We start from the raw sequence: 118,901 nt of genomic DNA, 5'->3' as shown, positions 1-118,901 counted from the left end.
CCCTCTCCTTTCCTGACCTGCCAGGCTGCAAGCTTGGATAAGGGTCTGGTATGGATTTTGGGGGGACCCCATGCCATTTTTTAATTTTTTTTTTTTTTTTTTTTTTTTTTGGCGTGGGGTTTCCCTTAAAATCCATACCAGGGGGGCACATGTCGTTTTTTTATTTTATTTTTTCAATAGCCAGTGCAGGCAATTGTAACTTTGAGTCTTTTTAAATGGGATTTGATTTGTTTGTTTTTTCTTTAGAAATTTCGTTTTTGCTGTAGCATGTTTTATGCATGCTCCAGATGTCCACTTTACAGGCACATTAAGGACACCCCCCAGGCACTATATTTAAAGGAATTTTTAATTTTTATTGTTGCACTTTAAGCATAATTAAAATCACTGCTCCTGAAAAAATTATTGTTTTGAAAAAATTTAAACTTTTTTTTGCATTGATACATTGTCCACCAGGGCAGTACCCAGACCTCCATACCCCTTTTTATGGCCAATTACTTACATATAAGCCTTCAAAATGGGCACTTTTGATTTTTCCAGTTTGGCTTCCTTACACTTCAATGGGGTTCGCTATTTCCCCTGTTTGGGAGTTCTGCTGCGGCCCGAACAGGGGGGTGTTCGGCCCATCTCTATATTTTACTAAATTCAATTTTTTTTTTTTTTACTGACCTCTGGAAGATATGGCCCCTATCAGAGATCCTAGCCCAATGACCATCATTTCATTCAGTCATTCTCGGAGGATATTTTGTGATAATAACCAGAGACATCCAAAGTCTGAACTTACCAGAATTTGCCCCATGTGCTGTCATTTCCGAAGCTCATTAGATGTGGGTCAGTCTCTGGGTCCCATCTACACTGATTGGAGGGTCTGGCCGGTAGTAATAGAACCACAGCTACTGAATGTACCAATAAACTTTAATCCATTGCCGGCCATCTCTCAGAGTTATTGTTGCACGGCTCTTTTACATTTGTAACCAAATTTTATGAACTTTTTAATAAACATATAAAAAAATTAAAAATAGTGACAGAACTGGTAGGCAATATTCTGGTACATTCGGCGGAAGCTTTAGTGCTAAAGCATGATAATTATACAACATTAAAATGTGTCTTAAATAATGATTATATCTTCTGATCCACTCCACATTGTGAGATCACTGCTGGTCTGGGGGTTGGAGTTGGGTTGGGGGTTGGAGGAGGCTGTATTGTCCTTCTGCCGGATGCTCACCCTGGGACCCAGACTGCTGCTCCAGAGAAGGGGGTCCAGAAGGGGTGTACAGAGGATTCTGGAGGACTTTAGCTGGATCCTAAAAGGAAAGATTGACAGTAAGGTTCACCTGACATATTTCTCTGTCATTAGTGGCAGTGGAATAAAATACATTTTAGAAGGATGAAATAAGACCCAACTTTGGTCTCAGTGAAATAAAATAAATGACATCATTGGTGTCAGTAGGAGTAAAATAAGCCCCATCACTGGTGTTAGTGGGATAAAATAGGTCCCATCATTGGTGCCAGTGGCCTAAAAAGGCCCCATTGTTAGTGCCAGTGGGATAAAATAATCGCCATTGCTGGTGTCAGTGGAATAAAATAAGCTGATCATTGATCTCAGTGGGAGTAAAATAAGCCCCATTGTTGCTCTCAGTGGGATAAAAAAAGCCCCAATGTTGGTGTTAGTGGGTGTGTAAAAAATCTCACCGTTGGTGTCAGTGAAAAAGACAAGTCCCGTCAGTGTAAAATAAGTCCCATCATTGATGTTAGTGGGTTAAAAAAAAAATCACAACATTGGCATCAGTGGGATACAACAATCCCCATTTTTGGTGTCATTGGGATGAAATAAGTCTCATTGTTGGTGTCATTGGGAACAAGAATGACCATTGGTTTTCAAAAGTAATGTACCTGAAGTAACATTGCTGCTCTGCATCTGCTGTTCAGCAGAACTATGCTGGGACTGTAGGGCAGGAGAGAATTCCACCTATAATCCTGAGTACTGGAACAGAGAGCGTACCATCACTCAGCACTCCTCTGCCATTCTGAAAAGTGTGAGACCTCCTGAATCCGGCGTTACAGCCTGTGGAACATGGACACTATGGGGCAAAATCCCAGGACTGTCCTGAAGGATCTGATACTCTTGGTAACTGTGCTTAAAGTTACAAGGTCATTTTTGAATGAAGGACATTTCTTGCAGGGACTTGGCCTCGCCCATCCATCCTCATACAGCAGTCAGTTATTAGATGCACATATATTACTGCAGAAACATGTTATAATAACTGTTTTGAATCTTTCTCCATTCCATGACCATGTGATCAGGAGTTGGATCTCACCTCTTGAGTGGCTGGTATCTCCTGATAGATGTGGGAAGGTCTGTGTGGTAAAGGGGGGAATTCATTGCTTTTCAGATTGATGTCACCGGTAGATCCCATCTTCCTCCCTGGCTGTGATTTGTATGACAGCAATAAAAAAGCTCAAATAAGCAAACTTATCCTCCAGATCTAAAATCACAGATTGGTCTGATCTTATAATTACAGGTATAATATGGGAGGAGAGAATACAGACACTGCTAAGACAGACACCCTGTGAGAAAGACTGTGTGAATAGGGGAAGGAGACTGGAGGAACGGGGAATTGTGGGAACTGGGTGGAGAGACTGCAGGAGCTGAGGGAAGAGACAATAGGAACGGGGGAAGAGACTACAGGAACTGGGTGGAGAGACTGCAGGAACTGGGGGAAGAGACAATAGGAATGGGGGAAGAGACTACAGGAACTGGGAGCAGAGACTGTAGGAACTCAAAGGAGAGATTCCAAGAACTAGGAGAAGAGACTACAGGAACTGGGAGGAGACTGCAGTAACTGGGAGCAGAGACTGTAGGAACTCGGAGTAGAGATTCCAATAACTGGGGGAAGAGACTGCAGGAACTGGGGAGAGAGACTGTAGGAACTGGGGAGAGAGACTGTAGGAACTGAGGAGAGAGATGGTAGGAACTGGGAAGAGAGATGGTAGGAACTGGGAAGAGAGACGGTAGGAACTGGGGAGTGAGACGGTAGGAACTGGGGGGAGAGACGGTAGGAACTGGGGGAGAGACGGTAGGAATTGGGGGGGAGAGATGGTAGGAACTGGGGGGGGGGAGAGATGGTAGGAACTGGGGGGAGAGATGATAGGAAATGGGGAGAGAGACGGTAGGAACTGGGAGGAGTGATGGTAAGAACTGGGGGGGAGAGAGGGTAGGAATTGGGAGGAGAGACTGTAGGAACTGGGTGGAGAGACTACCTGAACTGGGAAGAGAAACTGCAGGAACTTGGTGGAGAGAATGTAAGAACTGGGGGAAGAGATTACAGGAACTGGGAGGAGAAAATGCATGAAGTGGAAGAAGAAACTGCAGGCAACACCCTGAAAAAAAGACTGTGAGAACTGTTCAGAAAGACTGTGGGGACTGGAACTGGAAGGAGAAACTCCAGGAAATGGGAGGAGATCCTGCAATCACTCCTCCTATTTCCTGCAGTAACTGAGATAGGAGACTGAAGAAGCTCAGAGAAAAGCAAGCTGGAACTGGAAGAAGAGACTACAAGAACTGTAGGAAAGAGTGCATAAATTAGGGGGGTAGAGACTGCAGGAACCCTGAGAGGTGACTGAAGGAACAGGTAGGAGAGACTGCAGGAACTGATATCTTTATTTAATCTACCACACCATAAAAAGGAATTAATTCCTAAAATTGTCATTGTGACTAAAGCCAATGTAGGAAGCTGAAACGTGTCAATTTTTAGGAATTGATTCCTTTTTATGGTTTGATGGATTAAATAAAGATGTCAATTTTTAATGCCAAGACAGCCTGCTGTAGGATTTTTACTCTCTTCATTGGATTTTGGACGTTCAGTACTACATGAGCCCGGGCACAGGTGTCTTCATCTCATCCTGTCTATCTTTATGGGATTTTGGGGTTGTAGCACTTCCTTTGTTGCTCTAGACTGCAGCACCTGGGGTAGGGGAGGCTGCCGGAACTAGTGGAAGAGACTGACGTAATGGGGGGGAACTATGGGAACTATGATGAGAGACTGTGGAAACTGGGAGGCTGTTTTAATTTTATTTATGATGAGTTGCACATAATATTATATATTCAGAATTTTAGAAGAATTATTTCACTCACAAGAATTTATTTATTCACGATATTTTAGCCTGTTTCTATTCACGGCATTTGTATCACAATAATATAATAGATATCTACATGTTTTCACTTTATTATTATAGCACCATCACTTTACTGAAAGACAGTGGGAATTGCTATATGTTGCAACATAGAGATTGTTGATCCTAGCAACTACAGCTGCAGTAACCACGATCTAAAAGTCATAATTTTGTTTATGTTTACACAGTTTTACACATACTTATCGAGTATTGGTAATATTGCGCGAAATTCATTCAAATATCTACTGTATCAAGTGTTGGTGTGAACACCCTCATTTTGCTGCAATATTTACACCTTTTTGATAGAATTATTTTGTTTCAAATTATTTAGTCACTATTATTATCCATTTTGCATCTACCAGCGCGAAGGAAAATTTTTAATAATTTACAGTTATAAAAGATATTGGTGCATGGAGATAATTTAATGGAAGATTCATCATTGTTTTGGACTTTATTAATATTTTATAGTGAAGGTTTGTGGGTTGCACAGCATCATTTGTTGCATTGTTTATTGAGGGGTGGAGTGAAACCACTTTATGGTGCCCTGGGACAGCAGTATGCAGTATATGGAGCAATAAGGAGGTTGGTGGACAGCCGTACCCAGTATATGGAGATATAGGGAGGGTGGTGGACAGCAGTACTCAGTTTATGGAGATATAGGGAGGGTGGTGGACAGCAGTACCCAGTATATGGAGATATAGAGAGGGTGGTGGACAGCAGTGCCCAGTATATGGAGCTATAGGGGGGTGGTGGAAAGCGGTACTCAGTATATGGAGCTATAGGGAGGGTGGTGGAGAGCAGTACTCAGTATTTGGAGATATAGGGAGGGTGGTGGAAAACAATACCCAGTATATGGAGATGTAGGGAGGGTGGTGGACAGCAGTATGCAGTATATGGAGATGTAGGGAGGATGGTGGACAGCAATACCCAGTATATGGAGCTATAGGGAGGGTGGTGGAGAGCAGTACGTAGTATATGGAGCTATAGGGAGGGTGGTGGACAGAAGTATGCAGTATATGGAGATGTAGGGAGGGTGGTGGACAGCAGTACCCAGTATATGGAGATATAGGGAGGGTGCTGGACAGCAATACCAAGTAAATGGATATATAGGGAGGGTGGGGGACAGCAGTGTCCAGTATAAGGAGATATAGGCAGGGTGGTGGACAGCAGTATGCAGTATATGGAGCTATAGGGAGGGTGGTGGACAGCAGTACTCAGTATATGGAGCTATAGGGAGGGTGGTGGACAGCAGTACTCAGTATATGGAGTTATAGGGAGGGTGGTGGACAGCAGTACTCAGTACATGGAACTATAGGGAGGGTGGTGAACAGCAGTATGCACTATATGGAGACGTAGGAAGGGATGTGGACAGTAGAACATGAGCTTTCTGTTCAGGACGAACATAAGTTTGGCTCGAACATTGGCTTTTCTCACATTTGTCAAAAACCAAACATTATGGGCCATTCGCGCCAAATTCGAGCGGTGCGTAATGACCCATAATGCACTGCGTGATTTTGGCATGCTTTGGCCAATCACAGCGCCCTGAGCTAAGAGAGCCATAATTGGCCAAAGGCAAGGTGCCTTTCACCAATCATGGCTCAGGGGGACTAAGTCCACGCCCACACTATATAAGGCTGACTGCACGTCGGCCTTGTGTAGTGTGTCGTTGCCGGCGTGGACGGAGAGAGTGTCATTTAGATTGAGCAGGCAGGCAGATTATTCAGTTATCCGCAGTGTACTTCATATATATATATATATATATATATATATATATATATATATATATATATAAATACAGTGAGTCTAGTGTGTAATATATATATATATATATATATATATATATATATATATATATATTCACTGCATACTGTCTAGCTAGATCTTACTGCAGTCCGTTCCTGGTGGTGTACTGTTTCTACTATACCTCTGGCAGGCAGATGATTCAGTTAGCTGCAGTGTATTTCATATATATAGTGCATAAAATATATATATACAGTCTCCTACATATATTTATCCACTGCATTCTAGTCTAGCCAAGCCTATATGTGACTGCAGGCCTTTCCTGGTGTACCTTTTTTAAATACACTTTCAGGCAGGCAGGTGATTCAGTGATCTGCAGTGCATAAAATATATATACAGTCTTCTACATATATATATATCCACTGCTTTCTAGTCTAGCCAAACCTATATCTGACTGCAGGTCGTTTCTGGTGTATATTTTCAAATACACTTTCAGGCAAGTGATTCAGTGATCTGCAGTACATAAAATATATATACAGTCTCCTACATATATATATCCACTGCATTCTAGTCTAGCCAAGCCTATATCTGACTGCAGGCCGTTCCTGTTGTACGTTTTCAAATACACTTTCAGGCAGGCAGGCAAGTAATTCAGTGATCTGCAGTACATAAAATATATATATAGTCTCCTTCATAGTGTATATAAATACACTGCATTCTAGTCTAGCGAAGCCTATATCTGATTGCAGGTAGTTCCTGGTGTACGTTTTCAAATACATTTTCAGGCAGGCAGGCAGGTGATTCAGTGATCTGCAGTGCATAAAATATATATCCAGTCTCCTACATATATATATCCACTGCTTTCTAGTCTAGCCAAGCCTATATCTGACTGCAGGCCATTCCTGGTGTATGTTTTCAAATACACTTTCAGGCAGGCAGGCAGGTGATTCAGTGATCTGCAGTGCATAAAATATATATATATACAGTCTCCTACATATATATATATCCACTGCTTTCTAGTCTAGCCAAGCCTATATCTGGCTGCAGGCCATTCCTGGTGTACGTTTTCAAATACACTTTCAGGCAGGCAGGTGATTCAGTGATCTGTAGTGCATAAAATATATATACAGTCTCCTACATATATATATCCACTGTTTTCTAGTCTAGCCAAGCCTATAACTGACTGCAGGTAGTTTATGGTGTATTTTCAAATACACGTTCAGGCAGGCAGGCAGGTGATTCGGTGATCTGCAGTGCATAAAATATATATACAGTCACCTAAATATATATTCACTGCTTTCTAGTCTAGCCAAGCCTATATCTGACTGCAGGTCGTTCCTGGTGTACGTTTTCAAATACACTTTCAGGCAGGCAAGCAGGGGATTCAGTAATCTGCAGTGCATAAAATATATATACAGTCTCCTACATATATATATCTACTGCATTCTAGTCTAGCCAAGCCTATATCTGACTGCAGGTCGTTCCTGGTGTACGTTTTCAAATACACTTTCAGGCAGGTGATTCAGTGATCTGCAGTGCATAAAATATATATACAGTCTCCTACACATATATATCCACTGCATTCTAGTCTAGCCAAGCCTATATCTGACTGCAGGCCATTCCTGGTGTACTTTTTCTAGTAAACTTCAGGAAGTGTTCTGCTAATAAAATTTTACAGCATGTCTGGAAGGCCACCAAGGAGAGGCAGTCACTCGCAGACCACTAAAAGAGGGCAAGCAGGCTCTGTGTCTATAGCCAACAGTGCTGGTCGTGGACATGGTGCATCCTCAGCACGTGGCCATGGGGCACGCTTGTCCTTTTTTTTTTTTTTTTTTTTGGCAGCTGGCCGTGTTGATCCACAACATGCAGAAGAGTTGGTAGAGTGGATAACTGAGCCGTCCTCATCCTCCTCATCCTCTGTCACCCAGGCTCAGAGCAGTTTGCCTGCCAATGCAGCTGCCAAATCAGCCTTTTCCATTGGCTCAATGTCATTAGTCACTCCTTCCCTACCCCCACCATCATGCACGGAGGGGTCCCCCAAACTGTTCGACTACAGTGTCGGGTACATGCTGCAGGAGGATGCGCAGCATTTTTAAGGCTCCGATGATGGTACCCAGGTTGAGGAAGGCAGTAACGTGAGCCCAGAGAGAGGGGGTGCCCAAGAAGGACAAGAAACTGGCAGTCATGTTCCCCCAGCTGCAGTATACTGCCAGGTTTGCTCCAGTGATGAGGAGGGAGGGGCTGATGAGGTCACTGACTCTACGTGGGTGCCAGATAGAAGAGAGGAGGAGGATGCACATCTCCAACGAGGCAGGATGCCCTCCAGGGGCCAGCTTAAGGGCAGCCACCTGACTGCATCACACCACAGAGCTTCGCATGTGCAGGGCGCTGCTGACTCCCAGCGTATTTTGAAAAGTTCTTTGGTGTAGGCCTTTTTTGATACGCATGCAGCAGATCGCACTGTTGCTGTTTGCAACATATGTCTGAAGCGTATCAAGCGTGGCCAAAACAGCAGCCACTTGGGCACCACATGCTTGACCAGACATATGACGACCTCCCATGCAGTCCTTTGGCAACAGTACTTAAAAGACTCACACCAAAGAACAAGGCGGACCTCTCCTTGCTCCTCATCAGCTGGGATCTCAAACCCCACTATACCTTCAGTCTTCTCAGAAACCTGTAATGAGAGGAATGAAGGTGTAGAATTAGGTGTGCCAAGTACTTGCGGGCAATCTGCTATCGCTACACCAACATCCGATTGTAGCAGGCAAATTTCCCTACCCCAATTGCTAAACCGTCGAAAGAAGTTCAGTCCCAGCCATCCACATGCTCAGCGGCTGAATGCTAGCTTGGCTAAATTGTTAGAACACCAACTGCTGCCTTTTCAGCTGGTAGACTCTGCCCCCTTTTGTGAATTTGTGGAATGTGCAGTACCTCAGTGGCAGGTTCCCAAAAGCCATTTCTTTTCATGGAAGGCCATTCCGGCTCTCTGCCGGCATGTGGAAGGCAATGGAAATTGGACTCGTTGGACAGGGCGGTCAGCAGGAAGGTGCATATTACCGCTGACTCATGGTCCAACAGGCATGGACAGGGACGTTACCTTTCATTCACGGCGCACTGGGTAAGTCTGCTGGCAGCTGGGAAGGATGCAGGACAGGGTGCAGTATTATTGGAGCTTGTTCTGCCACCATGACTCCAAAATGCTAGTAGTGGTGATTTTGCCACACCTCTCTCCTCCACCCCCTCCTCTTCTTCTTCCTCTATGGCCTCTTCCTCTGCAGATGTCTCCTTTGAACCAGCGGTGCTCTGTAGGTGTTCAAGGGGATACGAAAGCACTCAGGCAAAAAGATGCCATGCGGTGCTTGAGTTGGTCTGCCTAGGGGACAGGAGCAACACTGGGGCAGAGGTTCTGTCAGCTCTGCAGGGGCTCAGAGGTGGTTGACGCCACGCCAGCTTCAGGCAGGAATGGTGGTTTGCGACAATGGCACCAACCTCCTCTCTGCCCTCCAACAGGGACACTTAACCCATGTTCCCTGTTTGGCTCACGTCCTTAATTTGGTGGTGCAGCAGTTCTTGTGCAGGTACCCGGGCTTACAGGATCTCCTGAGGCAGGCCAGGAAAGTCTGTGGGCATTTCCCCCGGTCATATAATGCCAGTGTTCGGCTGGCGGACCTTGAAAAGGAATGCAAACTGCTCAAGAACTGCCTCATTTGTGACATGCCCACCAGGTGGAACTCAACATTGGCAATGCTGCAGCGGCTGCACACGCAGCAGAGGGCCATCAATGAGTACCTGTGTGAGTATGGCACCAGGACAGGGTAAGGGGAGCTTGGCTTTTTTTCACCACGCCAGTGGCCACTGATCAAGGATGCATGCATTGTCCTGTCACCATTTGAGGAGGCTATGAGGATGGTGAGCAGAGACAGTGCATGCATCAGTGATACTGTCCCACTTGTCTTCCTGTTGGAGTGCACACTTTGTGGAATAATGGACAGGGCACTTGAGGCAGAACAGAGGGAGGAAGAGGAGGACTTTCTTACCTCTCAAGGCCCCCTTTATCCTGACAGTATTCCTGTGGGCCCGCCGATCACACAGGAAGAGGAGGAGGATGAGGAGGATTTGTCAGCATGGAGGTGGAGCCTAGCACACAGCATCAGCCTTCAAGGGATCTTTTCAGTCCCCAGAAACCCAGGGACTTGTACGTGGCTGGGAGAAGGTGGCCGTGGATCATGTCATCCTTAGTGACCCAAAGGACTCTGGGTCGAATGCCTCAGCAAACCTTCACTGCATGGCCTCCCTGATCCTGCAAAGCCTGCGAAAGGACCCTTGGATTTGTGGAATCAAGGAAAGGGATCATTACTGGCTGGCAACCCTTCTTGATCTATGTTACAAGGGTAAGGTTTCGGAACTTATCCAGCCTTCGCAGAGGGAGCAGAGGGAGCAGAGGGTGAAACATCTTCTGGAGGCCTTGCAGAAAGGTTTGTGCAAGGCGTTTCCAGAGCCTGGGAGGTTACAATTTCCTGGTCCTCCTGAACAACGTGTTGCTGAGGCTTCGGTCAGTCACAGAAGGAGCGGTGGAGAAGGTGGCCTTCTGACCGATGCATTCAGACAATTCTTTAGTCCACAGCCCCAAGGTCTGATTGGTACCAGCAACCATCGCCAGCGTCTGATTTACATGGTGCAGGAATACCTAGGGGCAAAATTAGACCTGGAGACCTTTCCAGCCGAAAATCCACTGGGTTACTGGGTCTTGAGGATGGATCACTGGCCAGAGCTTGCATAATATGCAATTGAGCTCCTGGCCTGTCCTGCATCCCGTGTTCTTTCTGAAAGCACATTCAGTGTTGCTTGAGGCTCTGTAACCAATCACAAAGTACGCCTGTCCACAGACTCAGTTGATCGGCTCACCTTCATAAAAATGAATCAGTCTTGGATCACCAGCTACCAAGCACCTGATGATGATTACCGATTAATTTTTCTATGAATGTGAGATCCCTTGAAGACTGCCTATGCTGAGTGACTATCCTGTTATGCTGAGTGACTATCCTATTCCTCCTCAATGTTCATGTTGATAGCTTCTAAGAACATTTTTGTTTCAGGGCACCAATACCAGTGCCTAAGGCCCAATTTTTCTGCCCCTGTTTGACAGGGGCGTATAATTATAATTTTTGCTGTAATATTTCGCAGCAGGGCTCGTTCTTGCGCTCAACTAGAGTATCTGTGAGGGGTTGCAGTGTTGTGGCACCATTACCAGTGTCTAAAGCCCAATTTTTCTGCCCCTGTTTAACAGGGGCGTGTAATTACAATGTTTGCTGTAATATTTCGCAGCAGGGCTCATTCTTGCGCTCAACTAGAGCATCTGTGAGGGGTTGCAGTGTTGTGGCACCACTACCAGTGCCTAAAGCCCAATTTTTCTGCCCCTGTTTAACAGGGGCATGTAATTACAATATTTGCTCTAATATTCCATAGTAGGGCCCGTTCTTGCACTCAGCAAGAGTATCTGTGAGGCTTTACAGTGTTGTGCCACCACCACCGCCTAAGGCCCAATTTTTCTGCCCCTGTTTAACAGGGGCATGTAATTACAATTTTTAATCTAATATTTCACAGCAGGGCCCATTCCTGGTCCAACAAGAGTATCTGTGAGGGTTACAGTGTTGTGCCACCACCACTGCCTAAAGCCCAATTTTTATGCACCTGTTTAACAGGGGCATATAATTACAATTTTTGATCTAATATTTCACAGCAGGGCCCATTGCTGTGCCCAACATGATTATCTGTGAGGGGTTACAGTGTTGTGCCACCGCCACCGCCTAAGGCCCAATTTTTATGCCCCTGTTTAACAGGGACGCGTAATTAAAACTTTTTTGATCTAATATTTCACAGCAGGGCCCGTTCCTGCACTCAACAAGAGTATCTGTGACTTTACAGTGTTGTGCCACCACCACCACCGCCTAAGGCACAATATTTCTGCCCCTGTTCAACAGGGGCATGTAACTACAATTCTTGATATAATATTTCGCAGCAGGGCCCGTTACAGTGCCCACCAAGAGTAACTGTGAGGGCTTACAGTGTTCTGGTACCACCAACACCTAAGGCCCAATTTTCCACAGAGTGTATAGGGCAGGATGTATAGTATATAGTATAGTATGGTCCTCTATTTTCAAAGATCGAAATTACAAATGACTTCTACTTACAAACGGAGGGAGACAATGGGAAGTGAGAGGAAATCTACCCCTAGGAAGGGAAATTCTCTCCTGTAAGAGTTATTATGGGAAAAAGGTGTCTCCACTGATGCGGTATCACCAATCTTTGTTTCTAGAACAACCCAACATTTTCAAAATCCAATTCTCATTGGGACAGAAAGTGAGGTGAAATCTTCTGAACAGGGGCACAGACAGCAAAACAAATGTTACAGGGGTGATAACCCTTCCCTATGTTATCCAAAAAGCTTTTAAATAGATTTTTTGGCTGGAGCTACACTTAGAAAATGTACCTGTTCCAAATTACAAACAGATTCAACTTAAGAAGAAACCCACAGTCCCTATCTTGTTTGTAACCCGGGGACCGTCTGTATACTGCTGCTGTTCAGAGTATATAGGGCCTGGCGGCCCCACGCCTTTTTTTTCTAATTTGGGTGCAGGGTTCACCTTAATATCCATACCAGACCCAAAGGGCCCATTAATGAGCTGGGGGGGGGCAACATTTCATTACAGCCGCAAGCAATTTTAAATGACTTTTTTTCCTTTAGAAATGTCATTTTGTGCAGGGACTGTTGTAAACACGGGAACACATGCGCCACTTTACAGGCATACTATAGATACCCCCCAGGTACGATATTTAAAGGAACATTTCACTTTTATTTTTTCACTTTAAGCATTATTAAAATCACTGCTCCTGAAAAAACATCTGTTTTTTAAAACTTTTTTTGCATTGATACATGTCCCCGGAGGCAGGACCCAGGTCCCCAAACCCTTTTTAGGACAATAACTTGCATATTAGCCTTTAAAATTCTCACTTTTGAGCTTTCACGTTCGAGTTCCAAAGACTTTAACGAGGTTCGCATGTTCGTACGAATTTTTGGTCTGTTCGCATGTTCTGCCGCGAACTGAACTGGGGGTTGTTCGGCTCATCCCTAGTGGACAGCAGTACTCAGTATATGGAGCTATAGGGAGGGTGGTGAACAGCAGTATGCACTATATGGAGATATAGGGAGGGATGTGGACAGCAGTATCCAGTATATGGAGCAATAGAGAGTGTGGTGGACAGCAGTATCCAGTATATGGAGATATAGGGAGGGTGGTGGACAGCATAACTCAGTATATGGAGCTATAGGGAGGGTGGTGGACAGCAGTATCCAGTAAATGGAGCTATAGGGAGGGTGGTAGACAGCGGTACTCAGTATATGGAGCTATAGGGAGGGTGGTGAACAGCAGTATGCACTATATGGAGATGTAGGGAGGGATGTGGACAGCAGTACTTAGTATATGGAGATATAGGGAGGGTGGTGGACAGCAGTACTCAGTATATGGAGCTATAAGGAGGGTGGTGGACAGCAGTACTCAGTATATGGAGATATAGGGAGGGTGGTGGACAGCAGTATAGAGTATATGGAGATATAGGGAGGGTGGTGACAGAAGTAAAATGGAGAGAGTGAGTTGGGAGTCAAAGGTACCCCAGGGCAGGGGGGAGATAAATGGCCTTACAAGGAGTGTGCTGGGAAATGGACATTTCTCATAGCGGTTGGGGCATTGCAGAATGAGGAAGGTCTCTAGAGAGGGCACTAAGGAATCAGTCTACTGTATGCTAAGAGAAGTATGTTCCGTGTTGCCCGTTTCATTGAAAATGACTTGCTAACCTATTGCTAGACTTGCTCACAAGGCTTCACAAGTTTGTTGCACAATTGCAGCAAGTCCGCATTGCATGACTCCAGATCAGCTTTCTTTGCAAACATTCTGCAAGTTTGCTGCAAGTTCTGGTTCACTTATGTAGGATTCATTTTCACATTCGACCAGCGCAAGGGACACTATTACACTTGATCTGGTTCACTTGTGATGTGCAATAGTCATCCCACCACAGGGGGTCACTGTGGCTGAATTTACATGCTGTAGACTTGCAGAGCTCTTGCTGTAGACTCACCAATGCAACTTTGCTCTTGCTAGAGACTTGCCACGCAAATTTGCTACAAATTGGGAAAGGGTCAACTAGACCTTGTGCTTCAAGTGCTCTGCAAGTGTACAACATGCCAGTGAAAATGTGCAGCAAGTTAACAAGACTTACAATTCAACACTGCCACAAATTTGTGGCAAGTTATCTTTACTATCGTGGTACAAGCTAGGATGGAGGAATAGACCAACCGGCTGTGTGAGAGAGACATTAGAGACATTATGAGGGTCCACAATTATCCCCATGTAAGATCAGCCAATCATATAATTTCCTTCACCCAATAAACCAAATAGGATGCTTACCCGATCACTAGCGCCCCCTATCTCGAGGTTTCCTGGGGAAAAAAATAGACAATGCAACAGTTATTGTGAGTAAAGGGAAAACAAAGTCACCAGTGCTAAATGACTGATCAGAGTCATGTTCACAGTGTTGGAATCCAAAATAATTGGTGTTCTTATCTTAACCACTTAAGGACCGAGCCTCTTTTTGACACTTGTTGTTTACAAGTTAAAATCATTTTTTTTGCTAGAAAATTACTTAGAAATTACTTACCCCCAAACTTTATATATTTTTTTTAGATACCATAGAGAATAAATTGGCGGTCATTGCAATACTTTCTGTCACGCCGTATTTGCGCAGCGGTCTTACAAGCGCAATTTATTTGGAAAAAATACACTTTTTTGAGGTAAAAATGAAGACAACAGTAAAGTTAGCCCAATTTTTTTCTATATCGTGAAAGATAATGTTACACCGAGTAAATTGATAACCAACATGTCACGCCTCCAAAATTGCGCCCACTCATGGAATGGCGACAAACTTTTACCCCTAAAAATCTCCATAGGCAACGTTTAAAAATTTCTACAGGTTACCAGTTTTGAGTTACAGAGGAGGTCTACTACTAGAATTGTTGCACTCGCTCTAACAATCACGGCGATACCTCACACGTGTGGTTTTAATACCGTTTTCATATGTGGGCGCGACTTACGTATTCGTTCGCTTCTGCGCGCGAGCTCGGCGGGACTGGGCACTTTAAAACATTTTTTTTTTTTTTTTTTACTTTTTCTTTTTTATTTTTACACTGTCCTTTAAAAAAAAATGGGTCACTTTTATTCCTATTACAAGGAATGTAAACATCCCTTGTAATAGAAAAAAAGCATGACAGGACCTTTTAAATATGAGATCCAGAGTCAAAAAGACTTCAGATCTCATATTTACACTAAAATGCAATAATAAAAAAAAAATTAATATAATTAAAAAAAAAAAAAAATTCCCCTTTAAGAGCATTGCTCTCCAATGCTATGGAGCCAAGCGGGGGCCATCTTTCCCTCACTCGGCATCCAGGCATTGAGAGGAGCAGACGCAATCGTCTTCGCAGATACTGACGGCTCTGGTAAGCGGAGGAGACGACCGGAGCGCGGCAGGAGGGGGGCCTCTCGTGCCACCTATAAAAGTGATCTTGCGGCAAATCTGCCACATGGACCACTTTTATCATAAAGAGAAACGCACGCCGTGTCTGAAAATTCCGGGGTTATGGCAGCTAGCAACAATTGCTTGTCCTATTGGATATGTCAATGATGTTCAAAGACCTGATTAACCAATCAGAAATCCTCTCTTAGCTGGAATGAAATGGTCCTTGCCTTACCTAGGGCACAGGGAAGGGGATCTCTCACTCCCTATAGGAAAATTAAACTTTGGAAGAAAATGACCGACCAGAGATTAGAATCATTTTCTCCTTACGTTGACGATTTCGATTTTTCCCCCAGAGAAAAGCGCAGATAACCACAATGAGCACCACAGCCACACAAGGGAGGACAATCTTCAGAATTTGAAACCTGAAACAGAATACCAGCTTAAAAAGAGAGTAAGTAAATAAATAAATAAATACATAAATAAATATCAATAGCCTATTAAAATAAAACACAAAAGCAACTTTGGCTGTAATACTCACCTTCAATCTTGAGTGGACCTCCCGAGCAACTTCTTTCAGCCACTAGATGTCACCAGACCTCCACACTGAATGATGATCAGCATTCAAACCCCTTCCTCTGAGTCCAATCAGGACAATCTTTAAGGCAGGGCAAAAGGGGCTCGGTCATTGTTGTGGGGCCCAAAGCAGCTACCCTTGAGCCCACGCTGCCTGCAAATAGTTGATAAGTGAATTTGGGGGAGGGCCCAAGAAATTGTTTGCCCAGGGTCCAATCAATATTAAAGACAGCCCCAAGTCCAGACATCACTGCACAACCTGGGCTCACAGTGTTACTGCACTCAACTGCCCTCACCCAACATGAAGTTAAAGTGGTAATAAACCCAAAACCAGACATGCCATATATAGTAGCTTACCAATCATTAGATGGAGCGGCTGTATTTGTTTTCATTTGTAGGCTTTTTTCTCTCTGTTTTCACCCGGTGATCTGGCCAGTGACACCCCCTCCTGTATTAGAGCTCCCTTCACTCTGGATGAAGGAAAACTTTGGTGTAACCAGGTGCCTACAGAAGAGTTGAAGGAACTTTTCTGCTGTGCTGTCTCACATTCTGCAGCTGTCTGGGCTCACTGTGCTGTTTCTCAGCTGAATTGTTATAATGTAGATGTGTGGTGGATCTGAGAAATTGATTGGTTAGATTTTCCCCAACAATTTTCTAAAGATCCACATAAAAAGGGGCTCCTCAGTGTCCCAGGAGTAAGGATGAGCCGAACACCCCCCCCCCACACCCGGTTCGGTTCGCACCAGAACTTGCGAACAGACCAAAACTTCGCAAGAACTTTAGAACCCCATTGAAGTCTATGGGACTCGAACGTTCAAAATCAAAAGTGCTCCTTTTAAAGGCTAATATGCAGGTATTGTCCTAAAAAGTGTTTGGGGACCCGGGTCCTGCCCCAGGGGACATGGATCAATGCAAAAAAAAGTTTTAAAAACTGCCTTTTTTTCGGGAGCAGTGATTTTAATAATGCTTAAAGTCAAACAATAAAAGTGTAATATTCCTTTAAATTTCCTACCTGGGGGTGTCTATAGAATGCCTGTAAAGGGGCGCATGTTTCCCGTGCTTAGAACAGTCTGACAGCAAAATGAAATTTCAAAGAAAAAAAAGGCATTTAAAACTACTCGCGGCTATTAATGAATTGCTGGTCCGACAATACACATAAAAGTTTATTGATAAAAACGGCATGGGAATTCCCCACAGGGGAACCCCGAACCAAAATTAAAAAAAAAATGACGTGGGGGTCCCCCTAAATTCAATACCAGACCCTTCAGGTCTGGTATGGATTTTAAGGGGAACCCCGCGCCAAAATTTTAAAAAAAATTGGCGTGGGGTCTCCCCAAAAATCCATACCAGACCCTTATCCGAGCATGCAACCTGGCAAGCCGCAGGAAAAGAGAGAGCACCCCCTTCTACTGAACCGTACCAGGCCACATGCCCTCAACATTGGGAGGGTGCTTTGGGGTCCCCCCTAAAGCACCTTGTCCCCATGTTGATGAGGACAAGGGCCTCATCCCCACAACCCTGGCCGGTGGTTGTGGGAGTCTGTGGGCGGGGGGCTTATCGTAATCTGGAAGCCCCCTTTAACAAGGGGACCCCCAGATCCCTGCCCTCCCCCCTGTATGAAATGGTAAGGGCTCACCATTTCACAAAAAAACTGTCAAAAATGTTAAAAATGACAAGAGACAGTTTTTGACAATTCCTTTATTTCTTCTATCTTCTTTCTTCTAACTTCTTTCTTCCTTCATGCTTCGGTTTCTTCCTCTTCTGGTTCTACTGGTTGTTATGGTTCTTCTGGTGTTCTCGTCCAGCATCTTCCTCCGCGGCGCCTCCTTGTCTTCATCTTCTTTTCTTCATCTTCTTCTCGGGTCGCTACGCATCCATCGAAGAAGATGGAGGAAGAAATCGAAGCATGAAGGAAGAAAGAAGTTAGAAGAAATAAAGGAATTGTCAAAAACTGTCTCTTGTCATTTTTAACATTTTTGACAGTTTTTTTGTGAAATGGTAGGGGTACTTTTGTACCCCCTTACCATTTCACACAGGGGGGAGGGCCGGGATCTGGGGGTCCCCTTGTTAAAGGGGGCTTCCAGATTCTGATAAACCCCCCCCACCCGCAGACCCCCAAAACCACTGGCCAGGGTTGTGGGGATGAGACCCTTGTCCTCATCAACATGGGGACAATGTGCTTTAGGGGGGACCCCAAAGCACCCTACCCAATGTTGAGGGCATGTGGCCTGGTATGGTTCAGGAGGGGGGGCGCTCTCTCGTCCCCCCCTCTTTTCCTGCAGCCTGCCAGGTTGCGTGCTCGGATAAGGGTCTGGTATGAATTTTGAGGGGGACCCCTACGTCTTTTTTTTTTTTGGTATGGGGTTCCCCTTAATATCCATACCAGACCTGAAGGGCCTGGTATTGAATTTAGGGGGACCCCCCACGTAATTTTTTTTTAAATTTTGGTTCGGGGTTCCCCTGTGGGGAATTCCCATGCCGTTTTTATCAATGAACTTCTATGTGTATTGTCGGCAATGCAATAGCCGCGAGTAGTTTTAAATGACTTTTTTCCTCTTGAAATGTAATTTTGCTGTCAGACTGTTCTAAACACGGAAAAGATGCGCCCCTTTACAGGCATACTATAGACACCCCCCAGGTACGAAATTTAAAGGAATATTACACTTTTATTGTTTGACTTTAAGCATTATTAAAATCACTGCTCCCGAAAAAACGGCCATTTTTAAAACTTTTTTTTGCATTGATCCATATCCCCTGGGGCAGGACCCGGGTCCCCAAACACTTTTTAGGACAATACCATGCATATTAGCCTTTAAAATGAGCACTTTTGATTTCTCCCATAGACTTTTAAAGGGTGTTCCGCGGCTTTCGAATTTGCCGCGAACACCCCAAATTGTTCGCTGTTCGGCGAACTGGCGAACAGCCGATGTTCGAGTCAAACATGAGTTCGACTCAAACTCAAAGCTCATCCCTACTGCCAAGTTGTAGGTTGTTATTCTGTCGGACTGTGTCCCCATTTGGGGGCCCAGTCTGGATTCCCTATGGGGTTTGAAACCTGAGGACTCTTATGGACACTTAGCTGACAGTTATTGACTTATTGCATTTGTGGATTACTGGCAAATCGTGGACTTATAGCTTAGCTCCACCCAAAAGGGGAAGCTGTGCTTGTTTGCATCCTCCTCCCCTCCACTGCCACATTTGACATTTTTTTTGGGGGGGGGGAGCGGGTAGCTGGTTTTTACAGAGGTGAACTGAGCCAGAAGGCCCCCCCCTTCTTTCCTCGCAGCCTTCTGGGACACTTCACAGGTCCCTGTAGCCTCAGGCTCATTCACAAAGCGCAGCGTGCTTTGCGCATGTGCAGTAGGAAACTGGCTGTGAAGCTGCATAGCTTCACTGCCGGTTTCCTGTACTCAAGATGCCCACGCCAGCACCCAATGGTTTATCTCAATCCATCAAGTCCGAGTCCATCAAGTCCAACCTATGTGTGTGATTATATGTCAGTATTACATTGTATATCCCTGTATGTTGCGGTCGTTCAGGATAGTTTTTTGAAACTATCGAAGCCCCCCACTGAGACCACAGCCTGTGGAAGGGAATTCCACACCCTTGCCGCTCTTACAGTAAAGAACCCTCTACGCAGTTTAAGGTTAAACCTCTTTTCTTCTAATTTTGGTGGCCATGGGTCTTGTCATTCCTATTGTGGGGTCACCAGTATGGTATTTAAAAATTGAAATCATATCCCCTCTCAAGCGTGCCTTCTCCAGAGAGAATAAGTTCAGTGCTCGCAACCTTTCCTCATAACTAATATCCTCCAGATCCTTTATTAGCTTTGTTGCCCTTCTTTGTACTCGCTCCATTTCCAGTACATCCTTCCTGAGGACTGGTGCCCAGAACTGGACAGCATACTCCAGGTGCGGCTGGACCAGAGTCTTGTAGAGTGGGAGAATTATCCTTTTATCTCTGGAGTTGATCCCCTTTTTAATGCATGCCAATATTCTGTTTGCTTTGTTAGCAGCAGCTTGGCATTGCATGCCATTGCTGAGCCTATCATCTACTAGGGCCCCCAGGTCCTTTTCCATCCTAGATTCCCCCAGAGGTTCTCCCCCCAGTGTATAGATTGCATTCATATTTTTGCCACCCAAATGCATTATTTTAAATTTTTCTACATTAAACCTCATTTGCCATATAGTTGCCCACCCCATTAATTTGTTCAGATCTTTTTGCAAGGCTTCCACATCCTGCAGAGAAGTTATTACCCTGCTTAGCTTAGTATCGCCTGCAAATACAGAGATTGAACTGTTTACCCCATCCTCCAGGTCATTTATGAATAAATTAAATAGGATTGGTCCCAGTACAGAACCCTGGGGGACCCCACTACCCACCCTTGACCATTCCGAATACTCCCCATTTATCACCACCCTCTGACCCACCCTTGTAGCCAGTTTTTAATCCATGTACTCATCCTATTGTCCATGCCAACTGACCATATTTTGTACAGTAAACGTTTATGGGGAACTGTGTCAATTGCTTTTGCAAAATCCAGATACACCACGTCTACGGGCCTTCCTTTATCTAGATGGCAACTCACCTCCTCATAGAAGGTTAATAGATTGGTTTGGCAAGAACGATTCTTCATGAATCCATACTGATTACTGCTAATGATACCGTTCTCATTAATAAAATCTTGTATATAGTCCCTTATCATCCCCTCCAAGAGCTTGCATACTATTGATGTTAGGCTAACTGGTCTGTAATTTCCAGGGATGTATTTTGGGCCCTTTTTAAATAATGGTGCTACATTGGCTTTTTTCCAATCACCTAATACCATTCTGGTCAGTAGACTGTCAGTAAAAATGAGGAACAATGGTCCAGCAATTACTTGACTGAGTTCCCCAAGTACCCTCGGGTGCAAGCCATCTGGTCCCGGTGATTTATTAATGTTAATTTTCCCAAGTCTAATTTTAATTCTGTCCTCTGTTAATCATGAAGGTGCTTCCTGTGCCATCTCCCCATCCTTTGTAACCAGATGTTCTTCCTCATTCTTTATGAGGCCAATATGGTCTGTCCTCCCTTTTTTACTGTTTACATACTTAAAGAATTTCTTGGAATTTTTTTTAGCTCTCCGCCGCTATGTGTCTTTCGTGTTCTATTTAGCCCCCCTAATTGCACCTTTACATATCTTGTTGCATTCTTTATAACTTTTGAATGCTGACGATGATCCCTCAACCTTGTATTTTTTGAAGGCTTTCTCTTTTGCTTTTATATGCATTTTTACATTGGTGTTAAGCCATCCAGGACTTTTGTTTCAGTTCGCATTTGCTGCACTTTACAAATTATTCATTCATTTATTCAGTACTTTTGTTCGCTCTTTTAAATTTATTACCCATTGGGATGCACTGACTAATGCCCTTTTTTATACGCTCTTAAAGCAAACCCATCTCTCCTCTGTGTTCTTTGTTCCTAAGATTTTATCCCAATTTATGCCTTCTAACAAGGTTCATAGTTTAGGGAAGTTGGTTCTTTTGAAATTCAATGTCTCTGTACTCCCCGTTATGTTTCCTATTTGTGTGATTTATACTAAAGCCAATTGAACTGTGATTGCTGTTTCCTAAATTGCCCCGTATTGCCACATCTGTGATCAGGTCTGTATTGTTGGTAATCAGTAGATCTAGTAACGCTTTATTTCTAGTTGGTGCATCTACCATCTGAACCATGAAATTGTCCTGCAAGGCATTTAGGAACTGGCGAGCCTTAGACGAACGCGTGGTTCCCTCCGCCCAGTCTATGTCTAGATAATTAAAATCCCCCATTATGACACCTCCCATCCTTGCTGCTAATCCAACTTGTGATAGGAGATCTGTCCCCCCTTCCACCATCAGGTTAGGAGGCCTATAGCATACTTCCAGTATTATTTTACCCTTAGCTTCATCCCTTTGGATCTCTACCCATAAGGATTCCACCTCCTCCCTAGCTCCCTTAGTGATGTCATCTCTCACATTCACTTATACATTATTCTTGATATATAGGCATACCCCTCCCCATTGTTTACCCTCTCTATCCCTGCATAAAAGGGTATACCCTTGAATGTTTGCCAGCCGATCATGAGAGCTGTTGAACCAGGTCTCTGAAATTCCCACAAAATACAAATCTTCTTCGTACAACAGTATCTCTAGTTCACCCATCTTGTCCGCCAGGCTTCTGGCATTGGTGGAAATGCCACATAGTTTAGACCGGTCGCATACTATCCTCTTATTGGGTGTTCCAAGATTGCAACTAGGACTATACTTGCCTTTGGTTTATGTACTTTAGTCAACTAATGCCCCCAATACTACCCTCTGGAATATATTCCACGCTGACTATCTCTACCTCTGGGCCCCCCCCATCGCATCCAGGAACCTAAACCCCTCCTTACTACACCAGCTCCTCAGCCACTTGTTTACTTCCCTAATTTCCCTCTGTGTTTCTGGTGTGGCTCGATGTACCAGTAGTATTCCTGAGAATACTACCTTGGAGGTCCTTTTCCTCAATTTAGCTCCTAAGTCCCTAAAATCGTTCTTTAGGACACTCCATCTGCCTCTGACTTTGTCATTGGTGCCAACGTGCACCATGACAGCCGGGTCTTCCCCAGCCCCTCCCAGTAATCTGTCCACCAGATCCGTGATGTGCCGAACCCGAGCGCCTGGTAGACAACATACTGTTCGGCGCTTCAGGTCTTTGTTACAGATTGGCCTCTCTGTCTTTCTAAGAATTAAGTCCCCTACCACCAGAATCTGTCTTTCCTTTCCCTTCGCTCCCCCCCCCCCCCACTCTCACTGGAGGAGTTCTTCCCCCAGCATCATTTTGATTCGTTATTTACATAAATTTGTTTAGTTAAATTTGTTTAATTCATTTTTGGAATTTGTTTAGTTTATTTGAATTCATATCAATTTTAATTTTCCGAATTCGGTCAAATTGAACTCAATTCGACCAAATTTGGAAAATTCAAATCAATTTGAATTCAATTTGAATTCCATTGTAATTCCATTTGAATTGCATTCAAATCAAATTCCATTCTAAATCAAATTTATTCTATTCAAAATTGGAATTTTTGAAGATGGTTATATTTTATATATTCCATTCTATTCTATTGTTTTTTTTTTTTTAATTCTATTCTTTTATTTTTCTATTCCTTTAAAATTCAAATTTTTTTCTATTCGAAATTTGAATTTCTGAAGATGGTTATATTCTATTCTATTGTTTTTTTTTTTTCTATACTATTCATTTCTCTTCTACGCTCTTCTGGTTAATTCTGTTCCATCTAATTCTTTCATTTTCTATTCTATTCTAATCTATTCTTTTCTATTCTTTTCTAATTCGAAATAATTTTATTCAAATTTTGGGAAATATTCTTTCTATTCTATTCTATTTTTTTAAATTCTATTCTATTCTTTTCTATTTTATTTTTTTTCCATTGTATTAAAATTCTAATGTATTCTATTTGAAATTCAAATTTGAGAAGATGGTTATATTCTTTCTATTTTATTTTTTTATTCTGTTCTATACCTTTATTTTCTATTGTATTTTATTCTGTTCTTTTACTTTCTGTTCTATTTTGTTCTGCCTTACTCTATTCTTTTATTTTCTATTCTATCCCTTTTTTTGTATTCTATTTGTTTCTCTTCTTTTTTTTTTGTATTCTGTTCTGTTTTCCTCTACTATATTCTAATTTTTTTTCTATTCTATTCTTTTCTATTCCATTATATTCTTTTCTATTCTATTCCTATTTATCTTCAGAAATTCAAATTCTATTTGAAAACTATTGAAATTTGATTTGAAAACTGTTTGAATTCTGTCCAAAATTTTGTTTCGTTATTTTGGATTACTTTAAATTTGTTACTATTGTAATTTGGAAATTTGGAAATAGAGGAGAGGCTCAGTATAGAGGATATACTGGAGGTAGAGGAGAGGCTCAGTATAGAGGAGATACTGGAGGGGCTCAGTATAGAGGCGATACTGGAGGTAGAGGAGAGGCTCAGTATAGAGGAGATACTGGAGGTAGAGGAGAGGCTCAGTATAGAGGAGATACTGGAGGGGCTCAGTATAGAGGAGATACTGGAGGTAGAGGACAGGCTCAGTATAGAGAAGATACTGGAGGTAGAGGAGAGGATCAGTATAGAGGAGATACTGGAGGTAGAGGAGAGGCTCAGTATAGGGAAGATACTGGAGAGGCTCAGTATAGAGGAGATACTGGAGGTAGAGGAGAGGCTCAGTATAGAGGAGATCCTGGAGGTAGAGGAGAGGCTCAGTATAGAGAAGATACTGGAGGTAGAGGAGAGGATCAGTATAGAGGAGATACTGGAGGTAGAGGAGAGGCTCAGTATAGGGAAGATACTGGAGAGGCTCAGTATAGAGGAGATACTGGAGGTAGAGGAGAGGCTCAGTATAGAGGAGATCCTGGAGGTAGAGGACATGCTCAGTATAGAGAAGATACTGGAGGTAGAGGAGAGGCTCAGTATAGAGAAGATACTGGAGGTAGAGGAGAGGCTCAGTATAGAGGAGATACTGGAGGGGTTCATTATAGAGGAGATACTGGAGGTAGAGGAGAGGCTCAGTATAGAGGAGATACTGGAGGGGCTCAGTATAGAGGAGATACTGGAGGTAGAGGAGAGGCTCAGTATGGAGGAGATCCTGGAGGTAGAGGACATGCTCAGTATAGAGGAGATACTGGAGGTAGAGGAGAGGCTCAGTATAGAGAAGATACTGGAGGTAGAGGAGAGGCTCAGTATAGAGGAGATACTGGAGGTAGAGGAGAGGCTCAGTATAGGGAAGATACTGGAGAGGCTCAGTATAGAGGAGATACTGGAGGTAGAGGAGAGGCTCAGTATAGAGGAGATCCTGGAGGTAGAGGAGAGGCTCAGTATAGAGAAGATACTGGAGGTAGAGGAGAGGATCAGTATAGAGGAGATACTGGAGGTAGAGGAGAGGCTCAGTATAGGGAAGATACTGGAGAGGCTCAGTATAGAGGAGATACTGGAGGTAGAGGAGAGGCTCAGTATAGAGGAGATCCTGGAGGTAGAGGACATGCTCAGTATAGAGAAGATACTGGAGGTAGAGGAGAGGCTCAGTATAGAGAAGATACTGGAGGTAGAGGAGAGGCTCAGTATAGAGGAGATACTGGAGGGGTTCATTATAGAGGAGATACTGGAGGTAGAGGAGAGGCTCAGTATAGAGGAGATACTGGAGGGGCTCAGTATAGAGGAGATACTGGAGGTAGAGGAGAGGCTCAGTATGGAGGAGATCCTGGAGGTAGAGGACATGCTCAGTATAGAGGAGATACTGGAGGTAGAGGAGAGGCTCAGTATAGAGAAGATACTGGAGGTAGAGGAGAGGCTCAGTATAGAGGAGATACTGGAGGTAGAGGACAGGCTCAGTATAGAGGAGATACTGGAGGTAGAGGAGAGGCTCAGTATAGAGGAGATACTGGAGGTAGAGGCCAGGCTCAGTATAGAGAAGATACTGGATGTAGCGGAGAGGCTCAGTGTAGAGGAGATACTGGAGGTAGAGGAGAGGCTCAGTATAGAGAAGATACTGGAGGTAGAGGAGAGGCTCAGTATAGGGAAGATACTGGAGAGGCTCAGTATAGAGGAGATCCTGGAGGTAGAGGACATGCTCAGTATAGAGAAGATACTGGAGGTAGAGGAGAGGCTCAGTATAGAGAAGATACTGGAGGTAGAGGAGAGGCTCAGTATAGAGGAGCCAGAAGGAATGTCAGTGTCACGATCCCTACCGTGCCATGCAGACGGCCAGGCGTGGTCACGCCCAAGGGGCTCAAGGAGGTATTGAACCTATGACTGCCTGTTTATTGCTCCTGTTACTTTGCCTCTGAGCCACACCTCAGTTCCTTTCAGCCTGCTTTCCAGCTATGCCAAGTTCTGCATGAAGTACTGAGGGCGATACTCTGATTGTACCTGTCACTCCTGGTTCAGCTGAGGCAGTTTATCCAATCAGCTGGGTATAAAACACTACCTCACTCTGAGGGCTTTGTCAGTTCATTGTCTCTTGTTTCCTGTTTTGCCTAAGGTTTCAGTATTCCTGTGTTCTGTTACAGCGTTCCAAGACTGACTCCGGCTTCTGACCCTGGCTCTGCTTATCATTTACTCTGTCTTCTGGAATCCCTGACTACGACTTTACCTCGACTACCCTTTGGCTAATTCCTGTCAAGCCCCCGTGCACAGATTCACAGCCCAGGTAGCTTATTACCCTGTTACCGTGGGCTGTGTGTACTAGCAAGGGTGAGCATACATCTCTGCATCATGGACTCCAACCTAGGTAAGCCCTTACAGTCAGCAAAGCAAGTCTTTAAACAAGAACGCAGGAGATAGTTTCTGTGATGTTGACCAAGGTGAAGGCAGAGATCCTTTGGCCTGGATGGCTTAAGTAGGCAGGACTGACGAGCAGGATATCATCAACAGCTGAGTAACTGTGGAGAGATAGGAGCTGGCAATTAGCCGACAGGTGAGCTGCCAGCTTTGAGAAGGAAGGGCTGAGCCCAGCCCTGACAGGAAGAGGAGAGGTTCATTATAGAGGAGATACTGGAGGTAGAGTTGTGTATTTAATACATTCCTCATTACACCCTCCCAACCCCTTCCAACCCTATTTTTAGCACAACTATTCTAACTGGCCTGTGGACCTGTTAGAAGAACTTGTTGCCTTTTTATGTATTTTTGCCACCTATGAAACAATAATGGAAAAAAAAATGGTGAGATATCCACAGTTTCTCACCTATTGTTTTCATCATTACCATCATCATCCTTCTTCTCATTCTGCTCATCATCATCCTCATCATCATCGTCGCTAGGATCGCTGGTTTCCTTACCTTAAAATAATTAAAACAAAGCAGAGTTTACACAGCTCCTCCACACGTTGGTCTGTAGTTCCCCTGAAAGTCATTTTACCAGATCAACAAGATTTACTAACATTTTGTAAGCCATCTTTCTTTTTCTCTTAAAGCCACAAATCATAGAATAGGACAGAACATCGATCTCAGAGAGCTCTTAGCTGATCCAGCCTTTTATCTGCCTGGGCAGGAGACAAATGTCATATAGAGTAGTGTTTTGTCTACCGCTACATATCGGAGCTTCATTCTTCCCCTGTTAGAGGTTGTGAAGGAAGCAGCAGGCACCAGCCATGTCTTTAGCAGTCAGTGACATCATCGAGCCTCATTCACTTGCTGGCCAGGAATTTCCAGCCATGTAATCAAAGGGGCGGAGATAGCACTGACATCACTGACCAAATATGGTCATGTCAACAGCTACAGGAGATTACCTCATTTCCCAGATATAACCACCTGGCAATATTTTGGGAATACCCCACTCTATTGTTTACATTTAGTAGACAGGACCAGAGCTGCCATTTGTTGTGAGTGTAGCGATGGGATAAGACAAGCCCATCAGTTGGCAGGTTTTTTCTTTTAGCAATTTGGTGGGCAATGTTCATCATGATTGTCCCTGGATGATGTGAGTGATAATGGATTTTCATAATGGGACATTTTTTTTTTTCATAAAACACTTGTCAAAAGGTGTGTTTTTATCTACACGTGTTTTGTGACTGTGTAGGGACACTGTGTACCCCTTTCTCTTTCACATGGAGGGGCTGGTATTTAGGGGCCCTTTTATTGTTAAAGGGACTTTGATTCTGATAACCCCCCCACCCACAGATTGGGCCAGGGTTTTGGGGAGGAGGCGCTTGTATTCATCAATATGGGGACAAGGTGCTTTGCTATGGGAAACACCACTGGAATGGTACCCTCCCTATATTGAGGGCATGTGGCTTGGTATGGTTCAGGAAACGGGGTGGAAGCACATGATTGACCCCCTACTTTTCTTGGCTGCCAGGCTACATTGTTTTTCAGGATCTGCTATGGATTTTGTTTTGGAGTCCCCATCATCATGCCAGACCCCCATCATCATGCCAGACCCCCATCATCATAGCAGACCCCCATTATCATGCCAGACCCCCATTATCATGCCAGACCCCCATCATCATACAAGACCCTCAACATCATGCCAGACCCCCATCATCCTGCCAGAGCCCCATCATCCTGCCAGAGCCCCGTCATCCTGCCAGACCCCCATCATCATACCAGACCCCCATCATCCTGCCAGACCCCCATCATCCTGCCAGAGCCCCATTATCCTGCCAGAGCCCCATCATCATACCAGACCCCCATCATCCTGCCAGACCCCCATCATCCTGCCAGAGCCCCATCATCCTGCCAGAGCCCCATCATCCTACCAGACCCCCATCATCCTGCCAGACCCCCATCATCATACCAGACCCCCATCAAGATAAGGGTCTAGTATGTATTTTTACAAGACCCTCATGTAGGGTAATGGTCTGGTGTGAATGAAGGGAATCCCCAGCCATTTGTTTACAATCAAAAGTAAGAGGCTGGAAACTGTAATTAGCAGATTCTGATAAGCCCCCCCATCCACAGACTGGGCCAGGGTTGTGGGGAGGAGGCTCTGGTATTCATCATCATGGGGAAAAGGTGCTTTGCTATGGGAAACACCACTGGAATGGACCCTTCCCTATATTAAGGGCATGTGTCCTGGTATGGTTCGGGAAGCAGGTTGGAAGTACGTGACTGACCCCCTACTTTTCTGGCCTGCCAGGCTGCATTGATATATAAGGGTCTGCTATGGATTTTGCTCTTGCTTGGAGTCCCCCTTGGAATTCATACCAGACCCCCCATCATCATACCAGACCCCCCATCATCATACCAGACCCCCATCAAGATAAGGGTCTGGAAACTGTTATTTGCCAGCAATTTAACAGCATTTTTTCTTTGTAAATGTCGGTGTTGCCAGGGAATCCAGACATGTTATTTAACCACTTCCCGCCCGGCCTATAGCAGATAGAAGATTGGTGGCCGGGAAGTGGTTCTGTTATTCTGACTGGGCGTCATATGACATCCAGCAGGATAATATGCTGGCACGCACCCGCAAGTGCGTCATGTCAGTCTGACACTGCATCTCCGATCGTGGTAAGAAGCCTCTGATGCAGACTTCTTACCACGTGATAAGCTGTGACCAATCACAGTTGATTATCGCGTGAACCAGGAAGTGCAGGTAAATGGCATTCATCGGTTTGTACTGACTGGGAGAGCCCATCGGCGGCTCTCCCTGTCAGAGGGGGGGTCTGTGCCCCTATCAAATGTACCCATCAGCTGCCAATTAGTGCCCAGCCGCTGCCAGTCAGTGCCCCATCATTAACTCCTGTCAGTGCTCAATTAAGTGCCAGTGCCAACCACAGTGCAAATCAGTGCCCACCATAGTGCCAATCAGTGTCCATCACAGTGCCAATCAGTTCCCAGCATTAACAATTGTCAGTACCTGCCCAATTGGTGCTGCCCATCAGTGCCATCTATTAGTGTCCATCAATGCCACCTGTTAGTGCCAATCAGTGCTGCTTATCAGTGCCAATTAGTGCTGCCTGTCAATGCCCATCAGTACCCATCAGTGCTGCATATCATTGCCACCTATCGGTGCCCATCAGTGCTGCATATCAGTGCCTCCTATCAGTGCCCATCAATTCTACATATCAGTGCCTACTCATCAGTGCCCATCAGTGACACCTTATCAGTGCCCATCAGTGCTGCCTTATTAGTGCCCATCAGTAAAGGAGAAAACCAAATTTTATAACAGAAACAAAGAAAAACTTGTTTTTTTTCAAAAATTTCGGTCTTTTGTAGCAACAAAATAAAAACCCCAGAATTGATCAAATACCACCAAAAGAAAGCTTTGTTTGTGGGAAGAAAATGATAAAAATTTAGTTTGGGTGCAGTGTTACGTGACTGCGCAATTGTCATTCAAAGTGCGACAGCGCTGAAAGCTGAAAATTGTCCTGGGCAGGAATGGGGGGAAGTGCCCGGTATTGAAGTGGTTAAAGGAATTTTACATTTTAATGTTTTACTTTAACCATTATTAAAATTGCAGCTCCCACCAAACATTTTTTTTTCTTGCTTGCTTGGTGTTGATCCCCCATGGCAGTACCCAGCCTCCCATGACTCCCATTGACTTTAATGGGGTTCAGATGTGGGAATTTGGCACCAGATCATCCTTAAGCTCCCTGAACCCTTCTCAAACCAAACCCAGCTATATTCATCTGATCCCTACTTCTGACTGATCTACTCCAACAAAAAAACACACAGGCTGCCCCTTTCTTAGAGAGAGAGGATAACTTCACTCAATCTGAGAAAAGAACAGCTGCTGCAAGCACTGGGGAAGGAGGCAGAGTCTCTTACAGTGGACCTGTCAGTATCTTTACACATCTGCATGAATACATCTCTGACAACATCAGTATAATTTTTCCAATCAATGCTCCATCTTTTTTTTTTTTTCATCAGTAAGCCCCCCCCTTTCCCTGAGCTTCAGTTCAATTGCCTAGAGTGAGACCATGTCATCAGGATTTACATGATTGTGTCATCTCTGAACCAGAATCTCAGTCCAGGAGGTAGACAGTGACCTTGGATGATGCCTGAAAGAAGATGTCACCATCCTTCTAGAGAGAAAAGTAGATAAAGTCATCAGCAGGGGCAGTAATGTGACCTCTGTGAAAGGGAATTAGATGTCCAAATCTAGTCAACAGAAAAAAAAAAACTGGCAACTCCATGAACCTTAAACTTCTTTATTATGCCATCCTAGTGAGTAGACAGACAGTGGCAGATGCGTTTCAGTGATAAGCCTTGTTCACAGCACAACTATTGCCGAAATGCATCTGACACTGTCTGTCTACTCCCTGGGATGTCATAATAAAGATGTTTGAGGTTCTTGCCAGCTATTTTTTTTTTTTTGTTGCCTATATTGTCTTTTGGTGGATGGGAGGACACCACAGCTTGGGCACCTGGAATACAGCTTCCAGCTACATACCATGGCTCCACTGCTCTGAGCGATGCATTGCTTCTGTTTGAGATGCCCCAATCTGTTATCCCAGCTAACTGGGCACAATGTTTGAAGGTGCTGATTGGGTTGAATAATGGTTTTCAGACACATCGAGGACTTCAACCAAATGGCATCCATCTGCACATTGCCTCAACATATAGTGAGCTTCAGCTTGGTCTCCTACTCATGGGAGAACCCACTCTAATGCCCCGTACACACGGTCAGATTTTCCAATGGAAAATGTCCGATCGGAGCGTGTTGTCGGAAATTCCGACCCATGTGTGGGCTCCATCGGACATTTTCCATCGGATTTTCCGACACACAAAGTTGGAGGGCAGGAGATAAAATTTTCAGACAACAAAATCTGATCGCGTCAATTCCGACCGTGTGTGGCCTGTTCCGACGCACAAAGTGACACGCATGCTCAGAAGAAATTCCAAGACGGAACAGCTCGTTCTGGTAAACTTAGCGTTCGCAATGGATACAGCACTTTCGTCACGCTGCAATGTTAAAAATGGTTTAATACAGCGCACTCTCTTCTTCTTTATAATGTGACAAGAATGAAGTAGTTTTGCTGCTCATATTCACACACACTTCTCACAAAGTTTTATTTTTGTTTTTTTATTGGGATTCCCTGAATATATTGTTATTAGTTGTCACATCTGACATATTTTTTTTTTTTATTTAATTTTTTTGTGGATTTTAAGCCTTTTTTTTTTTTTATTTAATGTTTGTATTTTTTCAAAGGCTGATCTTTGTTCAATGTTATTTTTATTTTTACTCCAGAATATTTTTGTGTGTGTTTTGTGTGTCAAGTTACCCCAATACCATTGATATCTTTTATTATTTAATCTCCAGGAGATTGTTTGGTGTTGGTGTCCCTTGTTCATTTCACATTGTATATTTGAAATGTACCTGAATCCTCACAAACCAACTGTCATTTTTGAAGTAAAACACATAGGAGAGTATAATTCAAAACAAAAATCCTTTATTAAGGGCTCAGAACCAAACAAAGAGGGAGGCAACGCTGGATCAACAGGAGAAATTAGCGAAGCCTGGGACCCCCATGGCAGACATCAACTCTTGAACATCAAAATTGGTGGCCTGAGGAGTCCATATGTAAGGGAGGGCAGTCTGGTCCAGAATTCGCAGAGATCCGGATAGCAGCAGATGACATGTATGTCCCCAGGCTGTGGTACCACAAGAGGCTGCATTTTTTGGCCGACCAGACTGGATCCAGGGTCCTCACTTTCTGGTTTTCCTTTCACGCTTCCTTCCCAGGTGTGGCTGTGCAGTTGGAGATGTGGCAGGAGGAGGAGTAGGACCTGGAGGAGGACTGGGAGGACCTGGAGGAGAGGGAGGACGAGGACCTGCAGGAGGAGGAGGAGGACCATCGCAAAGGTGTGTCTGAGCTGTAATTTGGCTCCTCATACCTTTCTTAAGAGCCTCCGATATGAGCGCCTCACACATGACTTGTTGTCCCTCCTCCATCCTCTGCATTTTATATGCAATGACGGCAGCAATGTCCTCCTCCATGGTCTGTCGTGCTCCCAGGACCTCTGTAGCCCTCCAAAAGAGTCCTCTGGTAGCCTCCTCTAGGGCACTCCTCCTACTGCCACTTTCTTTTTCCAGTGGGGGTGAAGGGACCTGCAGATCAGCCAGCCGGCTCGGCCCGGCCACCTCCTGGCTGAGACTTCCCTGTGTATGAAAAAGGGACATGGTTTTAGTTGTTGCTTCATCAATCACAATCATAAATTAGTACTCCCAACTAACATCTAGTTAACATCATTGATTGTACAAGCAGAAACATTTAGAGGAATGCTATACCTGGCACAATCTGGGCTCCTCCTTGTGTTGTTGCCTGGAAGGCCCAGGTTGGGCGTCAGAAGCCTCAGCCGGGGGGGAAGGAAGCGTGGAAGGAAGACTTGAGAGGGATGGCCTGGGTTCAGTCTGGCCTGCCAGAAAATGCAGCCTGTCGTAGTACAACATCCTGGGGACATAGATGTCATCTGCTGCTCCGGATCTCTGTGAATCCTGAACTTTCTTGCGCTCCCTTAGATATGTGCTCCTCAGGCCACCAATTAATTTCTTTAAATAGGTGATGTCTGCCGTGGGGATCACCTGCTTCACAATTTCACACAATTGCTCCAGTGCTGCCTTCCTCTTTGCTTGGTTCTTGAAATGGGGGTGTTTAATCTCCCACAGACAGGGCAGCTCCCTTAACATATCTACGTATACTGACATGAAGTCATTATCTTTCAGTAGCATATCCATGTTCACTGCAAGACACAACACAAGACAAAGCCTAATGTCAGACAAAACTCTCCTAATCTTGTTACTATATAGGCCTCAATGTAGAAGCAGTATAGGCAGAAGTTTGTCTCTTACCTTCATTCTTACGATCGGCACGTCCAATGCTCCTTCCTCCGCTCACAGATCGTACGTAATACGCACGTGTGTTACGCTTTATATACACTGCGCATGCGTGTAACTCCGCCTGCCCCTGACGTTCTTTCTAGTCTATTCCCTGCCCCTTTTTCGTTCGGCGCAGTGGGGGAAGAGCACATGGCGGAGTCACAGCAGGTGCGTGATAATTGCAGGAACGAGGAGGAGGAGGAAAGCCCGGATCCGGACACGTCCCGATCCAGAAGGAGATGTTTTAAGGCCACAAATATGTCCTTTGGGGAGATGTTGGAGATGGTCGACATCATGAAGAAGTCCGACTATGACGGAAAGTATGGGCCTTACCCCAACCCCAATATCAGAAAGGCCAAGATCATGGCGAAAGTGATCAAAAGTCTGCACAAGAATTTCGGGGTACGACGATCGAAAGATCAGCTCAGGAAGCGGTGGTCAGACCTGAAATTGAGAGAGCCAGAGCAGTACCGAAAGATCTGGAGAGTGCTGCAAAAAAGTAAGTAGTTGTGCTGTGTTCCTATTCTTTCTGTCTTTATTCCATTCGTGCTGCTCCATATGCTTTTATTAATTGTAACGTTTAAAAGGGCAACTTTAATGTTCATGGGCCCATTATTCGTTCGTATTAAACATTTTTCTTTCGGCCTCTAAAACACCATTGTTTAGGCCATATGCATTTTCCCACAATTTTTTTGGGCCTACTTGGATGCCAAATATTTGTTTGTGTAGATGGGTTTGTTACTCGAATGAAATGCAAACTAGATTGTGTGTAAGGAGAGGACACTGAGCAGCTGTTTTCACATCTGGACACTGGAGCACTAGTGTGGGACACAAGAACACCATTTTTATTAGGGGGGCCACACAGGTGCTCCAGTGTATACTATAGGGGGGGCTACATCTGTGAAGCTTGTACCAAACAGGTAAAGTATTGCAGCTTGACAAAGGCCAATAAAAAAAATACATCTTGGAACTCTGCCAAAATAGACAATTGTACCCCACTTCCAAGCAATGTTTCCTATTTCTAGTTCTGCCATCAAATATCTGTGTGCTAATTATACCATTTTTGTTTTACATAGGGGAGAAAAGACTCGGAGGACACCCCTCATCCGAGGAGACCACAGACCCCCCACCTCTGGAAGAAGGGGAACTAACACCAACCCAAGAAGAGCAGGAGGAAGAAGATGTGGTGGAGATTGGCACCACAACAGGTGAGTGTCTGCGACCACAGGCTCAGGTAAAAGAGATGGATGGTGGAAGATTTTTGATACCTGTTTTTGTTTTGTTTCTCTCTTTTTAGGTGATCGTGATGTTAGGGATCCAGATCCTTTCACATCAGAAAGTGCCCAGATCCTGATCGGGGAGATCATGGGGTGTAATGTAGAACTGCAAAACATACAGCAAAAAATCAATGATGTGATTAAAAAAAATAATAACATCATTGATGTTTTGGGGCGAATTTAAAACCCCACAAAATCACTTTTTGGATTGTGGTCCAATCTTTTAAAACTTTTTGCAATGTTTTGAAAAGCCAAATTTGGAGGATGCACACAGTGTGTCAACATGTGCTATCTGCCATCACGGGAGATCAATGGACGCGTTTTGGGGGTGCAACCCCTTCCTCAATTATAAAGTAGGGTTGAGGAAGGGCTTGCTCCCCCAAAACACATCCCTTGATCCCCCCTGATGGCAGCTACCACATGTTGACATTCGTAAATTGGTGTGCATCTTCCAAATTTGGCTTTTCCAGGGGGGATTTCCCCCCATCTGAACGCTATATCAAACCCAGTTCCTAAATACTGATGTCTGATATAGCCTTCAGGTTTTACCATATGTGAACTTTGTAAGTTCAAGTTTTTTGGCTTTCTTGTTGGTTTTACACAGGCCTGTTTTATCTTAAATGGACATTTCGATTTTTGATAATGCTACTCCAAAAATTGTTATACAACAAACATGTTGGTTTGTTTTAAAAACCTTTGGTAAATGCACATGTGATTGTGCAGGTATAAAAAAGTTGGTTACTCAAGAATGTGTGGATTATTGTCTCAACACTACAACACTTTTGGGGTGATGTAATTGCTGTTTTCAGCAAAAATGGGGGTTATTTCCTAAGGGCAAATCCTCTTTGCACTACAAGTGCAGTCTCAGTGCAGTTGCAAGTGCACTTGTAGTGAAATGTGTTTTTGCATTTAGGAAATATCAGCCAACAGTGCTTTGTATAATAAGGTTACACAATCACGACATTTTCTGGACTCAACACATTTCTGTCAGGGTCAGCTAAAACAAACACAAGCAGTAAATGTCCACAAAGAATTTCTTTTTTTTTTATTATTATAAAAAGGCTTCACAGATTGTCTGGCATATTGATAGCCCCCCTACCTGCAAAGAACTCCAGGTAGCGTTACCGGACATCACGGGCACTCAGGGAGGGCAAGCCGGGACGGCCACTTTCAAGCGCCGTCAGTGTGGTTTGATGTATGATTCTGGCCTCAGGCCCAACTGAGCCAGCATAGTTGGCCGAATGTTTCCTTAAAAAGTTATAGAGCACACAGCACACAAGTATAATATGCTTCAGTTTATACTCCGCCATATGGATGGGTGTCATAAATAGTCGGAACCGGCTGGCCAGGATTCCAAATGTGTTCTCCAACACTCTTCGGGCTCTGGCCAGCCGGTAATTAAAAACCCTCTGTTCCGGGGTGAGGGTCCTCATTGGGAATGGCCGCATCAGGTGGTCCCCCAGCGCAAACGATTCATCAGCAACGAACACAAATGGGAGTCCTTCCACATTGTCCTCTGGAGCTGGCAAGTCCAAGCTGCCATTCTGGAGACGCCTGTAGAACTCCGTCTGGGCGATGACTCCACCATCAGACATCTGGCCATTCTTCCCCACGTCCACATACAAGAAGTCGTAATTAGCGGACACCACCGCCAACATCACTATACTATTGAACCCCTTGTAATTATAATAGTACGACCCCGAGTTGGGTGGTGGGACGATGTGGACGTGTTTCCTATCAATTGCCCCTCCGCAGTTAGGAAAGTCCCACCGCTCGGCAAAGTGGGAGGCCACAGTCTGCCATTCCTGTGGCGTGGAAGGAAACTGTTAAGGAAAAAACAATAAACATTACTATTTTTACTCTGAAACATGGCAAGCAGATTAGACACAAACATTATGGGGCAACCTCCAGATAGCATTTATTAAGGGGAATTTAACAACGCCAAAGTATAAGGTACACCTATCATATTCCCCCTCCCCCCTCTCATGGGCCATTTCTAACATTATAGGGGGTGTGTGGAAATCTTGGACAGGTAACCCTCTTCACTTCATTGAGAGATGAATGCCTAAATAATGGGTATTACTTTGAACAGACCCTCCTTAGTTACACTATTGGCAGCCCACTGGACAGGTAAGAATTGTCATAATACAAAGATATAAATACACATTGTACACATTTGAGGACATTTGGACATTCTGCTATTACCTATCAAGATAATAATAGGATACAAAAACTTTAAACAGTACCATTTGAAAGTATTCAGGCAGGCCCTTGCACTACATGCTTTGGGGAATTCATCCATAAATCTGAGCACTAAAGAGGTGGGTATAGTGTGTATGGGTTTGGCAAAGTCAGCAGATAGATGATTGAGGATAGAGAATTGGGATCAGCTGACTTAGCAGTTGGGGGAGGGAGGGTTACTAAAAATTATTTGGGGACACCACAAAAAAAAAGCCTCTAGCACTCTGCCTGAATTTAAATCAAAAATAACATTTCCAAACATTTTAGGGGGTGTTTGGGGTAAAGCACTACTATGGAGCTGATAAAATACATTGTTAAGTGACTACATGAGGTGAATATAGGCCAGGAGACACCATGCTGGGAGGTTAGTGAAGGGCAAATATGTATAAAGGACCTAAAATAATAATTACATAAAAATCCAGCATGCATGAGAACAAAGGGGACATTCACAGCATATTACAATCATGGTAATTAGGGAATGAGGAAAGAAATACAATATATTAGCAAACATTCAATACAATAAAATGTGATATAAAAGGATAAAAATCTTACCTTCATATACTCCTTCTGCAGGACCTGGATGATGGCAGAACAGGTCTCTGGGATTATGATCCCCAGAGCCTGGGGGGAGATGCCTGTCGAGAACTTCAAGTCCTGCAGGCTTCTCCCTGTCGCCAAATACCGCAAGGTAGCGACCAACCTCTGCTCCGGACTGATGACTTGCCTCATGCAGGTATCCTGCCTGCTGATATAGGGGGTCAGCGAAGCCAACAGACGGTGAAACACGGGGTCCGTCATCCTGAGAAAGTTCCTGAAATCATCAGGATTATTCTCACGGATCTCACGGAGCAAAGGCATATGACAGAACTGGTGATGCAGAAGCAACCAATTCTTGGTCCATGAACTCCTCCCCACCCTGTTCATGGACTGGACTTGTGTCAAGGTCAGGACCCCAACACCAAGCCCCCGCACAGCACGAACTCTACGAGGAGTACGCATACGAAACATGGCTAGAAAACGGTCGGCTGCTCAGAACGAAGTAACAGAACGCACTGAAGAACAGCAAGGCCTGTGAAGAGCGACCTGAAAACCAGTAACGAACGAACAAGAATACAATGACTACTTAAAGTCACGCGGAACTTGCTGCACGCACTGAAGAGCAGATACAAACCCACAAGCACAAACTGAACGGCAGAAAACGATCTGAAAGCCACGAGTCTGAAAAAGCGCGAATCGTCTCTCACCAAACTTTTACTAACACGAGATTAGCAAAAGGAGCCCAAAGGGTGCCGCGCTTGGTTCTGAACCGGCCTTTTCTAGTCTCGTCGTACTTGGTGTACGTGACCGCGTGGTTGGCGATCGGAAATTCCGACAACTTTGTGCGACCGTGTGTAGACAAAAAAAGTTTGAGCCAACATCCATCGGAAAAAATCCTAGGATTTTGTTGTCGGAATGTCCGAACAAAGTCCGACCGTGTGTACGCCCTATAACATGTTTCACCCAGTAAAGACCTCAACAAATAAGGTCCTTCTACTCACTGGGATGGCATAATAAAGAAGTTTGAGGTTCATGGAGTTGCCAGCTGTTTTTTTCTGTTGACTAAATTGGGGCATCTATTCCCTTTCACAGAGGTCACATTACTACCCCTGCTGATGACTTTATCTACTTTTCTCTCTAGAAGGATGGTGACATCCTCTTTTAGGCATCATCCAAGGTCACTATCTACACCCTGGACTGAGATTCTGGTTTAGAGATGACACAATCATGTAAATCCTGATGACATCATCCCACTCTAGGCCTGTAGGAACTGTAGGAACTACAGTACTCATCATGCCTAGTCTTGTCTGTGAATGTCAGAGTTTTACAATGCCACAATGTTTGTAGGTGCTGATTGGTTTGAATAATGGTTCTTCAGACACATCAAGGACTTCAACCAAATGGCACCCACATGCACATTGCCTCAACATATAGTGAGCTTCAGCTTGGTCTCCTACCCATGGGAGAACCCACTCTAACATGTTTCACCCAGTAAAGGCCTCTACAATTAAGGCCCTTCTGGGCGAAACATAATAGAGGGGGTTCTCCCGATGGTAGGAGACCAAGCTGAAGCCATTATTTACTAATGTAAATGTATATGCTGAGGCAGTGTGTGGATTGGTCCCATGTGGTTGTGTTACACAGACAGATTATTGAGCATTCAAAGACAACATAAAATAATATATCTGATGCATGGTTGATTTGCATAGTTTTGAAGGTGCAGGCACTGAGGCTGTCATCCTAATTCTGGTTTCACTGCTAAGTAACCCAGAGAAAGCATGTAGCCAGTGAAGCTCCCCAGTACTTGCTCTACATTCTATTTTCTTTGTAGTCACTTACTATAGAGTGCAGCAAGAATGAAGGTTAGAGAGGCAGAACTGCCATTTAAAAAAAGGCCAAGCCATCAATGGCAGATCTTATATTATTATTATAATACAGGATTTATATAGCGCCAACAGTTTGCGCAGCGCTTTACAATGTAGGGAGACAATACACCAACAGTACAATTCAAAATAAGAGGGTTAGAGAAGCTCCTGGGAGCTTACAATCTAAGAGGGAGGGGTTGGTGAAACTAAAGGTAGGGACTGTGAGGGATGAACTGATGAGGGGAGTAGAAGATTTGGTTGTTGGCTGGAGGCCACCCTGAAGAGATGGGTTTTCAGGGATCGCCTCAAAGTGGACAGAGTAGGAGATAGCCGGACAGATCGGGGTAGTGTGTTCCAGAGGATGGGGGAGGCTCAGGAGAAGTCCTGGAGATGAGCATGAGAGGAGGAGACAAGGGAGCTAGAGAGCAGAAGGTCTTGGGAGGAGCGGAGAGGACTGACTTATATTTCAGTCCTTGGAATTCCTTTAACAGCAGAACTGAAAGCAAGCACATGTGAACTGTATACGTGTGGTATACAATACCTGTGAAGAATTGTTTGATTCTACTCAGCCAGTCCTGGGGTTCCGGCAGCTCTGCCAGAAAGAATAAATTGATTTAATGATGTCATTTTTCTCCATTTAAATAAGAAATACAGCTTGGTCATAGACCCGCCACTGAATGGTTTCTTCTCTCTGCTCACTCCTCCTGCCAGCAAACTGTCAGCATGACTCACAATACAAAATATTTTACAGCGCACACATACAAGAATGACATTTCCTGCAGGGCTAGTTAAAAACACCTGAACATATTCAAAAAATACGGGGGTTTGGTCACACTATATGGTCATATAGTGCTAAGCCCACTTACTGCGACAAAGTACCCCGAATTAGTGGGTCCTACACTAGTAATAGAATGGAAGATCCTTTGTCTCAACCATGGGAGCTAAACTCCTCTATGTGGGAGAACTGAAGGTTGAGACAAAGGATCTTCCTTTCTATAACTAGAGTAGGACCCACTAATTGGGGGTACTTTGTCGCAGTAAGTGGGCTTAGCACTATATGACCATATAGTGTGACCAAACCCCCGTATTTTTTGAATATGTTCAGGTGTTTTTAACTAGCCCTGCAGGAAATGTCATTCTTGTATGTGTGCGCTGTAAAATATTTTGTACTGTTTGTAGGTCTTATAGCAGCACCATCTTGAATTTAAACGCATTGTATGGTGTGCCCCCAAATATGTTCTTGTAGCATGACTCACAATGCCGGCCTTCCCTCTCCTATGCCGGCCTTCAGTTGTGCAGAGAATTACCATCAGATAACACAAAGGCAGATAGATAATACAACTAGTGATATTCAACATTGATCAGATGGGGGATATAGAGATACAATGTAACACTGTTTATAAACATTGCTCAGGCGGTAGATAGAGAGATACAAAGTAACATTGTTTAAAAAACATTGCTCAGGTGGGAGATAGAGAGATACAAAGCAACATTCTGTATAAACATTGATCAGACAAGAAATAGATGCAAAGTAACATTGATTATTATTATTATTGTTATTATTAGTATTATACAGGATTTATATAGCGTCAGCAGTTTGCGCAGCGCTTTACAACATCGGGGCAGACAGTACACTTACAATACAAATCAATACAGGAGGGATCAGAGGGCCCGCCTCGTTAGAGCTTACAATCTAGAAGGGAGGGTCAAGTGGAACAAAAGGTAATAACTGTGGGGGATGAGCTGATGGAGAAAATGAAAATACAGTTGTTATGCCGCGTACACACGGTCAGACTCTTCGGCTACAAAAGTCCGACAGCCCGTCCAACAGACTTTCGTCAGACTTTTGGCGGATTTGCGGCGGACTTTCTAATGTCTACCACAAAAGTCTGACGGATTTGTACGTGATGACGTACACCGGACTAAAATAAGGAAGTTGATAGCCAGTAGCCAATAGCTGCCCTAGTGTGGGTTTTTGTCCGTCGGACTAGCATACAGATGAGCGGATTTCTGGGTCCGGCGGAGTTACGACGTAAAGATTTGAAGCATGTTCCAAATCTAAAGTCCGTCAGATTTGCGACTGGAAAAGTCCGCTAAAGGTCCGGTGGAGCCCACACACGATCGGATTGTCCGTTGGATTTGGTCCGTCAGCGTCCGTCAGACAAGTCCGGTCGAAAAGTCCAACCGTGTGTACGCGGCATTAGGTGTGGGTAGGGTAGGCTTCTCTGAAGAGAAGGGTTTTCAGGGATCGTCTAAAAGCTAATAAAGTAGGAGATAATTGGACAGATTGGGGTAGGACATTCCATAGGATAGGAGAGGCTTTGGAAAAGTCCTGGAGGCGAGCATGGGAGGAGGTGACGAGGGAGCTAGAGAGCAGGAGGTCATGAGAGGAATGAAGAGAACGAGTGGGTTGGTATTTAGAGACTAAGCTAGTGATGTAGCTGGGGGCTAAATTGTGGATGGCTTTGTAGGTAGTTGTTAGTATTTTGAATGTAATTCTTTGGCTGACCAGAAGCCAGTGGAGGGATTGACAGAGAGGAGTAGCAGACACAGAGCGATCGGTGAGGTGGATGAGTCTGGCAGCGGCATTCATGATGGATTGAAGAGGTGATAGACTATGTAGAGGTAATCCAATGAGAAGGGATTTGCAGCAGTCAAGGCGAGAGATGACCAGGGAGTGAATTAAGAGCTTTGTTGTGTCATTGGTTAGAAAGGGGCGTATTTTGGAGATGTTGCAGAGGTTGAGGCAGCAGGATTTGGACAGTGATCAGATGTGGCGCTTAAAGGAGAGTTTAGAGTCCAGGACTACACCTAGGACCTTGGCATGTTGGGAAGGGCTGATAGTTGTGCCATCAATTTTGACAGAGAGATCAGGGGAAGGGAAAGGGGCACATGGGGGGGGGATTATAAGTTCGGTTTTGGATAGATCGGGTTTGAGGAAGTGGTGTGGCATCCAGACTGTATAAACATTGATCAGACAGGAGCTAGAGAGATACAAAGTAACATTATTTATAAACATTGATCAGACAGGAGATAGAGAGATACAAAGTAACATTGTTTATAAACATTATTCTGATGGGAAATAGAGAGATACAAAGTAACATTGTTTACAAACATTGATCAGACAGGAGATACAGAGATACAAAGTAACATTGTTTATAAACATTGCTCAGACAAGAGATAGGGAGGTACAAAGTAACATTGTTCAGCTGGGAGATAGAGAGATATAAAGTATCATTGTTTATAAACATTGTTCAGAATGGAGATAGAGAGTTACAAAGTAACACTGAAGAACTAACGTTGTTTGTTGCCTATTTATTCCCTTGTTATTAACTGATCTAAACCAATCATAAATCAATCCAATCAAATCTTGTTTTCTTGCAGTGTTTGTTAATTGTCACATTTCATCTGTAGGTAGAGAAATTTTGCGCAAGCCAAACAATATACGTGCATTGCATTTTTTTTTACCAGAAATATGTAGAAGAATTCATATTGGCCTAAAACTGATGAATAAAATAGTTTTTTTTATACTTTTTTTGGGATATGTATTGTAGCAAAAAGTAAGAAAAACATTTTTTCAAAATTGGCGGTCTTTTTTTGTTTATAGCGCAAAAAAAAAAAAACCCCGCAGAGATACCAATACAAATACCACCAATAGAAAGCTCTATTTGTTTGGGTACAACGTCGCACAACCACGCAATTGTCAGTTTAATGCGACGCAGTGCCGTATCGCAAAAAACGGCCTGGTCATTAGGGGGGAAAATCCTTCCGGTCCTCAAGTGGTTAAACTGACATCAAGTGTAAAATAAAATTGCTTTTTTATTTTTGTCTTTTTTGTTTTGTCTAACGTTTTCATTAAAAAATTAAATAATTTTTGCTAGACAATATTACCAAAAGGAAGTCGTGTTTATCCCAAAAAAGTTGTTTTTTTTTAAAAATCATGATAAAAGTTATTGCCTAGTAAATTGGCTCATACCAGAAATGTATAATGTATTATATATGATATATATATTTTAAAATGTACATACTTTTCCAGAAAGTGTCTATCAACCAATCTTGTGGTCTACGAAGTCCTGCCAGACAACATATACAGGTCAGAGATCTCAGGTTTCTCCAGTGTTGTGAATCAATACAGGTTAGTCACCTAAATGTCCCAATCCTAATATCCCTATTTTAACATCATGCAATGCAGAAGAGACCGATCAACTCAGGTCCCCCCTCCCCCCCCGGCCTGATTTCTAATGAGCAGAGGATCACAACATGCTAATACAGAGAGAGATTGAGAGACTACTAAAAGTTGTAATAAAATATACATTTTAAATTAAAAATACATACCTTCCCAGAATTCCTCACTTTTGTTCAGCCACTCTTGTACTCCAGGCACCCCTGCCAGACAAGATAGACAACTTAGTGACATCACTTTTCTCCATTATACATGTAAGGACCCTGCCATGAGTCGGAGTGTAGTTTAGATTTAGTGTAGCCAGCCTGAGCTCTGTTCATGTTATCTGGGTTTGTTGGTTTTTAGACATGTGCAGTTCGTTTCGTTCCAAATTCAGACGCATTTTCGTTTTTTGGAAATTGGGTCTGTGAGTGCACATAGGCTGCAAATGCACATGGGTCTGCGGGTGCACGTGGTCTGCGGGTGCACGTGGGTCTGCGAGTGCACATATGCTGCGAGTGCACGTGGGTCTGTGAGTGCACGTGGGTCTGCGGGTGCACCTGGGTCTGCGGGTGCACCTGGGTCTGCGGGTGCACGTGGTCTGCGGGTGCACGTGGTCTGCGGGTGCACATGGGTCTGCGAGTGCACATAGGCTGCGAGTGCACGTGGGTCTGTGAGTGCACGTGGGTCTGCGGGTGCACCTGGGTCTGCGGGTGCACATGGTCTGCGGGTGCACGTGAGTCGGCGGGTGCACGTGGGTCTGCGAGTGCACAAGGGTCTGCGGGTGCACGTGGGTCTGCGTGTGCACATAGGCTGCGAGTGCATGTGGGTCTGCGGGTGCACATGGGTCTGCGGGTGCACATGGTTCGGCGAGTGCACGTGGTCTGCGAGTGCACGTGGTCTGCGTGTGCACGTGGGTCTGCGAGTGCACGTGGGTCTGCGGGTGCACGTGGGTCTGTGAGTGCACATGGGTCTGCGGGTGCACGTGGATCTGCGGGTGCACCTGGGTCTGCGGGTGCACGTGGGTCTGCGGGTGCACATGGTTCGGCGAGTGCACATGGTTCGGCGAGTGCACGTGGTCTGCGTGTGCACGTGGGTCTGCGAGTGCACGTGGGTCTGCGGGTGCACGTGGATCTGCGAGTGCACGTGGATCTGCGGGTGCACCTGGGTCTGCAGGTGCACGTGGGTCTGCGGGTGCACATGGGTCTACGGGTGCACATGGTTCGGCGAGTGCACGTGGTCTGCGGGTGCACGTGGGTCTGCGAGTGCACGTGGGTCTGCGGGTGCACGTGGGTCTGCGAGTGCACATAGGCTGCGAGTGCATGTGGGTCTGCAGGTGCACATGGGTCTGCGGGTGCACATGGTTCGGCGAGTGCACGTGGTCTGCGAGTGCACGTGGTCTGCGTGTGCACGTGGGTCTGCGAGTGCACGTGGGTCTGCGGGTGTACGTGGGTCTGCGAGTGCACGTGGATCTGCGGGTGCACCTGGGTCTGCAGGTGCACGTGGGTCTGCGAGTGCACATAGGCTGTGAGTGCATGTGGGTCTGCGGGTGCACATGGTTCGGCGAGTGCACGTGGTCTGCGAGTGCACGTGGTCTGCGTGTGCACGTTGGTCTGCAAGTGCACGTGGGTCTGCGGGTGCACGTGGGTCTGCGAGTGCACGTAGGCTGCGAGTGCACGTGGGTCTGCGAGTGCACGTGGATCTGCGGGTGCACCTGGGTCTGCGGGTGCACGTGGGTCTGCGGGTGCACGTGGGTCTGCGGGTGCACATGGTCTGTGGGTGCACGTGAGTCGGCGGGTGCATGTGGGTCTGCGAGTGCACAAGGGTCTGCGGGTGCACGTGGGTCTGCGAGTGCACAAAGGCTGCGAGTGCATGTGGGTCTGCGGGTGCACATGGGTCTACGGGTGCACATGGTTCGGCGAGTGCACGTGGGTCTGCGAGTGCACGTGGGTCTGCGGGTGCACGTGGGTCTGCGAGTGCACGTGGGTCTGCGGGTGCACCTGGTCTGCGGGTGGACCTCTGAGCTGAGACCAGAAATTAGAAGTGAATCTTTGAGCAAGAGATCAGCAATTGTTAGTAGTAGCCATTTGAGCAGAGACAAGCAATTAGTATTAGTGGAGCTTTCAGCTAAGACCAGCATTTAGTAGAAGTTGACATTTGAGCTAAGACCAGCAGTTGGCAGTAATGGATGTTTGAGTTGAGACCATAATTTATTAATAGTGGGTATTTGAGCCCAGACCAGCAATTGGTAGTAGTGGACCTTTGAGCCCAGTCAAGCAATTGGTATTAGTGGACCCTTAAGCTAAGACCAGAAGTTGGTAGAAGTGCACCTTAGAGCTCAGACCATAATAATCTTTTGGGCCTAGACCAGCAATAGTTAGAAGTGGACCTTTGAGCCAACAGCAGTAATTAGTAAAAGTGGACCTTTGAGATGAGAACCAGCAATCGGTAGTGATATCCTGTGTGCGCAGGAAACACACTTCTGCGCCACTGCACAGCCCAAATACTTACACAAGAACTACCCATACAACTTTACCGCAAACGCTGAGGCAAAGAAAAGGGGGGTCCTCACAGCCATCAGAGACATGGTCTCATTCCAGCTCTATGAAGAAATTCAAGACCCCAGTGGCAGGTACCTCATTTTGATATGTGACATCAACTCTACCACATATAAAATCACAAATGTTTACACCCCCAACTCCCATCAAATTAAATTCCTTAACAAGTTGTTAAAGAAGATTGACCTACTCAGGAGAGGGGCCCTAGTGATTTGTGGTGATTTTAACCTTGCTGCAGATAAAACCATAGACTCAACCTCTACATCCACTCGTACAGGCCCTTCTCTTCAAAACTCACTTCATCAACATGGCTTGTATGACGCGTGGCGTTGTTGCAATGCAGGTGAAAGAGATTTCACCTTTTTTTTCTGCACCCCACCATTCTTACTCATCATTCTTCCTAGTGGACCAAGGTCTCCTAACCCGAACCATCAAAACAACGATTAACAATATTACCTGGTCAGATCAGGCGTCAGTGACTCTAACTATAGCAGACTCCCTTTCATTTGGGGTTAACCCAGAGAGCCAAGCCATCCATCCTGCAGAGAGAAGATACTAAAATTAGAAGAAAAGAGGTTTATATTCTATTCTTTTCTATTCGAATTTCAGAAGTTGGTTATTTTCTTTCTATTTTATTCTATTCTTTTTTTTTATTCCATTCTATGCTATTCGTTTCTATTCTATTTGATTCTATCCTGTTCTTTTATTTTCAATTTTGTTCTGTTTTATTCTATTATATTCTATTTTTTTATTTTCTGTTATATTCTTTTCTTTTCTATTCTTTTTTTTTGTATTCTATTCCTTTATTTTCTATTCTATTTTATTCTCTTTGGTAATTGAAAAACAAATCAAAATCAATTCGAATACGAATAAACAAAAAGAATTCCGAAAACGAATTTAACTAAACAAACTTATATAAATAACGAATCAAAATGAAACAAAACAAAACAATTTTTTTCATTCTGCACATGTCCATTAGTTTTCTCCTAAGAACAATGGGGTCATGAACGTTTATCCAAGCTTGGTCAATCACTGAGTATTTTATGCCAGTGATTTGGGCTAGGAAAGAGAATAAATAACTGAAGAAACCTTCTAGAAGGATGTTTTCTTCTCAGGCTTTTCCTGGAAAGGAGGTCCTGTTGGAAGATTTTTGTTGCCTGTTAAACCTGCTGCCTGAGATGAAGAGGAGTCTAAAGGGCCTTTGCTCCCAGGCTTTCTGCCTAGGTAGGAAGTAAATCTCTGAAATCCAGTTCAGGTTTCTTCAACGCCTTCTCTGCTGGAGGAAGCTAAAGGTGAAAAAGAATTCTGTTTAATCAATTTCTGTTTTTTTTACTATGACCAATTGCTGGTATAGGCTCTAAGGTCTACTAATACCAAATGCCGTTCCACACTCAAAGGTCCATTACTACCAATTGCTGATCTTAGCTCATATATTTACTACTACCAAATGCTGGTCTGGGCTCAGAGGTCATCTGCTACAAATTACTGGTCTCAGCTCAAATGTCCTTTTTTTTTGTTTACCAGTTGTTGGTCTCAACTCAAAGGTCCACTTCTACTAATTATTGTTCTCATCTCAAATTTCCACTACTACCACTTTGTGGTCTCAGTACAAAGGTCTACTTCTACTTATTGCTGGTGGTGGCTCAAAGGTCCACGTTTATGAATTCCTGGTCTCAGCTCAAGGGCCCACTTCTACGAATTGCTGGTCTCAGATCAAAGAGTCACTACTACCGATTGCTGGTTCTCAGCTCAAAGGTCCACTTTTACTAATTACTGGTGTTGGCTCAAAGGTCCACTTCTAACTATTGCTGGTCTGGGCCCAAAAGATTATTATGGTCTGAGCTCTAAGGTGCACTTATACCAACTTCTGGTCTTAGCTCAAGTGTCCACTAATACCAGTTGTTGGACTGGGCTCAAAGGTCCACTACTACCAATTGCTGGTCTCAGCTCGAAATGGCTACTACTACCAATTGCTGGTCTCAGTTCAAAAGTCCTCTACTTCCAATTACTTCCAAACATGAGTTCGACTCGAACATTGGCTGTTCGCCGAACAGCGAACAATTTAGGGTGTTCGCGGCAAATTCGAAAGCCCCGGAACACCCTTTAAAAGTCTATGGGAGAAATCAAAAGTGCTAATTTTAAAGGCTTATATGCATGCTATTGTCATAAAAAGTGTTTAGGGACCTGGGTCCTGCCCCAGGGGACATGCAAAAAAAGTTTTAAAAACGTCCGTTTTTTCGGGAGCAGTGATTTTAATAATGCTTAAAGTGAAACAATAAAAGTGAAATATTCATTTAAATTTCGTACCTGGGGGGTGTCTATAGTATGCCTGTAAAGGGGTGCATGTTTCCCGTGTTTAGAACAGTCTGATAGCAAAATTACATTTCTAAAGGAAAAAAAGTCATGTAAAACTACTATCGCTACTATCACTACTAATTACTGTAAAATTACTATCGCTAGCTCCGGCTATAATGAATTGTCGGTCCGGCAATACACATAAAAGTTCATTGATAAAAATGGCATGGGATTCCCCCACAGGGGAATCCCGAACTAAAATTTTTTTAAAAATGCGTGGGGGTCCCCCTAAATTTCATACCAGGCCCTTCAGGTCTGGTATGGATATTAAGGAAAACCCCACGCCAAAATTAAAAAAAAAATGGTGTAGGGGTCCCCCTCAAAATCCATACCAGACAATTAAGGTCTGGTATGGATTTTATGGGGAACCGAACCCCGTGCCAAATTTTTTTTAAAAATTGGCATGGGGTCCCCCCAAAAATCATACCAGACCCTTATCTGAGCACGCAACCTGGCAGGTCGCAGGAAAAGAGGGGGGGACGAAAGAGCGCCCCCCCTCCTGAACCCCACCAGGCCACATGCCTTCAACATTGGGAGGGTGCTTTGGGGTAGCCCCCCAAAGCACCTTGTCCCCATGTTGATGGGGAGAAGGGCCTCATCCCCACAACCCTTGCCCGGTGGTTGTGGGGGTCGCGGGCAGGGGGCTTATCGGAATCTGGAAGCCCCCTTTAACAAGGGGACCTCCAGATCCCGGCCCCCTGTGTGAATTGGTAAGGGGGTACAAATGTACCCCTACCATTTCACAAAAAAAAGTGTCAAAAAAGGTTAAACACAAGAGACAGTTTTTGACATTCTTTTATTCTTCTTTCCTCTTCTTCTTCCATCATCTTTCTTCTGGTCTTCCTTCGGTGTTCCTCTTGTTCCTCCATCTTCTTCTTCTCCATCTTCTTCTTTCTCCGCTCTTTTCATCCCGCATCTTCCTCCGGCTTCTTCTCCACTTCGTCCGCACAAGCTGCCTCAGTGGGAGTCTTCCGCCGTGTGACGCTTCGGTTCTTCTGACACTTCTTATATAACGGAGGGCGGGGCCACCCGCTGACAACACCCTCCTCTGTCTGGGAAGTCCCCGCGAAGTCCCCGTGTGTCAGAGGAGGGCGGGGTCACCGGGTGGCCCCGCCCTCCGTTATATAAGAAGTGTCAAAAGAACCGAAGCATCACACAGCGGAAGACTCCCACTGAGGCAGATCGTGCAGGCAGAGCTGAGAAGAAGCCGGAGGAAGATGCGGGACGAGAAGAGCGGAGGAAGAAGATAGAGAAGAAGAAGATGGAGGAAGAAGAAGAATACCAAAGGAAGACCAGAAAAAAGAAGATGGAAGAAGAAGAAATTAATAAAGGACTTGTCAAAAACCATCTCTTGTGTTTTTTAACATTTTTGACACTGTTTTTGTGAAATGGTAGGGGTACATTTGTACCCCATTACCAATTCACACAGGGGGGGGTGGGATCTGGGGGTCCCCTTGTTAAAGGGGGCTTCCAGATTCCGATAAGCCCCCCGCCCGCAGACCCCCACAACCACCAGGCAAGGGTTGTGGGGATGAGGCCCTTCTCCCCATCAACATGGGGACAAGGTGCTTTGGGGGGCTACCCCAAAGCACCCTCTAAAATGTTGAGGGCATGTGGCCTGGTACGGTTCAGGAGAGGGGGGTGCTCTCTTGTCCCCCCCTCTTTTCCTGCGGCCTGCCAGCTTGCGTGCTTGGATAAGGGTCTGGTATGGATTCTTGGGGAACCCCACGCCATTTTTTTTTTTACATTTTGGCATGGGGTTCCCTTAAAATCCATAACAGACCTGAAGGGCCTGGTACGGATTTTGAGGGGGGGCCCCACGCATTTTTTTTAAATTTTGGTTCGGGGTTCCCCTGTGGGGGAATCCCATGCCGTTTTTATCAATGAACTTTTATGTGTATTGCCGGACCAACAATTCATTATAGCCGGCGCTAGCGATAGTAGTTTTACAGTAGTTAGTAGTGATAGTAGCGATAGTAGTTTTACATTACTTTTTTTCCTTTAGAAATGTCATTTTGCTGTCAGACTGTTCTAAACACGGGAAACATGCGCCCCTTTACAGACATACTATAGACACCCCCCAGGTACGAAATTTAAAGGATTATTACACTTTCATTGTTTCACTTTAAGCATTATTAAACTCACTGCTCCCGAAAAAACGGCCATTTTTAAAACTTCTTTTTGCATTGATACATGTCCCCTGGGGCAGGACCCAGGTCCCCAAACACTTTTTATGACAATAACTTGCATATAAGCCTTTAAAATGAGCACTTTTGAGAATGCATGTTCGTGTCCCATAGACTTTAACAGTGTTCGCGTGTTCAAACTAATTTTTTGCTTGTTCGCGATGCGAACCAAACCGGGGGGTGTTTGGCTCATCCCTAATTACTGGTCTGAGCTCAAATGTCCACTACTACCAATTGCTGGTCTCAGCTCAAAGGTTCACTTCTACCAATTGCTGGGTTTAGCTCAAAAGTCTACTAATACTAATTGCCAGTCTCATCTTAATGGTTCACAACTACATTTTGCTGATGTCAGCTTATTGGTCCATTTATACAGTTTATCATTATTGGCTTAAAGATCAAATACTAGCTTGTCAGAGGGGCTGAAGATGCTTGAAGGTAGCTGTCTGGCCTACTGAATCTTCATTAGCCTTTGACAGGTTAAAGATATTACAAGATGTTGAGTGGAGGGAATTGTTTTATGTTGCTGTTTCAAGGTTTCCGGCACCCCTAACCCAACTGAGCCAATAAAATGTTAAGAGAAGATTGACAGGGTGGAAATCTGTCTGTCAGTTCAGTTGTCATCAGTGGGTTGTTGAGTAGTTTGGTCTAGCTGCAGGACAAATCAAATACAAAGACAGGTTCTAAAATATCCGTACCTTCTAAAATATAGGCCACTTTGTTTTTCCAGTCTTGTGATCCGGCCTCACCTGTCAGACAACACAGAGAGGTCAGTGGCCTCACTTTTTAATTTGACGAGCTTATTATGCACAGTGTTACAATACCACCCCCTGCAATGTAGTACTGCCTGGTTCACTGCTCTGCCCCTCCCCCCCTCATCCTGCCTGAATTACATTGTATAGGACATTAATACAGAAAACTTTTTTGCACTTATGTTAAAAAACAAATTTTAAGCCTGAAGATCATTTAAAAGCCTTAGGCTTGGTTCTTACAAGTGACGGCCCGTCCATGGAGGGTGCAGGGGCGCCGCCCCCTGTCCATGCATCCGGCCCCCTAATTTACATGCAGAACACCAGACATATGGATTTCTTTTTCTTTTAAGCACGTGATTAGAACCTGAGCCTCTAATTGGCTTCAAAAAAGGGGTGCTCGGGGTGTAAAAAAGCGAATTAATATTCGCTATTGTCTTCCTGGTTCTCTTCGCGGGCCAATCAGGAAGCCACGATTGGCCAGGAAGTCTAGGCCAGGGTTAAGAGTTAAGGGTTAACCACTTCAGCCCCAGAAGGTTTCACCCACCTTCCTGACCAGAGCATTTTGTGGGATACGGCACTGCGTTACTTTAACTGACAATTGTACGGTATTGCGACAATGTACACAAATAAAATTGACGTCCTTTTTTTCCCACAAATAGGTTTTTATTTTGGTGGTATTTGATCACCTCTGCGGTTTTTATTTTTTGCACTATAAACAAAAAAAAGAGCGACAATTTTGAAAAAAAAAAAAAAGAAACTTTTTACTTTCTGTTATAAAACTTATCCAATAAAAAAAATTTAAAAAATCAAATTTCTTCATCAGTTTAGGCCAATATGTATTCTTCTACATATTTTTGGTTAAAAAATATCCCAATAAGTGTATATTGATTGGTTTGCGCAAAAGTTATCGCGTCTACAAACTATAGGTAATTTTTATGGCATTTTTTATAATAGTTTTTTTTTTTTTTACTAGTAATGGCGGTGATTAGTGATTTTTAGCAGGACTGCGACATTGCCGCGGACAAATCGAACACCAAGTGACACTTTTTGGGGACCAGTGACACCAATACAGTGATCAGTGCTAATAAAATGCACTGTCACTGTACCAAGGGTTAAGTGTGCTCCTAGGGATTGTTTTCTAACTGTGTGGGGGGATGGTTTAGCTGGGGGAAGACAGAGATCTGTGTTCCTGCTTAGCAGAAACACAAGATCTCCATCTTCCTCTGTGACAGAACGGCGGTCTGCATTGTTTACATAGGCAGTTTGCCGTTCTGTCTCTCCTGTCAATGATCGGCAAGTCCCTGCGGACATCGCATCCACTGTAGATCAGGGGGCCGGATGCATGGATAGGGGGGGCGGCGCCTGTGTGCCCCTAGTTAACGACCCGCCCCTGGAGAGAAGGTATTGATCCTGTGTTTCTGCCAAGCAGGGACATGGATCCAGGCCTTCCCCTAGTAAAAGCACCTCCCTTACAGTGAGTAAGCACAGGTTAGGCACACAGTTATCCCTTTGATCACCCCTGATGTTAACCCCTTCCCAGCCAGTGTCATTAGTACAGTAATGCCCTGTACACACGATAGGACTTTCTGGCGGAAAATGTGCGATCGGAGCTTGTTGTCGGAAATTCCGACCGTGTGTGTTCTCCATCTGACTTTTTCCATTGAAATTTCCGACACACAAAGTTTGAGAGCTGGATCTAAAATTTTCCGACAACAAAATCCGTTCATGTAAATTCCAATTTTGTGTAGACAATTCCGACGCACAAAGTGCCACGCATGCTCGGAATCAAGCAGAAGAGCAGCGCTGGCTATTGAACTTCATTTTTCTCAGCTCGCCGTACGTGTTGTACATCACCGCGTTCTTGACGTTCGGAATTTCCGACCATCTTTGTGTGACCGTCAGCATGCAAGACAAGTTTGAGCCAACATCCATCTTAAAAAATCCATCGTTTTGTTGTCAGAATGTGCGATTGTGTGTACGAGGCATGACAGTGCATATTTTTAGCACCGATCACGGTATTGGTGTCACTGGTTCCCAAAAAGTGTTAAAAGTGTCAGATTATACACCGCAATATCGCAGTCCCGATATAAGTCGCTGATCGTCCTCGCCATTACTAGTAAATAAATAAATACATCTATCCCATAATTTGTACACGCTATAACTTTTGCGCAAACCAATCAATATCCGCTTATTGGGATTTGTTTTACCAAAAACATGTGGCAGAATACATATTGACCTAAACTGAGGAAAAAAATTGATTTTTGACATTTTTTTGTATTGAGGTGAGGTCTGCTCGGGCCTGCAGCACACCACTCAGCGCCAAATAAATTAATTGATGTCAAGAGAGAGCACAACTAAAGACTGGGGGAGATAATAACACTCAGTATCTATACAGAGTGATTTAAAAAACAGCAGCCGTTTTAAAAAATCATAAGATTGAAAACAAATATTAATAATAATAGTATATATAAACCAGACAGGTAGACGTATACTATAAACAGCGCTAAATGTTGAGCAAAGATAAATATAAATCATGCGGCCAACTACGCACAAAAGTATTCAAACAGAGAGGTAGAGAGTCTGTGACGTGCTCAGAAAAAAGTCCATCAGTGACAATGCAGTCGTAACTCAGTGTGCGCCTTCCACCGGTCAGCAGAATTTCACCCTGTGTTGACACTCTCCCCCTAGGGGATCGAACTCACCAGATCTGTTAATTTTAAAAGCATCCAAGAACAAAAGCAAAGGATCTTCTCAGCACCACTCTCTCAGTACCACTCCTGGGGGTTCAGGAGGGAGGTCACAACTCCAAACAGATGAATGCCAAAAAGAGAAAATTGTGTGCACATAGCGTAATTCTGTTTATTAAATTGTACCCCACAATCTTCATAAAAAACCCCTCATTCTAAATACATACACAATAAAAGCAGTTAAACAAGCAAAAACGTAAATGGGTAGCGTGTCACCGTTCTGGAAGCCGGCCGGTTCGATATCCAGGGAAACAGTTCACTTCCTGGTTGTGGATCAGGCCGAGGTGGAACGCATACCTCACTTCCGGCGTCGTGTAAGCCACACCCTGACGCGTTTCGTCATATCCTGACTTCGACAGAGGGCGTGGCTACACGGCGTCATTCAAGGCTTATATCACCCGCCCCAATCACAACTACCAATCGCGGAACAGCCGGCCCGACGTCAGGCGCACGACGTCAGACACGGAGCTCAGCGGTGGCTCAGCATAGGAAGCAAAAAGGGGTGGGCATGTCAAACCTTGCTGCACATAGTCTGTGACTGTGGCGATGTGTCAGGAACAACGAGCGATCGCTCATCTCATAGGTCCACACAGCGCACATACCTACACAGTCACTAGCTGGCACAGCAAACAGAAATCACTGCAATACAGACAAACATGTTTATATAAACTTGAAGATTACTCAGATATCAACATAATCTTAGTGATAGAGCGAACATTTACAAGCTATAATTTCATAAATATTTACCAGCATAAGAGAAATTAGTTAAATGAACATTATATATTAAAAAACATATCCCGATCAAGGGACATGAAGATAATAAATAATAAATTAAAAAACATCAGTATCAAAAAAAAAAAAAAAAAAAAAAAAAGGAACAGTATCTGAAAAAGGAATATACATCTATATCCTTCAGAGATGACAACATATCACACATATATATACTAGACGTCAAACTGGGGGTCATGAAAAGATGACAATATAAATAAATAAATAATAAACATTCATTAAAAAGCTCTGCTACAGAGATAATCATTGCTCAGATAATAAACACTGCAATCAATAAAATTACCCAAAAAATATATAAATAAAAGATTGCTTTTAGGAATCACTGATAAAACAGTTGCTTTTAGGAATCACTGATAAAACAGTTGATGTCTAGGTCAACGTTTAACCCCTTTGGCGACAAGGTATCAGCCAGGAATATCCACTGGGTCTCTCTTTTGGAGAGATCCCGAACCAGATTCGAACCCCTCCATTTCTGCTTGAGGTGGTCAATACCCCAAAACTTAAGACCCGACGGGTCCCGATTATGCTTAAGCTTGAAATGTAAAGAGACGTTATGGTCTTTAAAGCCCAGCTTGATATTGGCTATGTGCTCAGCAATTCTTACTCTTAAAAGCCTTTTTGTGCGCCCGATATAGATCAAATCGCATGGGCATTGAAGAGCATACACCACGTGGGACGTATTGCATGTGATGAATTCACCAATGGCAAATTCCCTGCCATTAGAGGTCGACCTAAAATTTTCCACAGCTCTGAGAGGACTATTGACCTCTCTGCAAGCTCGACATCGTCTACAGCTAAAAAAACCTTTTCTGTCCCAGAAAGTGGGCAACCTGGACGGGGGGTCAAGAACTTTCTGCACTATTTTATCGGCAATACTCAAAGACTTTCTGTAAATAAACTTGGGTCTGTGTGGCAAGACCGAGTGTAGAACTCTATCCATCAATAAAACATGCCAATGGGACATAATAATGTCCTCCACCTCCCTATACTGGGAATGGAACTCTGATATAAAGCTCCATTCGTGGCTTTCTCTAGCCATTACGAGTGGAGCCTCATCCAGCAAGGCGGCTCTAGGTTGGAGAGCTAGTTCATGTATAATGGAGTCTAGCATCGTCTCTTGATACCCCTTCTCCATGAATTTCTTCTTTAAAACCTGGGCTTGCACTAGAAAATCCGTATCTTCCGAACAATTCCTTTTTATTCTCGTTAATTGGCCCTTGGGAATGTTCTTAAGCCACATCGGATGGTGGCCACTCGTGATAGGTAAGTAGCTATTAGAGTCGGTGGGCTTGAAGTAAACTTTGGTTGCCAGACCATTCCCTTTCCTAAAAATAGTGACATCCAAGAAGTGTATGTCACTCTTGCTGGCCTCACTGGTTAATACAATATTATTAGTGTTAGAATTAAGTTCTCTCAAAAATTCATGGAGGCTATCACTAGTACCATCCCAGATAAAGAACAAGTCATCTATATACCTCCTGTATAGCAATAGCTGATGGCGGGCAACCGAAAAAATAGTTTTGTCCTCCCACTCCCCCATAAACAAGTTTGCTATACTGGGGGCAAACTTGGCCCCCATAGCTACGCCTCTACATTGAGAATAGAACTGGCCGTCAAACCAAAAGAAATTATGGCCTAAACAAAAATCCAGAGCATTCCTAATAAAGACTTTATGTCTGTGTGGCAGGTCATCCCGCTGAGATAGAGCCCAATTAAGCGCTAAGAGGGCATCGTCATGTTGGATCACTGAGTAAAGTGATGCCACATCAGCAGTTACTAGATATACTTCTTGTTTCCCAGTTAGGTCAATCTGCTGCAAGATTTGTAGAAGACTTTTAGTGTCTCTAAGATATGCCTTGGTACACACAACACTGTCTTGTAGGAAATGGTCAAGGTATTGGCCCATACGAGATGTAATGGAACCAATCCCATTCACAATAGGCCTGCCAGGAGGGTTATTCAAATCTTTATGTATCTTTGGTAGAGTGTAGATCGTAGGGATCCTACTACTACTCGGTACCAGGTATTTCCTCTCACGATGAGAAAGGACACCTGAAGCATACCCACTCTCAACTAAAACTCTGAGATCTTTCTCATACTGCACGGTAGGATCTTTCGCCAATTTCACATAGGTATTGCTATCGTTCAGCATTTCAGTGAGTTGATCGTGATAAAACTGCTTATCTAAAATTACTACACCTCCTCCCTTATCGGCAGGCCTAATGACAATTTCCTTCCTTTTCTCAAGCATATTAATCCCATCTAATATGTACTGGGGGTTTACCTTCCTTTTCGGTACTATATGCTCAAGATCACGTGTCACTAGTCCTTTAAACACATCTATATTCTGATTCGCACTATTCAAGGGATTAAACAATGACAGTATAGCAAACTTGTTTATGGGGGAGTGGGAGGACAAAACTATTTTTTCGGTTGCCCGCCATCAGCTATTGCTATACAGGAGGTATATAGATGACTTGTTCTTTATCTGGGATGGTACTAGTGATAGCCTCCATGAATTTTTGAGAGAACTTAATTCTAACACTAATAATATTGTATTAACCAGTGAGGCCAGCAAGAGTGACATACACTTCTTGGATGTCACTATTTTTAGGAAAGGGAATGGTCTGGCAACCAAAGTTTACTTCAAGCCCACCGACTCTAATAGCTACTTACCTATCACGAGTGGCCACCATCCGATGTGGCTTAAGAACATTCCCAAGGGCCAATTAACGAGAATAAAAAGGAATTGTTCGGAAGATACGGATTTTCTAGTGCAAGCCCAGGTTTTAAAGAAGAAATTCATGGAGAAGGGGTATCAAGAGACGATGCTAGACTCCATTATACATGAACTAGCTCTCCAACCTAGAGCCGCCTTGCTGGATGAGGCTCCACTCGTAATGGCTAGAGAAAGCCACGAATGGAGCTTTATATCAGAGTTCCATTCCCAGTATAGGGAGGTGGAGGACATTATTATGTCCCATTGGCATGTTTTATTGATGGATAGAGTTCTACACTCGGTCTTGCCACACAGACCCAAGTTTATTTACAGAAAGTCTTTGAGTATTGCCGATAAAATAGTGCAGAAAGTTCTTGACCCCCCGTCCAGGTTGCCCACTTTCTGGGACAGAAAAGGTTTTTTTAGCTGTAGACGATGTCGAGCTTGCAGAGAGGTCAATAGTCCTCTCAGAGCTGTGGAAAATTTTAGGTCGACCTCTAATGGCAGGGAATTTGCCATTGGTGAATTCATCACATGCAATACGTCCCACGTGGTGTATGCTCTTCAATGCCCATGCGATTTGATCTATATCGGGCGCACAAAAAGGCTTTTAAGAGTAAGAATTGCTGAGCACATAGCCAATATCAAGCTGGGCTTTAAAGACCATAACGTCTCTTTACATTTCAAGCTTAAGCATAATCGGGACCCGTCGGGTCTTAAGTTTTGGGGTATTGACCACCTCAAGCAGAAATGGAGGGGTTCGAATCTGGTTCGGGATCTCTCCAAAAGAGAGACCCAGTGGATATTCCTGGCTGATACCTTGTCGCCAAAGGGGTTAAACGTTGACCTAGACATCAACTGTTTTATCAGTGATTCCTAAAAGCAACTGTTTTATCAGTGATTCCTAAAAGCAATCTTTTATTTATATATTTTTTGGGTAATTTTATTGATTGCAGTGTTTATTATCTGAGCAATGATTATCTCTGTAGCAGAGCTTTTTAATGAATGTTTATTATTTATTTATTTATATTGTCATCTTTTCATGACCCCCAGTTTGACGTCTAGTATATATATGTGTGATATGTTGTCATCTCTGAAGGATATAGATGTATATTCCTTTTTCAGATACTGTTCCTTTTTTTTTTTTTTTTTTTTTTTTTTTTTTGATACTGATGTTTTTTAATTTATTATTTATTATCTTCATGTCCCTTGATCGGGATATGTTTTTTAATATATAATGTTCATTTAACTAATTTCTCTTATGCTGGTAAATATTTATGAAATTATAGCTTGTAAATGTTCGCTCTATCACTAAGATTATGTTGATATCTGAGTAATCTTCAAGTTTATATAAACATGTTTGTCTGTATTGCAGTGATTTCTGTTTGCTGTGCCAGCTAGTGACTGTGTAGGTATGTGCGCTGTGTGGACCTATGAGATGAGCGATCGCTCGTTGTTCCTGACACATCGCCACAGTCACAGACTATGTGCAGCAAGGTTTGACATGCCCACCCCTTTTTGCTTCCTATGCTGAGCCACCGCTGAGCTCCGTGTCTGACGTCGTGCGCCTGACGTCGGGCCGGCTGTTCCGCGATTGGTAGTTGTGATTGGGGCGGGTGATATAAGCCTTGAATGACGCCGTGTAGCCACGCCCTCTGTCGAAGTCAGGATATGACGAAACGCGTCAGGGTGTGGCTTACACGACGCCGGAAGTGAGGTATGCGTTCCACCTCGGCCTGATCCACAACCAGGAAGTGAACTGTTTCCCTGGATATCGAACCGGCCGGCTTCCAGAACGGTGACACGCTACCCATTTACGTTTTTGCTTGTTTAACTGCTTTTATTGTGTACGTATTTAGAATGAGGGGTTTTTTATGAAGATTGTGGGGTACAATTTAATAAACAGAATTACGCTATGTGCACACAATTTTCTCTTTTTGGCATTCATCTGTTTGGAGTTGTGACCTCCCTCCTGAACCCCCAGGAGTGGTACTGAGAGAGTGGTGCTGAGAAGATCCTTTGCTTTTGTTCTTGGATGCTTTTAAAATTAACAGATCTGGTGAGTTCGATCCCCTAGGGGGAGAGTGTCAACACAGGGTGAAATTCTGCTGACCGGTGGAAGGCGCACACTGAGTTACGACTGTATTGTCACTGATGGACTTTTTTCTGAGCACGTCACAGACTCTCTACCTCTCTGTTTGAATACTTTTGTGCGTAGTTGGCCGCATGATTTATATTTATCTTTGCTCAACATTTAGCGCTGTTTATAGTATACGTCTACCTGTCTGGTTTATATATACTATTATTATTAATATTTGTTTTCAATCTTATGATTTTTTAAAACGGCTGCTGTTTTTTAAATCACTCTGTATAGATACTGAGTGTTATTATCTCCCCCAGTCTTTAGTTGTGCTCTCTCTTGACATCAATTAATTTATTTGGCGCTGAGTGGTGTGCTGCAGGCCCGAGCAGACCTCACCTTGATATTTGTTTGTCCTTTCTTGGCAGCCATGGATGCGTTGATGTTTTTGAGTAGTAGAACTATAGATATTGGAAATGTTTTTGCAGTTAATGAGCAGACCACTGCACAGACCAATATCAATAGTGTGCTTACCTCTTTGGGAAATGCATTAGAGAAACAAGTCCGCACATGGTGGGACATCTGTGCGTTTGAACAATATGTTAAAGAAAAAATTATAGTTAGGAGCCTTAGGTGGGACGTAGTTCCCCAAGATGGGCTGGATGATCCGGAATCCATGAAAGAATGGTTTGATTTTTTTACAGGTATGGGATTCAAGTTGCAGGATTTGGTTCTTGCACGTAAACGAAAAAAGATGTCTATTTTAGAGGGTAAAATTAATGAGTTTCGCTTGCAACTAGATCCAATAAAAGATACGCAACAAGTAGTGGACTTTAATGTCCGTATTAAAAAGAAACTTGAAAAGGTTGATAAAGATACGCAGAAAAAGAAAGCCAAGAAATTCCAGAGGGATCTGGCTGATTTCAGATCTGGCTCTGTATATCTTTGGCAACAAATCAAGAACAATGAGAATGTCCATCCTAGGAGAGGGTCTGCACAAACAGCACACCCCTCTATTAATTTACAAGGCCCTGTACCTTCTGAGGAGGATGGAGGAAGGGAGGATGTATCTAGCCGTCCCCCTCAGGCTTACTCCACCCCAGTTAGGAGTGGTAGAGGACGTGGTAGATCGGTTGATAGGAGAAATTTACCCACTGATCCCCACTACCCCACACCCTCTAACAGCCATTACCAAGTCCCCGTTTATAACAGATACGAACCCCTGAGGGATAATGGTGATAGAACTAATTACCATTCCCCTCGTCCTTTTTTAGGGAGGGGGAGGGGCTGGCAGAAACGGGGTCGAGGTTATCTTCAACGCAGGGGGAGGCCCCCGTCCCATCCACAGCCGAGACAGTCCTATGCAGAACCGCAATGGAAGGAGTACCCCCGTTGGGAGAGGAATTATGCCGAGAATCCCAATCCCTGGAGAGGAGAACAAGGGGCTGCAGGGCAGGGCGAAGGGCCCAGAAAAAGAAGGAGAGAGCAGGATTAGGGGGTATTTTTAACCTTAGTAAGGTGGCTTTATCACACAAGGAAACGAATATTTTGCATCTGGGTCTCAAATGCGGCCTTAAAAGGCCGATTAATAAGTTCAATGTGTTCATTGATGTACACAAGTACATTAGAAAGCTAAATATTAAAAAATACTTTCTGAATAAAAATTCCCAACCTGTCAATGCTACAAATCTGGCCTCGGTACCGATTGACAGTGGACTAAAGAATAAGTCATTGTTTAATCCCTTGAATAGTGCGAATCAGAATATAGATGTGTTTAAAGGACTAGTGACAAGTGATCTTGAGCATATAGTACCGAAAAGGAAGGTAAACCCCCAGTACATATTAGATGGGATTAATATGCTTGAGAAAAGGAAGGAAATTGTCATTAGGCCTGCCGATAAGGGAGGAGGTGTAGTAATTTTAGATAAGCAGTTTTATCACGTTCAACTCACTGAAATGCTGAACGATAGCAATACCTATGTGAAATTGGCGAAAGATCCTACCGTGCAGTATGAGAAAGATCTCAGAGTTTTAGTTGAGAGTGGGTATGCTTCAGGTGTCCTTTCTCATCGTGAGAGGAAATACCTGGTACCGAGTAGTAGTAGGATCCCTACGATCTACACTCTACCAAAGATACATAAAGATTTGAATAACCCTCCTGGCAGGCCTATTGTGAATGGGATTGGTTCCATTACATCTCGTATGGGCCAATACCTTGACCATTTCCTACAAGACAGTGTTGTGTGTACCAAGGCATATCTTAGAGACACTAAAAGTCTTCTACAAATCTTGCAGCAGATTGACCTAACTGGGAAACAAGAAGTATATCTAGTAACTGCTGATGTGGCATCACTTTACTCAGTGATCCAACATGACGATGCCCTCTTAGCGCTTAATTGGGCTCTATCTCAGCGGGATGACCTGCCACACAGACATAAAGTCTTTATTAGGAATGCTCTGGATTTTTGTTTAGGCCATAATTTCTTTTGGTTTGACGGCCAGTTCTATTCTCAATGTAGAGGCGTAGCTATGGGGGCCAAGTTTGCCCCTAGTATAGCAAACTTGTTTATGGGGGAGTGGGAGGACAAAACTATTTTTTCGGTTGCCCGCCATCAGCTATTGCTATACAGGAGGTATATAGATGACTTGTTCTTTATCTGGGATGGTACTAGTGATAGCCTCCATGAATTTTTGAGAGAACTTAATTCTAACACTAATAATATTGTATTAACCAGTGAGGCCAGCAAGAGTGACATACACTTCTTGGATGTCACTATTTTTAGGAAAGGGAATGGTCTGGCAACCAAAGTTTACTTCAAGCCCACCGACTCTAATAGCTACTTACCTATCACGAGTGGCCACCATCCGATGTGGCTTAAGAACATTCCCAAGGGCCAATTAACGAGAATAAAAAGGAATTGTTCGGAAGATACGGATTTTCTAGTGCAAGCCCAGGTTTTAAAGAAGAAATTCATGGAGAAGGGGTATCAAGAGACGATGCTAGACTCCATTATACATGAACTAGCTCTCCAACCTAGAGCCGCCTTGCTGGATGAGGCTCCACTCATAATGGCTAGAGAAAGCCACGAATGGAGCTTTATATCAGAGTTCCATTCCCAGTATAGGGAGGTGGAGGACATTATTATGTCCCATTGGCATGTTTTATTGATGGATAGAGTTCTACACTCGGTCTTGCCACACAGACCCAAGTTTATTTACAGAAAGTCTTTGAGTATTGCCGATAAAATAGTGCAGAAAGTTCTTGACCCCCCGTCCAGGTTGCCCACTTTCTGGGACAGAAAAGGTTTTTTTAGCTGTAGACGATGTCGAGCTTGCAGAGAGGTCAATAGTCCTCTCAGAGCTGTGGAAAATTTTAGGTCGACCTCTAATGGCAGGGAATTTGCCATTGGTGAATTCATCACATGCAATACGTCCCACGTGGTGTATGCTCTTCAATGCCCATGCGATTTGATCTATATCGGGCGCACAAAAAGGCTTTTAAGAGTAAGAATTGCTGAGCACATAGCCAATATCAAGCTGGGCTTTAAAGACCATAACGTCTCTTTACATTTCAAGCTTAAGCATAATCGGGACCCGTCGGGTCTTAAGTTTTGGGGTATTGACCACCTCAAGCAGAAATGGAGGGGTTCGAATCTGGTTCGGGATCTCTCCAAAAGAGAGACCCAGTGGATATTCCTGGCTGATACCTTGTCGCCAAAGGGGTTAAACGTTGACCTAGACATCAACTGTTTTATCAGTGATTCCTAAAAGCAACTGTTTTATCAGTGATTCCTAAAAGCAATCTTTTATTTATATATTTTTTGGGTAATTTTATTGATTGCAGTGTTTATTATCTGAGCAATGATTATCTCTGTAGCAGAGCTTTTTAATGAATGTTTATTATTTATTTATTTATATTGTCATCTTTTCATGACCCCCAGTTTGACGTCTAGTATATATATGTGTGATATGTTGTCATCTCTGAAGGATATAGATGTATATTCCTTTTTCAGATACTGTTCCTTTTTTTTTTTTTTTTTTTTTTTTTTTTTTTTGATACTGATGTTTTTTAATTTATTATTTATTATCTTCATGTCCCTTGATCGGGATATGTTTTTTAATATATAATGTTCATTTAACTAATTTCTCTTATGCTGGTAAATATTTATGAAATTATAGCTTGTAAATGTTCGCTCTATCACTAAGATTATGTTGATATCTGAGTAATCTTCAAGTTTATATAAACATGTTTGTCTGTATTGCAGTGATTTCTGTTTGCTGTGCCAGCTAGTGACTGTGTAGGTATGTGCGCTGTGTGGACCTATGAGATGAGCGATCGCTCGTTGTTCCTGACACATCGCCACAGTCACAGACTATGTGCAGCAAGGTTTGACATGCCCACCCCTTTTTGCTTCCTATGCTGAGCCACCGCTGAGCTCCGTGTCTGACGTCGTGCGCCTGACGTCGGGCCGGCTGTTCCGCGATTGGTAGTTGTGATTGGGGCGGGTGATATAAGCCTTGAATGACGCCGTGTAGCCACGCCCTCTGTCGAAGTCAGGATATGACGAAACGCGTCAGGGTGTGGCTTACACGACGCCGGAAGTGAGGTATACGTTCCACCTCGGCCTGATCCACAACCAGGAAGTGAACTGTTTCCCTGGATATCGAACCGGCCGGCTTCCAGAACGGTGACACGCTACCCATTTACGTTTTTGCTTGTTTAACTGCTTTTATTGTGTACGTATTTAGAATGAGGGGTTTTTTATGAAGATTGTGGGGTACAATTTAATAAACAGAATTACGCTATGTGCACACAATTTTCTCTTTTTGGCATTCATCTGTTTGGAGTTGTGACCTCCCTCCTGAACCCCCAGGAGTGGTACTGAGAGAGTGGTGCTGAGAAGATCCTTTGCTTTTGTTCTTGGATGCTTTTAAAATTAACAGATCTGGTGAGTTCGATCCCCTAGGGGGAGAGTGTCAACACAGGGTGAAATTCTGCTGACCGGTGGAAGGCGCACACTGAGTTACGACTGCATTGTCACTGATGGACTTTTTTCTGAGCACGTCACAGACTCTCTACCTCTCTGTTTGAATACTTTTGTGCGTAGTTGGCCGCATGATTTATATTTATCTTTGCTCAACATTTAGCGCTGTTTATAGTATACGTCTACCTGTCTGGTTTATATATACTATTATTATTAATATTTTTTTTTATTGGATGTGTTTTATAGCAGAAAGTAAAGAAATTGTTGTTTTTTTTTTTTAATTGCCAATGTTTTTTTGTTTATAGTGTAAGAAATAAAAACTGCAGAGGTGATCAAATACCACCAAAAGAAAGCTCTATTTGTGGGGAAAAAAGGACATCAATTTTATTTGGGTGCAGCGTCGCACGACTGTGCAATTGTCAGGTAAAGCAACGCAGTGCCGTATCGCAAAAAAATGGTCTGATCATGAAGGGGGTAAATCTTCCAGAGCTGAAGTGGTTATTAATGTCATTATCATGTGGATGAGGGAAAAAGGGGTGCCAGGGAACGTGAAATGTAAGCAGATTTAACTTACCTGGAAGAGCGGAAAGGAGGGCTGATATGTAGAGGGGCTTTTCTATCTGACAATAGTAAGTCTCGACTTTTTCCTCTCCTGATTTCTGTGTCTTGCATTTGACTTCCTGGGGTTTCATATCACTGTTGACATTGTTCGGACTTACTGAGCAGATGATTTCTTTGTTATCACACCATAAATGAATTTCCTTCTCATAACCTTCCGTAGGGCTCTGGTGGTCATCACTGCAGGTGACTGAGTCCTTCCTACTTCTCCCCCTGAGACACATTACAGATTCTCCATCAGAGAGTCCTGGAAAAGGAGATTAGGTTTAAATATGATGCAGTGTAGTTTATGGCTCACCCGAGGAAAGAAGGAGGTCAGAGGAAACAACCTTTACTGTAATAAGTATAAGGAAACCCCAAAAAGAAGACAAAGTGATATACAGTATATGATATGCTGAAATTCAGACCGATACATGGATAAAAACAGTTTTATTCCATCAATAAAACAAAGCTTACTTAATAAATGCGTCTATAAACGAGGGGCATTCAAGTGGGACTTTTAATTTTACAGATACAAAAAAGGGATGCTAGCGTAGCATGGCGGTACTACATGCAGTAGTTAGTAGCAAGCGTGTCCTATTACTGATAGGTGGCGCACATGTCACGGGTCAGTTCAGAGACTGTTAATCAAGATGGCAGACAACAGTGTTAGTGCATGCATGAAGCAGCGTGTGGTCAGTGGTGTATTTTGGTTTGGTGCTGCCCTAGGCAAGACTAAAATCGGGCGCCTCACCTTCCCGTTTGTTGATGTCCCTTAATTCCAATAAATGTTCATCCCATTGTTGGAAGTGTCTCTCCAGTCTTTGTCATTGTGTCTACAGACCACATCCATCAGTCCCCTTTGCAGCAAAGCCCGTATCTCTCAGTGTATATTCAGAACCTATTAATCAACCCCCCAAGCCTTCCATATGGCATATCTCCAGACCCTATTAGTCAGCCACTCAAGTCTCCATGTGTCATTGTATCTTTGGACCCCATTAGTCAGTCTCTCCAGCCTCCCATGTGGCATATTGATTGCCAGACCGTTGTTCCTAATTTTTACAGACAGTCTACTGACTGGAATGGTACCAGCTGATTGAAGAAAAGCCAATGTAGCTTCAATATTTAAAAAGGGCCTTAAATACATCCCTGGGAATTACAGACCAGTTAGCCTAACATCAATAGTATGTAAACTCTTGGAAGGGATGATAAGGGACTATATACAAGATTTTAGTAATGAGAACGGTATCATTAGCAGTAATCAGCATGGATTCATGAAGATTCGTTCTTGCCAAACCAATCTATTAACCTTCTATGAGGAGGTGAGTTGCCATCTAGATAAAGAAAGGTCCGTAGATGTGGTGTATCTGGATTTTACAAAAGCATTTGACACAGTTCCCCATAAACGTTTTCTGTACAAAATAAGGTCCGTTGGCATGGACCATAGGGTGAGTACATGGATTGAAACCTGGCTACAAAGGCGTGTTCAGAGGGTGGTGATAAATGGGGAGTACTCGGAATAGTCAGGGGTGGGTAGTGGGGTGCCCCAGGGTTCTGTGCTGGGACCAATCCTATTTAATTTGTTCATAAATGACCTGGAGGATGGGGTACACAGTTCAATCTCTGTATTTGCAGACGATACTAAGCTAAGCAGGGCAATAACTTCTGCGCAGGACGTGGAAACCTTGCAAGAAGATCTGAACAAATTAATGGGGTGGGCAACTACATGGCAAATGAGGCTCAATGCAGAAAAATGTAAAATAATGCATTTGGGTGGCAAAAATATGAATGCAATCTATACACTGTGGGGAGAACCTCTGGGGGAATCTAGGATGGAAAAGGACCTGGGGGTCCTAGTAGATGATAGGCTCAGCAATGGCATGCAATGCCAAGCTGCTGCTAACAAAGCAAACAGAATATTGACATGCATTAAAAAGGGGGATCAACTCCAGAGATAAAATGATAATTCTCCCGTTCTACAAGACTCTGGTCCGGCCGCACCTGGAGTATGCTGTCCAGTTCTGGGCACCAGTCCTAAGGAAGGATGTACTGGAAATGGAACGAGTATGAAGAAGGGCAACAAAGCTAATAAAGGGTCTGGAGGATATTAGTTATAAGGAAAGGTTGCAAGCACTCAACTTATTCTCTCTGAAGAAGAGACGCTTGAGAGGGGATATGTTTTCAATATACTAATACCGTACTGGTGACCCCACAATAGGAATAAAACTTTTTCGCAGAAGAGAGTTTAACAAGACTCATGGCCACTCATTAAAATTAGAAGAAAAGAGGTTTAACCTTAAACTACGTAGAGGGTTCTTTACTAGAAGAGCGGCAAGGATGCGGTGGTCTCAGAGGGAAGCATCGATAATTTCAAGAAACTATTAGATGAGCACCTGATTGACCGCAACATACAGGGATATACAATGTAATACTGACATATAATCACACACATGGGTTGGACTTGATGGACTTGTGTCTTTTTTCAACCTCGCCTACTATGTAACTATGTAACTATATCTTCAGACCCTAGTTGTTAGTCCCTCCAGCCTCCATGTGTCATTGTATCTTCAGACCCTAGTTTTTAGTCCCTCCATCCTCCATGTGTCATTGCATCTTCAGACCCCATTAGTCATTCCCTCCAGCCTCCATGTGTCATTGTATCTTCAGACCCCATTAGTCAGTCTCTCCAGCCTCCCACATGGCATATCTTCAGACCCTAGTTGTTAGTCCCTCCAGCCTCCCATGTGGCATATCTTCAGACCCTATTTGTTGATCCGTCCAGCCTCCATGTGTCATTGTATCTTCAGACTCCATCAGTCAGTCCCTCCATCCTCCATGTGTGATTATATCTTCAGACCCCATCAGTCAGTCCCCTCCATCCTCCATATGTCATTATATCTTCAGACCCCATCAGTCAGTCCTTCCAGCCTCCATGTGTCATGGCTTCAGACCCCATCAGTCAGTCCTTCCAGCCCCCATGTGTCATGTCTTCAGACCCTGTCAGTCTGTCCCTCCATGAGTCATTGTATCTTCAGTCCCTCCTCATATATGTTCAGTCAGTCTCTCCATCCTCCATGTGTCCTCAGCCACCATTAGTCAGTCACTCTATCCTCCATGTGCCTTCAGATGCCCCCAGTGCAGCAGGTGGACAGAGCCCTGCAGAATCCAGGCACAGAGGCGGCAGCAGACGCAGTTGCCCCCCCGGGAGGAGATGGGCTGCGGTCGGTGAACACCCAGCTGAAGCTGGGGCTCTGGGTGAGCGGGGAGGGCAGCAGCACCAGCTAGTAGGTGGGCCAGAAGCAGCTGAGCCGGTGCTTCTGCAGGTAATCCACTGCCAGCCACAGGTCAGACGCCCTGCCCAAGAAGAAGACCAGCAGAGCCACCACCACCCACAGCCTATCCCAGAGAGTAACGGAGGTAACAGGGAGCAACAAGACTACCGTACAACTCTGTCACCATCATGGGAGGAGACCACTTTCGGGGCTACACCTGGCTCTGCTGACATCCATGAGGGACTCTTACTGTGTCATGGTTATGCAGTAGTGTTTGTCTGTCAGCTTACCTCTCCATGTGTTCAGATTAAGAGGCCAGCCACTCTCACCTGGCTGCTTAAATAATCTCTAGTCAAAGCATGGCTCCACCCCAGCCCCTATCAGGGAACTCTATAATACCTGTGCACTGCAAGCCAGCCCCGCTGATCAACCATTGTGTTTAGCTTCCATGTGCTACTTGCTGTTTCTCTTACATCTGATTCCACTTACTGATCTTGGCCTGTTCTCGACTATTCCTGTCTGCTTATGACCCTGACCTTTGGTGTGTTCTATGTTTATCCTTGTCTGCTAGTCGCCCCCACCTTGGCTTATCCCTTTACTATCCTTGTTGTTCCAGCCTGCTGCTTCCTTCCTCTTTCTCCTGTAGTCTACCGTAAGCGTGAGCTGTGAGACCCTGGGGGCTGCGACCTGGAGCCAGATTGCAGCGCAATCCATCCCCACCACTAGAGGCTCTGGTGAATACCTGCTGGCTCTTAGACTTCACACCCTGGGGAATCTATGCTCTAGCTCTCAGTGGGATCTGTGTTGATGCTCCAGTAGACCTGCTTCCTGAACCTCCCTGAGTTCAATCCGCAGCAGTCAGCCCCAGGGTCCACTACCTTGCGGTGCACTTCTGACTCCTACGGAGTGCATCTGTTACCTGGCCTCAGGTGATCTGACATACTGGATCATCACCCCTACGGGATTCCCTGCAATAGGAGGGGCAGGGTGGTGTCTGTGCATCGAGGAGGGCGATCACCCAAGGGTTGCCCACGTCTGCCCAATGTTCCGTAGGAATAAACAGAGTTCCATCCTCAGGCTTCCCCCTTCCGAGTCCAATGTCACGGATCCCCCAGCCTGTTCCACCCCACTGAAAAATGCCACCCAAAGCAACGTCTTGTTTGCCTCACGGTAGATACACCCCTTGTGTGTGGTGATAAAGTTTCTTGTGAATGAAGGCGTAAAATCTGCGGATATCTACAGAAGACTTCAAGCACAGTACGATGATGAGACGCTAAGCCAAAGAAAGCCATGGGAATGGTGTAAACATTTCAAAGATGGCTGTATGTCTGCCAGTGATCATCCCAGCCGTGATGGTTCACAGCCCACAGCAGTCATTCCTGTGAACATTCAGCACGTGGAATGCCTGATCCTGGATAATCAATGCACAAGATTGATTGAAAAAATTGTGAAATTGCACAACAGATGAATCTTTCTGTGGGAACGGTGAACACAATCATTCACGAAAAGTTAGCGCACGCTGTGTACCAAGATAGTATTACGCTTTTGACTGGCACAGAAGAGTTGAGGGCCAGGATTTCATCATTACATGTGACCAAACCTGGGCATATCAGTTCCCCCCCGAGTTAAAACGAGCATCAAAGCAGTGGAAGCGTGAAATGTCGAACAATTGCGTCTGCAGGTAAAGTGATCGCAAGTGTTTTCTGGGACAAACGTGACGTTATTTAAGTGGATTTTCTACTCCGTGGTGCCACTACCAACAGTGAATATTATTGTCGTGTTCTGAGAGATGTGCATACGCATCTGCGGAAAACACGACCTGATTTGATCACTAAGGGGGTCCTGTTTCTCCAGGTCAACTTACAAGCTCATACTGCTCACCGCACTATGTGCAAATTCCAGATAATCAGCTGGGAGGTATTGCCATATTCACCTTACAGCCTGGACCTCGCTCTGAGTGATTTCCACCTGTTTGGACTCATAAAATTGTTCCTTGGAGGTCAGAATTTTAGCACTGATGATGAAGTGAAGCAGGCTGTCCTAGGATGGTTCAGGCGTACTGACAAATCTTTAGATGCAGATGCTTTCAAGGCATTCATTAAATGCTGGGATGAGTGGATACAGTAAATGTAGCAGGGGAGGATATCGAAAATTAATGCAATTTCCACTACTTGAAATTTGTTCTTTTATTATATCAACTCAAAGGGTTTGACTTGAACGCCCCTCGTAACACCATCAATTTACCAACATGACACAATTACATCAGGCCCTGCCCCCCAAGGACCCTATTGTGATTTGAGGAAAAGAGGCACAGGAATTAGGGTGATCTGAGGTGTGAAGATTCAACAATAGGGGTTGATCTGAGATGTGAAGGTGCAGGAATTGGGGTGATCTGAGGGTGAAGGTGCAGGAATTGGGGTGATCTGAGATGTGAATGTGAAGAAATTGGGGTGATCTGAGGTATGGGGTGAAGGTGCAGGAATTTGTGTGATCTGATGAGATAAAGGTTCAGGAATTGAGGTGATCTGGGGGGTGAAGATGTACAAATTGGGGGGATCTGAGGTGTGAAAATTCAGGAATTGGGGTGATCTGAGAGGGAAGGTGCAGGAATTGGGGTGATATGAGGTGTGAAGGTGCAGGAATTGGGGTGATCTGAGGGGTGAAGATGCAGGAATTGGGGTGATCTGAGGGGTAAAAGGGCAGGAATTGGGGTGATATGAGGTGTGAAGGTGCAGGAATTGGGGTGATCTGAGGTGTGAAGGTGCAGGAATTGGGGTGATCTGAGGGGTGAAGGTGCAGGAATTGGGGTGATCTGAGGGGTGAAAGTGCAGGAATTGGGGTGATATGAGGTGTGATGGTGCAGGAATTGGGGTGATATGAGGTTCTCACTGGATCTGACATGGATCACAGTAATGCCCTGTACACACGATCGGACATTGATCGGACATTCCGACAACAAAATCCATGGATTTTTTCCTGACGGATGTTGGCTCAAACTTGTTTTGCATACACACGGTCGCACAAAGTTGTCGGAATTTCCGAACGCCAAGAACGCGGTCACGTACACCACGTACGATGAGACTATAAAAGGGCAGTTCAGAACCAAGCGCTGCACCCTTTGGGCTCCTTTTGCTAATCTCATGTTAGTAAAAGTTTGGTGAGAGACGATTCGCGCTTTTTCAGACTCGTGGTTTTCAGATCGTTTTCTGCTGTTCAGTTTGCGCTTGTGGGTTTGTATCTGGTCTTCAGTGCGTGCAGCGAGTTACCCTTGACTTTGTCATTGTGTTCTTATTTGTTCGTTACTGATTTTCAGGTCGCTCTTCACAGGCCTTGCTGTTCTTCAGTGCGTTCTGTTACTGCGTTCTGAGCAGCCGACCGTTTTCTAGCCATGTTGCATGTACGTACTCATCGTAGATTTCGTGCTGTGTGGGGGCTTGGTGTTGGGGTCCTTACTTTGACACAAGCCCAGTCCATGAACAGGGTGGGGAGAAGTTCATGGACCAAGAATTGGTTGCTACAGCATGACCAGTTTTCTCATATGCCTTTGCTCCGTGAGATCCGTGAGAATAATGCTGATGATTTCAGGAACTCTCTCCGGATGATGGACCCCGTATTTCACCGTTTGTTGACTTTGCTAACCCCCTATATCAGCAGGCAGGATACCTGCATGAGGCAAGCCATCACTCCGGAGCAGAGGTTAGTCGCCACCCTGCGGTACTTGGCGACGGGGAGAAGCCTGCAGGACCTCAAGTTCTCGACAGGCATCTCCCCCCAGGCTCTGGGGATCATTATTCCAGAGACCTGTTCTGCCATCATTCAGGTCCCGCAGAAGGAGTATATGAAGGTAAGATTTATCCTTTAACATCACATTTTATTGTATATAATGTTTGATAATATATTGTATTTCTTTCCTCATTCCCTAATTACCATGATTGTAATATGCTGTGAATGTCCCCTTTGTCCTCATGCATGCTGTAATTTTTTAGAATTTTTTTTTTGCCCTTCATACATATTTGCCTTCACTTACCTCCCCAGCATGGTCTCCTGCCCCTATATTCACCTAGTGTAGTCACTTAACAATGTATTTTGTCAGCTCCATAGTAGTGCTTTACCCTAAATACCTCCTAAAATGTTTTAAATTGTGATTTGTGCTTTAAATTCAGGCAGAGTGCCAGATTTTTTTTTTAGGTCTCAAAATCATTTGGAACCCTTCCTCCCCCCAACTGCTAACTCAGCTGATACTAATCCTCTATCTGCTGACTTTGCCAAATCCATACACACTATACCCATCTCTTTTGTGGTCAGATTTATGGATGAATTCCCCAAAGCATATAGTGTAAGGGCCTACCTGAATATTTTAAAATGGTACTTTTTTAAGTTTCTGTATCCTATTAGTATCTTGATAGGTAATAACAGAATGTAAAAATGTGCTAAAATGTGTACAGTGTGTATTTATCTCTTTGTATTATGACACTTCTTACCTGTCCAGTGGGCTGCCAATAGTGTAAGTAAGGAGGGGCTGGCCAAAGTAATACACATTATTTAGGCATTCATCTCTCAATGAAGTGGAGAGGGTTACCTGTCCAAAACATCTCCCTCCCTCCCATAAAATTTATAAAATGGCCCATGGGGGGGATCTGATAGGTGGACCTTTTGTCTTTAAATACTCCCTAAAATAAATGTAATACTGATGTTGGCCAAGAATGTTTGTGTCTTATCTGCTCTCCATGTTTATGTGCAAAACGAATAATTTTTATTTCTTGTTTGACTCCACAGTTTCCTTCCAATCCACAGGAATGGCAGACTGTGGCCTCCCACTTTGCCCAGTGGTGGGACTTTCCTAACTGCGGAGGGGCAATTGATGGGAAACACTGCCACATCGTCCCACCACAAAACTTGGGGTCATACTATTACAACTACAAGGGGTTCAATAGTATTGTGATGTTGGCAGTGGTGTCGGCTACTTACGAGTTCCTGCATGTGAAGGATTCGTCTTCGTTGTGGATGAAGCGTTTGCGCTGGGGGTCCATCTTATGCAGCCATTCCCTATGGGGACCATCGCCCCGGACCAGAGGGTTTTAAATTACCGGCTGGCCAGAGCCAGAAGAGTGGTGGAGAACACATTTGGAATAATGGCCAGCCGGTTCCGCTTATTTCTTACACCCATACACATGGCAGAATATAAACTGAATCACATCATCCTGGTTTGCTGTGCTCTCCACAACTTTTTAAGGAGAAATTCTGTGAACTATGCTGGCTCAGTTGGGCCTGAATCCGGAATTAATCTCAATGAACCAACCCTGACGCGCTTGAAGCTGGCTTGCACCCCCTGAGTGCCCGCAAAGTCTGTCTAAGATACATGGAATACTTTGCGGGTGGGGGGCCATCAATATGCCAGACAATGTCTGAGAGATTTTTTAAATAAAAAAAAAAAATTTAACTACTAAAATATTTGCTGACATTTACTGCTTGTGTTTCTTTTAGCTGACCCTGACTGAAATTTGGGGAGTCCTGAAAATGGCGTGATTGTGTAACATTAGAAAGCACTGTTGGGTGTTATTTCCTAAAGGCAAAGACACTTTGCACTACAAGTGCACTTGAGACTGCACTGAGACTGCACTTGTAGTGCAAAGTGGATTTGCCCTTAGGAAATAACCCCCATTGTCACAGAAAACACCAATTTTACCACACAAAAAGTTTAGGAGCATTGAAAGAAGAATCCACACTTTCTTGATTATCAATCTTTTTAATACAAGCACAATCACATGTGCATTTATAAAAGGTTTTTAAAACAAACCAACATGTTTGTTGTATAACAATTTTTTTGGTCACATTAATAAAAGTAGAAATGTCCATTTACGGTAAAACAGGCATGTTTAAAACCAACAAGAAATATACAAATCTGGAACTTACAAAGTTCAACTTTGTTAGAAATTGAAGGCAATATCAGACATGAGTATTTATAAACTGTGTTTGATATTGCGTTCAGATGGGGTGAAGTCACCCCTGGAAAAGCCAAATTTTGAAGATGCACACAAATTGCCAAATGTCAACATGTGCTAGCTGCCATCATGGAGGATCAAGGGACGTGTTTTGGGGGTGCAACCCCTTCCTCTCAGCTACTTTATTATTGAGGAAGGGGTTGCACCCCCAAAACGCACACATTGATCTCTCTTGATGGCAGATAGCACATGTTGACACACTGTGTGCATCTTCAAAATTTGGCTTTTCGCAATATGTCAAAAAATGAGAAAAATATTTTCTGTAAAAAAAGCACAACTAAGTAAGGGATTTCGAGGGGTTTTAAACTCTCCCTAAAACATCAATGAGGTTCTTCATTTTGTTTTGAACATCATTGATGTTTTCCAAGTCCCTATTGCACCCCATGATCTCCCCGATCAGGATCTGGGCACTTTCACTGGTGAAATGACCTTTATCCACAACATCCCGATCACCTAAAAATATAGACAAAAACACACCATGTATTATAAATATGCAGGCATCCATCTCTTACCTGAGCCTGTGGTTGCAGACACTCACCTGTTGGGGTGACTATTTCGATTACGTCTCCCTCCTCCGGTTGGCTTTGGGGGATTTCCACTTCTTCCTGAGGTGGGGGGTCTGTTGTCTCCTCTGATGAGTGATGTCCTCCAAGTCTTTTCTCCCCTATGTAGCTTGAATACTTACCTGTTTTGTACAAGCTTCACAGATGGAGACACCCTTATAGTATACACTGGAGCACCTGTGTGGGCCCCTAATAAAAAGGGTGTTCTGGTGTCCCACACTAGTGCTCCAGCGTCCAGATGTGTAAACAGCCCTCCTTCTTACACAGAATCTAGTTTGCATTTCATTCTAGTTACAAACCCTTCTAGACAACAAACTTATTTTAAGAGAAGTAGGCTAGCAAAAATGTATTGAAATGCATCTGGCCAATCGAACAATGTTTCCTACGAATGAATAATGTGCCCATGAACATGAAAGTTGCCATTTTCAACTACAACAGTAAAGAAAAGCACATGGAGCAGCACGAACGTTCTAAAAATAACGAATAGGAACACAGGACAACTACTTACTTTTTTGCAGCACTCTCCTGATCCTTCTATACTGATATTGCTCCCTTAATTTGAGGTCCGACCACCGTTTCCGGAGTTGATCCTTGGATCGCCGTACCCCAAATGTCTTCTGCAGACTCTTCACAACTTTAGTCATGATCTTGGCCTTTCTGACATTGGGGTTGGGGTAAGGTCCATACTTCCCATCATAGTCGGCCCTCTGCAGGATGTCGACCATCTCCAACATCTCCCCAAAGGACATATTTGAGGCCTTAAATCGTCTCCTCCGGGATTGGGACGTTTCTGGCTCCGGGCTTTCCTCCTCCTCCTCCTCCTAATCGTTGCTGTAATTAGCACGCACCTGCTCTGTCTCCACCATGTGCTCTTCCCCCACTGCGCTGAACGAGAAGGGGCGGGGAATAGACTAGAAAGAATTCAGGGGCGGGTGGAGTTTCACGCATGCGCAGTGTATATAAAGCGTAACACGCGTGCGTAGTACGTACGATCTGTGAGCGGAGGAAGGAGTATCGGAAGCGCCGATCGTGATAACGAAGGTAACATTTAAACTTGGGCCTATACTGCTTAGAAATTGAGGCCTATATTGGGACAAGATTAGGAGACTTTCGCCTGACATTAGGGTTTGTCTTGTGTTGTGTCTTGCAGAGAAAATGGATATATTGAAGGATCAGGACTTTATCCCCATATTCATTGATCTGTTCAGGGAGCTGCCCTGTCTGTGGCAGGTAAACCACCCCGATTATAAGAACCAAACAAAGAGGAAGGCAGCGCTGGATAATTTGCTGCAATTTGTGAAGCCGGTGATCCCCACGGCAGACATCACCACCTATTTGAAGATCCTAATTGGTGGCATGAGGGGCACTTATCTAAGGTAGCGCAAGAAGGTCCAGGATTCCCTGAGATCAGGAGCTGCAGATGACATTTATCTCCCCAGGCTCTGGTACTATGACAGGCTGCATTTTCTGGCAGGTCAGACTGAACCCAGGCCAGCACTCTCCAGTCTTCCTTCCACGCTTCCTTCCCCCCCAGCTGAGGCTTCAGATGCCCAACCTGGGCCTTCCAGGCAGCAACATGTGGAGGAGCCCAGCTTGAGCCAGGTATAGCATTCTTCTAAATATTTCTGGTTGTCAAATTAATGATGTTAAATCTATGTTATTTCGGAGTACAAATTTCTGATTGTGATTGATGAACCAAAAACTAAAACGATGTCCCTTTTTCATGCACAGGAAAGTCTCAGACAGGAGGTGGCCGGGCCAAGTAGGCTGCCCGATACCCACGTCCCTCCCATCTGCCTTCAAAGAAAAAGTGGCAGGAAGAGGAGTAACCTGGAGGAGGCAGCAACCGGCCTATTTTGGAAGGCTACTGAGGCCCTCAGAACCCCCCACAGTGTGGAAGAAGATTTTGCTGACCTTACAGCATGCAAAATGCTGCAAATGGAGCTGGGCCAACGCCTCTTATGTGAGTTTCTCATTTTAGAAGCTCTAAATAAGGGGTTGAGAGGCCAACTCACATGTCAAAGCCACATTTGTGAGCTCATCCATGGTCCTCTTCCTCCTCCTCCAGGTCCTACTCATCCTCCTCCTCCTCCAGGTCCTCCTCCTCCTCCTGCCACACCTCCAACACCAGAGCCACAGCCGGGAAGGAAGCGTGTAAGGAAGACCAGAGAGTGATGACCTAGGTTCAGTCTGGTCTGGAAAAAGATGCAGGCTCTTGTATGACCACAGCCTGGGGACATAAATGTCATCTGCTGCTGTTCATGATCTCTTGGACTTCTGGACCAGATTGTACTCCCTTAGATATGAACTCCTCAGGCCACCAATTTTTCAGTAAAATAATTGATGTCTGCCCTGGGGGCCAAAGGCTTCGCCAATTTTATCCAGTGTTGCCTCCCTCTTTGCTTGGTTAGGACCCCTTAATAAAGGAATTTTTGTTTCAATTATACTTGCCTATGTGTGTTTTCATTCAAAAGGGACAGTTTGTTTGTGAGGAGGCAGGTACATTTCAAAAATACAATGTGAAATTAACAAGAGACACCAACACCAAACAATCTCCTTGAGATTAATAAATAATACAAGATAATAATGGTGTTGTGGTAACTTGACACACAAAACACATCAAAACTATTCTGGAGTAAAAAAAATTAACCAAAAAAAAAAAAAAAAAAACGAGATCAGGCTTTAAAAAAATACAAAACCAAAAAAAAAAAAAATTACAAAACCCAAAATTACACATTTTAAATTTTTTAGTCATATGTGACAAATAGAAAAATATTGATGAAATCACGATAAATAATAAAGAAAGAAGTTTGTGAGAACTTTGTGTGAATATGAGCAGCAAAACAACTTCATTCTTCTAGCATTATAAAGAAGAGGAGAGTGCACTGCATTAAACAATTTAAAACATTGCAGCCAGACGAAAGTGCTATATCCATTCCGAACGCTAAGTTTAGCAGACCGAGCAGTTCCGTCTCGGAATTTCTTCTGAGCATGCATAGCACTTTGTGCGTCGGAATTGTCCCCACACGGTCGGAATTGACGCAATCGGGTTTTGTTGTCGGAAAATTTTATAGCCTGCTCTTAAACTTTGTGTGTCGGAAATTCCGATGAAAAAAGTCAGATGGAGCCCACACACGGTCGGAATTTCCGACAACAAGCCCCGATCGCACATTTTCCGTCGGAAAATCCGACCGTGTGTACAGGGCATAACACTGTAAGACTAATTTACCTTATCAGTAAATGCAAAAAGAAATGATCTCCATCAGAAATGTTCGGCTTATCTTTCCATCTCTTTGTGACTATTGTGGGTTCTCTGACTTATCTTCATCTTTTGTTGAGTTTTCTACTCTGGTCGGTGATCCACCTCATTTTCCTTCCTTTTTTCTTTGCAAATGTCTACGTAGTTCTAATTAACATTTCCAGACTACAAGCAACCGCTTCAACCATATAAGTCAGCAATGGAAGTTTACATAATTCTATATCAGGTTCTCTTTAAGTTATAAAGTTGGAGACTTACCTATCACACTCACAACAAGGACCCAGAAATAGAAGATCATCATAATTCTCCTCCAGGAGGTCCGTCTGGCAGAGAAGGGACGGAGGAACACGGCTCAGTCTACTCCCACACTACTGTGATTGCATGAGAGAGGAGCAAGTGGTCTGGTGAAAAATAGGAAGTGGTACAGGAAGGAACATTGCCTAATATTTTAAGATGAGGTGCTAAGATGCTATCAGACATTTCTACTAAACAGCTTTAACTTCCCCCATCATAACACCCAACAGAAGAGGGGAAGTTCCATAAACCCCATGGACATCGGTGTACTGCCAATACCAGGAGAGTGACCTGAAGGTCTATAGAATGTACAGATCTTCCTCTAGGAGATCTGGTAGCAGTCTAATGATAATTATAGGCACATGTTACATTAGGAATTCAAAGCAGGGCTCTATTTGAAAAAAAAATGTGATAGCTGTTCATCCAGCAAATCTGCATTCACATTCATGTTGTATTTGTAAGAAATGTTTTCTTTGCTGAACAATTGTTCTCTTATTATGGGCAGTAGTAATATACCACATTATGGCCACTAGATGGAGCTTGGGGGCATAGGAAATGCATCTGTGTAACAAACGATACAATGTAACAATTCCAAGGGTTACTTTTATTTGCTAATTCCCACTAGTGTTCTCTAAAATTGGTACATTTTATCTCTTCTTAAAAGTTATATGTATTTCCAATGCTTCTCAGCTCCATCTAATGGCCATAATGCAGACAGTAGTCAAATACCACAATATGGCCACTAGATGGAGCTGAGTAGCATAGGAAGTGCATCTATAGCAAGAGATACAATGTAACAATTCCAGTGGTTACATTTATTTGCTATTTCACTGAAGCATTCTCTAGAATTGTTACATTGTATCTCTTGTTTCAAAGATGTTTGTACAGGTATGTCCTATGTCTCTCCCCATGTACTCGTCCTCTCCAGACTGCTCTGTGTCATATTCTTGTATGTAGAACCTCCATACACGCTGTGAAGGATCTCCAGAGATGTGGATTATGGTCATCCAGATCATGATGGGACAGGGGAAGGGAGGTTTGAATATAACTTTATCAGGAACCATTCATCCTATGTATTTCTCCAAGAATGTTACTCCTCTAGAAAGCACATTTATACTCTCATTAGTATTCAGCACTGAGCTCTTTACACCTTAATCACTTGACCTTCAGAATGTTTTACCCCCTTCATGACAAGGGCATTTTTTTGCTATTCAGCACTGTGCTACTTTAAATACTTTACCCAAAGTACAGTGCCTTGAAAACACTAATGCCGCGTACACACGGTCGGACTTTTCACCTGCAAAAGTCCGACGGACGCCGCCGGACCAAATCCGGCGGACAATCCGACCGTGTGTGGTCTCCATCGGACTTCCGACGGACCGTTTCGGTCGGAAATCCGATGTACTTTAGATTTGAAACTTGCTTCAAATCTTACGTCGTAACTCCGCCGGACTCAGTTCCTGACGAAAAGCCCGCTCGTCTGTATGCTGGTCCGACGGACCAGATGCGACGGAGGAGCAGGTTACTGTATCTCGCGCTCGCTGCAATAGGAAAAACAAATGTTCCTATTGTGGCGAGCGCGGGGGGCATCCCAAGCCCTTAGGTCTGGTATGGAACTTTAAGGGGAACCCCCTACGCCGAAAAAACGGCGTGGGGGTCCCCCCAAAATCCATACCAGACCCCGATCCAAGCACGCAGCCCGGCCGGTCAGGAAAGGGGGTGGGGACGAGTGAGCGCCCCCCCCTGAACCGTACCAGGCCGCATGCCCTCAACATGTGGGGGTGCTTTGGGGGAGGGGGCGCTCTGCGGTGCCCCCCCACCACAAAGCACCTTGTCCCCATGTTGATGAGGACAAGGGCCTCTTCCCGACAACCCTGGCCGTTGGTTGTCGGGGTCTGTGGGCGGGGGGCTTATCGGAATCCGGGAGCCTCCTATAATAAGAGGGCCCCCAGATCCCGGCCCCCCCACCCTATGTGAATGAGTATGGGGCACATGGTACCCCTACCCATTCACCTAGGGAAAAAGTGTAAATAATAAAACACAACACAGGTTTTTAAAATATTTTATTACCACGCCACCTAAAACGTCACAGTCCCAGCATGCCCAGGGACTGTGACATCATATGGGGGCGGGGTCTCCGCCTATATAAGTCACAACGGAGCCCTCAGAGACCAGTCCAGCCGGAGAGAGCGTTGTGTCAACATCTGGGGAAGAGAAGAGAAGACAAGAAGCCCAGAAGTCCGGACCTCTGCTGGCAAGAGAGCTACCTGAAGACAGCCGAGGGGGTCGGCCGAAGAACTGGAGCACCGGGAGAAGAGGCCGGAGAGAGCGTCGTGTCAACATCTGGAGAAGAGAAGACAAGAAGTCTGGACCTCCGCTGGCAATAGAGCTACCTGAAGACAGCGGAGGGGCCGGCCGAAGAACCAACCGGACGCCGGGAGAAGAGGAACCGGAGGGACCCCCGAAGCCGTAGGAAGATCCCCCCCCCCAGAGCTGTTTAATAAAATATTTTAAAAACCTGTGTTGTGTTTTATTATTTACACTTTTTCCCTAGGTGAATGGGTAGGGGTACCATGTGCCCCATACTCATTCACATAGGGTGGGGGGCCGGGATCTGGGGGCCCTCTTATTATAGGAGGCTCCCGGATTCCGATAAGCCCCCGGCCCGCAGACCCCGATAACCAACGGCCAGGGTTGTCGGGAAGAGGCCCTTGTCCTCATCAACATGGGGACAAGGTGCTTTGTGGTGGGGGGGCACCGCAGAGCGCCCCCTCCCCCAAAGCACCCCCCCATGTTGAGGGCATGCGGCCTGGTACGGTTCAGGGCGGGGCGCTCGCTCGTCCCCACCCCCTTTCCTGACCGGCCGGGCTGCGTGCTCGGATCGGGGTCTGGTATGGATTTTGGGGGGACCCCCACGCTGGTTTTTCGGCGTAGGGGGTTCCCCTTAAATTTCCATACCAGACCTAAGGGCCTGGGATACCTGCGACGGGGCTCGCAAGGTTTCAATCTTGCCGATAAAAACGGCGAGATTGACTTCCTTTTCTAGTCCCATCGTACCCGAGTCACGTTCAAAATGAACGGACTTGTCCGTGTGTGGGGAAGTCCGTTCATTCTGAAAGTCCGGCGGAAGTCCATCGGGAGTCTGGCGGCAAGTACGTCGGACCTAGCTTTCCAGAAAGTCCGACCGTGTGTACGCGGCATAAGAGGTTTTTTTCTAAGATTGCCCTGTATTTGTCTCCATCCATCTTCCCATCAACTGTGACCAGCTTCCCTGTCCCTGCTGAAGAAAAGCATCCCCACAACATGATGCTGCCACCACCATGTTTCACAGTAGGGATGTTGTGTTCAGGGTGATGTGCAGTGTTAGTTTTCCGCCACACATTGGGGGTTATTTACTAAAGATGGAGCAACTCTGAATAGAAACCAATCAGCTTCCAGGTTTTATTGCCAAAGCTTAATTGAACAAACTGAGGTTATAAGCTGATTGGCTACCATGCACAGCTGCACCATATTCTGAGTGCACCAGTTTTAGTAAATCTACCCCATAGTGTTTTACTTTTAGTTCAAAAAGTTCAATTTTGGTCTCATCTGACCAGAACACCTTCTTCCATATATTTGCTAGTCCCCCACATGGCTTCTCAGAAACTGCAACCTGGACTTCTTATGGCTTTCTTTCACCAATGGCTTTCTTCTTGCCACTCTTCCATAAAGGTCAGATTTGTGGAGAGCACGACTAATAGTTGTCCTGTGGACAGATTCTCCCACCTGAGCTGTGGATCTCTGCAGCTCCTCCAGAGTTACCATGGACCTCTTGGCTACTTCTCTGATGAATGCTCTCCTTGCCCGGCCTGTCAGTTTAGGTGAACGGCCATGTCTTGGTAGGTTTGCAGTTGTGCCATACTCTTTCCATTTTCTGATGATGGATTGAACAGTGCTCTGTGAGATGTTCAAAGCCTGGGAGATTCTTATAACCTAACCCTGCTTTATACTTCTCCACAACTTTATCCCTGACCTGCAGGGATGAGCCGAACACCCCCCTGTTCAGTTCGCACCAGAACATGCGAACAGGCAAAATATTTGTTCGAACACGCGAACACCGTTAAAGTCTATGGGACTCGAACATGAATAATCAAAAGTGCTAATTTTAAAGGCTTATATGCAAGTTATTGTCATAAAAAGTGTTTGGGGACCTGGGTCCTGCCCCAGGGGACATGGATCAATGCAAAAAAAGTTTTAAAAACTGCTGTTTTTTCGAGAGCAGTGATTTTAATAATGCTTAAAGTGAAACAATAAAAGTGTTATATTCCTTTAAATTTCGTACCTGGGGGGTGTCTATAGTATGCCTGTAAAGGGGCGCATGTTTCCGGTGTTTAGAACAGTCTGACAGCAAAATGATATTTCAAAGGAAAAAAAGTAATTTAAAACTACTCGTGGCTATAATGAATTGCCGGTCCGACAATACACATAAAAGTTCATTGATAAAAACGGCATGGGATTTCCCCACAGGACAACCCCGAACCAAAATTTAAAAATAAAATGGCATGGGGGTCCCCCTAAATTCCATACCAGGCCCTTCAGATCTGGTATGGATATTAAGGGGTACCCTGCGCCAATTTTTTTTAAAAAAAAGGCGTGAGGGTCCCCCTCAAAATCCATACCAGACCCTTCAGGTCTGGTATGGATTTTAAGGGGCACCCCGCGCCAAAATTGAAAAAAAAAATGGCGTGGGGCCCCCCAAAAATCCATACCAGACCCTTATTTGAGCATGCAACCTGGCAGGCCACAGGAAAAGAGGGGGGGATGAGAAAGCACCCCCCTCCTGAACCGTACCAGGCCACATGCCCTCAACATTGGGAGGGTGCTTTGGTGTCCCCCCCAAAGCACCTTCTCCCCATGTTGATGAGGACAAGGGCCTCATCCCCACAACCCTTGCCTGGTGGTTGTGGGGGTCTGCAGGCGGGGGCGTATTGGAATCTGGAAGCCCCCTTGAACAAGGGGACCCCCAGATCCCGCCCCCCCTGTGTGAAATGGTAAGGGGGTACCCCTACCATTTCACAAAAAAAGTGTCAAAAATTTTAAAAATGACAAGAGACCGTTTTTGACAATTCCTTTATTTAAATGCTTCTTCTTTCCATCTTCTTTCTTCTATCTTCTATCTTCTATCTTCCTTCGGTTTCATCCTCCATCTTCTTCTTCTTCTTCTCCCTCTGATCCTCTGCTTCTTGCTCCGGTGTTCTCTTCCGGCATCTTCCTCCGCAGCGTCTTTTTCCCTTCTTCATTCTCGGGCCGCTCCGCATCCATGATGGGAGGCTCCCGCTGTGTGACACTTCTCGTTTTCTGACAGTTCTTAAATAACAGAGGGCGGGGCCACCCGGTTACCCGCCTCCTTCTGACGCACAGGGACTTCCCTGTCCGCCCCCTCTGACGTCATGGGGAAAACCCCGGGGAAGTCCCTGTGCGTCAGAGGGGGGCGGGGTCACTGGGTGGCCCCGCCCTCTGTTATTTAAGAATCGTCAGAAGACGTGAAGCGTCACACAGCGGGAGCCTCCCATCATGGATGCGGAGCGGCCGGAGAACGAAGAAGGGAAGAAGACGCCACGGAGGAAGATGCCGGGTGGGAACACCAGAGCAAGAAGCAGAGGATCTTAGGAAGAAGAAGAATAAGATGGAGGAAGAAACCAAAGGAAGAAAGAAGAAAGAAGATAAAAGAAAGAAGATGTAAAGAAGAAGCATTTAAATGAAGGAATTGTCAAAAACTGTCTCTTGTCATTTTTAACATTTTTGACACTTTTTTTGTGAAATGGTAGGGGTACAAAACCCTTACCATTTCACACAGGGGAGGGCCGGGTTCTGGGGGTCCCCTTGTTAAAGGAGGCTTCCAGATTCCCATAAGCCCCCTGCCCGCAGACCCCCACAACCACCGGGCAAGGGTTGTGGGGATGAGGCCCTTGTCCTCATCAACATGTGGACAAGGTGTTTTGGGGGGGACCCCAAAGCACCCTCCCAATGTTGAGGGCATGTGGCCTGGTACGGTTCAGGAGGGGGGCCGCTCTCTCATCCCCCCTCTTTTCCTGTGGCCTGCCAGGTTGCGTGCTCGGATAAGGGTCTGGTATGAATTTTTGGGGGGACCCCAAACCATTTTTTTTTATTTTTGGCGTGGGGTTCCCCTTAAAACCCATACCAGACTTCAGGTCTGGTATGGATTTTGAAGGGAACCCCCACACCTTTTTTTTTTCTAAATTTTGGCGCGGGGTTCCCCTTAATATCCATACCAGACCTGAAGGGCCTGGTATGGAATTTAGGGGGACCCCACGCCATTTTTTTTTAAATTTTGGTTCGGGGTTCCCCTGTGGGGAAATCTCATGCCGTTTTTATCAATGAAATTTTATGTGTATTGTCGGACCGGCAATGCAATAGCCGCGAGTAGTTTTAAATGACTTTTTTCCTTTGAAATGTCATTTTGCTGTCAGACTGTTCTAAACACGAGAACCATGCACCCCTTTACAGGCATACTATAGACACCCCCCAGGTACGAAATTTAAAGGAATATTACATTTTTTTTTGTTTCACTTTAAGCATTATTAAAATCACTGCTCCCGAAAAAACGTCCGTTTTTAAAACTTTTTTTGCATTGATCCATGTCCCCTGGGGCAGGACCCAGGTCCCCAAACACTTTTTATGACAATACCTTGCATATAAGCCTTTAAAATTAGCACTTTTGATTTCTCCCATAGACTTTTAAAGGGTGTTCCACGGCTTTCGAATTTGCCGCGAACACCCCAAATTGTTCGCTGTTTGGCGAACTTTCAAACAGCCGATGTTCAAGTCGAACGTGAGTTCGACTCGAACTCGAAGCTTATCCCTACTGACCTGTCTGATGTGTTCCTTGGCCTTCATGATGCTGTTTGTTCACTGAGGTTCTCTAACAAACCTCTAAGGGCTTCACAGAACAGCTGTATGTATACTGAGATTAAATTGCACACAGGTGGACTCTATTTATTAATTAGTTGACTTCTGAAGGCAATTGGTTCTACAAGATTTTAGTTAGGGGTATCAGAGTAAAGGGGGCTGAATACAAAAGCCCCCCACACTTTTCACATATTTATTTGTAAAAAATGTTGAAAACCATTTATCATTTTCCTTCCACTTCACAATTATGTGCCACTTTGTGTTGGTCTATCACATAAAATCCCAATAAAATATATTTATATTTTTGGTTGTAACATGACAAAATGTGGAAAATGTCAAGGGGTGTGAATACTTTTTCAAGGTACTTTTTCTATATATCTACCAAGAATGTTACTCCTCTGGAAAGCACATTAATACTCTCATCAGTATTCAGCACTGAGATTTTCACACCTTAACCACTTGACCTCCGGAATGTTTTACCCCCTTTATGACCAGGGCATTTTTTACTATTCAGCACTTTTCTACTTTAACTGGCAACACTGTACCCCGGTAGAAAATGGAAAAAGGATGGCCGCACTCCAAAATAATGCCTTTACTGAATGAAGCTTGATCCATACATCAATCAGAGACACAGGTCCAGCTGATAGCTGACGCGTTTCGCACAGTTAATGGAGCTTAATCATAGGAAAAAATGGAGTATGGCTGGGAAGTCCTCAAAATGTAAGGCACCTCATCCCAAATATTGTTTAGAAAATTAGGAAGGGATAGGGAAAGTGGATTATAACGGTGCCAAGAAGTATATGCGTTACAAAGAATACATCAAATAGTTTTTATAATTTTATTTTATTTGATAAAAAATATTAAACCACGAAATACATACATAGGTGCGTGAACAATTCCAAAAACAGGGAAATATGCATATAACACAGGCCAAGATGTTTAACAGGCCAATATAGGTTACAGGCAATGAATCCCTACATGTTTCGCCAAACATTGGCTTCTTCAGGGGAAATAGTGATATTGACCTGTACAAATATGTGAATTCTGAATGAAAAAACAAAGAAAAATACCAACTACCAATTGCAATCTGTCTTTTATACACAACAAAATGATACATGGTGGTCACCTGACCAATTGTATCTAATCTAGATAGGGATCAGCTGTGGTCCTGCAAAAACCTTTCACACATGTGGGGGAGGAGTAATCACGGAGGCGATCAAGGCAACAAATATATTAAATAATTTCAACCCATAAAAGAAAAGGGAACTAAATAATAAACATATATTATTATATTATTTAAGGGGATTGAACTTGGATGGGGGAAAGAGTTATTATGGGATGCCCATTTGAACAGTAGAAACTCTTCAGGGACACAAACTATATACATCCGGTATATACACACTCCTCTTCTACCTCCAGCACAGACTTGCTTGTAGAACTACAACTCCCAGGACCAGTTAGCACTGATGGGAGGATCTGACACTGACTTCAGTCAAATCCAAAGCAATTGCCCTTTGCAGGCAGGGACTGTGACGGGAGGGCCCGTGGAACTCAGAATCCCTTGGAAAGTAGGGGATGTCCTTGTTTCAGCTCCCCATATACATCTTATATCTAAGTCACCCTGTGCTATCCTAGCACAGGGTGAGTGAGAAAATATATCTTGGACTACTTAAAATGGGACAGTAATATTTGTCCACAATATTTCCCAGGATGTATGTAGAGACTATTATTGGTTTGGTTGATTCTGAACTTAACCTGTTAATTGAGTGAGCTGATCACATTAGCCTCCAGGACTGGCTAGGAGACGAACTGTTGATGACTAGGCTGAGGAGGGGGGGGAGATTGTTGTTTGTATTGTTAATTGTAATTAGCTCCAGCTATTGTGTTTATACTACTGTGTGAAGCTCGGTGCCCACAAGTCTGTCCTACAGGTCATGTCTCTGAGTCATCTGGTCTGGGTACATTTTGTAGTAAATTAGCTCATGTTAATTAGGTTAGCTTTGAGTCATCCTGGTGTATAAATTTGTGTGAGATCTCAAATAAAGAGTTAGTCCTGATGTACTCCAAGACTGGTGTTGTCTAGTTCTTGGGGGTTCCTATAGCCAGATCCATTGGACTCGTGTTCCAGAACTTAGGAAGCGGTATACTGACGGAAACACTCAAGCGGAGTGTGGGACGTTCCGTCACAGGGACCAAGGGCCCCTTTTTGGTGTAGCAAAAATTTAGGTCTTTGCTGTTAGCTGTCCTAGTCCTGTGGCTGCAGCTGCCCCTTTCACTAGCCCTTCTGGCTACTTCTCCGCAGTCCTCCCAGACTGATTCTGCATCCATCCCAGACTGCTTGCACCCAGTCCCTTCGGGCATGGCTCTGACTGTAACAATCACCAGCCCTCCTGGCTATCCTCCTCCCTATAGAATTCCCCGGCAATGTCCTCCTGCTGTCCTCTCCTTGCTCCTGTGCCTCCTGTTCAGGATCCCTCCGTGTGTCATGCGAAGGGATCCCTTCGCCACCAGAGACCAGGCTTGAGTTCACCCCCCCCAGACTGGGGAGCTACGCTCAATGGCCTAACACTCCATCTCCAATTTCCACCCATACTCCACACTGCCCCAACTGGGTTGACCCTGAGTATTTGAGGGGGCCTGCTCCCTGCCAACCCTTCTGTTGGGGATTGGTCAGGGAGTTTAGAAGACTCCAGCTAGCTCATTCTGGACTCCTCCCAACAGCTTCTGGAATCTTCTCCAAGTTTCCAGATAGCAGGGGAAGTCACCAGAGAAGCTGCTGAGGAGTCACCCAGCCTACCTGCGTTACTCAAACCCTGACCCAGAAAAACACACAGGCTTGGCTGCCAGCAAGCCTGAAAATTTACCAACACTAACACAAAACCACTAGCACTCTAGCCATGCTAGAGGGTGCTACATTGATTAAATAAATCCCAATAAGTGTACATTGATTGGTTTGTGTGAACGTTATAGCATCTACAAACTATGGTATATAGTATATATTTGAAAATGTATTAATTCTGATGAACTGACGGCTTATCTCATTTCTTGAGGCCCTAACATGCCAGGACAGTACAAATACCCCCTATAAACAAAAAAAGAGTGACAATTTTGAAAAAAAAACCACAATATTTTTTACTTTTTGCTATAATAATTTTAAATTAAATTTTAAAAAAATATATAAAAATTTTCCCCAGTTTAGGCCGATATGTATTCTTCTACATATTTTTGGTAAAAAAAAAATTGCAATAAGCGTATATTGATTGAATTGTGCAAAAGTTATAGCGCCTACAAAATAGGTTATTGATTTATGGCATTTTTATTATTTTTTTTTAATAGTAATGGAGGCAATCTGCGATTTTTATCGGGAGTGCGACATTGTGGCGGACACATCGGACACCTTTGACACTATTTTGGGACCAGTGACATTTATACAGAGATCAGTGTTATGAATATACACTGATTACTGTATAAATGTCACTGGCAGGGAAGGGGTTAACACTAGTTGGCGATCAAGGGGATAAGTGTGTCCTAGGGAGTGATTCTAACTGTGGGGGCCATCTTCCCCTCACTTGGCATCCAGGCAGTGAGGGGAGTGGACGCAAAAGTCTCCGCTGCTACAGTTGGCTCTGGTAAGCGGCAGAGACGACTGCAGCGTGGCGGGAGGAGACGACTGCAGCGTGGCCGGGGGGGGCTCTCCCGCCACCGATAACAGTGATCTTACAGTGAATCCGCCGCAAAGACCACTTTTTTTTCTTAAAGAGAAACGCGCGCCGTTCCTGAAAATACCGGGGTTATGGCAGCTAGCTCCTGCCATAACAACGGTATTTAGCATCAAAGTACCGACGTACGGCGATTTGCGTAAAGTGGTTAAAGCAGAGCTCCGCCTTTATAACAAGCCAATTGCTTGTCCTATTGGATATGCCGGTATGTCAATGATGTACAATAACCTGATTAACCAATCATAAATCATCTCTTAGCTGGGATGAAATGGTCATTACCTTACCCAGGGCACAGAGAAGGGGATCTCTCACTCCCTATAGGAAAATTAAACTTTGGAAGAAAATGACCGACAAGAGATTAGAATCATTTTCTCCTTACGTTGACGTAAAGAAGAAAAGCGCAGATCACCAAAATGAGCACTACAGCCAGACAAGGGACGACAATCTTCAGAATTTTAGACCTGAAACAGAATACCAGCTTAACCGCTTGCCGACCAGCCACCACAGTTATACTGCGGCAGAATGGCACGGGCAGGTGAATCGCCATCATGTTATGTCGGGCGCGCGGCCGGCGGGGGGGGGGGGCGCGCCGGCTGCAACGATCGGATTCGATCAGGAACCGATCAATTCCCAGGCCCAGGCCAATGAAATCTGGCCTGGACCTGGTGATCGGTCCTGGCGAATGAGATCCTTCCCCTGTCTGTGTAACTGTAAACACTGACAGGGGAAGTGATGTCATCTCTCCTCGTGTCGGCCTTTTCCCGTTCCAGACCGAGAGGAGAGAAGACATCTCAGAGTGAGTTGCACAACACTACACTGACACCAGGTCACGTAGGCACACAATTCCCCCACGATCACCCCCCAGTTAACCCCTTCACCCCCTGTCACTGTGTCACCCAGTACAGCATTCAGATTTCTTTTTGATTGCTGTACTGGTGTCATTAATGACACCAATCAGTGTTAGGGTAATTAGTCTTAGGCTCAGATAGGTCTAGGGACCCCTCTAACCCTCCACCAATAAAGGTTTAACCCCTTCATTACCCCCTGTCACCTGTGATCACTGTAAAAGTGTCACGAGTGAGGCAGTTTAGCTAGTTATTTTTTTTACCCAATAAAGGTTTAACGGCGAACGGTGATCAAAGTTAGGTTTTAGCGTCAGATAGGGTCTGCGTCACCCCAGGCAGCGTCAGATTAGCGCCAGTACCGCTAACACCCAGACACGCACTGTACACCTCCCTTAGTGGTATAGTATCTGAACGGATCAATATCTGATCTGATCAGATCTATACTAGTGTCCCCAGCAGTTTAGCGTTCCCAAAAACGCAGTGTTAGCGGGATCAGCCCAGATACCTGCTAGCACCTGCGTTTAGCCCAGCCCACCCAAGTGCAGTATCAATTGATCACTGTCACTTACAAAACACTAAACACACATAACTGCAGCGTCAGGCCTGATCCCTGCGATCGCTAACAGTTTTTTTGGTAGCGCTTGAATCAGTCGCTGATAGTCTTTTTCCTGTGAGTCTCACTAGTGTAGCAGTAAATTTAGAGACCAAAATGTCAAATCGAAGGTACACTAGTGAAGAGGCCTACATGTTTCTGAGCATGACAGATAGTGAAGAGGAAGTCACTCATCTGTCAGATTCAGGCTCAGAATACCATCCTGTAGAGGACAGCGGCTCCATGACAGATATCTCTGACGACGGAGTTGTGGTCCCTGCTAAGGTCAGGCGTACCAGACCCCAATCTTCTTCTTCTGTCGTTGAGGTGCAAGAACCGCAGCTCCCTCGTATGGAGCAGAGAAATACTAGTGTCGCTCGTCCTTCTGGTGCACTGGCAAGCACCAGCGGCCTAGTACACCTTGGTTGTACATCCATCACTGCAGTATCACGTGGTGACATGGCAAGTCCCATAAGTGCAGTTTAAGCTGGCGAGGTGGCAAGCACAAGTAGTGTCCTGCTGCCACCAAGAAGAAGACAAAGACAGCCCCGTCGTGCCCATAGTGCCCTTCCTGCTGCAATCCTAATTGGGTACCCACCACTTCTGCAGCACCCGTACTTCCCCCATTCACTGGCCAACCCGGCATTCAGGTGGAAACAGTTGATTTTACGTCACTTGATTTTTATTCGCTGTTTTTCACCAAAGATCTCTATAGATCTATTGTGGACCAAAGCAATTTGTATGCTGGTCAATTTATCACCGCTAATCCCCAGCTGACCCTTGCCAGAGAATGGAAACCTATTATAGTCTCCGAATTTAAGCTCTTTCTGGGCCTATTCCTCCTCATGGGCGTAACTAAAAAGAGTGAGTTGCCCTCATATTGGTCTACTGACCCAATTCACCATATGCCCGTGTTCTCTGCTTCCATGACCAGGGCACGATACAAGCAGATCTTGCTGGTCATGCACTTCAACAACAATGAACTCCGTCGTCCTCATGGAGGCCCTGAATACGATCGGCTCTACAAAATTCGGCCCCTCATAAACCACTTCAACCAACGTTTTGCAGCCTTGTTTACTCCCAATCAAGTTGTCTGCGTTGATGAGTCCCTGATTAAGTTTTCTGGCTGCTTGTCCATCAAACAGTACCTTCCCAGCAAGCGTGCCAAATACGGGGTCAAGATGTATAATCTCTGTGACAGGGCCACAGGCTATACATGTAGTTTTATGGTTTACGAGGGAAGAGATAGTCACGTAGAGCCGGAGAACTGTCCAGATTACATAGGAAGCGCTGGCAAGATAGTGTGGGACTTGGTGTCACCCTTATTCGTAAAGGGGTACCACTTGTATGTGGAAAATTATTACACGAGCGTGCCACTTTTTAGTCACTTGTTTGATCACTTACCCCAGCGTTTTGTAGATTCCCGTCTTAGGCTGGGGGAGAGAGCCTGCTTGAGATGTAATAATTTGCTCGCAGTGAAGTGGAGGGACAATAAGAATGTTTTCGTTCTTACCTCCCTTCATGCAGACACGACTGTCCAAATTCCTACGGCGACTGGTGTTGTGGAGAAACCCCTCTGTGTCCACGAATATAACCTTAACCACTTCAGCCCCGGAAGATTTGGCTGCTGAATGACCGGGCCATTTTTTGTGATTCGGCACTGCGTCGCTTTAACTGACAATTGCGTGGTCGTGCAATGTTGTACCCAAACAAAATTGACGTCCTTTTTTTCCCACAAATAGAGCTTTATTTGGGGCTATTTGATCATCTCTGTGGTTTTTATTTTTTCCGCTATAAACAAAAAAAGAGTGACAATTTTGAAAAAAACACAATAGTTTGTACTTTTTGCTATAATAAATATCCCCATTTTCTTTTTAAAAAGCAATTTTCTCAGTTTAGGGTGATATGTATTCTTCTACATATTTTTGGTAATAAAAATCACAATAAGCATATATTGATTAGTTTGCGCAAAAGTTATAGCGTCTACAAAATAGGGGATAGATTTATAGCATTTATATTATTTTTTTTTACTAGTATTGGCAGTGATCTGCGATTTTTATAGTGACTGGGACATTATGGCAGACACATCGGACAATTTTGACACATTTTTGGGACCATTGGCATTTATACAGCGATCAGTGCTATAAAAATGCATTGATTACTGTAAAAATGTCACTGGCACTGAAGTGGTTAACACTAGGGGGCGATCAAAGGGTTAATTGGGTTCCCTGCTACGTGTTCTAACTGAAGGGGGGATGGGACTTGCTAGGGGAAGAGATAGATCAGTGTTCATACCTTGTATGAACACACATTCTGTCTCTTTTTCCCTCAGAGAACCAGCATAAACAGTATAAACAGTATAAAACAGGAAAGGGACATAAAAAGATATCCAAGGAATTGAGAATGACAATCAGCAGTGTTAAAACTCTAATAAAGAAGTGGAAAATGAGGGGTTCTGTTGAAACCAAACCACGGTCAGGTAGACCAACTAAAATTTCAGCCACAACTGCCAGGAAAATAGTTCGGGATGCAAAGAAAAACCCACAAATAACTTCAGGTGAAATACAGGACTCTCTGAAAACATGTGGTGTGGCTGTTTCAAGATGCACAATAAGGAGGCACTTGAAGAAAGATGGGCTGCATGGTCGAGTCACCAGAAGAAACCATTACTACACAAATGCCACAAAGTATCCCGCTTACAATACGCCAAACAGCACAGAGACAAGCCTCAAACCTTCCGGCACAAAGTCATTTAGAGTGATGAGACCAAAATTGAGCTTTTTGCCTACAACCATAAACACTACATTTGCAGAGGAGTCAACAGGGCCTATGATGAAAGGTCCACCATTCCTACTGTGAAACACAGAGGTGGATCGCTGATGTTTTGGGGATGTGTGAGCTAGAAAGGCACAGGAAATTTATGCGGTATGTTATCAAAATATTTGCAGTCATCAGCCAGGAAGCTGCGCATGGGATGTACTTGGACATTCCAAAATGAAAATGATCCAAAACACAAGGCGATCTCGCAGTGCATTATGGGGCGTTCTGCTGTGCTTGATTTTCGCGCAAGCGTCCCATATTGTTCGCTGTTCGGCGAATAGGCGAACATCCGATGTTCGAATCGAACTTACGTTCGACTCGAACATCAAGCTCATCCTTATGCACTATGTACAGCCACTATGTAAGCACCCTTTGGCCAATCATGGCTCTCACAGCAGCTATGATTGGCCACAGCATGCAGGTCAGGTGTATGCTTTAGCCAATTAGCAGCCGTCAATGCACTGCGATCTCGCAGTGCATTATGGGGCATTCCGCGGGCGCTCAAATTTCCTGCGAACGCCCCATATTGTTCTAGATTCGGTGAACGGGCGAACACCCAATTTTCGAGTCGAACTTACGTTTGACTCGAACATCGTGTTTATCCCTAGTAGTAAGGTACTATGTCGTTTAGAATGCATAGGAGACAAACTTCAGGGGTTCCCTGGGCATGAAAACCCAGGTGGGTATCCAACACAGATAATAAACTGGTCCAGAAACACATCAATCATGTCCAGGCATCACCATACCTGGGACACTGGGAATGGGACTCATACACTCCATACACCTAGATTTTGGATTTTCTAGCCAATAGGCAGCAGAGGGTAAAGGTTGGTAGTTGCTACTCATCAACACTGACCCCTTAGTACAGGGGTGCCATAATGATGTGTGTGGTGCCCCTTTTTGTTACTTTATATACTTATGATTGCGTCTCTTACTTCAAGGTGAACTCTATTCTACAGTGTTGCCTTCTGGTAGGAGATTTAGGAAGATTTCCTTTTGTATCATCGGGCTGCAAAACAGCTTTTTTCCATGGTCCATATGCTTTTTAAATGCTAGAGGCTTTTTAAGGTTGAATTAAAAGTGAAGTATGACTTTTTATGTTGTGACAGTAGTCACTTTGGGCGGGGGGCCCAGTGGAACCCAGAATCCCCTGGAAAGGTTGAGAAACCCTTGCTTCAGCTCCCCGTGCACCTCCTATGTCTAAGTCACCATGTGTCTATTAGGGGCACAGGGCGACCGAGACCCCAGTCTGATCTGTACTAATCAGACTCACTGTACAACCACACTGGAATGTTTTGTGTATATATATATATATATATATATATATATATATATATATATATATATATATATATTGTCTCATACTATGGTATGCTCTCTGTTGGGTCGTTTGGGGTGTGGCTGTATCCCATTCTTCTTTTGTGTCTGTCTGCCTTGGGTATTATGGGATGTGTATGTGTGTTAGCTGTGAAGAGGGAGGGGGGAATTCCTCCAATCAGTCCCCCACTTTGCATTCCGGGCAGGGTAGACTGTCCATCCAGCAGGGAGAGCTGTTGGAGGAATTCAGACTGGGGTTCTCGGTTACCCTGTGCCCCTAATAGACACAGGGTAACTTAGACATAGGAGGTGCATGAAGAGCTGAAGCAAGGGTTTCTTAACCTCTCCAAGGGATTTTGGGTTCCATGGGCCCCCCGCCCAAAGTGACTCCTATCACATATGTGATGTACTGTAAGTGTTATTTTTATAAAGTGTTACATGTGAGGTATGTGATGTCTTTTATTGTGACGGGGATAATACATTTTTTCTGGTTCTGCTCCTGACAATGTAATTTGTTTGGTGTATCCTGCAGGGGATGAATGAATTTAAAAGAATTTAATATTTTAACTTGTAGGCAGGTGCTGTTATCTGTTTGCCACTAGGTAGCTCTGTACCAGAATAGTGTCTGGTTACAGCAGACAGTGTCATCAGGTGCTAGGCCCTTTTAGTTAGAGCCCCGCTGCAGTGATGTCATGGATAAGTCAGGGCCCAGTAATAAGCCAGGTTGGGAGCGCTAAATCAAACAAAGGTGTATATTGCACAAAGTTCATATGTGAAATTCTGTTATTATCAAAAAGCACATATTGATATTGCATAAATACAAGCACTCAGGATGAAAAAAAGTCCCGATAGCCCTGAGAATGATGAAGGTAAGGATAGAATGGTGTCACCAATCAAAACAAATACAGCCGCGCTTACCAGAGGATATGTGACCTCCTAATAAGAGTGGTCAAATGCGCTCAATTACAATATCCAGGCTGAAGTATCCGGACCTCCCGTACATTCGCACTTGTCATTAGATATGCGCCATAGGGGTAAATGTGTCAAACCAGGAAGTAAGCTTCTGAGTAAAAACTACCCCTCCGGGGTAGTCTCGGATCACCACACTCTGTGGTCTGAAATGGTATGCTGGACCTGAGCTGGGTTTAGTGGCTCTACAATCAGGATGGAGAGTCTTTTCAACCAGCACCAAAATGGCGGAAACCAGGATCTATACCGACCTGACCTGCTTTTGGGGGATAAATACTTTATATCTCCTCTAGAGGCTCTGTGAATATATACCACAGTCAATTATCTAGGCTACTGGCCTTTCCTTAGTGGGACTATTCTGTCCTCTGTGGATCACTGGTTGTCGCTAACTTCCTGGTCTGATGCCTGTGCATGGCTTTGATGGACAAATATTTCTTTCCATTATTGATTTATGACCTCTCTCTGTCTGGGTGGAGCACTAACACTTGGGATTTAAGCTACAGATTTGGAACTTGCAAGCCCTTTGACCCTGAAGAAGATCTACATTTTGTTTTTTCGAAACGTGTTGGACGCTCTGTCTGTCTGACAGGTTTGGGGCTTTCTTTTCAGCTGTTTCCATTTCTGCTCCCAACATATGTGTTTGTTTTTAGTTCCACTCTGATGTTGATTGGTATTTATGTCCAATAAATTTGTATATTTTTACATAAATACTGTTTGTGGTCCGTTTAAATTCCCAATTTGAGGAACCTGCTTTTACTCTATGTATCAGGAATGTGGTCCACAATCAGTATAGTCAGCTAGTTGTGGCTGTTACGTGGGTCACTTTGGGTGGAGGGGGTTTGTGCAACTCAGCTTACCTTGGAGAGCTCTGGAAACTCTGTGTCCAGCTTCCCCAGGTCTTCTTATGTGTACATCACCCTGTGTCTCTAATAGGAGCACAGGGTGAATGAGAACCCCACTATGATCTGTGCTAGTCAGACTCAATGTTGTATATATGTATATATTGTGTGTTGTCTCATGCCATTGTGTACTATTTGCTATGATTGTTTGGAGTGTGACTGTATTCTATTGTTCTATTGTGGCTATCTGCCTCAAATATTATTGGATGTGTAAGTGTGTTTGCTGTGAGGAAAGAGGGAGGGTGACTCTTCCAGTGAGCCCCCCTGTGGATAAGACTGTTTACTGATGAGAAGTTTGAAAACACCTGACCTGTGTGTCTATTGTCATTGGACGATTTAACCCGCCCTGTTTTCCAAGGGTGGGGGGAAAGAGTCTCTGAGTTATTTTATCTGTTGTGTCCATGTGTGATAATAAAGGAGTTTGTTGTTTGCCACTCTACACTGTGTTGCGGCTGGTGACTGGGTGGACTAAAGAGTCTTGGATAGTGCTGGATCTGGAGAGAGGAAGCATTGACGGTGGGCATAGTCCGGTTTTAGGAAGAGGGTTCATCACAGTGGCAAATATAATTTCCGACACATTATACTTCAGCCTGGATATTGTAATTGAGCGCATTTGACCACTCTTATTAGCGGGTCACACATTCTCTGGTAAGAGTGGCTGCATTTATTTTGATTGGCCTCAGTGGGAGGAAAGTTCTAGCAGAACTGGAGTATGTGTGTGTGTGTGTGTGTGTGTGTGGGGGGGGGGGGTGGGCTTTTGCTCTTGACCTCTTATACAAACTGACATCCACTAACTAGTCCTTACCCAAATACCCAGACGTCTTGCTGATTATTTGTACCTTATTTGTACCTGTGTTGTTAGATTTACATGCAAAATGTGTAATTTACTTAAGACAATCATATGTGGTGTGCAGGCTCCTTATAGCGTTCCTTTTTGGTATTGCTGCAGTTCTGTTTATTTGTTTTATTGTATGTGTAATTAAGGAAGTTGTCAGCAAGCAGGGAATTCTGGGTAGAATCTTAACAGGAAGTGAACCAGCCACCATTCTTTTCAACACATTGCAGGAAGCAAGTAATGTCTTTCTCAATCTATCGTCATCACCCCTTAGAGAACTTAAAAAGTACGTTTTTATTATCTCATCTTGTACTGTATATCCTTGTTTGTGCAATGTATTCTGTATTGTACGCAATATTGTGCTTATTGAAGTCTATTTCTGTTATTTTGTAGTTTCACCTGGCTTGTTCAAATAAAACTGAGATCAAAGAAATATGGTATCTGAAGTTATTGGGATAAGAAGGTTTAGCTATCTTTCCCAGAGACAGAACACAGAGGTCAGTAGTATGTAGGCAGTGTACAGGTGTCAGTAGTATGAATGCAGTGCACAGAGGTCAGTAGTATGTAGGGCAGTGTACAGAGGTCAGTAGTATGTAGGCAGTATACAGAGGTCAGTAGGATGTAGAGCACTGTGCAGAGGTCAGTGGTAGGTAGGGCAGTGTACATAGATCAGTAGTATGTAGGGCAGTGTACAGAAGTCAGTAGTATGTAGGGCAGTGTACAGAGGTCAGTAGTAAGTAAAGCAGTGTACAGAGGTCAGTAGTATGTAGGGCAGTGTACAGAGGTCAGTATAATGTAGGGCAGTGTACAGAGGTCAGTAGTATGTAGGCAGTGTACAGAGGTCAGTAGTATGTAGGTAGTGTACAGAGGTCAGTAGTATGTAGGGCCGTGTACAGAGATCAGTAGTATGTAGGGCAGTGTACAGAGTTCAGTAGTATGTAGGCAGTGCACAGAGGTCAGTAGTATGTAGAGCAGTGTACAGAGGTCAGTAGTATGTAGATAGTATACAGAGGTCAGTAGTATGTAGAGCAGTGTACAGAGGTCAGTAGTAGGTAGGGCAGTGTACAGAAGTCAGTAGTATGTAGGGCAGTGTACATAGGTCAGTAGTAAGTAAAGCAGTGTACAGAGGTCAGTAGTATGTAGGGCAGTGTACAGAAGTCAGTAGTATGTAGGGCAGTGTACATAGGTCAGTAGTAAGTAAAGCAGTGTACAGAGGTCAGCAGTATATAGGGCAGTGTACAGGAGGTCTCTAGAGCAGAGGTTAGTGGTCAGCAGGCAGTGTACAAGGATCAGCAGGGCAGAGTGCAAGGGTAGGCAGGGTGGAAAATGGGTTCAGGAGGGCATTGAACAGGTCATCAGAGCAGCGGGCAGGGGTCAGCAGAGTAGAGAACAGAGGTAAGCAGGGCAGAGGATGGGAGTCAGCAGGGCAGAGAACTGAGGTCATCAGGTAGAATATAGGGGTCATCAGAGTCAGCAAGGGGGAGAAGAAAGGGGTCAGCAGGGCAGAGGACAAAGGTCAGCAGGGCAAAGAAGTAGGTAATCATGGCAGTGTACAGGGGTCAAGAGGGCAGAGCACAGGAATTAGCAGGGTAGTTGGAGGGTGTACCAGGTTGTGGCCCGTGGGGCACACATAGGCATATGACAGCTAACTAGGGGTTAGAAGCAGAGTGTGGTACAAAGGAGACAGATTCAGACACAGGAATGGGTCAAAGGTTAGGATGGGTAAAAAAAAAGGATGGGTAGTAAAGAATCGTAGTCAAATACAAACCAAAATCAGTAACCAAAGAAAAAGAAATGCAGAACTACAAGAGCTAACACAGAGTGGAGCCTTAGGCTAATAATGAAACTATTACTCAGACAATGGGTGTTGGCCAGGACAAAAAAAAACCACAGTAGGTCCTTAAGTGCTAGAACTGACAAACATTAAAGACCATTGTCATGTCATATTAATATTTAAAAAAATGGCTAGAGCCCAGTGCAGCTGCTAACTCCTGGAGGGAAGTGGGCAACAAAATTGACAAAAATGCAGCGCTCGATGGGACCAGCAATAAAAGAGTGTTATGAATGATTTAAACAATCGAGTTCATTTATTGGATGCACATCAAAATTAAAAAACAATTGACAATAAAAAGGTAAAATCAAACTGATTAAAAACAAATCACTGTCAGAATTGAAGTACTCCGAATGTTAGTGTAAGCGATGCCGCCGTAACTTCAGATAACAAAGGGTTAATGTCAGCAAGTGTGCTTTGTATATCAATCCTCAGTAGCAGACTCTGTAACTCCAGTGTGCACAAAAAATGGAATGGGAGGGACACCGCTCTCTAGAGTGCAACAGGTGACTAAACATGGAATGCCAGACTCACTGTGACCAGAAGGTGTCTTGTAGATAGTGTCAAATGATTCCACCGGTCGGCCTGGCTGACCAGCCCGAGCTGGGACCTGGCTTCCTAAACAGCACTCTGGATGGTACACGGTGAATTCGAGGGCCGGAGGTCAAGATCAGAGCCGGAAGTGAGGAGAGACCAAATGCTGGGCGGATCGCAAGCTCCGTTGTGTTGCCGTGGCGACCGTGACCAACATGTTTCACGCGCCTGCGCTTTGTTAAAGTGAGGGGTATGTTGCAGACGCACTTTCTCGAGGTTTCATCTGCAAATCCTCTTCTCCTGCTGGTGCTGGTTTCTTCTTTGTGAAGAAGAAGAGTGGTGAACTAGGACTTTGTATTGATTATAGGGGTCTCAATCGTTTCATGATTAAGAATGCCTACCCGATTCCGTTGATTACAGTTATTTGAGCGCCTCAAGGGAGCAACGAAGCTTGATTTGAGAGGGGCATTCAATCTCGTGCAGATTAAGGAGGGCGACGAGTGGAAAACTGCGTTTAATACTAGAACAGGCCATTATGAGTACCTTGTAATGCCTTTTGGCCTTTGTAACGCCCCGGCAGTTTTTCAGGAATTTATTAACGATGTCCTCCGAGATTTGTTGCAGTTATGTGTAGTGGTTTATCTCGATGATATCCTCATATGTTCCAAGTCCCTGGAGAGCCACCACACAGAGGTCTGTCGTGTGCTTCAGAAACGAAGAGAAAACAATCTCTATTGTAAACTGGAGAAGTGCGAGTTCCATCGTGAACAGGTTAAATTCCTGGGCTATGTCATTTCCACTGCTGGTTTTTCGATGGACCCAGAGAAACTTTGGGCAGTCCTACAGTGGTCCCGACCCGTGGGTTTACGTCCTCTTCAGCGTTTCCTGGGCTTTGCCAACTATTATCGGAAGTTCATTCAGGGAGTCCATTAAGGCCTTTGAGAGTCTCAAGGCTGCCTTTGTTTCTGCTCCTGTGTTGGCACATCCTGATCCTGCGTTGCCTTTTATCCTAGAAGTTGATGTTGAGACTGGAGTTGGCGCCCTTCTGTTCTCAACGTCCTAACTCTGAGAGAGCTATGCATCCGAGTTGCTACTTTTCCAAGAAATTGTTACCTGCAGAGTGGAATTACGAGACTGGTGACAGAGAGCTGTTGGCGATCATTTTAGCCCTGAAAGAATGGAGACATCTCCTTGAAGGTACCACTGTGCCGGTTCTCATTCTTACTGACCATAAGAATCTCACATTCTTGTCTCAGGCTAAGTGCATCTCTCCTAGAAGGGGCTCTTTTCTTGTCGAGTTTTAATTACTGTACATTGTCTCATTCTTATCCGGTACTAAGAATGTAAGGGCTGATGCCTTGTCATGACAATTTTCCTCCACTTCCAAGTTGGAGTCGGTCCCGGTTCCTATAATTCCTCCTGATCGTATCCTGGCTATGGTTCGCACCAGTCTTACTTCTCCTTTGGGTGACAAAATTCTTGCTGCTCAGGTCCATGCTCCTCCTGAGAAACCTTGTGACCGCTGCTTTGTCCCAGAGAGTCTCCGTACTGCCGTGCTCCAGGCTTACCATTCTCCCAAGGCAGCTGGCAACCCTGGGAAGAATCAACTTGTTTGGGCCATTTCCCAACAATTCTGGTGGCCTAGTCTACTGGCTGATGTAACTGCCTTCGTAGCTGCCTGTTCCGTGTGTGCTCAAAGTAAGACTTCACGACACCTTCCAGTGGGTCTACCTACAACCCATACCCAATGGAGAGAGGCCCTGGACCCACCTGTCTATGGATTTCATTGTGGAGTTACCCAACAACCAAAGCAACACTGTTATCCTTATGATGGTTGACAGGTTCTCAAAGATGTGTTATTGTATTCCACTTAAGAAGCTGCCCACTTCTAAGGAACTGGCTTCCATTTTTGCTCGGGAGATCTTTCGCTTACATGTTCTACCCAAGGTGATTGTCTCGGACAGGGGTAGTCAGTTTGTCTCCTGGTTCTGGCGAGCATCAGTTGGGAATTTAGCTTGCTTTCTCCTCTGCGTATCACCAGGAGGCTAATGGGGCCACAGAATGAGACAATCAGTCCTTGGAGCAATTCTTAGGTTGCTATATTTCTGACCATCATAACAACTGGTCAGACCTATTACTGTGGGCAAAGTTTGCTCACAACAGTACCTTGAATTCTGCTTCCCGATTGTCCCCGTTTATGGCGAATTATGGCTTCCAGCCTTCCATGTTGCCTGACTCGTTTGTTCCGCAGAGTATTCCTGCATTAGAGGAGCATCTCCGTGGTCTTCGTTCCACTTGGGCACAAGTTCGGGAGGCTTTGCAACATGCTAACGATAGGTACAAACTCCATGCTGACCACAGACGCCTGCCTGCACCTTCCTACCAGGTTGGGGACAGAGTCTGGCTGTCGTCTCGCAACCTCCAACTTCGTGTTCCTTCTTTGAAGTTCACACCTCGTTTTATTGGGCCTTTCCGTATCCTTCGCAGGATTAGCCCAGTGGCTTACACCTTGGACATTCCTCCTAGTATGCGCATCTCAAATGTGTTTCATGTCTCCTTGTTGAAACCTTTGGTCTGCAATCGCTTTACCACCTCGGTGCCACGTCCTCATCCTATACAGGTTGAGAACCATGAGGAACATGAAGTACAATCCATTGTTTACTCCCATAGGTTCTGTGGGTGCATACAGTAAATGGTGCATTGGAAGGGGTACGGTCCGGAGGAACACTCTTGGGTCTCATCCTTGGACGTACATGCCCCTGTCCTCCTCCGTGATTTCCATAGACGTTTTCCCCTCAAGCCGGTGGTCCTCCGAGGGGGAGGGGTCGTTGAGGAGAGAGTACTGTCAGGGCTGGGCTCAGCCCTTTCTTCTCTGAGCTGGCCGCTCGGCTGTCGGCTAATTGCCAGCTCCCATCTCTCTCCATAGTTACCTAGCTGTTGTTGATTCTGCTCATCAATCCTGCCTACTTAAAGTCGTCCAGCTCACTTGATCTCTGCCTTCACCTTTGTCAACATCACAGAGACTTTCTCCTGTGTTCCTGTTGAAGACTTGCTCAGCTGGCATTCCTTCTGGCTCCTGATCCTGCTTGCTGTACTCTGGCTCTCTGACATATGCTTGGCTGTGGTGGCTGGTGCTTAATAATCCAGGGGGGAAGGGACACCCCCCCAGAGACAGATATGGATGCAGGGAACACAGAAACACCCCCCAACCCCCCCCTCCCTTGGGAGAAGGATGGACTCCTTACCATAGGAGGGGCAAATGTCCTGCCTGGGATGACTCCGATCTCCCCTCGTCCTCCCTCCCCTGTCCAAGATGAGTGTCTATATATATATATATGTTGATTTATGAAGGAGAACCGCACTCAGCGTTGAGTATAGTGCCAGCAAACAGGTCTACCCACTGACCTTATATATAAAGAAGAAAATCCGAAAGGTTGCTGCACTTAAAAAATCTTTGTTGCTTTATTTCATCAAGTCTTGAAGGAAGATTACAAAGCAGGCATAATCATTCCAGACAAAGTCATATAGATCCATACATATCTATATGACTTTGTCTGGAATGATTATGCCTGCTTTGTAATCTTCCTTCAAGACTTGATGAAATAAAGCAACAAAGATTTTTTAAGTGCAGCAACCTTTCGGATTTTCTTCTTTATATATATATATATATATATATGTGTGTGTAGCGCTGGTAGATTTTTGCAATCTACCACTTATAGGTAAATTTAGTGGGTCATCTGTTCTGTACATAGTTCAGATTCAATTTAGTGTTAGATTAGCCCAACGGACAAGGGAGGAGCTGTGGTTATACAATCTAAAGAACAATATCTACAGGAACTAGACCAACAGTTACAGGATGACAAAACCTACGTGAAACTATTAAGTAATCCCACAAGTAAATTCAAGAAACAACTGGAATTAATTGTCAATCTAGGAGTTAAAAAAGAAATATTGAGTAAGAAGGAATTCAAGTATTTAATACCAGAAACATGCAGGATTCCAATAATATACACCATTCCCAAAATACATAAAAATCGAGAACGACCACCAGGCAGGCCTATTGTGAATGGCATAGATTCCCTAACCTCAAGGTTAGGAGAATACATAGATTATTTTATGCAACCAGCAGTACAAAACACAAAGGCATATCTTAAGGACACAAAACATGCCTTACAATTGCTGGATACTGTACCTGTACTAGAAGGGAGAACTCTACTGGCCACGGCAGATGTATCCTCACTCTACACCATTGTACAACATCATGAAGCATGTTCGGCGGCCAAATGGCTTCTCAGAACACATAGCACAGTAGTACATAAGCAAAAGAAATTTATAGTGAAATTTCTTGATTTCTGTCTAAAACACAATTATTTTTGGCATAACCAATCATATTACAAACAGATTACTGGGATTGCCATGGGGGCAAAATTTGCCCCTAGTGTAGCAAATGCTTTTATGGCCTATTAGGAGGAAGATGCCATATATAGTAATATGCCTGCTGAACTAACCATGTATAGAAGATACATAGACAATTTAATTATTATTTGGAACGGAAGCGAGGATACGTTAGTAAGTTTTCTGAGGGGATTAAATGATAATGATAAAAATATAAGTCTTGTATGGAAAATTGACAAGAAGTCGATTGATTTCTTGGATCTGAACATCTCCGTGCAAGATGATAAAGTGATCATAAAGACTCATTTTAAAGATGTAGACACCAACAGTTACCTCTCTATAAACAGTTGTCACTTCAAACCATGGTTATTTAATATACCGAAGGGACAATTAGTTAGAGTTAAAAGAAACTGTACAAGAAGAAGATTATAAAATACAAGCACAACTGATTGGTGAAAGAATCAAAGAGAAGGGATATGATCGCTCCTGGATTGACAAACAAATACAGCAAGTCAGCGAAATGGATAGGTCTAACATGCTACAAGACAACTCAATAAGGAAGATGTGTCCACAGGAGGCCCCTTTTTTGATACTTGACTATAACGTCCAACATAAAGAGGTGGCCAGACTTATTCAACGACATTGGCATATATTAAAAAGCGATAAAGATCTGAAAGCTATTCTACCAAAAAAACCCAACTTAATATACAAAAAAGCTCCTACCCTGAGAGACCTGATAGTCAAATCAGTAGTAGAACCCCTCTAAAAATGGTTTCACCTTTTTCACTGGGAAAGGATTCTTTCCATGTAAGAATTGTTATGCTTGTCGTCACACAAAAAAGTTTCAAAATAAAAGGACGGAATTTAAGGCGACCACTACAGGACATATTTATGAGATTAGAGACTTTATCGGTTGTCATACAGAAGGAGTTGTTTATTGTCTTCAATGTAGTTGTAATTTACAATATATAGGAAGAACCAAGAGAGCACTCAAGGTTAGGATAAAAGAATATGTCAAAACTAGAAAATGCATTTCCTGGGGAAAATGCGTGGGAATGCTGAATAGCTAAATTGCTAAAATGGCCGCCATCAAAACTGCCCCATCATACTGCCATCAAAACTGCCCCATCAGAATTGCCCCATCAAAATTGTCCCCATTAAAACTGCCCCATCATATTGCCACCATCAAAACTGCCCCATCAGAATTGCCCCATCATATTGCCACCATCAAAACTGCCCCCATCAAAACTGCCCCATCATATTGCCACCTTTAAAACTGCTCCATTAAAATTGTCCCCATCAAAACTGCCCCATCATATTGCCACCATCAAAACTGCCCCATCATATTCCTCTATTATAAATCAGTACATGGTGTGTCTGTCCCCTCCCCCGGGCTCTGTAATCAGAGCTGAGATGCTCCAGCCACCTCCCCGCCTGTGTATAACAGAAGCTTTGGTAACCATGGCGACAAAACAAACACAGTACACTCTGATTAATGGCTAAAATTTCCTGAAATGACCTATAAACAAAAAGCTTTTTCTCAAAAACTGTAAAAGATATCAAACTGAAAAGATATAGCCAGATAGCTGAATATTTTGTGAACATTTTAAAGTTTGTTTGATGTCTCTAGGTGAAAGGAGCTGAAACTTTTGGGAGTGGAAGAAGAATTTAAGGATTTCAAGCATGCTCCCATTGACTGCAATGTTAAAAAAAAGTGATAAAAAGCTTAATATTTTAAAAAGTATAAATGGTGGAAAAAAAGTTGAAAAAGAGCACACCTCAGCTAAAAGAGACGAACATTTTGATAGTTGAATGGTTTTAATAGCTGAAAGTATGCAGAAGTTACGCAGAACCAAAAAACGTACGGAATAAAATTAAAATTATTAAAAATAAATAAAATCGAATAACAATAGTGGGACTGCTAAAGCAGTCCCACTAAATATCATAAATGGTTTTCCTAAACATAATGTCTCTAGACATTTTGCTGCAGTCCACAACAAAGACCCATCCCAGCTACAGTTTTGGGGTATTGAAAGGTATAATGCATCATGGAGGGGGAGTCACAAGATCAGAACTATTAGTCAAAAGGAGTCGAGGTGGATATATAATATGAGAAGTTTTACACCTGAAGGCCTGAACATAGATTTTGATCTTAATTGTTTTCTTAGTAATTTCTGATTCCCCTTTTTTTGTATCTAATTTTGATTTTGATTCTCAATATTGTGTATGTTTATTGCCATCATAAACTTAAATTTATATACTGTATGGTGATCACCTCATTTCCGGTATGGGACCTGTATTTTTATCGTTTTTATCATGATTTTATTTTGAATTTCATTAATCTATTGACTATTCCATTTGGGCGTCTTTTACATTTTATTATTAAATATAACCTTTTTATTAGATTATATTAATCAATCTTGTATGTGATGATTGATTATTGTGATTTTAGAATACACATTTGATGGATCCTTCGTGATTTTTGATTATTTGTGACACATTGTATGCCTTATGATTCGATTTTTTACAATCAGTGCCATCTGTTATAAGTAATCAGTGGAGTCATGATCTCTATATGTATCATTTTTTATTGTTTATTTTTATAAAATAATAATTTTTGCTTTTTCGTTTCTAAATACTGTTTTTATTAAATTTTTATTATTGTCTGACCAACGGAAGTTTCCGTATTTCTGGTATAGGAGTCAGACTCAGTAACATCTCTTTTTTAATTACCATACGCCTTCTCCGATGTAGTACTGTCAGCAATGTGAGTTCTCACGTCGTCATTTAACAAAATGAACGCGTCTTTTTTTCGCGACGGACCACTAAAAAATGGCCACCGTCGTCTAACATAACAAGCCACAACAAAATGGCATAAACAACTCTACCACAGCCAATCCATTTCCCCTGATGAAGTCACGTGATGACGTAACGCGTAGGGAGTGGCCAGGAGTTACGAGATACCGGAAGTGATCTGAGATCGGCGCTAACACGCCACACTATTTGATATCCTGCTGGTTTACTATTATTTTAATGTAAGAGTTCAATTAGCTTAATAAATTGGTTTACTATTTAACATACTACACCATTGGAGGCTCTTTCTTTCCCCTCCCTTTACATTTATTGTGGAGATGTATAGATTTGGATACAGGAAATCAGCTACACGATGACGGAGCACACCCTGGTGGTCATCAACTTGTACAGCAGAGAAGCATCCAACCATTTTAATGCTGTTTATCCATGGATTGGAGGTGAGAGTTCTGTGAGCACGTTTGTGGATTTAGAATATCACCCCTCTTCTACGTTTATCATTTTTTTGGGCTAAGCTAATACCATCTAATTCTGGGACTTATCTAATTAAGCTGATTACCCAATAAGAAGAGGATTTACTATATGAACTTCTCCATTAATTATTAATTTTTATCGATTACCATCATCTTTTCTTTGTCACATTAGTGTGTTTTATACACTAATTAATTTATTAATTGATTCACTTTTTTGTCACATTTATGTTGGACATGGATTCTAATTATTCATTTCATTTTTGATTTTGTATATATTATTGATCACTTCTTTTGTTAATTTTTGACTTTTATATCTACACTGTATATGATTCACGGAGCAATTATTCACTGTTGTGCGAGATCACTATTCATTCATTTTTTTTAGTGTTAGATTAGCCTCTGTTCCAGCTTGGCTGTGTTGCGTGCAGTTCCACATTGTGCCTGTGAGTGTCGTTGTCACCATGGGTAAATGTTGGAAAAGCAACAAGCTGAAGTGTATGAGTGCTCTTCTGTCCCGGGGATAACTCGGCGGAGGTAGTCCTCCGAGTTGCATTCTGGGAGAGGGTATTTATGGGACAGATGCCATGTTTCTGGGAGCTTTACCTCGTGGCCCTCCTGGCCTAGAGGCATGTGTCAGTGAGTCCTACTTCGCGGCCCTCCGGCCTGGAGGGTTGCGTTGCGGCAGCCGAGCGGGTGGACCCAGAAGCCTGTCTGGGGCCTGCTAAAGCTGGGATGGTCCTATGCTATCTGTCCTGCGGGAAGAAGCCGGACAATCGGGAAGATCCAGGGGAGGACCCATCGTGGAAGAGACCATGCAAGGCTGGTCTTAAGAAGGGCCTGGTGACTCAGTTGGAGGACATATCCTAAACTACACTACCGCACAAGCACTGCCGGGTCGGCTTAAAGGTTCTGGTACTGTGTTTGCTGTTCATCAAAAAACTACTACATCCTGTGGCAGAGGATCGTATGAGTTTGTTTCACCCAAGTCTGTGGCAGAGACTTTTCTTTTTGTGTGTGCTGTGTACCGGCTGCTAGGTTAGTGAGAGAAACCTATCCGGGCGGGCAAAGATTAAATCCTAAGCAGAGGATACATCCATCCTAAAGATTTAAATTCCTTGATGCTGCCCCAAGAGAAAAGGTATTTGAACTTCCCTGCAACTCTTCTTCTACCTCTTTACTGCTACTTCTTCCAGTTATCTCCAATTAAAGCATTGGAAAAATATTCAAGTGACTGTTGCCTACATTGTCTGACAGTAAGCTCAACGGGACCCTAGACCCCGTGCTGGTGAAATTACAGGGGAAACGGTGATGGTAACAGCCCAATAAAAATCAGCAGCTCCACCGTGAGTTATTGCTAGATGTGGGGTGTCGTCCGGGATTGTTTGCCGTTACTCTAGCAGCCCTGAAAAGAATTTCACCAGGAGTTTATGTTGAAGGAGGTTTCTGGACTTTGTCACTTTTTCCAGGAAAAGAAGGGGTTAAATTGCAGGACTTTATTTCTGACTGCGTAGGCTGCGGGTGAGAAGTAAAAGCCCGGGAGCTACGTGATCAGAGGAACAAGTGGGAGGAGCCTAACATACTTGTTGCCGCGTGGGACGCGGGTTGTGTGTGTTTGGCGCCAAGAGAGAGAGAAGCCTCGTGATCGTATTGAGAGGATCAGAGAGTGCAGTAATGTCTTCTTTCCTATTGGTACCATCAACTATGGGGTCCAAGATGTTCCCTACGAGTACCGCTGCGGGTGCTATGCTGACCGGAACCATGCTAACAGATACCGGCATCCGTTTGAAGCCACAGGGGCGGTTCGTACTATACACAGTTGGAGATATTGAAGGACTGGCCATACATCTCCGTTCATTCGTTCGATGTTTGCAGTGCGGAGAATATTTGTTCACAGTGGAGCAACCTACAGTGTCGCCCTGTGCTTATTCTGTGGACTGGGCTACAGGTATTGCCACAGTGGAAGCTGCTACCACTGCTGTTGGAGAGCAACAGGCTGTGACCTCGTCTGCTCCCGAGAGTGTTTCAGAGGGAGATGTCGCTATTACTGCTCCATCAGCAGAGATCACCTTCATTTCTACTTCTACCACACCTATCCCTGTTGCACCTGTCCAGAGGAAGGTGGGATATGTGAAGGCTTCTTGCGGCCGTGGTCAAGGCCTACCCCAGAGACTACCTGAACTGGAGCCGGAGGAATATATGGATCCGGAGAAGTCCACCTTAGGAACGGGTGAGAGATCAAAGGGGAACGTATCTGGGACTCTTTGTAAATATTTGCCAGCAGAAGAGTTGAGAGACTCGGAGATAGATTCTATGTCAGATCTCTCCGGTGATGATGATTTGTTTGAGACAATGTCACAGGAATTGTTGTGGACCCAGGGTGAAGATGTTGCTTCTGCCTTAAATTTCTCAGAATGGACAGCCCTGAATTCTGGGAAGACATCGCCTTGTGTGGAGTCGCACAGTGCTACCAAAGAGACATTGTCTAAAGTTGCTAGTTTGCTTAAGTTTGAGCCGACACCCGTCGGATCTATGGTGCGCAAATCACCAAACTCTTGTGTGCCTCCTGGTTTAGGGAAAAATAGAACCTTGCCTAGACTTGCTCGTTTACAGAGAGTGCTCACCAAATGAGTTGCCACAAAATATGGTCTGGAATTTCCCTACGTTACTCAGGAAATTATGCAGGAAATTGAGACCAACTGGGACCAGTGGTACCGTGAAGCTGTTTGGGACTATTTGTCTGTGCCAAAACCTTTCCGGAGAGTTGGTTATTCTGCTGCCATGGATGAACGTTTTAATGGGTGTCTGCTGCATTGGAACTATGGTCGGCACATCTATGCTGACAAAGTGGTCTTTTGCAGACATGGAAAAGATGACATTGTTTATTTTATCACCACCGTGCATAAGCAGGGGAAGAAACTGACATTGCCAGATCCCCCGTTTTATTTGTGATTATCCAAAGGGACTGTTGTCTTCTATTTTCTTTAAAAAAAGAAAAGAACTTTGGGGTATATAGTCAGATAGTGTTTAGAGATCTCCGTGGTCAAGAGGTTATATTCATCTCAGCGTTTTCAAACCCAAAGACTTTTTGCTACCTGGATTTCCTTTATCGAAAAGATATAATTTACCCAGAGATAGGGATGGGCTATTCAAGTTATTTTAGTTCATTTTCATTAAAAGGAAAATATGTGGGAAGAGAGTGTCATTCTTTTGTTGGAATGAGGCTTTGCTCCTAAATTGTTTAGTGATGATACTGTACATGTTTGTGTGTGTCTAATTTTGTTTCTTTCAGGAACAATCAGATCTCCTATCAAGCTGTTAGGCTTTTCAGTTAGATAGATAGTGGGTTTTTGTGACATGTCTAATGTGATTTATTTTGCTGATGCGAATATGTTATTGTATAAATGTTGAAACTGTAATATTTTCTATACTGTCTTTCTTCCTTCTCATCCAAGTTCTAGGTTCAAATACCTACTCTCAGGCTTGAGAGTTGTATTTTGACAGACGTTGAGGACAACGTCTATTATAGTGGGGGGAGTATGTAGCGCTGGTAGGTTTTTGCAATCTACTGCTTATATGTAAATTTAGTGGGTCATCTGGTCAGACCCAATAATGACCAACTGAGAAATGCATCCCAGCTTAGTCTCCCTATAAATTTATGGCAGCTTATGGGGTGGCGCAGACAGGGGCAAGGCGCAGACATCATGGCTCTGTTCTGAGTGGCTCTGTCAGGAGTGATGCGCAGTTTCACCGACGCAGTTATCAATTCTGATCATGTCTTCTCTGCTTTTACAGGTAATTGTCTCCTATCCATCTGTACATCCCTACTGAACTGACTTTGCTGACTTTGCTGTGAAATATTTTTGGTAATTGTCTCCTATCCATCTGTACATCCCTACTGAACTGACTTTGCTGACTTTGCTGTGAAATATTTTTGGTAATTGTCTCCTATCCATCTGTACATCCCTACTGAACTGACTTTGCTGACTTTGCTGTGAAATATTTTTGGTAATTGTCTCCTGCTGCCATATCTTTAAACTTCCATATTTACTGCTAGCTCTATAACAAACACACTGCAATAGCATTATTACTGGTGATTGATTCTCAACTCCATGTGGCTTGAGTGATCAAGAGAGGTAATTAGCTTTACGACCCTAGCCTGTGTCTGTATCTGGTCATCTCCTCCCCATATTCAGGTGTCTCACATCAGACCCAATAATGACCAACTGAGAAATGCATCCCAGCTTAGTTTCCCTATAAATTTATGGCAGCTTAAGGGGTGGCGCAGACAGGGGCAAGGCGCAGACATCATGGCTCTGTCACGAGTGATGCGCAGTTTCACCAATGCAGTTTAACGAAAGCAGGATAACTAAAGCTGGATGAACAACAAGAACTCTGCTCCACTCTGCAAGATGACAAGCAAACCAGCTTTGACATTTATTTTGTATTAGGTTCATTTCCCACTCTCTATCCACTAACATGCTCCTTATTCTCTTCCTTCCCACATCGGTGTCTTCTATCCTCAAATTATCTTTACTCTACCCCTCCTCTCTTCCCTGCAGCATGCACATATCACCCTCACTCCTACCCTCTCCCTACTATGGCACCCATCATATCCTGCATTTGCTGCACCCACATGCTGACATAAACACCAGGGCCACTAGACTCGTGCGCTCATGCACATCCCACTCCCACCTTGCCTTCCTCGCCCTCCTCCTTCTCATAGTCTCAGGTGACATTTCTCCTAATCCTGGTCCGCCATTTTCCAAATGCAAGCCACATATCCAATACACCTCCCCCTCTGGCAACCACCGCAATCCACTCAGTTTAATTTCTATCCCCCTGCTTCCTCAAAGCACCCCACCAATCTCATGCGCCCTTTGGAACGCCCGCTCCATCTGTAACAAGCTAACATCTGTACATGACCTCTTCATCTCTCATGGCTTGAACATACTCGCCATAACAGAAACCTGGCTTCAAAATTTTGACTCAGCTTCTCCTGCTGCCCTTTCCCATGGTGGTCTCCATTGGACTCACTCCCCCAGACCCAACAGACAGAAAGGAGGTGGAGTTGGCTTCCTTCTATCCCCACAAAGCACCTTCCAAGTCCTTCCTGTCCCTCCCTCTCTATCCCTCTCTTCTTTCGAGATGCACTGTATTCGTCTGTTTTCTCCCATTTCTCTGAGGATTGCACTTTCTTGATGACTTTGCTGCCTGGCTACCCTACTTTCTCTCCTCTGAAATACCCACCATTATTCTTGGTGACTTTAACATTCCTGTCAATGTTAACAGCCCAACTACAGCTAAACTTCTCAATTTAACCTCATCTTTTGACCTAACCCAATGGACACATACTTCCACTCACTCCAATGGTAATACCCTTGACCTTGTATTCTCCCATCTCTGCAACCCTGGCAACCTCACCAACACCCCCTTTCCTCTATCTGATCACAACCTCATTACTTTCACTGTATCCTTGCCTCCAACCACCCATCCCTCCAAGCAGCAAACAATTACTTGTAGAAACCTTCGCCACTTTAACCCTTCTCTTCTCTATTCTGCTACTGACCACCTATATGACATAATCTCTCCCCTGTCCTGTCCTGACCACCTCTGTCTACAACAGTTCACTCTCATCATCACTAGATGCACTTGCTCCTCTAACCACACGCAGAATCAGGCCCCGACCGTTACAACCCTGGCAAACTGACAACACTAGAAATCTCAAGAGACATTGCCGTGCTCTTGAACGACTATGGCGTAAAACCAAATGCCTGCAAGACTTCACCCTATATAAATCTGCCCTTCTAAAATACAATTCATGCCTCCATGCTGCCAAACAAGCCTACTTTGTCTCTCTTATTAATTCCTTGTCATCCAGTCCCCGTCGGCTCTTCTCAACCTTTATTTCTCTGCTTCATCCACCACCCCCTCTACCCACTAACTCACTCACTGCCCAAGAGATTGCCAATCACTTCAAAGACAAGATCGATGCAATTCGTGAGGACATCTCCACTGTGCGTAAGTCTTCCCCACCCAACATACCTTGCCTAGCAGCACATTCAACACTCTCCTCTTTTGAATTGGCTACTACGGAAGAAGTTACAAAAATTTTCTCGGATGCCCACCTAACCAATTGTCCTTTGGATCCTGTTCCCTCACAACTACTACGGTCACCCTCTTCTTCTATCCTATGCTCCCTCACCCACATCTTCAATCTCTCCCTCTCTAGTGGCATCTTCCCCTCCCCTCTAAAACATGCGCAGATCACTCCCATTCTTAAAAAGCCCTCACTGGACCCTACCAACCTGAATAACTTAAGACCCATCTCATTGCTCCCATTCACCTCTAAACTTCTAGAACGCTTAGTCTACAACCGTCTTAGCTCCTACCTCAATGAAAATAACCTTTTTGACCCCTTACAGTCTGGCTTTCGCTCGCAGCACTCCACGGAAACTGCCTTACTAAAACTCACTAACGATTTACTAACTGCTAAAACCAACAGCCAGTACTCCATACGCCTACTACTTGACCTCTCTGCGGCCTTTGATACTGTTGACCACCCGCTCCTTCTCAATAAGCTACATTCCCTTGGCCTCCGAGATTCTGCTCTATCCTGGTTCTCTGCCTATTTATCACAGCGCTCCTTCAGTGTCACCTACAACTCTGTCTCCTCCTCTCCATTGCCCCTTTCTGTGGGGGTCCCCCAAGGCTCGGTTCTTGGACCCCTTCTCTTCTCTATCTACATCTCCTCCCTCGGTCACTTAATAACTGCCCACGGCTTCCAATACCACTTATACGCTGATGACACCCCAATCTATCTGTCTACTCTTCACCTCACTCCTTCAGTCTCCTCTCACATTACTAACTTACTAACTGACATATCAGCATGGATGTCGCACCACTTCCTTCAACTAAATCTCTCTAAAACTGAGCTATTAATATCCCCCCCCGCCCGTGCCCCCCTCCATGACTTTTCCATCAAAAACAACAATGCAACCATCAGTCCCTCCCCTCACGCCAGGGTACTTGGTGTAATCCTAGACTCTGACTTGTCATTTCAGCCTCAAATCCAATCGTTGTCAAAAGTTGTATGTAAGCTTTTTGGAAAACATAGGGAAGGGTTATCACCCCTGTGACATTTGTTTTGCTGTCTTTCCTCCTCTTCAGAAGATTTCACCTCACTTTTTGTCCCAATGAAAAATGTTTTTTGAAAATTTGGGTTTTTTTGTGGAACAAGGATTGGAAAGCATCAGTGGAAAGGAGAATTTTTTTCCCATATTAACTCTTACAGGAGAGAATTTCCCTTCCTAGGGGTAGATTTCATCTCACTTCCTGTTGTCTCCTTCCGTTTGCAAGTAGGAGTCGTTTGTAAGTTAGATGTTTGAAAGTAGGGTCCTGCCCTATATACTCAGCAGAAATTTGGGCCTTAGGTGTTGCTGTGGCCACAACACTGTAAGCCCTCACAGGGCCCTGCTGTGAAATATTAGATCAAGAATTGTAATTACATGCCCCTGTTGAACAGGAGCTGAAAAATTAGGCCTTAGGCACTGGTGCTGGTGCCACAACACTGCAACCCCTCACAGACACTCTAGTTGGAACGCAGGAACGAGCCCTGCTGCAAAGTATTGCATCAAAAATTGTAATTACACGCCCCTGTTAGACAGGGGCAGAAAAATTGGGCCTTAGGCACTGGTGCTGGTGCCACAACACTGCAACCCCTCACAGACACTCTAGTTGGAATGCAGGAACGAGCCCTGCTGCAAAGTATTGCATCAAAAATTGTAATTACACGCCCCTGTTAAACAAGGGCTGAAAAATTGGGCCTTAGGCACTGGTGCTGGTGCCACAACACTGCAACCCCTCACAGACACTCTAGTTGGAACGCAGGAACGAGCCCTGCTGCAAAGTATTGCATCAAAAATTGTAATTACACGCCCCTGTTAGACAGGAGCAGAAAAATTGGGCCTTGGGCACTGGTGCTGGTGCCACAACACTGCAACCCCTCACAGACACTCTAGTTGGAATGCAGGAACGAGCCCTGCTGCAAAGTATTACATCAAAAATTGTAATTACACGCCCCTGTTAAACAGGGGCTGAAAAATTTTGCCTTAGGCACTGGTGGTGGCGCCCAGAACCAAAAATGTTCTTACAAGCTATCAGCGTGATGATTGAGGAGGAAGAGGATAATTACTCAGGGATAGTCACTCAGCATCAGCATAGGCAGTCTTTGAAGGGATCTGAGATTTCAAAAAAAATTATTCGGTTACATCAGCATCAGGTGCTTGGTAGCTGGTGGTGATCCAAGACTGATTCATTTTTATGAAGGTCAGTCGATCGACAGAGTCGGTGGACAGACGCACCCTGTGATCGGTTACCACGCCTCCAGCAGCACTGAATGTGCGTTCCGAAAGAACGCTGGATGCAGGACAGGCCAGTAGCTCAATTGCATACTGTGCAAGCTCTGGCCAGTGATCCATCCTCAAGACCCAGTAACCCAGAGGATTTTCGGTGGGAAAGGTGTCCAAGTCTGATCTTGCCCCTAGGTATTCCTGCACCATGTAAAACAGACGCTGGCGATGGTTGCTGGAACCGATCATACCTTGGGGCTGCGGACCAAAAAATTGTCTGAACGCATCGGTCAGACGGCCACCTTCTCCACCGCTCCTTCTTTGACTGACTGAAGCCTCAGCAACACGTTGTCCAGAAACAGGAGTTTGTAACCTCCCAGTCTCTGGGAACGCGTTGCACAGACCTTTCTGCAAGGCCTCCTGAAGATGTTTCATCCTCTGCTCCCTCTGCGATGGCAAGATAAGGTCCGCAACCTTACCCTTGTAACGTGGATCAAGGAGGGTTGCCAGCCAGTATTGGTCCTTCTCCTTGATACCACGAATACGAGGATCCTTACGCAGGCTTTGCAGGATCAGGGAGGCCATGCAGCGTAGGTTTGCTGAGGCATTCGGTCCGGAGTCCTCTGGGTCACTAAGGACGACATGGTCCGCAGCCACCTCCTCCCAGCCACGTACAAGTCCATGTGTTTCTTGGGACTGATCCCTTAAAGACTGCTGCTGATGCTGAATGCCAGGCTCCACCTCCATACTGACACAATCTTCCTCCTCCTCCTCCTCGTCCTCTTCCTGTGTGATCGGCGGGCACGCAGGAACACTGTCTGGATAAAGGGGGCCTTGAGAGCTAAGGAAGTCCTCCTCTTCCTGCCTCTGTTCTGCCTCAAGTGCCCTGTCCATTATTCCACGCAGCGTGTGCTCCAGGAAGAAGAAGAGGAGGGGGTGGAGGAGAGAGGTGTGTCACAATCATTAGCATTTTGGAGGCGTGGTGGCGGAACAACCTCCAACACTACTGCACCTTGTCCTGCATCCTTCCAAGCTGCCAGCGTGAGTCACCCAATGCGCCATGAAACTTAGGTAACGTCCCTGTCCATGCCTGCTGGACCATGAGTCAGCGGTAATATGCACCTTACCGCTGACCGCCCTGTCCAGCGAGGCATGGACATTGCCTTCCACATGCCGGTAGAGAGCCAGAATCGCCTTCCGTGAGAAAAAGTGGCGTTTGGGTACCTGCCACTGAGGAACCGCACATTCCACAAACTCACGGAAGGGGGCAGAGTCTACCAACTGAAAAGGCAGCAGTTGAAGTGCTAGCAATTTTGCCAAGCTAGCATTCAACCGCTGGGCATGTGGATGGCTGGGAGCAAACTTCTTTCGGCGGTGCAGCAGCTGGGGCAGGGAAATTTGCCTGGTACAATCTGACGTCGGTGTACCAAAAGCAGATTGCCCACAAGTACTTGGCTGTGACACACCTAATTCTACACCTTCATTCCTCTCAGTGCAGGTCTCAGAGAGGACTGAGGGTCTAGTGGGGTTGGAAATCTCAGCTGATGAGGAGCAAGGAGAGGTCCTCTTTGTTCTTTGGTGTGGGTCTTTTAGATGCGCTTGCCAACGAACTGCATGGCAGGTCAACATATGTCTGGTCAAGCATGTGGTACCCAAGCGGGAGATGTTTTGGCCACGCGAGATACGCTTGAGACATATGTTGCAAATAGCAGAGGTGCGATCTGATGCACTTGTCTCAAAAAAGGCCCACACCAAAGAACTTTTTGAATAACGCGCAGAGACTGCAGCGCCCTGCACATGTGATGCAGTCAATGTGCTGCCCTTAGGCTGGCCCCTGGAGGGCATCCTGCCTCGTTGGTGATGTGCCGCCTCCTCCTCCTCCTCCTCCTCTCTCCTATCAGGCACCCACGTTGAGTCAGTGACCTCATCATCCCCTCCCTCCTCATCACTGGAGCAAACCTGGCAGTATGCTGCAGCAGGGGGAGCATGACTGCCAGATTGCTGTCCTTCTTGGGCACCCCCTCTGTCCGTGCTCGTGTTACTGCCTTCATCGAGCTCAGTATCATCATCAGAGCCTTCCAAACGCTGGGCATCCTCCTGGAGCATGTACCCAACACTGTGGTCAAACAGTTCGAGGGACTCCTCAGGAGGACATGGTGGAGCTAGGGAAGGAGTCACTGATGACATTGAGCCGAGGGAAGAAGCCGCTGCTTTGCCAGACAAAGCACCCTGGGCATGGGTGAGAGAGGATGAGGAGGATGAGGACGGCTTGGTCATCCACTCGACCAAGTCTTCCGCATGTTGCGGCTCAACACGGCCAGCTGCCGAAAAAAAGGCCAAGCGTGTCCCATGGCCATGTGCTGATGAGGATGCACCGTCTCCATGACCAGCACTAGACACAGAGCCTGCTTGCCCTCTCTTATTGGCTTGTGACTGTCTGCCTCTCCTTCTTGGCCTTCCAGACATACTAATAGCCTGTAGCTGCACTAAGCTGGGATATATATATATAAATATATATATACTGCAGCTAGCAAAATCAACTGCCTGCCTGTAGTATGAGAACACCACCAACCTTCTACAGGTAGCTTTAGCTGAACACTGTGAGGTGGACGCACCCCACTAACTTGTAGGTTTAGCTGAACACTGTGAGCAGGACGCACTGCACTAACTGTAAATAGTCTAGCTGCCTGACTGTGGTACTAATAGGATCAAAAGAACACCAGTAATTTTCTTCAGGTAGCTTTATATACTGTAACAAGACAAGCCTGCCTGTCAGTAGAAAGATAACAGGAACGGATCTAGCTGAACACTGTGAGCAGGACGCACTGCACTAAATGTAAATAGTCTAGCTGCCTGACCGTGGTACTAATAGGATCAAAAGAACACCAGTAATTTTCTTCAGGTAGCTTTATATACTGTAACAAGACAAGCCTGCCTGTCAGTAGGAAGATAACAGGAACGGATCTAGCTGAACA

The 118,901-nt window shown here is 44.5% G+C and overlaps 1 protein-coding gene across 5 annotated transcripts; it reads right to left on the bottom strand.

The window, feature by feature from the left end:
* Positions 1–898: 898 nt before the first annotated feature.
* On the bottom strand, positions 899–78,752 carry LOC141122866 (uncharacterized). Of its 5 annotated transcripts, XM_073612010.1 has the most exons (11): positions 78,594–78,752; positions 65,217–65,507; positions 51,269–51,319; positions 43,648–43,698; positions 43,341–43,385; positions 39,854–39,904; positions 26,818–26,911; positions 15,811–15,905; positions 14,376–14,407; positions 2,316–2,426; positions 899–1,301 (listed from the first exon to the last, which is right to left on the bottom strand). In XM_073612010.1, the coding sequence occupies exons 1-11, from the start codon at positions 78,634–78,636 to the stop codon at positions 1,149–1,151; spliced, it is 1,017 nt and encodes a 338-aa protein (XP_073468111.1). In that variant the 5' UTR covers positions 78,637–78,752; the 3' UTR covers positions 899–1,148. The 5 variants fall into 5 exon arrangements, with proteins under 5 accessions (XP_073468111.1, XP_073468116.1, XP_073468113.1 ...); XM_073612015.1 differs by lacking the exon at positions 2,316–2,426; XM_073612012.1 differs by lacking the exon at positions 39,854–39,904.
* Between the last annotated feature and the right edge of the window lie 40,149 nt (positions 78,753–118,901).

This window comes from Aquarana catesbeiana, linkage group LG01, assembly GCF_042186555.1.
Source record: "Aquarana catesbeiana isolate 2022-GZ linkage group LG01, ASM4218655v1, whole genome shotgun sequence".
Classification (NCBI taxonomy): domain Eukaryota; kingdom Metazoa; phylum Chordata; class Amphibia; order Anura; family Ranidae; genus Aquarana; species Aquarana catesbeiana.
This window is presented reverse-complemented; position numbering and strand designations above follow the sequence as displayed.

What these genes read in the sequence shown, in the direction of transcription:
- LOC141122866 (XM_073612010.1), bottom strand. Translation starts at nt 78,636, where the DNA reads ATGATGATCTTCTATTTCTGGGTCCTTGTTGTGAGTGTGATAG. An exon ending in CCTCCTTTCCGCTCTTCCAG is followed by an intron (nt 51,320 to 65,216) that starts GTAAGTTAAATC and finishes GTTGTCTGACAG; the next exon opens with GTGAGGCCGGATCACAAGAC. An exon ending in AGTGGCCTATATTTTAGAAG is followed by an intron (nt 43,699 to 51,268) that starts GTACGGATATTT and finishes CTTGTCTGGCAG; the next exon opens with GGGTGCCTGGAGTACAAGAG.